The 144,179-nt window shown below is 42.9% G+C and overlaps 3 protein-coding genes, 1 non-coding gene and 2 pseudogenes across 5 annotated transcripts; 4 read left to right on the plus strand and 2 right to left on the minus strand.

Annotated features, from left to right (window-relative positions):
• The first annotated feature begins 2,270 nt into the window (after window positions 1-2,270).
• Window positions 2,271-26,745, plus strand: LOC123628236 (annotated as a pseudogene).
• A 12,840-nt stretch (window positions 26,746-39,585) lies between these two features.
• On the plus strand, window positions 39,586-42,156 carry CXCR3 (C-X-C motif chemokine receptor 3). The gene is made up of 2 exons (XM_045538632.1): window positions 39,586-39,659; window positions 40,661-42,156. Exons 1-2 carry the CDS (start codon window positions 39,648-39,650, stop codon window positions 41,753-41,755), a joined length of 1,107 nt encoding a protein of 368 aa, XP_045394588.1. The 5' UTR covers window positions 39,586-39,647; the 3' UTR covers window positions 41,756-42,156.
• A 2,471-nt stretch (window positions 42,157-44,627) lies between these two features.
• GCNA (germ cell nuclear acidic peptidase) lies at window positions 44,628-70,664 on the minus strand. The gene is made up of 10 exons (XM_045538633.1): window positions 70,557-70,664; window positions 68,738-68,791; window positions 59,835-59,896; window positions 59,419-59,455; window positions 53,747-54,112; window positions 52,673-52,748; window positions 49,370-49,514; window positions 47,526-47,664; window positions 45,353-45,516; window positions 44,628-44,711 (listed from the first exon to the last, which is right to left on the minus strand). The coding sequence occupies exons 5-9, from the start codon at window positions 54,063-54,065 to the stop codon at window positions 45,392-45,394; spliced, it is 804 nt and encodes a 267-aa protein (XP_045394589.1). The 5' UTR covers window positions 54,066-54,112; window positions 59,419-59,455; window positions 59,835-59,896; window positions 68,738-68,791; window positions 70,557-70,664; the 3' UTR covers window positions 44,628-44,711; window positions 45,353-45,391.
• An 814-nt stretch (window positions 70,665-71,478) lies between these two features.
• OGT (O-linked N-acetylglucosamine (GlcNAc) transferase) lies at window positions 71,479-108,299 on the minus strand. 2 transcript variants are annotated; one of them, XM_045538635.1, is made up of 22 exons: window positions 108,032-108,299; window positions 104,965-105,145; window positions 103,491-103,734; window positions 96,868-96,936; window positions 93,477-93,593; window positions 88,936-89,015; window positions 88,159-88,354; window positions 87,761-87,901; window positions 87,070-87,170; window positions 86,478-86,631; window positions 86,291-86,392; window positions 85,913-86,092; window positions 85,062-85,220; window positions 84,818-84,907; window positions 82,686-82,811; window positions 82,011-82,181; window positions 81,790-81,906; window positions 81,522-81,692; window positions 79,244-79,396; window positions 77,322-77,574; window positions 76,946-77,069; window positions 71,479-73,758 (listed from the first exon to the last, which is right to left on the minus strand). In XM_045538635.1, the coding sequence occupies exons 1-22, from the start codon at window positions 108,066-108,068 to the stop codon at window positions 73,584-73,586; spliced, it is 3,141 nt and encodes a 1,046-aa protein (XP_045394591.1). In that variant the 5' UTR covers window positions 108,069-108,299; the 3' UTR covers window positions 71,479-73,583. The 2 variants fall into 2 exon arrangements, with proteins under 2 accessions (XP_045394591.1, XP_045394592.1); XM_045538636.1 differs by having other exon boundaries at window positions 104,965-105,115; window positions 108,032-108,292.
• On the plus strand, window positions 92,124-92,227 carry LOC123628997. Its single transcript, XR_006731870.1, has one exon. It is a non-coding gene; the product is annotated as a small nucleolar RNA U13 (small nucleolar RNA).
• Window positions 108,300-110,907: 2,608 nt separating the features above from the next.
• Window positions 110,908-112,485, plus strand: LOC123628237 (annotated as a pseudogene).
• The last annotated feature ends 31,694 nt before the right edge of the window (window positions 112,486-144,179 follow it).

The raw sequence follows: 144,179 nt of genomic DNA on the forward strand, positions 1-144,179 counted from the left end.
GCCAGGGGTGAGCACGGATAGAAATATATCCGATGAGCTCTGTGTACACTTTGCCAAGGAATCCCACAGAGCTCCTTCTCTTAGCACATTTAGTGCTACCTCGTGTATTTCCCCCTTTCCCTGCCTGGTATGGATTTTACGGGTTTTGTTGTTGTTTTCTTGCTTCTTTGTCCTTTGAACACGTTCTGAACGGTTCTGGGGGGACCCAGTGTTGGCGAAAGAGTGGTATATTTTGTTCCCCTTTAGAAGACATTCCCAAGTGTAATTCAGGTGGTGGGTGGGTGAGTCGGTCCCAGGGCTGACTGGACAGGGGCTGCTGAGGTTTCAGGTTGCAGGGCTAGGCAGGCTCCCCCTGGGACTGGGGGTGGGTTTCTGTATCCCTATGTCTGCTGTGCCCGGTTATGCCTCTCTGTTCCAGCGGCCATGGAGAGCATCCTTGAAAAGTTCCAGGCCATCTGAAGTGAGAGAGTGAGTGTTACACATACCATACCTCTTCCTGCAAAACTGGTGGCTTCGCGGCACTGTGGCCGACCCTGACTCTGCTCTATTTGACAGGCTGAACCCAGCATCTTTCTACCAGAGAAGCAGCTGGTACCTCTGGAGCCCCGGAGCTGCGGCCAAGCTGGATCCCTCCGTTCCTTCTTCACCCGCGGCTTCCTCTTTCCCCCTGCTCTTGCCCTCACCTCACCCGAGTTTACGGCAAATTATCAAATTAAATTAGCTCTCATATTCGCATATTCTGTGGTCTGCCCTCTTTCCTGGGAGAAGGGGCGTCACTGCAGAGGGAAGGGGTGAGATTGCTCCTCGATTTTGCAGGATTTGAAGCCAGGTTACCTGACACCCTGTGCTCTGCGCTGTCCCTGTGGGGCGTCCCGACCAGGATCTGGGTGGCAGCCCTGCGCTCAGGCTCACCGTAGCGCCCTGGGTCTAGGCTCCGTAGGGTCCCTGCCCGGCCACATTAGGAGGCCCTGTTCATGGTCCCAACCAATGTCGTCTGATTCTGGGGTCTCATGGCTCCCATGCTGCACCGCTACCGGCCCCTCCCCTTTAGCAGGACCTAATCGACCTCCTCCCAGAGTTCCCAGCCCTCTTTCCCTTCCTCACTTGGTTCGCTGTCCTCGTTGGCCACTCTCGCCCTTCTTTTCGGTCAGCAGCATCCCTGGTCTCCTCCGTGGTTGATGCCCGGGGCCTTTCCCGCGGGGTTATTGCAACAGGTGTTAAAGAGCAGGACTGAGCTGAGCCTCCCCCTCCGGAGCCCCGGCCTCCTTCTGGAGTCATTCTCTCCCTCTGGAGCCGCCACTCACACACACAGCTCGCCCGGAAACTGGCGAATAATCCTCACTTCCTCTTTAGCCCTCACCTTGGAAACTCAGTTACCAAATCCTGTCAGTTCTTCCGCGTTAGTTTCAGTGGAGGGGTGGAGGCAGGAGCCACATCCTGTGGTGTGGTGGAGCGAAAGCGGGCTGCAGGGGACATGGAAGAAGAGAGCAGGTTGGTCTCTGGCTGCAGGTGGGGGAACTGAGTCCCTTCTGGTGCCTCAGGGCCAAGCCGGGGACACTTCCCACTGGCAGCTAGGACAGATGGCCTATGGATCACACGTTCCACGTCCCTCAAGTCCTAGATGGACAATCGCCCCTTCTCCAGCCCGATGGGCTCTGTGGGCTGGACTTGGGCAAGGCCAGTTAGTTTCCAGGGCACCTGTGCATGCTAGGTCTGAATGTCCTTGGACGGTCCCCGTCAGATACAGTCCGGGCACCCCCATGCCAAAGACTCTGCTGGACGTGATGTTTCCGTGTCCCAGCTCAATCTTCCAGACTGCCTCCCGAGGCCACATGAGGTCTGTCTGAGCTCCCTGTTCTGATGTCACCCTCACTGACAGCTGGGATCGCCTCCTTCCTTCAGCGAGGGTCCCGGGCTGGGCGGGCCTGACACTCAGAGGGACAGACTCCTGTGTGGGTGAGGTGAGTGCAGGTTGCGCCAGCTCCCATCGCCCAGAGACTGGGTGTTCACCAGACAAAGAGGGCACAAGTGCAGAAACCATCCGGGGTTAGCGTGTGCAGGGAGGGATGGTCTGTCTGTGTGTCTGTCTGCGTGCCTGTGGATCTAATCGGGGACGATCTCCCTGGAGGGAGAAAGAGCTGATTGAGGGAGCGGGGGCAGTGTGGTCAAGGATCCGTAAGGGATGAAAACAGCCAAAGCAAGGGTGGGATGTACCTTTCACAAGAGGTGTCCTTCAAGTCCGAAAAACACACAGGAGCGCACAGAGCGGGATGAGGTGGAAGGGGCCAAGCCCAGTGACGGGCGTCAGGGCTCTGAGAGTGCTGCAGTCCCCGCAGCAGGCTCTTGATCCTGTGTGCGATGAATATGATGTCTCGAAAGTCCTGTGCGTGTGGGTGGCATGACAACATGAAGGCTGGCTACCTGGGAGTCGGTGGGACGTGCCTCCCCTGTGAAGCAAAGGGCTCCCGTGGGAGACTGCCACGTTGTGAGCTGACGGAGACACGGGTAGCATGGGCGCGGTGAGGATGGAAACTAGGGAAGAGGGACTGCCCTGGGAAATCTACTCAGCCGTGGTACCAGCCCTCCCCCTATTCCCACTCTGCCTCCCTTCTGTGCCGGCTGGTACGAGCTCAGGGAGACGGCCCATCACACGTGTGGTGGGACCATCACAGACCTCAGAGGCCGAAAGGAACATGAGTGGGGACTTAAACCATCCGCTTCAAACCCTCACTTGAGAGGGTGGGCTTGATTCCGCAGGCTGAACCTTTGACCCTGACCCCAGTGGTTCTTTCGTAGAAGGAGAACAGAGCGGGCTGGCGTCTGGGTGCAGACGTTTCGCAGAGACTTTCCAACTTGGGCTTCTGACACCAGAGGCAGCTAGGCCAGTTCTGATGGGAACAGAATTCCAGCACCAGGCACTGTCCCAGTTGGCATGGGGCTGTCGTAGGCTGAGTGAGGAAGGGGGACAGCACGTTGAAGTAGGTGTGGAGGGCACAAAAACAACCCTTTGTAACTAGTTTTTCCAGTCCCCACTCCCTGCTCTGAACAAGGCATCTCTGTTCCACATGCAGACCACGTACTGCGTAATGATGTTGCTGTAACATGTACCCAACAGGCCATGGGTGGGGCTGAAACTTCCATCTCTAGGGGCGGGAAGTGGCAGAATGGGAGGCTCACATTAGAGCAACCCATCTGGGCCCCAGAGGACAGGAGACAGTGGAACCCCTCCCCTCATTCAGTGCCCTGCTTTTTCCCTTCCCTCAAGTGTCCTCTCTCACCAAGGGAATGTAGGGGCTGGCCTGGAGAGCCCTGGGCCCCACCCTGCCCTATCCACTCCTCAGCTCAGAGGGAGCTCTGGAGATTTGCTGAGCTGCATCCTTGCCCGAGATGCAGCTGCAGCGGCACAGCCCTGAACAAAATCCCACCTATACCAGGTGCCAGGGCTCCCAAATGCTCATTTCCAAATGTGACCTTTTACTGCACAGGCAGAAAAGATCATCGCCTCTTCCGACTCCAGCTACGGATGAAGGCGTGTGACTGAGCAAGCCAGCGAGCATGGGGCAGCAAGGGTGGCCACGCTGGGTGTGGTGGAGGCCCAGCGCACGGCAAGTGGGGATATGAGATGACAAGTGAATATGAGAGTCGTGGTGATAACAACCGTGAATTTTAGTCCTTGCTGTCACAGACTCCTGGGTGAAATTGGACAACTTCATGCGCATCTGTCCTCAGTCGCCATGCCAAGGACTCCCCCTTTCCTATATCCACATTTTCCCATTATCCGTTTCCTCCAATAATGAAGCAAACACCCGTGTTTGCCAGGTCCAGCCGTGTACACTGGAGCTGCCGGGGTGGCCATGCGAGTTACACCTGCATGATTCCAGAGTGCATTATTGGCCTGACTCCAGCTCCAACGGTGCCCCCGTGGTTTTGCGATGTTGAAGTCCCGGTCACTACCACTCAGAGCAAGAAACCGAACGTTGGCAGCGTTTGCAAGCCACCTGTGCGCCTTACCCTAATCACTTCCTTCTCCCCATGCCTCCAGAGGTAAGTGCTGTCCTGACTTCAGAGAATGACTCGCTTTCTATTAAAGGATTAACAATTGCTGTTTAACAAATAACCCTTACAAAGATACAAGAATTAAATTAGAAGAAGTTAAATATAAAATTATATTGGCCAGGCACTGTGGCTCACACCTGTAGTCCCAGCGACTTGGGAGCCTGAGGTGGGAGGATTACCCTAGGCTAGGAGTTTGAGACCAGCCTGGGCAACGTAGCGAGACTCCGTCTCTAAAAACCTTTTTAAAAGAACAAATTAGCCAGACACAGTGACGTGTACCTGTAGTTCCAGTGACTCGGGAGGCTGGGGCAGGAGGCTCGCTTGAGCCCAGGAGTTGGAGGCTGTAGTGAGCTATGATTGTGCCACTGTGTTCCAGCCTGGGCAACAGAGGGAGGCCCCATGTCTAAAAACAAACAAACAAAAATTATGTCTGTAAAACGTACTCTCTCTCTCTCTCTCTCTCTCCATATATATATATGTGTGTGTGTGTGTGTGTATATATATGTATGTATGTATATGTATTTGCAGAAAACATAAGCCTACAATTTGACAAATAATTATATTGTGATCAAGCCAGGTAACTGCTAGCCAGCTCATGAAACAGTGCATTGCACCTCCAGAGAAGTCCCATCCGAGTCCCTTTCTGTGAAGGATGCCAAATGCAAAAGTCTACCTACTGTACAATTCCATTTACAAGACATCCTGCAAAAGGCAAAACTATAGGGACAGAAAACGGATCAGTGGTTATCACCATTGAGGGTTGGGAGAAGGGGTTAACTATCAGAGGGCATGAAGGAATTCTCGGGGTGATGCCAATGCTGTATATTTGATTGTGGTGGTGATGCCACAGGAGCACGTGTTTGCAAAAACTCATAGACCTGTATGTAAGTCGTATTGCAATAATCCTGACTTTTTAGAAAGCAGTTGTAAACAGTACATCTTGAATGGGTATTGAAATTTAGTCAATACTTTTTGTGACTATGAAGATCGTGCTTTCCTCCTCTATTCTGTTAACATGGAAAATTATATTACTTTATTTTCTGAAGCTAAATTAAGTTTCTCTTCCTGGGATGAATCCAATTTAGTCATGAGATATTATGTATTTTCCTTTTGATATCCTGTAGGATTCAGTTTGCTAATATTCTGTTTCCGATCTTTGCTTCTGTATGATGAGTGTGTGATTGACCTGCAATTTCTCTCTCTCAAACTGTCCTTGTAGGATTTGGGATTGAGGTTATTCCAACCTCATAAGGTGAGTTGGGGAGTGTTCCTCCTTTTCAGCTTTCTGCAAGAGTTTGTGTCAAATTGAAGAGATTTATTCTTAGGATGTTTGTCCGAATTCGGTGGAGAATCCTGGAGGGTTTTTTTGTGAAAAGCATTTTGACTACTGATAGATCTCTGTAAGAATTACGGAACCATTAAGGTTGGCTATTCCTTCTGGCATCACTTTTGGCCAGTTTTGTTTTTCTAGAAATTGGTAACCTTTTTCTTCATTTTCAAATTGATTAGAATAAAGTAGTCCATTGTATCCCTCTTTACCCTAAATTTTATTTTTAAAAATTTCTGACCTATATAAGAGTTGCAAGGAAAGTGCAACGAGACCCATATACCCTTCAACCACATTCCCCAGTTGTTCACATTTTGTCTTATCTGCTTCATCCCTCCCTACATTCCCTCCGCTGTGTGTGTGTGTGTGTGTCTGTTTTTAATTATTTTGATAAATCATTTGAGCTACTTGAAGATGTTACAATACACCATCCCTAAATGCTTCAGCATGAGTCTCTTACAAAAAAGAATGGTCTTATCACACTCAGAAAATTTAACATGGAGACAATACCATTTTCTACTATATGGCCACATGAAATATTTTACGATTGTCCCCACCTTGTGCTTCATAGCTGCTTCCGAAAATATCCTCTTTCCAATCAAAGATAGTGCATTGCATTTAGTTGTCAAGTCTCTTTAGTGTCAAATTACTTGTGGGAAGTGCTGCTTTAGGCAAAATCCCGACCCAGAGCATAAATTTATTATTTTGGAGATTTAAAGTGGTCTTTAATGAAAGTTTTAGAATAGTTGACTCTTTCAAATTTAAGCTTTTCCCTAAGATTTTTTTAAAATTTGTTTTGTTCTTAGATGCCAAATTTTTCCTTGGGCAGCATGATTGAAGACTGTTTCTATGGGCTTAATGATTGTTGTTCTCTTGATTAAAAGTGAAATGAGGAACCTAATATCACTGTTAGGTGATCTACATTATGTAAACAGAGTTAAGATTGAAATGATCAGGCTGGGCGTGGTGGATCACACTGTAATCCTAGCATTCTGGGAGGCCGAGTCGGGTGGATTGTTTGAGCTCAGGAGTTCGAGACCAGCCTGAGCAAGAGCAAGACCCCATCTCTACTAAAAAATAGAAAGAAATTAGCTGGACAACTAAAAATATATACAAAAAATTAGCCGAGCATGGTGGTGCATGCCTGTAGTCCCAGCTACTTGGGAGGCTGAGGCAGAAGGATTGCTTGAGTCCAGGAGTTTGAAGTTGCTGTGAGCTAGGTTGATGCCACGGCACTCTAGCCCGGGCAACAGAGTGAGACTCTGTCTCAAAAAAAAAACAAAAAACAAAAAAAAAAAACTATAGAACATTGATGAAAGAAATTGAAAAGGACACAAAAAGTGGTAAGATATTCCATGCTCATGGATTGGAAGAATCATTATTGCTAAAATGTCCATACTACCCAAAGCAATCTACAGATTCAATGCAATCCCCATCAAAATACCAATGGGATTCTTCATAGAAATACAAAAAATAATCCTAAAATTTATATGAAACCACAAAAGACCCAAAATAGCCAAAGCCATCCTGAGCAAAAAGAAAAAAACTGGAGGAATAAAATTACCTGACTTCAAATTATACTACAGAGCTGTAGTAACCAAAACAGCATGGTACTGGCAAAAAAATAGACACATAGACCAATGGAACAAAATAGAGAGCCCAGAAATAAGTCCACACATCTATAGTGAACTTATCATTGACAAAGTTGCCAAGAACATACAGTGGGGAAAGGACAGTCTCTTCAATAAATGGTGCTGGGGAAACTGGATATTCATATGCAGAAGAATGAAACTAGACCCTTATCTCTCACCATATACAGAAATCAGATCAAAATAGATTAAATACTTAAATCTAAAGTCAAACTATGAAACTACTAAAAGAAAACACTGGGGAAATGATCCAGGACATTGGTCTGGGCAATGATTTCTCGAGTAATATCTCAAAAGCACAGGCAACCAAAGCAAAATTGGACAAATGGGATCACATCAAGCTAGAAAAACTTCTACACAGCAAAGGAAACCATCAACAAAGTATATGACGTTCGCCTAACACAAGAAAGGTCCCCGGTTCGAAACCGGACGGAAACAAGATTGACGTTCCACGGCCAGGCGAGGTGGCTCACGCCTGTAATCCTAGCACTCTGGGAGGCCGAGGCGGGTGTATCGCTCAAGGTCAGGAGTTCGAGACCAGCCTGAGTGAGACCCCGTCTCTACTAAAAATAGAATAAATTATCTGGACAACTAAAAGTATATATAGAAAAAATTAGCCGGGCATGGCGGTGCATGCCTGTAGTCACAGCTACTCAGGAGGCTGAGGCAGTAGGATCGCTTAAGCCCAGGAGTTTGAGGTTGCTGTGAGCTAGGCTGATGCCACGGCACTCACTCTAGCCCGGGCAACAAAGTGAGACTCTGTCTCAAAAAAAAAAAAAAAAGTGAAAAGACAACCTACAGAATGGGAGAAAATATTTGCAAACTACCCATCTGACAAGAGATTAATAACTAGAATATATAAGGAGCTCAGACAACTCAATGGGGGAAGAATCAATTCAATTAAAATGGGCAAAAGATCTGAATAAACATTTCTCAAAAGAAGACATAAAAGTGGCCAACATGTATCTGAAAAAATGCTCAGCATCATTAGTCAACAGGGAAATGCAAATCAAAACTACAATGAGATATCGTCTCATATCAGTTAAAATGGCTTTTATCAAAAAGACAGGCAATAACGAATGCTTGTGAGGATGTGGAGAAAGGGGAACCCTCATACACTGTTAGTGGAAAAGTAAATTGGTGCAACCACCATGGAGAACAGTATGTAGGTTACTCAAAAAACCGAAAATAGAACTATCATATGACCCAGCAATCTCACTACCTGCTATATATCCAAAAGAAAGGAAATCAGTTTATTGAAAAGATATCTGCACCCCCATGTTTATTGCAGCACTATGCACAATAGCCAAGATTTGGAATCAACCTAAGTGTCCATCAACAGATAAATGAATAAAGAAATTATGGTACATATACACAATGGAATATTACATAGCCATAAAAAAGAATGAAATCCTGCCATTTGCAACAACATGGATCGAAGTGGAGAACATTAAGTGAAATAAGCCAAGCACAGAAAGACAAATCTCACATGTTCTCACTCATATGTGAAAGCTAAATATTAGAACAATTGATCTCATGGAGACAGAGAGTAGAACGATGGTTACCAGAGGATGGAAGGGCAGCAGGGAGGGGGGATAAAGTGGGGACGGTTAATCGGTGCAAAATTATAGATAACTAGATGGAATGAACAATATTTGATAGCACAACAAAGTGACTATAGTCAACAATAAGTTATGATATGTTTTAAAATAACTAAAAGAGTAGAATTGGAATGTTCCTAACACAAAGAAAGGATAAATGCTTGAGGTGATGGATACCCCAATTATCCTGATTTGATTATTACACATTGTATGCGTGTATGAAAACATCACGTGTACCCTGTAAATGCATACTATAATGTATCCATAATAATTAAAAGTAAAAATAAAAATGTTTTGAAAATTTGAAAAAGAAGTGACAGGAGGAAACAGGCTGGGCATAGGTCATCTGTTTCACTGGCATGGGTGGCAGCAGAGGCAAATGTTTCTGAGGTTAAGCAGACCAATTAAGCAGTATTGTTTCTGGGAGCTTTGCCTAGACCTGCTCCTATAGCCCCTCTAACAATTCTGCCAGGAATCAATTCCTAGTTAGAGGTGCCTATGTCTGATCTTTTCTCTCCTTCTGCCTCATTAACAAAACCCTGATTTTGTGGTGGGTAGCAATTGTACCAGTAAAAAACTACATTTCCCAGACTTTCTCAAAGGGAAAGATAACCACATGACTAAATTCTGACCAGTGAGATTTAAGTAGAAGTTGGTATATGAAGCTTTGGGGAAAATTCCTCAGGAGGCAAGCTGACCTCATTGTCCTACAAGATCATATCCCTTGGCTGGGGTTGTGTGTGTTAGCACCTCAAAGCTACAGTTTCATTTTATTATTGTTGCTAACTATAATCCTAGGGCACATATTTAAGGGGAAGTATCTTCAAAAACAAAATCACACCATGAAATGCATTTAAATTATTATAAGGCAACAAAGATGTGAAATATTAGATCTCCTACTGTATATTGATAACTCCCCCAGGAGATGGAGAATGTTTTTTCAGCTCTGTACGGTTATGTACATAGCGTCATTTTACCTGAAACCCAGTCAGCATGTATAAGGAGTCGTTGGGTGTAAATTGGCCAGGTGCTTCTGTAGATAATGTTAGTGCAGGGAATTTGATAAGCCAGAACCTGAGTCTATTGCCTTGCCTTTGTTGCAGGTAAATTCTGAGTTACAGGCCGGGTGCAGTGGCTCACGCCTGTGATCCTAGCACTCTGGGAGGCCAACGTGGGAGGATCCCTTGAGGTCAGGAGTTCAAGACCAGCCTGACCAACAGCGAGACCCTGTCTCTACTAAAAATAGAAAAAATTAGCCAGGTGTCGTGGCAAGCGCCTGTAGTCCCAGCTACTCAGGAGGCTGAGGCAGAAGGACTGCTTGAGCCTAGGAGTTTGAGGTTGCTGTGAGCTATGATGATGCCATGTCACTCTACTCTGGGCAACAAGGTGAGACTCTGTCTCAAAAAAAAAATGTTGAATCTGCCAAAAGACTCAGACCAGATGTGTTCTCATCCAGTCCAACCTCTTCATAGATGCCCTCTGAAACTCTGCACCCCTAGGCATAGGCCAGGAATGCCTCCCCCACCACCACTGAGCTAAAATCCTACTCCTCTTTAAAGTTCCTATTCAGATGTCAACTACTTTCTCCAGCCAAATTGGTCACTCCCTTTACACTCTACAGATAACCTCTACTAGAGCCCTCACCACGCTGGAGGGTAATTACCTGTTTATGCATCTTACCTCCCACACTAGACTCTGAGCTTCTCACGGGTGTTGTTCTTGCCTCATTGGAATGTGTACACCACGTCCCAGCACAGTAACACATGCAAGCACTCAAAGAATATGTGTGAATAAACGCATTAATTAAAAAAATTGAGTTACAGGGACCACTGATTTGGGTTTTATTTTGTATTTTTGCAAGATTTTCCATTGAATAATAATTAATGTCTGTCTTATGGAAAATCTGTATTTATAACTCAACAAATGCTAATTTTTCTCTTGTTTGCCCCACATCTTTTTTGGTACCCTCAGAAGTTGATTTTGCTTTTCATAATGGGGCTATTTCTTAGTGTTTTAAATTAGAATAATCCTGCCTTGTGAAGCTTTAAATTATTATTATAAATTCCTTTGCAGATGAAGTGTTCCTGGTTTAACATTTGTTTCAATGTGCCACTGCCTATTCCACACCGGATATATCATATCATTCTTCAGCATTATAGTCTATTGAACCTAGTACTAAAATTTGAGTATCATTTCTCCCCCCCCAAAAGTGCCTAAATTCTTATACAAATATATTTTATAGCAAAAGAAAGATGAGAGGGAGAGCTGAATCTCCTTTTGCCCTTGCCTTTTCTTCCTCCCTGCTGCCTTAAAGGTAGATGTGAAGGCTGGAGCTCATGCAGCTATATTATGAAGGCTAAATGATGATTCTAACATGTAATTAAAAAAAGAGTATGAACCCCTGAAAATATCATGAAGACACTATTTCAGCCCTGGAGGGCCTATCTTCAGACTATTCCTTAGAGAGAAATTAGAGAGAGAGAAAAAAAAGCCCTAATTTGTTTATGCCACTGTTTTTTGAATCCCACTTACTAGGAACTGAACTTGTATCCTAATTGATTTAGAATTTGGTACCTCAAAGTGGAAGATACAAGTTACAGAATCTAAAGTTTTAGATTTGGCTAAATGTATAGAGTTGATCCTGGGGCTGTAAGGGTAAAGATACGGCAGGCTGGAAAGTTATCACTCTTAGTTATGGGGTGGTGAAACTATTGTTAAATTTGTGGCCTGAAGGTAGATTCTGTGCCACCCAAGGCTATAAGTTAGGACAGTTAGGTTATTTTTTAAATTGTGCTTTAAAATTTTTCTACATAGGAAGGTTGATCATCCAGAAGATATGGGGAAGAGAGAGAGGGGAAGATAAAAGGAAGCTACCTTCAGCCCCTCAGCTCCCCACTACTGCCCTTGGACAGCCACATCAAGTATTAGGCCCAGTTCAACAAGGCTGTACCAGCAGGCAAAACGGGAGCCCCACATTCCCAAGAGGCCAGTGTGATCTACTAGTTGGTGACCAAGAACTGGCTCCTTGGAGGTCTCAGGAAATGTGAAGATGAGCAAGCCAGTCCTAGCCCTCAAGGTGCTCCCAATCAAGTAGGAGGATAAAATGGCACTCCAGGCCAGAAGGCAGTGAGAGCCAGAAGAGAAATTTGGCCAAATGGTCATGATGCTGATGATGGCCAGTAGGATTGTCAGGGACTGTGTTCTCTGCTTTTTACATAACTGTATCTTATAAATTCTCTTTTTTAAAAAAAAAATTTAAAGTATTCTTCTAAAATTTTTAATTGACATAATAATTGTACATATTTATGGGCTACATAGTGATGTTGCAATAGTGCTCAGATTAAGGTAATCAGCATATCACTCATCTCAAACATTTATCATTTGTGTTGGGAACATTCTAGCTGTTTGAAACTATATATTATTGTTAACTATAGGCATCCTAAAGTGCTATAGAACACTAGAACACAATCCTTCTATCTAGCTGTAATTTTGTATCCTTTGGCAAATCTCTCCCTATTTCCCCCTTCCCCTTCCCCTTCCCAGCTTCTAATATCCTCTGTCCTACTTTTTACTTCTATGAGATAAATTTTATATAAATTTTCTATAATGACAACTTATTGGTAAAGAGAAAAGGTTTAAAAGTAGGGTTTTTTCAACTTTAAGTGATTTGGGGAATTCAGAGGAAACAGAGATCTCATCCAGTTTGAAGAATCATGAAAGAGGTAGCATTTGAGATCGACTTTGAAATAAGGATAGGGTTTTAAGTAGTGGAAACTGGAAGAGAGCACACCAGGAGAAAGGAGAAGCTGTAGCAAAGGCACAAAGCCAGGAAAATGCAAGGTATGTGCAGGGAACAACAAGTAAAAGACAGAGAGGGACAGGCAGTTGGTGCTTCCACTGCACAAGGACTTGAGGACTATCGGCCCAGCCTCTTTTCTCCTACCTTTATCTTTTAGACCCAGCTGCAGGCCCAGGTCCACCTCGGGGCCAAGGCCAACTCTGGCATAGGCAGGAAATGCCTCAGCAACCTCAGACCAACCATACTTAGAAAATTCAAAGTAAAATCATGCTCCTTATGAGCAGGCAGGCTGCTATGTGGCTGCAGGGATAGCCGCCAAAATCTCCTTCTACTCTTTAGGATGGCTTTATCCACAGTGGAAACCTGCTTTCCTACCCTGACTTATGCTTAGTGCCCCCGCTTCCCGCCATGAAGTGGAGCCCAACTCTGAAGCCCAGCGCGGGTCCCAGCTGCTCCACCAGAGCATCTGCCAGCCCTCCTTTTCTGATATTGGCCCCTGCTGCAGCACACTTTACATGACTATCCTTACCCTGCCAGCCACTCTGGGTAATATCTGGGCTGTGTTAATGCTACTGCTTGGAACCCTCTGCCTCCTGGTGCTTATTCATGCCTAGATTTCTTCTATTCTTTGAACCCTGTGCTATGGACCCTCAAGCTGCCCCTGCAGGGGCTAACCTCTCTATATAACCAATTTCTGTCCCCTTGCCTTGCCTAGTTCTCCGATAAACAGTCTCCTGCTGGGTGCTGGCTGTCTCCTCCTCTCCAGTGACCCCTTACGTTCAGGTCTTACATCCCTTGTTCCAGACCTTCCTGAGACCTAATCAACAATGGACTAAGAGCTCGGGCTCTTTCCTGCAGACGAAGGGAAGCCAGGCCCTAGGGGTGCTTTCAGAGAGGTATACATGAGGTGTGCTTTAAGAAAATCCCTGGCTGAATGATCATCAAGATGGCAGACTAGGAAGCTCCTTCTCCCAAAGAGACACCAAGTTAACAACAATATATGGGCCAGAATAGGCTGGGCATGGTGGCTTATACCTATAATACCAGTGCTTTGGGAGCACTTCAGCCTGGCAAAATAGTAAGACCTTGTCTCTTTTAAAAAGTATATATGTGTGTGTATATATATATGGACCAGAATAACTCTATGAGAACTCTAGAGACCAGTTTAAAAATCACAGTGCTTAGACCATTGTAAAGTCAAGAAAGGATTCCAGCAAAAGGGGTACAAAAATCTGTGGCATTTGGCACACTCATTCATGTCCCTTTCCCTATGTGGCATAGCACAGAGCAACCAGGAGGAAATCCCCCATATCCTGGCTCCTCCCTCAGGATGGAAAACTAAAGAGTGGACCATGTGTCCAACATTCCGGCTTGTCTAGGAGCTGCCTGGGAGACTGGTTTCTGTCTTGCCTGACACAGAGCACTGACAGGGCTGGTATCAGAGTCTGGAAGCCACTGAAAACAGTGGGCAGCACATTAGGGCTACAGATCTGCAGGAAGACACTAGGAGGAGCAAGAGAGCAAAGAAAGTTTGAGGGGTCCTAGAACCTCCAGCCAGGCTAATTGACAAAGGTCTTTCCCTGCACTAAGCAAGTATACAAACACTGGTAGAGGTGGTTGTTTTTTCAAATACCGAAATCCCAGAAAAAAATTACAAAGCATAAAAAAAATGGTAAAACATGGCCCAAATGAAGGAACTAAATTCCAGAAACTCACCCTAAACAAACACAAATCTATGAGCTACATGACAAAGAACTTAAAATAACTTTCATAAAGATGCTTAATTAGCTAAGGAAGAACACATACAACTAAACAAAAAATCAGGAAAACAGTACATGAACAAAATTACAATATCAACAAAGGGCTAGAAACTATTTAAAAAGATCAAACAAAAATTCTGGAGCTGAAAACAGAATAACTGAATGAAAGCCTCATTGGAGAGATTTGGCAGCAGATTTGATCAAGCAAATGAAAGAATCAGCAAGCTTGAAGATAGGTCATTTGAAATCATTAAGTCACAGAAGCAAAAAGAAAAGAGAATAAAGAAACATGAAGAGAGCCTAAGGGATATATGGGACACTATAAAGAAGACCAATATGTGTGTTATGGGAATCCAAGAAGGAGAAAAGAGAGAGAAAGGAGCAGAGAGCTTATTTGAAGAAATAATGACTGAAGTCTGGGCACGGTGGCTCACGCCTGTAATCCTAGCCCTCTGGGAGGCGGAGGCAGGAGGATCGCTTGAGGTCAGGAGTTTGAGACCAGCCTGAGCAAGAGCGAGACCCCATCTCTACTAAAAATAGAAAGAAATTAGCCAGACAACTAAAAATATATAGAAAAAAATAGCCAGGCATGGTGGCACATGCCTGTAGTCCCAGCTACTTGGGACGCTGAGGCTGGAGGATTGCTTGAGCCCAGGAGTCTGAGGTTGCTGTGAGCTAGGCTGACAGTCTAGCTCAGGCAACAGAGGGAGACTCTGTCTCAAAAAAAAAAAAAAAAGAAAGAAAGATCTCAGATAAACAATCTAACTTTACACCTCACAAAATTAGAAAAAGAAAAACAAACTAAACCTAAAGGAAAAGAAGGAAATAATAAAGATTAGAGCAGAGATAAACGAAATAGAAAAACATCAATAAAACTAATAGTTTTTTGAAAAGATCAACAAAATTGACAAATGCTTAGCTAGATTTTACAAAAAAGAGAAAAGACTCTAAAATCAGAAATGAAAGAGGAGACATTACAACCAATGCCATAGAAATAAAGAAGATTTTGTAAGAGAATATTATGAACAATTGTATATCAACAAATTGGATAACCTAGAAGAAATGGATAAATTCCTAGAAATAAACAACCTACCAAGACTGAGTCATGAAGAAATAAAAAATCTGAACAGACCAATAATGAGTAGAAGATTGAATCAGTAATCAAAAATATCCCAACAAAGAAAAGCTCAGGACCAGATGGCTTCACTGGATAATTCTACCAAACATTTAAAGAATTATCCTGAAATTCCTCCAAAAAATTGAAAAGGCCCTAAAAAAAAAATCCCTAAGTGCAGTATAGAGCCTGGATTGGATAGGGGCACAGACTGGAGACAGGGAGACCAGTGAGGGGCTGTGACAATTATTCAGGCAAGAGATACTGGGGGCTTGGACCATGACAGACTGTATGGAATGGAGAGGTTGGATTTTTAAGAGATGGTTAGGAAGTGACACTGCCAGTAGTTTAGAGAGGGAGGAAAAAGTCAATAGTGACAGATTTTGGACCTGAATGACTGGGAGAATTATGTAACCACTAGCAAAAATAGAGAATTCAAGAAAAGGAAGCAATTTGGGGAGAGATGAATTTTGCTTTGAACACACCGAATTTGAGGTACATGTGGGACAGCAAAATATAGAAGCCCTTGTAGGCAACTAAAGCACAGACCTGGAACTCTAGAGAGAAGTGGGAGCTGAAGGTACCAAGTGGGGAGTTTTCTGTTTAGAGGTGGTGGTTGAAACCAGAGATCGACGAACTACAGCCCACAGGCCAAATCAAACCCACCGCTTGTTTTTGGATGGCTTGCAAATGAAAATGTTTTTTACATTCTGAATGTTTATATAGGCACCTACGTAATTGCCCTGATTTTGCCTCTTGGCCCACAAAGCTGAACAGATTTACTTTCTGACATTTAAGAAAAGTCTGTCAAGCCCTGGTTGAAGCCATGAGCGTAGAGGTGTTCACCAAGTTAGTGGTGTCGAGAGCAGAGCATCATGCTTGAGGAAGAGAATGCACAGCAGTAAAACCACAATAAAGCAGCAACGGCAATCGATCAAGGAGGAGAGTGTTTCAGAAAAGACAGGTGGGCCCAAGCACCAAGTGCTAAACAGAGGATGAGGACTGCCATCTGGGCTTGGCAGCTGGGAGGTTGTTAGGTTAGTGGTCGTTAGGTTGGTGATCAAGCAGAGTGGCGGGAGCAGAAGTTGGATGGTAAGGGATTAACGAGTGATGAGCAGGTTGGGGAGCATGTGTAGACTATTCTTTGAAGACATTTCATAAAGGGATGGGTCAGCATAAGGTGGGATCTGGAGTGGAGAGCTGAGAAGGTGGTTTTAGAATGGAGGAGATCTGAGTGTCTTATGTGCTGAAGGGAAAGAGATGTAGAAAGAACAACTGAAGAGGTAAATGAGATGGAGGATCATTGTTGGGGCAAGGCCAGGAGGAAGCACTACAGAGTGGGAGTCAGGGCACTGGGCAGAGGAGGCGTTGGCAAGAAAGGGCACAACTGTTCCTCAGCCATGGCAAGCAGAGGTCAGGGAGAAGCAGAGAGACTTTCTGGCAGCGAGGGTGCTCCTGTAGCATAGGGCTTTTTCTCCTGCAAACTTGGACGTTCAGAAGCTAAAACAGTAAGCAGAGGGTTATCCAGGCCTGGGGATTATCCAAAGAAAGGGAGTGTGGGAATGCGAGGTAGTGGTGAGTACATGGTGAAACAGCTGGCCATGGAGTTCTGGCTTGGCGGGGAGCTGACTTGAGACAACACAAAGATGGCCTGGGAGAATGAGGACAGCTTGAGGGGCTAGAACCCAAGCTAAAGGCAGAGTGAGTTTGGTGGAAGGAAGAGAAATGAAAGAACCAGAGGTTACACTCAGAAAAGAGAATTTCCAGCTTAAAATCTTGAAAATGAAACTATGATTGAGTGAAGAAAAAGGCATCCTAGGTGTGATTAAATGTGTGGGAAGCTGAATGAGAATGGAGGTGGAGATGACTGAAATCAAAAGGAACAGTTATGGGGTGTCATTGAATCTTCATTGCATACTAGGAAATAGAAGGTGAAGGAGCTGAGACACTGAGAGATTAAGTAACCAGTCCAAAGTGACACAGCTAGGAAATGGCAGAGTTGGGCTTTGAACCCTGATCTGTGGCTCTAATATCCACTTGATCATGTCACAATGGGAAGGTGGTGCTTCGCTCTCACTGAGGATAAGAGCTGGGGATGAGGTAAAAAAAAGATGGCATGCTTGGTCACCCCGTTACTCGGCATTCTGGGAATTCTTATATTGGGACCAAATCTTATAAATTTTCTAACTAAATTTATTTCATCCCATCTAGAGGCCATCAAGCTACAAATGATCCTACATTAAAAAAAAAAAGATGGCATGAAGAGAGAAGGACAATGTCCTGCAGGTGAAGCCTGGTTGAAACAGAATTAAGCATGAAGTTAATTTAAACATCAGGAAAAGAATAAAGAGGATTTAATCTGTGTGAACCAGGTTCCTATATTAGGGACTTAATTTATTATCTCTTTCTCTGGACCACTTTTAACTAAAGTGGTTCTTTAGAGGTTATTAGTGTGAAGCACATGACAATTCGCAGAACACTTTCACTTCATCTCTTGGTATCTTCAGAACAGTCTCTGAGGGTAGCTATTATTACTTGCTCATTTTACTGATGAAAAAACAGGGCCTCAAAGACTGATTTGTCCATGATCACACAGGAAGTGATGGATACAGGCGTGCAGTCCAGATACCGTGTTCTTTTATTGACTCAACAGAGTGAAAGTAGAGCTTACTGCCCACACCACCCCTGAGTGTTGAAGTAATCTTTAGCTCTAGTACCCTCAGCCTGAGGTGACTGAAACCAGAAGGAGGTGGTCTGGGACAGTGAGGAGCCCTGGGGGCCTGCAACCACATCCTTGAAGAGAACTGGTAAGAATCTTACAAGTTGGCAGGAATATAGAGATACTAGGCGTAGTCTGTACCTTCAAGGAATTCATTAAGTGGAGGAGAAAGAATTGCTTAAAAAATTGTAATCCAATATGCTAATTTCTATTCTATCCTGATGCAAGCTATGTTGGGGGGGCCCAAAGAGAAGCAGCTAGGCCAGGTGTGGTGGCTCATGCCTGTAATCCTAGCACTCTGGGAGGCGGAGGCGGGTGGATCGCTTGAGCTCAGGAGTTCGAGACCAGCCTGAGCAAGAGTGAGACCCCATCTCTACTAAAAATAGAAAGAAAATTAGCTGGACAACTAAGAAATATATAGAAAAAATTAGTCAGGCATGGTGGCGCATGCCTGTAGTCCCAGCTACTTGGGAGGCTGAGGCAGTAGGATTGCTTGAGCCCAGGAGTTTGAGGTTGCTGTGAGCTAAGCTGACGCCACTGCATTCTAGCCCAGGCAACAGAGTGAGACTCTCTCAAAAAAAAAAAAGAGAAGCAGCTACTACTACATTGGGGGTTCGAGGCCAGCTTCTGAAAGGAAGAAACTCCTGACAGATAAGGGGGCAACTGAGTTAGGGCAGAGCAGATGGGAACGACATGCATAGAGGCAAGAAGAAGGGCTTGTTGACCCATTTGGTGAACAAACTTGGCAGTACGCTTGGAAAGTTGGGCCCTTGTTAAGGAGCCAGGCCATAGGGCTTGGGTGTCAAGCTCAGGGCATCGGCCTATATACAGAGGGCAGTGGGGGAGAGCACTGTCGAGTTTTGAAGAGGGAAGTGGTACGATTAGATTTGTAATCTGAGCAATCTTTCCATACCGAGGCAAGACTGGGCACAGGGCAATCAGGCGGAAGAGGCTGTCGCAGTGGTCCAGTTGAGAGATGCCGGCTTGAGCCCTGGGAGGAAGGCTAAAGAGGAGGGAACCTATTTAAGAATATCCTTGTTACATACATTTCTGAACACTTGTGCTGGAGAGGTTGCTGATTCACAGCAGATGCACCTGCTGCCTAGATACTGCCCAACTGCTCTCCAAAAAGGCTGTTCCAATTTATATAGATGTTCTCTAGAGCACTCCGACTAGTTTTCACTCTCTCTCAGTCTTCCGATAATGCTACTGCATATACACTGCTCTGTAAGAAGCACTGTATTCTCTGATGTGGATAAAGAAAATCAAAAGCTTCATGTTAAGCTTGTGACTTCCCGTGTACCATGCATGGCACCCCTCTGCCTTCTCTTCTACTGTGCCCAAACTCCTTGGTAGATGGAAAGGTGTGTCTTTCTTTTTTGTTATTAGTCCCAGACTATAAATCTAGTTCTAGAAGAAACACTGCCTCTCTTTATTGTTTTCTGAATCAATTTAATTTCGATTCTGCATCCCATCTCAGCAGAGTGTGGGAAATTCTACCTGAGTCATTCTTGCAGTTCCTGCCTCCCTAATGTCAAGACAAGGTCTTGGGACCTTTCACAGTGCCAGACATCCTGGGGGGTGGGAGGAGATCTTGTCTGTCATTGTCGTTTGTAAGTTTCCACTAAGCCATTCATTGTCCCCTGTTTATTGCTGCTTCTGTGGGAGCTGAGGAAATCAGTCAGGCAGCTGGCAGCCTGCTGTTTCTGGTGCATCTCCCTGCACACACCAGGGGGCCACTCCTCTTTGGGGAATTAGCACCTCTTCGGAGTGCTACTGAGAAGCAGGGCCCAGGGACCCAGTTCTCTTTCCTCCCTCTCCTCCCTCTATCCAGGCTATATACCTCCTCCAAGGCAATGAAGCACAGAGTTGGCTTTATTTGGTAGGCACAGGGAGAAAGGGGGAAATCCAAGGAGGGAAAATACAGGCTTCAGCCTATGGTACCTAAAGGGATGGGCTGATTGGCTGTGGAGTGGGATGATTAAAACTGATACATCAGAATAAAGCAATATTACTGCTTATGTTTTAAAATACTTAATTTGAAAATGCCAACATCCAATGTAACTTTAAAATACTTAAATGGGTCTATAGCCCCACATCATGTAGTCACAGGGAATTTCTCAGGTGACATTGTCACTTTTCCTCCTAGGATAGAGACCCTTTTCTTTCTAGGCCTGTGTGGCAGGCAGAATAATTCCACCACCAAAGATGTCCACCTCCTAACCCAGACCCTGTGAATATGTTATATTACATGTCAAAGGGAAATTAAGGTTGCAGATAGAATTAAGGTTGCCAATCAGCTGACTTTGCAATGGGGAGATTGTCCCAGATTACCCAGGTAGGCCTGATGTAGTCACAGCATCCTTATAAGTGGAAGAGGGAGGCAGAGTAAAAGAACCAGAGAGATGGCAGCATGAGAAGGACTTGGCCTGGCGTCACCAGGTTTGAAGATGGAGGCAGGGGCTATGGGCCAAGGAATGTGGGTGGCCTCCAGAAGTTGAAAAAGGCAAGGAGGCCGGGCGCGGTGGCTCAAGCCTGTAATCCTAGCACTTGGGAGGCCGAGGCGGGCGGATTGTGTGAGCTCAGGAGTTCGAGACCAGCCTGAGCAAGAACGAGACCCCGTCTCTACTAAAAAAAAATAGAAAGAAACTATATGGACAGCTAAAAATATATATATAGAAAAAAAAAAATTAGCCGGGCATGGTGGCACATGCCTGTAGTCCCAGCTACTCGGGAGGCTGAGGCAGTAGGATCGCTTAAGCCCAGGAGTCTGAGGTTGCTGTGAGCTAGGCTGACGCCACGGCACTCACTCTAGCCCGGGCAACAGAGTGAGACTCTGTCTCAAAAAAAAAAAAAAAAGAAAAAGGCAAGGAAACAGACCCTTCCCTAGAACGTCCAGGAGGAACACAATCCTGCCAACACCTTGATTTCAGTCCAGCGAGACTCATCTCAGACTTCTGACCTAGAAAGAACTGTAAAACAATAAATCCATATTGTTTTAAGCCACTGAATTTGTAATTTGTTACAGTAGCAGTAGGAAACAAATACAGCCTACAGAGGAAAAATAATGCTTTTTAATTTCCTGTCACTATTTCCAGTGTAACTGTTTCCATTCCAGGGCTGGAAGTAGCCCTGAGCATGCCTGGTATCATGTTTGCCCCCTTGCCTGAGGATGGCGGAGGATGGCCTGCCTCTGGTGTTGGCCACATGGGCTCTTAGAAGTCCATGTCTTCCCCTTGCCCTCCAAGCCATCTAAAAGTGAAGTCTTGACTAGAGAAAAGCATTGGCGGCAGCTAAATCTACAAAAGGTTCTCCTTCTGAGCCTGTGGCAGGACTGCACTTCCCCGGGGCCTCCTTTGCAGTTAGGTGTGGATGTATGCCTTGCTTTGGCCAATGAAGCTTTAACACGTTGACTGCCACACTAGAAAAAAATTTTTTTCCTTGGGGCCATGGTGGTTTATTATGAAAATAGAATGAAAACTTAAAAAAACAAAACAATCCTTTCTAATTTAATGAAAAATTTGTTATTTTTTTCTGTGTGTGAGTTATATGCAACTTGAAAAATAGTTCACACAGCTCCCAAGGTGAAGAAATGCATGAGTTGCATGTGCATCACAAGGCCCTGGGCTCAAAACTAGCACGAGTTAAATACAACTCACCTGGCAGTTGTGCTAAAAGACAGTATGCAACTCATTTCGTTCTCATCCCACTGCTGCAGTGTGCATGCGATTGTGTGCCGAGATGCGGCCACCATCAGCCTGGGTCCCTGGGTGGCTACAGTGAGCCAAGCCCTTGCCAGCCTGTGCTGCACATCTAACATGAGTGAGAAATAAAAGTTCTGATTGGCTAACACTTTGGAGCTCTTTTTTTTTTAAATCACAGGATAGCCTACTCCAGTCTGGACTGACAAATCTGGCTCTCTCTTTCCCAGTCAACCTCTTTACTCATGTGGCCATAAAAGGTACAGCCTGGGCCTTCCTCACTTCAGGCATGACCCTGTGCCATGCGGTCCCTGGCCCCAGCCTCATGACCTTTGCCTCACTTGACTCCAGCTGACCCCTGCTTTCCTCTGGCCTACGCTGCACGCAGGATCAGTGAGGATGCTGTGAGGGTGCCGTGGGCTACAAGTAAAAGCAGTAAGTGACAGGGATTTTTATTATCTCACTTCGTAAGTCCAGAGCGGCCCCAGGGCTTATCAGGAGCGCAAAGATTTCATCAAGGACCCCAGACTTTTTCTATCCTTCAGCTTTGCTAAGTATGTTTGTCCTCAGGTTTCTCACATCACATCATAGCTATAAGATGGCTGCTTCGTACAACCATGGCCAAAGACAAGAAGCTAGGGAGAAGAAGACTCCTCTCACCTATTTCTCTTTTGAAGACAGGAAGCCCTTCCCCTGGACCCTCCAGCTTATTTCCTCTTAGGTGTCATTGTCCAGAACTCAGTCATCATGCGTGGCTACTCCTACCTACAAGGGAGGCTGGCAAAGCGAGAATCTGGCATTTCCAACCTCTGTTGTGGGAGAAGGGTGCGTCCAGTGGGAAAGAGTGGGGAGGGGCGTGGCTGTTGCGTGGACATGCATCACAGCCTGCCAGACCCACTGCCTGCCCAAGCATCAGCTTGCCTCTCCACAGGAGCATCTTCAACTAGACATCCTGCTCTCGCCCGGCACTTGTGACATTCATTCACTCTCGGGTGCGGGTTTGCCACACTTCCGCACCTTCCCACACTCCTCAGCTTAGACTGGTGAGACACACGGCCTGGGTTACAGCACAGCTGAAACACCAAATGGAGTATGACTTGTGGCTGAAGTTCTTCTCAAAGGTTTAATGCCAGTCGTTAGGGAATTTCTATTTCTCACCCCTTTTTTTTTTTTTTTGAGACAGAGTGTCGCTCTGTCTCCTGGGCTTGAGTGTGGTGGCATCTTCGTAGCTCACAGCAACTTCAAACTCCTGGGCTCAAGCGATCCTCCTGCCTCAGCCTCCTGAGTAGCTGGGACTACAGGCACGTGCCACCATGCCCCGCTAATTTTTCTATTTTTTTGTAGAAATGGGGTCTCACTATGTTCCTCAGGCTGGTCTCAAACTCCTGGCCTCAAGCGATCCTCCTGCCTTGGCCTCCTAAAGTGCTAGGATTACAGGCGTGAGCCACCACACCCAGTCTGATTCCCTTTTATGGTTGCTGTATGGGCTGGTAGTCCTTAGAGGCAAGCAAGGAAGGTAGGATTACCCTCAGGACTTTTCTCACCCACTTAGATGCAAAGGAGTTTTCAAAACTGGCATGCAAAGCTTTGGGAGATACTTGCTTTCTACATGCTGGTAGTAGCAGGAGGGACGGAGGAAGTGAGGGCCATGCAGCTTGAAGAAAGCCCACTTCTCAGACCTAGCCTGGACAGAAAATTCCAAAAAGGAACTTGCCTGTCTCTTTCCTCCTCCCCATCCTCCTGGGGGCTGTACGGTGATGCTTGTTCAAGAATAAACATGCCCTATCAGGGGCCAGGGGATCAGGAAGCCCTAGGAGACAGGACAGACTAGGGGTAGAGATAGACCCCAACATCTTCCTTTTGGTTCTTCCTTTGGTCAGGAACTGGCACAAATGTCATTCAAGCAGAGGAGCCCCAGCCATCTGGCCCCAGGGGCTTGTGCAGGATGGAGGGGAGAATTTCTTCCTAAGGGTCTTTACTATTAATATATGGGCCTGTTGCAAGCTCCCTGGGATTGTGAACAGCCAGCTTGCAGGGTTGCAAGGGCTGTTAGAGGTAGAAGGGTGGAGAGCAGGGCAACTATTTCTGTTCTTTGGAGGCCACCTTGCCTGGTGATGGAATAGGATTTCTGTCAAGCCAGCGTTTCAATCCTAGCCCTGCTGTTTATTTGCTGTGTGACCCTTTCTGAGTCTTCCCTGTCCTGCAAAATAATAATCCCTGTTCATAGCAGCATTATTCATAATAGCCAAAAGGTGGGAACAGCCCAAATGTCAACTGATGGATGAACGGATAAACACAATGTGATATATCCATACACAGGAACATTATTCAGCCTTAAAAAGAAAGGACATTCTGCCACATGCCACAACATGGATGAACCTTGAGGACACAATGCTAAGTGAAATAAGCCAGTCACAAAAGGACAAATATAGTATGATTCCACTTTGTATGAGGTATCCAGAATAGTCAAATTCATAGAGACTGAAAGTAGAGTGGTGGTTGCCAGAGGCCAAGGGAGAGGGATGAATGGGAGTTAGCGTGTAATGTGTGCAGTGTCAGATTTGCAATATGGAAAGAGTTCTGGAGACAGATGGCCATGATGGTTGCGCAGCAGTGTGAATGTATGTAATGTCACTGAATTGTACACTTAAAAAATGATTAAGGCCGGGCAAGGTGGCTCACGCCTGTAATCCTAGCACTCTGGGAGGCCGAGGCGGGAGGATCGCTCGAGGTCAGGAGTTCGAGACCAGCCTGAGCAAGAGCGAGACCCCGTCTCTACTAAAAATAGAAATAAATTATCTGGACAACTAAAATATATATAGAAAAAATTAGCCGGGCATGGTGGCACATGCGTGTAGTCCCAGCTACTCGGGAGGCTGAGGCAGGAGGATGGCTTGAGCCCAGGAGTTTGAGGTTGCTGTGAGCTAGGCTGATGCCACGGCACTCTAGCCCACGCAACAGAGTGAGACTCTATCTCAAAAAATAAAAGAAAATAATCCACGTCAGGTAGCAAAGAGTGAAGCTGAAAAGAAATCGAAGAAAGATGACAGGAAGAAAGAATTGTAGGAACTAAATGAGCTGTTAAAACCTGTAGCTGCTGCTCAAAAAAATAAGTAAAAGTGCAGCTCCCAAATCCGTGGTATGTGCTTTCTTCAAGCAAGGACAGTGTACTAAAGGAGATAAGGTGTCAGTTTTCTCATGACTTGACTCTGGAGAGAAAATGTGAAAAGAGAACTGTTTACATGGATGCAAGAGATGAAGAACTTGAAAAAGATACTGTGGATAATTGATATGAGAAAAAGCTGGGAGAAGTAGTAACCAAGAAGCATGGTGAGGCTGGAAAAAAAAAAAACAAAAACTCAAATAGTATGCAAGCATTTCCTTGAAGCTATTGAAAACAACTACTATGGCAGGTTTGGGGTATGCCCTGGAGGGGTGATATTTGCATGTATTGTCATGTACTTCCTCCTGGATTTGTGTTGAAAAAAGATAAAAAGAAACAGGAGAAAGAAGATAACATTTAATTAGGAGATCTAATTGAAAGAGCATTCTGCCCTAGGTCCAAATGTTACCCAAATCATTCTAGAATCTTTTCTTGCATGGAAGTGTCAACGGGGAAAAAAAGCCAAACTCTGTAAAATAATTTTTTTTGAGACAGAGTCTCACTCTGTTGCCCAGGCTAGAGTCCCGTGGCGTCAGCCTAGCTCACAGCAACCTCAAACTCCTGGGCTCAAGCGATCCTTCTGCCTCAGCCTCCCTAGTAGCCGGGACTACAGGCAGGTGCCACCATGCCCAGCTAATTATTTTCCATATATTTTTAGTTGTCCAGCTAATTTCTTTCTATTTTTAGTAGAGATGGGGTCTCACTCTTGCTCAGGCTGGTCTCAAACTCCTGATCTCCTGTGATCCTCCCGCCTCAGCTTCCCAGAGTGCTAGGATTACAGGTGTGAGCCACTACACCCAGCCTGTATAATAATTTTAAAGAGATTTATTCTGAGCCAAATTTGAGGACCATGACCCGGAGCCACGCCCAAGAAGCCTTGAGCAAGTGGACTCGCTGTCGCTGGGTTACAGTTTGGTTTTATACATTTCAGGGAGACAGGCGTTACATACGTGGGATGCATACATTGGTTTGGCCCCAAAAGGTGGGCCATCTCTAAGGGGGGGCTTACAGGTTATAGGTGGGATTAAAGATTCTTTTAAAGACATGAAGTTTTGTCTAAAGGCTTGGAATGTTTTAAGATAAGGAGCTGTTAATCAGAGACAAGCTACCAGACAAATATTTGTTGTGTAAATTGGGCACCTGCAGGTTTGTCTTGCCTAGCCCTTAGGCCTGTTAATGGGTTACAAAGGATGTCTCCAAGAAGGGAGGGGGGCATGATGAGGCATGTCTGAACTCCCTCCCTGTGGCAGGCAATTTAGTTTTAGGGTATCCCCTTGGCAAAGAAGGGGTCCATTCAGTCAGCCGGTGGGGGGTGGGCCTTAAGATTTTATTTTAGTTCACAGAAGAAAAGGAAAAGACAAGAAAATATTGATAAACTTGAACAAATAGGGAAAGAAGGAAAGCCAACTTCAAAGCAGGGAAATCAGTAGTGATCAGTGGCTGAGAGGTGTTTGCATTTCATCCTGAACTGATAGATGAGGAGGAGGAGGAGGAAGCAGATGATATCCGCTACATCCAGGGAACAGGTGGTGATGAGGATGATGATCCAGTGAGCATAAGTGACATAGGCTTAAGCCCGTATATCCCAAGAGATGTAGATGAGACAGGTATTACTGTAGCCAGTCTTGAAAGATTCAGCACATATACATACTTCAGATAAAGATGAAAACAAATTAAGTGAAGCCTCTGGAAGTAGGGCTGAAAATGGTGAAAGAAGTGATTTGTGAGAGGATAACAAAGGCGAGGGACAGGAAAATGGAGCCATCAATGCTGCTCCTGGTGATGAAAATCTTTTTACTGGGGAAGATTTGGATGAACTAGAAAAAGAATTAAACAGACTTGATTTAGAAGAATGAAATCAAACAAGTCAATGTAAAAATTAAGTCAGCTCAGCATGAGTTGAAATTGACTACATTAATTTTTTTCTGCCTAGAATGAACAGGGTGTTTATTTCCCATTCTGATTCTGGAGGGCTTAGTCTCCTCCAAAAAAAAAAAAAGGAGTCTTCTCCCTATATCTTCTTTTCTGACTTTGGCTACATCTCGTAGTAAGTTCAGAGTAGTTCACGATAAATTGAAAATATAATGATTATTGCAGAAAATGATTGATTGTTGTAACTGTCCACTCAAGTAGGCAATGTAAGTGCTTTCTCAGCTTTTGATTTTCTTTGGGCATGTGTTATTACCAAGAACAACAAATTTACATTTAAAATACCCTTCATTTGACACAGTTTTTAATGAGTGATTTAATTTCTTTTTCATTTATATGTTTAAAAAACTGCCTAAAACAAGAGCGCTGTACTTTATAGAAGGAAACTGCTTATGCAGATTCAGTATTGTATATCTTTGGGTAATTAGATGGGCCTTTAAAATCAAACTACTTTTATCTGACAGAATCAGCTACAATGCCCTGTGTTCAACTGTTTAAAAGTTTTCCCTCTTCTTTTTTCCCAATAAAGTTGTAAATAAAGACCATCACACATTAAAATCCCCCCAAAATTAAAAAATAAAAATAAATAAATAAATTTAATGACTCAAAACAAAGAGTCTGATTCTTTATTGACATACAGTTCTTACCCCACACCATAATGGCAGAGGAAGAAGGCGAAGACTCAGAAATAAAATTCAATAGTGCACTTGATATAGTTTGGATGTTTTTCCCCTCCAATTCTCATGTTGAAATTTGATCCCCAATGTTGGAGGTGGGGCCTGGCGGGAGGTGTTTGGGTCATGGGGGCGGATCCCTCATGAATGGCTTGGTGCTGTGCAGCTGTAATGAGGGAATTCTGGCGCTATTAGTTCCCAGGAGAACTGACTGTTAAAAAGAGCCTGGCACCTCCCTTCTCTTTTTCTTGCTTTCTTCCTCTCACTGTAGGGTACCTTCTCCCTCTGCCTTCCACCTTGGCTTTCCACCATGAGCAAAAGCTCCCTGAGGCTCTCGCTAGAGCAGATGCTGGCACCAGGCTTCTCGTACAGCCTGCGGAGCAGTGAGCCAAATAAACCTCTTCTTTATAAATTCCCTAGCCTCAGGTATTCCTTTATGGCAACATACATGGACTAAGTATTCTTTCTGATATTTATAATTATTCAAAATAATCTAAAAACAATCTATAATTTTAAAGTTTACAAAAACAGCTTCAAAGCTATCATCCTATTTTATCCTTTCAATATATTGAAATGGTTTAAGTCGGGACTTTGAGGTTAAATGTGAAAGTCTGTATGTGAAGAATACATTGCCTATCACTAAAATGTATCTGTGATTCCCTGTCCAAAAAAAAAAAATGGTTAAAATGGTAAGTTTTTTGTCATGTATATTTTACCACAATAAAGAAAAATGAGGCCGGGCGCGGTGGCTCACGCCTGTAATCCTAGCCCTCTGGGAGGCCGAGGTGGGTGGATCACTCGAGGTCAAGAGTTCGAGACCAACCTGAGCGAGACCCCGTCTCTACTAAAAAAATAGAAATAAATTATATGGACAACTAAAAATATATAGAGAGAAAAAATTAGCCAGGCATGGTGGCACATGCCTGTAGTCCCAGCTACTTGGGAGGCTGAGGCAGTAGGATTGCTTGAGCCCAGGAGTTTGAGGTTGCTGTGAGCTAGGCTGACGCCACGGCACTCTAGCCCGGGCAACAGAGTGAGACTGTCTCAAAAAAAAAAAAAAAAGAAAAAAAAGAAAAATGAGAAAAAATAATGTCTGCTAGGCTTACCTTCCCAGGGAGCTGGGAGGCTTAGGGAGATTGTGGCTAGGAAAGCCCTGGGTAAGACTCAGTGGAGAAAGGAAGGAGTATTCCTTTCTAGAAGTGCCAACCTCAAAAAGGTGTAAGTCAATCCTTTGTGAGACCTCATATCAGTTAGCCTGAATCTCACATATGTGTTTAATACTTTGGCACTGCAGCCTCAGCAGTCCTGGCGGGGGTTGTCCTGATCCTCCGGGAAAACAGGGAATAGGGGCTGCTAACCACTTGGCCCAGGCCAAGGGCTTTCATTAAAAAAACAACAACAACAACAACAAAACCCCCATCTCTTTCTTCTTCCAGGTCACTCCTGGCAGCTTTCTGCTGGTTCCCTGTGTCCCCACCTCCCCCGCCCTGTAGTCTCCTTCTAAGGGCTGAGGCCGTGGAACCTCGGTGGCTCCAGCAACGCTTTTTCTCCTGTGCCTTTCACTGCACCTCACACTTGCTGAACACCCTCTCCCCCACAGCAGCCAGTGTTCCTGGCTCTTTCATATTCTTTATATTATCTCACTGAGAAGGTCAAGAGGGTTAATTATTGATGTCACTGTTATGAACCATGTCACTACTCTTAAAGATAATATCCATTAACAGCTGTTTTGAAATTCTCATTGCCTCAACACTATTGTCTAGTGGTTTTCCACTCTTGATGTGCGCTACAATTACCTGGAGAGCTCTTGAAAACCACCCATACCCAGACACCATCCCCGGCCTAATTACATGAGAAGTACAGCGTAGTCATTACTCTCCATTAGCCATAATTACCTCTCCATGTCTTTGTGCGCTGTCCCAGTCCTTGACACACGAAAAGAAGCAGCAGGAGCAGGAGAGCTTGGTCATAACCAGCACCATCCCTCCCAGCCTGAGGCAGGCCTGCAAGTATATTCTTTTACATTTCCAAGTTGTTTCTTCCAGCACTCTCCTTCCATCTCCACCTCATTCTTTTTAAAAGCCCATTTTCCTCAAGTCACCATTTCTCAAAATATATTGTGTCAGGATAGCAGGGGAGTTGTGAAAAATAGAGGAGTTAGTCACTGTGGTTGGCTGATAACGGCTCCCAAAGTCCAGCCCTAACCACCACCCCCCCCCGAAACTGTGAATATTATTTTATTTGAAAAAAAAGTCTTTACAGATATCATGAAGTTAACAATTTGGAGGTGAGGAGATGATCCTGAATTATCAGGGTGGGCCTTAAATGCCCTCACAACTGTCCTTATAAGAGAAAGACAGGGAGACTAGACACACAGGAGAGAGGGGGGCCATGAGAAGACGAAGGCAGAGATTGGAGTGACGCAGTCACAGCCAAGGGACGCTGGCAGGCAGCCACCAGCAGCAGGAAGAGGCAAAGAATGGATTCTTCCCTAGAGCCTCTGGAGGGAATACAGCCTTGCCGACACCTTGCTTTTGGACTTCTGGCCGCCAGAACTTTGAGAGAATAATTTTCTGTTGTTTTAAGCCACCCAGTTTGGGGTAATTTAGGAAGCTAATACAGTGACCAAATGAGTTCGGCGACTGTCTCTACAGCAGAACTTCCTGAAACCTTTCCTGTGCTTATGGGCATTGTTTTCCAAATACAGACCTTGGATGAGTGCTCCCCAGAACACATGCTGCACTAGGCCACACATTAGCCAGCAGCCATGTACCAAACTCCTGGCACTGCAGGTTACGCGGAGGCAAGACCTTTATGCATGAGAGAGTTACTTTCTTTTTTTTTTTTTTTTTTTTGAGACAGAGTCTTGCTTTGTTGCCCGGGCTAGAGTGAGTGCCGTGGCGTCAGCCTAGCTCACAGCAACCTCAGACTCCTGGGCTTAAGCGATCCTACTGCCTCAGCCTCCCGAGTAGCTGGGACTACAGGCATGTGCCACCATGCCTGGCTAATTTTTTCTATATATATTTTTAGTTGGCCAGATAATTTATTTCTATTTTTAGTAGAGACAGGGTCTCGCTCAGGCTGGTCTCGAACTCCTGACCTCGAGCGATCCACCTGCCTTGGCCTCCCAGAGGGCTAGGATTACAGGCATGAGCCACTGCGCGCGGCCTTGAGAGTTACTTTCATACCTACAGCTCCATCACTTATCTACCCTTTCAGAACCTACTAGCCATTCATTTTCAAACTCATTCAAGAAAGATTTATTTGTTGAATATTAAATAGCTGTTTAATTATTAAATAAGCACCTACTATGTGTCAGGAACTATCAAGGCCCTAGAGATATAGTGATTAAAAAACCAAGATTATATCTCTTGTGAAAACTACATTCTAGTGGAGTAATCAGTCGATAAACAAATAAGTACATAAACAGCAGGTGGTGATGAATGCTATGAAGCTATGAAGAATATAAAACAGGCTAAAGGGTAATCAGAGAGGACCAGGCATTTCACTAGGTGATTTACCTAAATTAATCTCATGTAATCCTCTCAACAACCATTTAATCCTTGTCATATAAAGCAGATATAATCTCTATTTGCAGATGAAGAAACTGAGGCTCAGAGGAGTGAGGTGATTTGCCCAGATCACATAGCTATTAACTGGCTGATATGGGATTGGGATTGAAATCCAGGCCTATCTGACACCAAACAAAGCATGTTTACTACTACCGTGCTACATGGTTTCTGTACCCAGTCGGACTCCCTTTGGAATCCTCTAGATTCCCTTTGGAATCCTTGGCCTTTCTACACTCATTCACTAATTCCCAGTGGAATCAATGATTCCGAGGGTGAAAAGGCTGGAGGCAGATCAGACGGGACACTTCAAGTCAGAAACTTGCCCTGCAGTATCGCTTCAGCCTATTTCTATATTTGGAAGGCAGGCATAGGGTACTGAAACTTCCTGCTTCCTCCACTGGGTCTCCTCACCTCTCCTTTCTGGCCTGCCCTGTCACCTGGGGCCCTCAGGCAGAGCCACGGAGTCCAGCTAAAGGGACTTTATATTCTTTCATGGCTCTGAGCTGCATCTCTGTGTCCTGGACGGTGGGTGGGACTCAGGCAGACAGACCAGCCAAGCAGTGGAAAGCTGGGGCAGGTTTTCAACAGCATGGGGCCCTGTTTGGCTAGAACACAGGATGCACAAAGCAGAGTGGAGAATCAGGCTGGGCCGGTAGCTGCGACCAGATAGAGGAAGGCCTTGGAGACCAGGCCAGGAGAACAATCTTCATTCTCTGAGCTAATGTTTGCCAAAACATGTCCTGCAGACAACTTTTGTTTGGGGATAGCAGCGATGGGAATGGGTCTTTTGTGAGAAAGTAAAGGTTCCTTGTCAAATAAGTTGGGGTTCAATGAGGTTAAACAGATTCATTTTACGCAGGGCTTCCCAGACTTGGCGTGAGGGCCAGGGGCAAGCCGATGGGCGACAGTGGGTGCCATCCTCACGGCGAAGATGGAGGCCTGCTAGAGGCAGACGAGGCGGGGGTGGCCAATCGATCCTGCGGATTCGGCTCTAAGTCGCCTTCTCTCTCCCCTCCCTGCCACCCCTGCTACCCCCGCTTCAGCTAACACCCTCCCACCCTCTAACTGGTCTCCTGGCACTCAAACCATTTCCTCCCTTCCAGGCTTGCTTTCCCTACCAGCCACCGCCATCCTCCCAACCACGCCATTACCCTGCGCCTCTCACCAGCCGGCACTTCTCTAGCTGTATTATAAGCTACAGTGATGTATAAATACCCCAAGGAGTTATGTGAAAGACCGCTATTCACTGGCAAATATGCTAAAAATTCATCTGAGTTCCATGGAGGGTTTGTCCTAAGCCATCCTTTTAAAAATCTTGACTTTTAAAAAATATCACTTGCTCTTGTGAATTGGGCTACGGGGGGGGGGGGGGCGGCGGAGAAAGAAAACAAAAGAAGAAAAAATATCATTTGCTTTTTTTGTTTGTTTTTGTGGAACCAGACAGGCTCAGCTTCGAGCTTTACCACACTGTTTGTTTCCTTGGTAACCACTTCCAGTTTCTGACTCCTAGATCTCTTGTCCTGCATCTTCTGTCCTGGCCCCCAAGTGTGCAATGCCTGAGGCACTGCCTCGGTCCAGGAAGGTGCCCTGCCTTGGATTGCACCCCAGCCCCCACACACTCTCCTCTGCATCCCCACACTGTTCCAGAGACCCGGTTGGCGATTTTGTAAAATGAGCAGTGCCCCAGACCCACAGCCCAGGCCCAGCTTCGGGTGTCCTATGCCCCTACTAAATTCACATAATGGCCTTTTCAAATCCTGTTGGGAGCAGGAATGGTATTCACAAGATGAGATGTATTCCCAGAGACAGTAGAGCGGGTGGGTTAGAAGTGTGGACTTTGTAGCCAGACAGCTTGGTGTGAAATCTAGGCTCTGTCACTTATTAGCTGTTTGACCTGGGGCAAGTTACTTAACTTCTTTGACTCTGTTTCCTCATCTTTAAAAGAGGAATAAAAATAGAACCTATCTCAAAGAGTTTTTAGGAGGATATGTGTGTGTAAACATGCTTCAAAGGGCACCTGACACATAGGAAGTGCTACAGCAGGGTTACTGAATAAGATTATTGTTGTTGGCTGGGCGTGGTGGCTCACGCCTGTAATCCCAGAACTTTGGGAGGCAGAAACAGGAGGATCGCTTGAGCCCAGGAGTTCAAGACCAGCCTGAGCAACATATTGAGACCTCATCTCTACAAAATAAATAAATAAAGTAAAAAATAAAAGATTAGCTGGGCATGGTGGTGCCCCTGTAGTCCCAGCTTCTCAGGAGGCTGAGGCAGGAGGATCGCTAGAGCGCAGGAGTTGGAGGCTGCAGTGAGCTAGGATCTCACCACTGAGCTAGCCTAGGTGACTGAGCGAGACCCTGTCTCAAAGAAAAATAAAAGATTATTATTGTCGTTGTCCATCTGTCCCCTCATCTCCAGGCACTTTGGCTGAGTCAGCAATGAATCTGGGTTTCTATGAGTGAGGAACTTCTGGGTGCCACATGGGATAGCATGTTTGCAATTTGGTGTCTCCTCAAGCTCCTTTTAAGTCTCGACTCCAGAGGCAAGGCCAAGCTTCTGGGCCTAGTCCCTACTGGGCCTGCAGCTCAGAGTTTTCAGCCCACCCGGCAGGGCACATCGTCTGGAAGGGACCTCCCACCTCATTACCCACGAAGACTTGGGCCCTGGACTCTAGCTGGCACTCAGGCCCCACAGTGTCTGAGTCAAAGGCATCAGGGCTTTGACCAATTCTGCAACTCAGGGCCAAAGCTTAGACTTTCTAGTTTGAGATGTGTGGTTCCTCAATGCAAATGAAGCTGTCCCCAAGGGTGTGTCCAGTGCTGGGGAGACCTCAGCAGCCACAGTCAGGAAAGTAGCTAACAGTGCATGTATAGCGCTGCCCTTGTGCCATGCCAGACACTGTTCTGAGCACTTTTACATACACAGCGGATTGACTCTTAATCCAGAGGCAGAAACCGAAGCATAGAGAGGTGAAATAACCTGTCCAAGGTCACACACCTAGTAAATGGCAGAGCCAGGAACCCAGTCCAGACAACCTGCTCCAGGGCCGGTGTGCTTACCCACTCTGCCCATATCGCCTCGCATGGGGCAGCTCGGCTCTGGCCGGACCAGCACTGATCCCTATGCCCGGACATGACTTGCTGCCTAGTAGGAGAAATATGGGCTCAACTCTAACAGGAGGCAAGGCCTGGGCCATGGCAGCCCTGCACAGGGCTTTTGGACAAAACCCTCAAGGCCAACACCACACCCTGTAGAAAATTAGTTTTGGCTGGTTGAAGAATTTTCCAGAAGGCCAGAGAGTCCAGCAGATAAAGTCCAGACCAGAGTCAGGCTCACCATCAAGCAGCCTTGTGCAGGTCTTGGGAGGGCAGCTTTAAGCACCACTGGGTACTTTACAAGGTAAGGACCCAGGGAGGGACATCACTCAACAGCTTTTGTTCAGTGGAGTACCTTTGGGGTGGGCACTATGTTTTCCTTTTCCTCTTCATGGGAGCCTAGCAGCGGCCAAGAAACCCAGCCCATACCCAGCCCAGACCACCTGCTCCTCAGGGAGGCCAGCCTTCCCGGCAGGGGCCTCACCCAGCTTTGCCGCCCCACTGCAGTTTAGCAAAAAGAACTTCAGGCTTTCAGCGGATGACACCCTCTGAACAACACAAGCCAAAATCCCTCTATCCAGCACGTCTGAGCCAAGGATGGGACCCCCCTGAGAGCCTCAGACACGGCCTGTATTCTTGAGGGGTCCTGAGTGGCTTGGTGAGCAGGCAGTGCTTCCCTCCCCAGTTCAAAAGGTGCAGGGGAAGTTGAGAGGAACTCGGGGCTGAGAGGTTAGAGGTAGCCAGACAGTGGGAAAAGGAAGAAGCCCAGGAAGCATGAAGTGAGGCTGCAGGTGGTGCTGCCCTGGGATGAGGTCAGAGTCCACCGCCAGGGAGTGTTTGTTCCCAGGCAGCAGTGGCCCCACCTCCTTCTCACAAGACCTCCAAACTGATGGGAATAGCACCCCACGCCAAACCCATCCTGCCTGAGATTCTTTTGGTAACTTTTATTTTGCTGTAACTTCAAACTTACAGACAAGTTGCAAGAATAGTACAAAGAACTCCCTTCTACCCCTCCTCTCCCCAGTTCTTGGCATGTTGCCCCACCTGAGTTAGCCTTTGTGAGTCCCCTCTCACTCTGCATATTTGATTTCCAAGTCCTAAGAAAATAATTTGCAGACATGATGGCCCTTTCCTCCTAAATACCTCAATGTATGTTTCCTACAAATAAGGACATTCTCTTACATTATCCCAATGAGCAAAACAGCAAGGATGCAAGCTTTTTGTCTAATTCCAAGGCCATATGCAAATTTCACCAATCATCCCAATTTTCAGCTTAATTTTGTACTTTTTTTTTTTTTTTGAGACAGGGTCTCACTCTGTCCCCTGGCTAGAGTGCATGTCATCATGCTAGCTCACTGTAGCCTTGAACTCCTGGGCTCAAGCGATCCTCCTGCCTCAGCCTCTTGAGTAGCTGGGACTATAGGTGCGCTTATGATGCCTGGATAATTTTTTCTATTTTTGGTAGAGACGGGTCTCGCTCTTGCTCAGGCTGGTGTCGAACTCCTGACCTCAAGCGATCCTCCCACCTCAGCCTCCCAGAGTGCTGGGATTACAGGCGTGAGCCACCTATCTGGCCTTATTGTCCTTTTTTTTTTTTTTTTTTTTTTTTTTGAGACAGAGTCTCGTTCTGTTGCCCAGGCTAGAGTGCCGTGGAGTCAGCCTAGCTCACAGCAACCTCAAACTCCTGGGCTCAAGCGATCCTCCTGCCTCAGCTTCCCGAGTAGCTGGGACTACAGGCATGCGCCACCATGCCCGGCTAATTTTTTTCCATATATATTTTTAGCTGTCCAGATCATTTCTTTCTATTTTGAGTAGAGACGGGGTCTCACTCTTGCTCAGGCTGGTCTCGAACTCCTGAGCTCGAACAATCCACCCGCCTCGGCCTCCCAGAGTGCTAGGATTACAGGCGTGAGCCACTGAGCCGGGCTGTTTATTGTCCTTTTTGATGACTATTTAATCACACAGCTAACACATGACTGCAGCTTCTGTGTGAAACATTACAGATAAGGCCAAAGGAGCGCTCTCTGAACATCACCAGGAGCCTTTGGCTGGGGATCCCCAGGGCGTTGTGAGGAGCTGCCAGAGAGGTTGTGAGACATCAGACTGAGGGGGAGGAGGAGGAAATGGCCCTTTTCCCTGGCTAGCCAGCCAGGCAGACAGCTGTAGGGGCCCTCCTTCCTGTGACCGACTAGGCAGCAGGGCTCAGACCTTTGAGCCTCCTGTCTCCCCAAACCACAGCCCGGAGGTGTGAAAGAAAGAAAAAAACAGGGGGAGGGGTGGTAGAGAAGAGCCAGGTGCACATTTCACACCTTGACCACAGGTGGGGCGCGGAGCAGCTTCACTCTGACTAACTTCCTCCTCAGGCTTCCCTGATGGCTGCTCTGGAGGGCACATGGGCCAGAACTCATATCGCAGTCCCTTGGCTAACTGGCTCTCCTCAGGGGCTGGGTCTGGCTCTGACCTTGTCTGGGAGCTGCTTGGGACTGGGAAGAACCAAATGAGAAAGCTGGACGAGGGCTTGGCTCAGCTCCGTGACACAGGAAACTTCCAAGGTATCTTAGCTGTGTGCAATGGCAGAAGCCCACCACAGACTTGCCATTCTGAGGCTCGGGAGGGGTTGGTTTGGAAACTTACTAGATGGGGGAGGAGGCTGCTGCTCGCCAGGCACCTACCCTGCACCAGACACTTTCTACAAGTTATCATTCGCAGTCCACAGAGCAACCCTATCAAATGTGTACTATACTTATAACCATGTTTTCATATGAGGAAACTGAGGCAGAGAGATGAAATGATTTGCCGGGATTACACAATGCTCTGGGCAGCCAGAGGATTTGGCTAGGACTGAAAAACCACCTCCCCCCACCCCCCCACCCCCTGCACACACACAAGCCCCAGCTAAGGCAAGGGATGGCCTTTCTGGAAAACGAGTCCTCAGGCCAAGTCCATGCCTGCACGCCCCACAAGCGCCACCCTCTATCGCTGGCTCCCTGACACGAAAGCCTCCCAGCGGCTCTAGGTTTTTAGCCAATATCCCTGTCCCTTCCACATTCTCAACTGCAATCCTACTAAGGCACTGGGCCCTGTGCCAGGAGCTTACAGCCTTGGTTATCTAGTTCATCTTGTAACAACCCCGCTGAGGAAACCAGCTCAACACAGTTATGTAATTTGTCCAAGATCACACAGTTCGAACAGCGTGGAGCAGGGGCTGGAGCCCAGACAGGTTCAGCGTTCTTCCCACTACATCATCTTATCTCGGGGAGCAGGGAGGGCAGCCTGTCCGCCAGCCCAGCCCAGCCCCTGGGGATCCGCCCTGATAGCAGCAAGTCAGGGCTCAGAGTTGAAAGCTCTCTGCGCCTTTCCAAAGCCCTTGCCCTGCCCTTCTCTCATTTATCCTTCCCAGGAACCTGGGGAGGAGACTGTCAGCCCTGTGTGACAAATGAGACTAGGGCATCAGGGATCCCCAGACTTTCATCTTTCACATGGACCAGAACATTTCAACATGTTTGGACAACCCACATTGGCTTGTCAGCTGCCAATATGAGACATTTCCAAAACTCCCATCTATTTCCCCCCATCATTTCACAACGAAAAGGCCCTTTTGAAACCAAAACGGGGATGAACATGATTGCCAAATACAAGACATCCTTTCAATTGAACAAATGTGGCTTTCTGCGCTCATTTTTCTTATTTGCAGAAGTCCAGGGAACTCAAATCTCTGTGCAGACTGGCACTGGGAGATCGTGGTCCCGGCTCCTGTCCCTTTTCCATCCCCACAGGTAGTCACTTGCCAAGTCTACTCATCCTAACTGGCCCGGCTTCTGGACTCCTCCCAGTCCCCTCCACTTGACTGGTCCCCACCTCCTCCAGGCCCTCAATTCCCTCTGGCCTGAACCCAGCAGGTGACGAGCTGTTCCAAGCGAGGAGAGTGACATCTGCCCACAGAAGAAAGGGAAGGGCCTGAAGCCTTGAGAGTATGTATGAGTCACATCCATAAATCTGAACTGAATTCCAGGCACGAGCCTGGAGGCTTTAGGGGTACAGTCTGGCTGAAACTGGGACAAGGCCATGGGCTAGCACGTCCCTCTGTCTCTCTCTTTCCCTGCTTTCCCACTGCAGGAGAGAGGGGAAGAGGAAACGGCTTGGGAGACGAAACTTAGGGGCCACCTTGCCGCTGAGGATGAGAACAGGGCGACAGGGAGGGGAGAAAAAGATGACAGGGAGAGCTGAGGCAGGTGGAGAGAGGGACATTTTCCACCACTGTCTGCCATAAAGTCACCAATTTGCTGTACCGAGGCTGTCTTACAGCTTTTCCTTAAAATAGGGCGGTGCCTACGGCCACTCCCAGATCCCCATCCCCCTTCTCCCCCCAGAAGCAACTGCTTTCGTGAGTTCATGGTGTCTCCAGCTCCTGTTTTAAACTTTGAGAACAGTCGTATCCAAAACAGTATAGTATTGCTTTCTGTGGTTTTTAGAATTTATGTAAGTGGTGCCAAACTATACACAATATTCTGTAACTTGCCTCTCCCACGGAGTGGTTGTTGGCTTTTCTAGTTGCATCCATGTTAAAATGCATAGCTTTAGTTCATTTGAACTACATGAATATATCATAGTTTATCCATTTAAAAGAAACTGAAGGCAGTGTGATGAGTGGGAAAAGGAGAGTCAGATGGCCGTGGGTTGTCCTTGCACCCACCCTTGCTCGCTGCCTGGCAAAGGCCTTTCCCCTTTCTGAATCATCCGTGCAGACAACCCCCGTCTCACGAGGGAGTCATGTGGTTGGAATGAGGCACATGTCAGAGAAAGCATCTAAAGCCATGTCTAGCACATAGCAAGTTCATTACTAGTAGTTCCCTTTCTTTCCCCCTGCTAATTAGTTGGGAGGGGCCATGGTAAAGAACTAGACTTAGTGTGATGGATTGGTTTTAATATTTGAATTTTTATGAAGGTGACTCTCCTTTACAGACTAACCCTTTCGGGATCCAGTCTTTAAAATCATGCAAAGATCAACTAACTCCAGGCCCTGATAGTTGGGCACGATTTCCAATCAATCCATTGAACACTGACCCTACCAGAACAGGAGAAGTAATTCTTCTTCTTCTTCTTTTTATTTTGGGGAGAAATAATTCTTGCCCCTGGCAGCAGGGCTCTCCTTCACTTCCCAGCTGCGTTGCTCCTTCTTCAGACCTTGCCCCTCAAAGGACCTGCCCCCACCCAGCCACCCCCAGACCTTCCCTAGGGCCCAGCCTTTCTGGTCTGGAGCTGTGGCCAGCTCCTCCAGAGCAGCTTCAGCCAGCCCGGGAATGGCTGGGATAAGAGCTCTGTGGCCTGGGGTCCGGGAAGGTCTCGTGTAGATAACCCCCTGGAAAAGGCTGCTGCTGAGAACCGCGTGAAACCCTCACTTCCTCTGCGCATGCAGGTTTCCAGCCACAAGCAGCCAAGCAGAGGGGCAGGCAGCACGCGGCCCGGCAGCCAGAGCACCAGCCCAGTCATGGTCTCTGAGGTAAGTGCTGCTGCTCAGCCAGGCCAGGCCACAGCTTGGAGTGGAGAACCCAGGACACTAGGGAAACACCAGGGCTGGTCCACAGCCCACGGTCACCAGAGGGTCGGGTGAGTAGGTGGCAGCTGCAGGGGTTGTGTTAGAAGGAGCACCAGACAGGGAATTGGGAACCCAGCTTGGCCACTGACCACGGTCGAGTCTCCTCCCCTCTCTGGCTTTGGTGCCCCATCTGCAAAAAGTCAGGGTGGGGGGTAGAGGCTCAACCTTGATGACCTCTGAACCTCCCTTCAGCTGGCTGGGGACTTTGACTTTCGTGTGCTGTACTTAATTGGCCCTGGGAAGGCCTGCAGGTCTGGGGTGGTTTGGGGTGTGGGTGAAGGGGTAGAGGAGATTCCTGCTAGAGCTTAGTGGGGGATCCCCCAGTGGGTGGGCGGCTACATGGGTGCACAAGCCTCAGTATAGGGGAGGGGGAGGACGGGCCGAAAGCACGCATTTAGGGGGGCTGCAGTGATTCATAGGGAGTCCCCATGGAGGTCAGGAAGTTGGGGGTCCCCGGACAACAGCTGAAGAGGGGAGAGGAGGGCCAGTGACTGCGAGAGGGGGTGGCAGGGAGGTGCCTGGGGAGGAATGTGGTTGAACTAGGTGTGGCCGGGGCGCTGAGGACGCAAGGCGAGCGGTGAAGGGAGTGGCAGGCAGAGAGCAGAACAGGCAGGGAGGGCTCTGCCTGCGACCCTGAGGGAAGCTCTTCCTCCTGCCCAGGATCCCTGGGCCAATGGGATCACCCAGAAGGGTGAGAGAAAAGCAGACTTTGAGAAGGGAAGTCAGCGTCCCAGAGCCCAGTGTGGATGGAGGGGGTTCAGGTGTGCCCCTGGAAGAAAGGTGGGGACAGTTACAGTGTCTGATCAGGGCCTGCCTTAGGAGGAGCTGCACAGAGGAACGCCCCTCAGACTGCATCTGGAAGGACTGGTTGCCAGGCCCCTCGTCACCTTCTCCTCCCTCTGCAGATGAGCGACCACCAAGTGCTGGATGTCTCTGACATTGCCTCCCTCCTGGAAAACTTCAGCTCTTCCTATGACTACGGAGAAAACGAGAGCGACTCCTGCTGTGCCTCCCCACCCTGCCCGCAGGACTTCAGCCTGAACTTCGACCGGGCCTTCCTGCCGGCCCTCTACAGCCTCCTCTTTCTCCTGGGGCTGGTGGGCAACGGCGCCGTGGCAGCCGTGCTGCTGAGCCGGCGGGCAGCCCTGAGCAGCACCGACACCTTCCTGCTGCACCTGGCCGTGGCAGATGCGCTGCTGGTGCTGACGCTCCCGCTCTGGGCGGTGGATGCTGCCGTGCAGTGGGTCTTCGGCTCCGGCCTCTGCAAGGTGGCAGGTGCTCTCTTCAATATCAACTTCTACGCAGGGGCCCTCCTGCTGGCCTGCATCAGCTTTGACCGCTACCTGAGCATAGTGCACGCCACCCAGCTCTACCGCAGGGGCCCCCGGGCCCGCGTGGCCCTCACCTGCATAGCCGTTTGGGGGCTCTGTCTGCTCTTTGCCCTCCCAGACTTCATCTTCCTGTCGGCCCGCTATGACGAGCGCCTCAACGCCACCCACTGCCAGTACAACTTCCCGCAGGTGGGCCGCACAGCTCTGCGGGTACTGCAGCTGGTGGCTGGTTTCCTGCTGCCCCTGCTGGTCATGGCCTACTGCTATGCCCGCATCTTGGCGGTGCTGCTGGTCTCCAGGGGCCAGCGGCGCCTGCGAGCCATGCGGCTGGTGGTGGTGGTGGTGGTGGCCTTTGCCCTCTGCTGGACCCCTTACCACCTGGTGGTGCTGGTGGACACCATCATGGACCTGGGGGCCCTGGCCCGCAACTGTGGCCTAGAGAGCCGTGTGGATGTGGCCAAGTCGGTCACCTCAGGCCTGGGCTACATGCACTGCTGCCTCAACCCGTTGCTCTATGCTTTTGTGGGTGTCAAGTTCCGAGAGTGGATGTGGACGCTGCTCTCGCGCCTGGGCTGCCCCGACCAGAGAGGCCTCCAGCGGCAGCCAACGTCTTCCCGCCGGGATTCATCCTGGTCCGAGACCACAGAGGCCTCCTACTCTGGCTTGTGAAGCTGGAAGGGGGGCTCCTGTTTCACCCCACAGCCTCCCTCCCTCTCAGCCTGGCCCCTGGGACTCACCGGCAGCCCCAGCACTGCCGGGTCTCCCAGGAAGCTGCCCTCCCAGCTCTGGGGGCTGCACCACTGCTGCTCCTTAGCAGCCATGCCCCACCCTGCCGCTTCAGAGGTGGCTGCCAGGAGCCCCACTGCCCTTCTCATTCGGAAACCAGAACTTGACCTTCCCCGTATGGACGGGAAAGGGGCATAGAGCACACTGCCCCTGTGGGGCTGCGGCCCAGGCCTCCAGCTTAGCAGTGACTGTAGCTGTGGTCCCCAAAATCTCTGTATTTGCTCACTTCTATTTTTATGTCTAAAATCCTGCTTAAAACTTTTCAATAAACAAGATCCTGAGGATCAGGGTGTGTTGGTGCATCATTACAGCAGCCCTCCCTGGGCTCTGGGGATGCACTTCCTGCTTCCCCTTGCCTCGGCCTGGTGCTGAGCCAACCTATCCTGCCTTTGTTAATGTCTCTCTGCAGCCTTCGCTCTGCCCTCCTGGGCACTCTCATTTGATTCACAGGCAAACACCAGGTCCATGGCTGCAGGGCAAGCAGTTAGGCTACTGGCTGGCACAATCAGGGAAAGGGGCTGTAACATGAATAAGAGCTGGACTCTGAACTCCAGCTCAGGACAGTAGGAAAGATGTGGTTAGAACTAGTGATGCCAAGCAGCCTGTGCCATGAGGCAAAGGAGTCGCACATGGACAATGAACCCAGGGCTCAGAGCATTGAAGGCCAGCACCATTGGGAAGGCTTCCTGAAGGCTTAAAGGACAAGGAGTATTTCCCAGGGGTGAGAGAGGTAAAGACAGTATTTCCAGGTAGAAGAGAGGGCAGTAGCAAAGCGGGGGGGGGGGGGGGGGGGGGGGCGAGGCTGGAAACAGCAATGCTTATCAGAGGAATTATAAGTGGTCCCAACTGGCTAGTTAAAGGTTCAGGTAGGGAAAGGGTTGAAAATAAGACTGAAAGGTAGATTGCGATCAGGTGATGGTATTAGAGACCAGCCAGAAGGCTGAATTGGTTATTCAGATGAGAGGTGACGCAGGCCATTAGTAGGGAGATGGCAGTGGGCTTGCAGAAAAGCAACAAGGCTGGGCGACTCACCAACAGTCATGAACACATAGCCACCTGGAGGTGGGCTGTGGGGAGCATTTTTCCAGGGCGAGGGTGGGGTTGAAATGAGTGGAGGAAACTCAGGCTTCCCGGAAGGGCAGGTGGCAGGGCTACTGCACTAAGGCAGAAGGGGAAGGGCTGACTGCATACACTGCACTGTTGGTTCCCCCCAACTGTTTCGCAGGCCAGCTGGGCCCTTGCGGAAACTGCAGATATGGCTAGAGGTGGGAATGGGAAGTAGGAATCCCAGGAGTTAGCTGGGGAAGCCGTCCCACCCCATAAACACACCCAAGCCCATCTAGCTTTGTGGTTTGGAGTTTGTGGCCACTAAAAGAACACTCTAAGCTTCTGCAAAATGAAGGAAGAAAGGAAGGAAAATGACAGAACAACACATCTTGCATATAAAAAGTATCAGCGATGCTAGACTAGTGAAGATGCCTATGGCAGGCTGAAAAAACAGCTCCCCAAGACGTCCATGCTCTCATCCTGAATTTGTGACTATGTTACTCAGCTGACTTTAAGAAGAGTCGCCTGGATTATCCAGGTGAGCCCAACGTAATCACAAGGGTCCTTTAAAAGTGAAAAAGGGAGGCAGAAGAGGAGGGAGTCAGGGATGGAGGTGTTGCTGGCTTTGGAGATGAAGAAACAGGCCACGAACTAAGGGATGTGGGCAGTCTCTAGAAGCTAGAAAAGACAAAGATTCTCTCCTAGAGCCTCCAGAAAGAAATAGCCCTGTTGACACACCTTGATTTTAGCTCAGCGAGACCCGTGCTGGACTTCTGACTTCCAGAACTGTAAGATAATACATCTGTGTTGTTTGTGATAACTTGCTGTGGCAGCCCTAGGGAAAGAATACAGTGTGGGTTCCAGTCCACATCCTGGGTATCTCCCAGAAGGGAAGCTGCTGAAGTACTTATGGGCAGTCCCGGAAATCAGAGAGAAACAGAGGGGAGGTGCTCCTCTAGACACGTCTCGGGGGCTTCAGACGTCTGAGTCTTGGACAAAAGAACCGAGGGTTTGTTCTTCTCTAAGCACTGGGAGTCAATGAACAGACTTTGCTAACAAGTGAGATGCAGAAAATACTTTATTTAATTTTATGACAACTACATGGCTCAGATGGCTTCATTCAATGTCATTAGCGACTAAATTCACGAAATACACTTGTCTTTTCTATCTAGGTAGGTGTAACAGGTTACATCTGACAGTAGCCCTGGTTTTGAAGTGCTGCTTTTAAAACTTGTTCTCTTTCCAGCATTATCCTCATTCCTCCAACCTGCCACTCTCATTTTTCTTTTGCATTTTGTTCTACATGTTAAACTACGGTGTCAAAATAAGACTCAAGGTAGATCCGAAGGGCTTTAGAGTATTGTCAAGGGCACAAGGTGGTTAGCAATAGAGCCCTTGGCTAAGAATAATCAGCATTAATGACATGAATCTAAAAAGGTACTTAAATTCTAATATTGCTTACTTCACAGAAACAGGTTTTTCTAAAACTTCTTATCTAAGCTAAAGGATTCCGCTCATACAAATATACCCTCTGACAACCTTAAGGAGCTTTCTTTGTTGTTTCTTGGCAACAAAATCCTTGCTGAGCTTTCTAATCACACCCCTGTGGGTAATCCCTGCAGTACTATGCAGAACTATTCTGTAATTCTGCTGCACATACTTAGCAAATGGTCACACATGCAGCATAATGGGGGTCCCATCCTTCCGAGTTAACGGCAGCATGACCAGAGACCCCTTGCATACGGCACAGATAAAGCGATTGGTGTTCAACGATCTGGTGCAGCGGCCAACCCTAGCGAGGAAAGGGACACCAAAAAACAAAGGAATCAGTCACTGTACCTCAGCATCAGCTCTGAGATGTTGGCCTTGGGCCCAAAGCCAGAATTTTCTCTGGGTTCTCAGAGAGTGGGGTACCAAGCAGCAGCAGTGGCCAGGCCAATTCAAATTAGGAAGGAGAAAGGAGAGTCAGATAGCAATCTGCTTTACTGATTAAAAATCACTGAAGAGCCACTTGGAGTACATAATAAAACATAACTAGGGCCAGGAGCGGTGGCTCACGCCTGTAATCCTAGCACTCTGGGAGGCCAAGGTGGGAGGATCATTTGAAGTCAGGAGTTCAAGACCAGCCTGAGCAAGAGCAAAGCCCCGTCTCTACTAAAAATAGAAAGAAATTATCTGGACAACTAAAAATATATATATAAAAAATTAGCCGGGCATGGTGGCGCATGCCTGTAGTCCCAGCTACTTGGGAGGCTGAGGCAAAAGGATTGCTTGAGCCCAGGAGTTTGAGGTTGCTGTGAGCTAGGCTGACGCCATGGCGCTCACTCTAGCCCGGGCAACAGAGTGAGACTCTTTCTCAAAAAAAAAAGAAAAAAATACATACATATATATATATATATAAAACTGGGAAAAGTCTGGGAAGAAAGGTCTTACCTGAATTTGCACCAAGTACATTCATACTGAATCCTGTAGTTAATTGGTATAGTTGTGGCAACAGGTGACCTTGGGCAGCTCCGGGTGTACCATGTTGGATTTCTTGGCATAATACTTCCATGCGTCACCATGAGAATCACGGGCACCATCGAGCAGCCAGGAGGCTGCATGGCATATTTCATGGATCAAAGTATCGCGGAGTCGAAAGAGGAATGAAAAGAAAGCGAGCACTAAAACTGATCCTTTTCTGGTCTGCTACCCAGCACCCTAGACTTTCAGCCCACCACACAAGCCATCTTCCAGAAGCGCACACAGGCAGGCATGAGTGTTACCTTCTCAGAATTCTGAAAGTGAAATTTCTACCTACTTCAACCCAATTTTGTTAATGGTAGAGAGCCTTTGGTGAACAGGTCTTTTGGGAACAGTTCCAATGTGCTCACCTTTTTGTGGGGCACTGCTAGAAAAACATCTAGACAAGACCTGGTTTCTGCCCTTCAGGAATGGAGATGGACAGGGTGGGGAGCAGTCACTATGGCCATGGGATTTGGTCAAGAGAAGCTCCATGGAGAAACTGTGATCTGAGCTGGGCCCTTACCAATTGACTGGATTTGCAAAGTTACAAAGGCCATTCTGGGTGTGGTGAAACACGTGAGCATGTAGTCCTTTTTTTTTTTTATTTTAGAGACCGGGTCTCACTATGTTCCCCAGGCTGGAGTGCAATGGCTATTCACAGGTGTGATCATAGTGCACTGCAGCCTCAAACCCCTGGATTCAAGCAATCCTCCCGCCTCAGCCACCCAAGTAGCTGGGATTCAGGCACATGCCACTGCACCCAGCTTGTGGTACATTTTGAAGGCCAGTGTGAAGAGAGCCTGTTGGAGCACGGACTAGTGGTGAAGTAGCGAGACTGGCCAAGTGGAGTGAGGGCAGATTACAAATGCCTCAAAAGCAGGGCTCTAGGCCTTGAAAAGCCCTAGGTTTTTGAATACAATAGAAGTTGGGGGGGGGCTTGGCTCACACCTGTAATCCTAGCACTTTAGAAGGGTGACAAGAGAGGGTTGCTTGAGGTCAGGAGTTCCAGACCAGCCTCTACTAAAAATAGAGAACAATTAGCCAGCTGTGGTGGCACACACTTGTAGTCCCAGCTACTCAGGAGGCTGAGGCAGGAGGATCCCCTGAGCCCAGGAGTTAGAAGTTGCAGTGAGCTATGATCATGCCACTGTACTCCAGTCTGGGTGACAGTGTGAGACTGTGTCTCAAACAAAAAAAAAAAGTTGGGAAGGGCTGGGCGTAGTGGCTCACGCCTGTAATCCTAGCACTCTGGGAGGCCAAGGCGGGAGGGATTGCTTGAGTTCAGGAGTTTGAGACCAGCCTGAGCAAGAGTGAGACCCCATCTCTACTAAAAATAGAAACAAATTAGCCAAACAACTAAAAATAGAAAAAATTAGCCGGGCATGGTGGCACATGCCTGTAGTCCCAGCTACTCGGGAGGCTGAGGCAGGAGGATCGCTTGAGCCCAGGAGTTTGAGGTTGCTGTGAGCTAGGCTGACACCACTGCACTCTAGCCCAGGCAAGAGAGAGACTCTGTCTCAAAAAAAAAAAAAAAAAAGTTGGGAAGAAAAACGCCCTAGATTTCTCAGCAGGAAAACAATGCAGTGTGTACAGGAAACTAACTGAGCAGGAATGAGAGCCCATTCCTGGGCAGACTTACGGATGGAGAAGGAAGATTTGGTTACTGGCTAGATATACGGGACCTTGAACCTCAGCTGCTGAGAGAATGGAGACGCTGCTGGCACAGGGGACATGGAGAGAGAAAGGCAAGTCTAGTAGAAAGACTGAGTTGGATTTACAGGGACGGTGAAACATCCAATAATGTCCTCTAAGCCAGGGGTCCCCAACTGTTTTGGTACCGGGGACTGGTTTCATGGAAGACAATTTTTTCCACAGGGGCGTGTCAAAGGGAAGGGTGCAGAGCTCAGGTGGCGATGCGCGGCCAGGTACCGAGCCGCAGCCCAGGGGTCAGGGACACAGCTCTAAGCAACGCACAGTAGGCCTGTCCACCAAGGAATGACAGTACAAGCTGTAACACAGGCTGCCAGCTAGGAGTAATTTAACAGGCACAGTGTCGGAAAGAAAGAGCACAGTGGTAGAGCTGCCATGTTCATGCCATCACCTGCAGAGTTGCAGACTTTCACAGAAATCTGGATCTTGGCGAAGCGCTCCTTCTTCGGGTGCTGTTTCTCGCCAGTGGTGCATAAGCCAGCAGTTCTCAGCATCTTTTTATTCCAGCTGATTTCTATCTTCTCTGGCAGCTGGGAATGGAAAGCAAACGTAAAAGAGTCGGAAAGCAGTTCTAAGCAGATCAGAAAATATTCACTCCAGAGTTTTCCTCCCTCTAATAAAAAGTAAAAGGAATTTTCTACCCCAAGTTCTTGGCTCAGAGCAAGTTTGAGAAGAAATTTGTCCAAAGGGCACATAAATCTAAACATTCTGGGGAGAATAAAAGCCAAGCTGAACTCCAGGTAAAGACAACTAACAGGCAATCAGGACACAAGGGAGACTGTTCAGACCACGTGAAGGCAGGATTTAGGCTCCCCTGCATGGAGACAATAGTCTGGGGCACTCAAGGAGAGAAGGACAAGGCCGGGCACAGTGGCTCACGCCTGTAATCCTAGCACTCTGGGAGGCTGAGGCGGGTGGATTGCTTGAGGTCAGGAGTTCGAGACCAGCCTGAGCAAGAGCGAGACCTTGTCTCTACTAAAAATAGAAAGAAATTATATGGCCAACTAAAAATATATATAGAAAAAATTAGCCAGGCATAGTGGTGCATGCCTGTAGTCCCAGCTACTCGGGAGGCTGAGGCAGGAGGATCGCTTAAGCCCAGGAGTTTGAGGTTGCTGTGAGCTAGGCTGACGCCACAGCACTCATTCTAGCCTGGGCAACAAAGCAAGACTCTGTCTCAAAAAAAAACAAAAAAAAAAAAAAAAGGAGAGAAGGACAAGCCTGCTGGGGTGGGCGAGATGGAAGCCTATGCATAGGAGTGGTGAGGCAGAATTGAAAATACAACTCAGATCACTTCAGGTTCTGCCCATCTGACGTGACACCACTGTCATCAGGAAGGGCACCAAAGCCTGGGGAACCTTTAGGGAAGATATGAGAATTTCCCTCCAGAAAGTCTTGTCACCAGAGACAATAATCTAAAAAACCTAGTGGCTGACAGGTCTTTCTGCCTCCAGATTCTACCTCAAACTCCTGGCCTCAAGCGATCCTCCTGCCTTGGTCTCCCAAAGTGCTAGGATTACAGGCGTGAGCTACCACACTAATCCAGTCCACATCCCCAGGCTACTGTCAGATTAATTTCCTTCAGCAGCCACTTCATGTCATGCCCCATCCCTGTGCAGTGGTACCTACCCATGTAAATCTAATCTCCTCCAACCTGATTCCCAAGGCCCTCCATTACCTGGTCCTATGCTATCAAAATATAATAAGCTTACTATGTCCTAGGCCCTGTTCTAGGCACTTTATGCATATTAACTTACATAGACTTAACAATAATTCTGTGAGGTAGTAAGGACTGTTACTGCCCCTATTTTACAGACAAGGAAACTGAGGTTAAGTAACTTGCCCAAGGTAACACAGCTCTTTCCCATTATCCTTCCACATAAATCTTCTCTTCCTGATAGTCAGGCCTCAACACGCACCTTCTCCCCCAACACTGTTTTCACCACCACTTGCCATCCTTCAAGAACCAGAAAGAGTCTCACTTCCTCCAGGCAATCTGATTTCCTGACTGTTTAGGCTCTCAGCCATTTCTCCCTCTGCTGATCTCCTGTGGTAACAACCATCTGTCTCATACATTATAACCTGTAAACATTCTTTCATGTATACATGTCTCACCTCCCCACCTAAATTGCCTCTTGGCAAAGGTGGGAAGTATACACAATTAGCACACCTCATAGCACCCAAGAGTGCTGGCGTATAGCAGGTGCTCCATCAATGCTTATTTAGCGATTCTACCTGTTTATCAAAGACGGAGCTATTAAACAGGCTGTAGATCTTCTGAACCAGCTCATCCTTATTTTGTTTGAAATTCCTTCCAGAATATTGTTTAGAGTGTTCAAGGCCAAGCAAGAAACATCCAGGTATTTGGCACGTACAATGCCTGCAAAGGTAAATTCAACTGAGTTTTGTATAGCTTAAGAAATAGGAGAAATAAATGTATAAAAGGTCATGTCAAGGGACTCTGAGAACTTGCTGCTCCCCCTTCCACATACCTCCTTAGATATGAGGGCATTTCCCAAGCCTCCATTTGTAGCCTCTTCTCTCTTTGCACATTCTCAGAGGTGTGAAGCCCATAGTTTCAACCTCAACACTACTGATCCCCACACCTGTATCTGAATTTACCTGATGCAAACTTCCAACTAACACTGTATCTCCAGCTGAACATGTTCAGTTATCAAACTTGTTATAACTGGCTGAAAACCTCAGAGGCACTTTAAAGTTCCTGTTCTCCCTTACCCCATGTTCAACTGGGCACAGAGACAGACTGCTACCTCCTGCACATGATCCTGCCCAGCCAGCCCCGCTCCTGTACAGCCTCACAGTCCCCACTCTAGTTCAAATTCCTGTCCTCCGCTTCATGCCTTGACATGACAGTATTCCTCTGTGTCCCTTTCCTACAGGATCTTTCTCTTCCATTCCAACCACACACCCCCTCCAGATTCATTTTCCTAGGCCACATTCTAATCAATGTCCCCCTCTGGCCTTTTATTGACTGCTTGGTCTGGCATTCAGGGCCCGGGTCAATCTGGTCCCAACCTCTATTTCCAGCCACCATTTCCACTCTGGCCAAAGCAGGCAACTTAAATGTTCCCTGGACACAAATTGTGATTTTCCACACTCATACCTCAGCGCAGAGAATAACCACTTGTGTAGCACTTCATCATTTGCAAAGAACTTCCTTTTGTAGTGTCATATTTAATCCTCACAACCTCCCTTCAAAGAAGCTATTACTATTTTTACAATCTCCACTTTGCTCAGAGGTTAAGTGACTTGTTCAAAAGTCACAGAGATAATGAATCTTCTGACCCAAATCTCATGGTCTTTCTGTTAAACCACAATTGCTGCCCGATCTCTCAAGGCTTAATTCAAATAGCACAAAGAATAGTGCTGATCACATAAAGGACTCAGACTGTAATTTACGTATTATTTAAACTGAAGCATTTTTATCTTAGCTGGAACAACCCACAAGTCCAGAGAGAGGAGCCCACAAAGCTGGAAAGATAAAACAGGAGCAAATACACCGAGTTTCTGACTTAACAGAACTCCAGAGACTGGGATTTTGCCAGAACATTCATTAACCCTTAAGTCACAAAATAAACCCTATGTGAGGAGGTTGGGGTGGTGAGATGGGAAAGTACCAGACAACACAAAGGAGGCTGATGTAAGGGTCTTCATCCCAAAGCCTGAAGCTACAACTCAAACATTTCTGCCTCCAATTACTTAGGTTTGAAAGCAGATTTGCATCAGCAAAGGGGGCAGATGCAAACCTGAACCATTTGCAGGCTTCAGCAGAGACCAGGACCCTTGCGTGTTTGTGCTCGTAGGAAGCTGGCCTTGTGGCTTAGCATACCTTCACTTGGAGGCCTACCCCTTTACTGCAGGCTGAGCACTTCCACATCAGAGGAACCAACAAGACCCCAAACTGGGTACATCTGACACCATGACCAGCAAGCGGCCTACACAGGAACAATGCTAAGCACAACAGGAAGCCTCCAGACTGACACAGGAAGTACCAAGGCAACAGTTACGAGTCCAAACAGGCTAGTCTCCTTTGGATGATGCAGTCTGACAATGACACCAACGGGCAACTTCTCCTGTCTTTTGTCACATTCTCTGGCAAAGCAACCTGGGAACTACCCAAGGCACACATCCCTATAGGCAAAGCAACTTAAATATGTAGCTAGGAATCCAGAGAAGAAACCTCCCTGAAAGGGGATCCATCTAAGAGCACATGATGAGCTGCTGGCAGCTGTGGCAGCGGCGAAAAGTGCGGAAACAGAGACTTTCTGCTCAGGTCCAAGTCACTGTGTTGCCCCAGTGCCTGACACATCATTCTTGTACCCCTCCCTTTAAGATGCCTTTATTGTTCAAAATACAGGTTAAAAAATAACATACAACCCTTCAAATACATTCCTTCTGTTGTAAGACAATTCTGATGTTAGTATATATTATTCCCGAATGCAAGTGAAAACAAAGAAAATAATGCTTCCTGTATCATATTTTTAAGGGAAAAAGTGAGAAGTTCCTGTAACCTAAATGAGAAAATGTGTTAATTTTTTCCTTTCTTTAAGTATGAACATGTCTTTGGTCTAAATGATCAGTTGTTTTCAGCATCAACTATACATAGCTTAAGAAAAATAAAGGAACAAGCAGTCCATTTCGCCCTAACATTTAAGCTTTAAAAATTTACATACTAGGCCGGGCACGGTGGCTCACGCCTGTAATCCTTGCACTCTGGGAGGCCAAGGCACGAGGATCGCTTGAGGTCAGGAGTTCGACACCAGCCTGAGCAAGAGCAAGACCCCGTCTGTACTAAAAAATAGACAGAAATTATATGGCCAACTAAAAATATATATAGAAAAAATTAGCCAGGCATGGTGGTGCATGCCTGTAGTCCCAGCTACTCGGGAGGCTGAGGCAGGAGGATCGCTTAAGCCCAGGAGTTTGAGGTTGCTGTGAGCTAGGCTGACGCCATGGCACTCACTCTAGCCCGGGCAACAGAGTGAGACTCTGTCTCAAAAAAAAAACCAAAAAAAAATTACATACTATACATGGTAGTAAGAGTAACTAGGTTCAGCCAGAGGACTAGAAAAGCCTAGAAGACAATCTTGACCCCTCTCCCTCCAATTCTGACCATCAGAGCAACTTGTTGCTTCTGCCTTTTCACCATTTCCACTGCCTTTGTCTTAGTTTAGTGAACACTAGTGGCCATAAGACTGTGTCCAGCCTGAAAAAAAAGTATCTTGTTTGGCTACACATTCTTTGATCTAAGGACAAAGGCATCCTCAGAGGCCAGAGATGCTGTGGGGGGCAGAAAGTGCCCCCCACCAGGCACCTGCAGCCACGCCCAGCCAGTGGCAGCCTCCTCCCCTGCTCAGGCCCTCCCATTCGGGGACAGAAACCTTGCTCCTCCGCACTCCAAACCCGGCCAGACTCCTTCATCCCCTTGCAGACTCCCCGCCACGTGCCCAGTGGACCGCTTAACATGTAACAACTGTGCAATCAATTACTGTTCAACGGAATATGAGCAGTACATACCCAGCCTCACGTTTTTCAACTTTTGCTGCTCTGGGTTTCTTCTTGGAAGGCCCACACTTTTTTCGTCCTTTAACGGCTGAAAGGATAATAGTTAATTTGTACCCTGAAAATTGGTACCATCAAGCAACTGACAGAAAGGCAAACCCAAACCCAGGAGGATCCCCCACAGCCAAGCCCAGAGCAACATCTCTGAACAAGTGTCTGAAGCCTGCATACTGCTGTGTTTGTCATGCTGAACCCTCTCACCTGTGAATCACAGAGCTGCCAGCAGCGTAAGCTGGGCAAGATTCTGTCACAGCCACCAAGGACCATGAAGGTAGAGGAGTGTGCCATTAGAGGCCAGGCAGTATGAGCAAAGGAAGCACATGCAGTTGAAGCATGGCACAGCTCACACGCTTGCTCTGAGGAGTGGCTCACAGCCGAGGCAGCACCTTCACCCTGGGTGTAAGCCAAATCTTTCTTCCTTCATCTAGGACCCATCCTGCCAGTTGCGCTAGCCAGAGATTTATGTATCAATAGTATCATTCATTTATTTAAAAAAGTTATTAAACCTCTATTACATGCCAAGCACCAGGCTAGACCCTGAAGGAGATTAAAAGATGAGGAAGAGTCCTCCCGTGAAGAGGCTCACAGTCTACGGGGGGGCGGGGGGAACGGATTCAGGAGCATATTATAACTGTGACTAGTGCTTTCGTAGAGACAGGCTCTAGAACTTAGGGAACCCAGGGAGGGAGGAGCCACTCTGACCTATGGCTTCGGCTTCATAAGGAAGTGACAATTGGACTGGGTCATAAGAAAAATGGGATATCCTCAGGACAAAATGCACAGGCAGGAAACACTCCAGGCCTGTGGAACAGAGAATACTAAGATACGGGAGCATGAGAAATACGTGGGCATTCCTCCCCCATTCTCAGAACAATCCTTTTGCTAGGACGGCTGCCTCCAGTGGCCATTAGGAAGATGCTGAAATAGCACAGGGTTGGCAGGTGGGACAGGCAGACCCAACAAGACAGACAAACTTGGCAGGCTTAGGCACATTTGGTGGGACAGGCATACTTGGCATGACTGGCTTACCAGGCGGCACACGAATATTTTTGGTTTTTTGCTTCCTTTTCTTTGGTTGTTTTGCCACAGATTTAGGCTTTTCATCAGTTGGCATCTTTCTATCTGAAATCTCTAGGTTAGCCTCAGGATCATTTGGTGGCTGGCTGAGATTTCCACCAAGATCCTGCTCACCAACATCATCAGATGCATTGCGATGGGAGACAGTAGACTCATCCAGCTCTTTCTCATCTGAGGTAGTTTGGTCCTGATCACATGAATCCCCTTCTTTTACCACAGCATCCTTCAAATCATTGCTGTCATCATCTTCCTCAAGTACTAGAGGCTCCATGATGGTCAGCTCATCGTCAGTATCAAATAACTCCTCCAGAAACTCTTCTGAAATGCAAGAGACACAGTCATATACATACTCCCTCCACCCCCACCTTATATACCAAACTTCAGCAGATTATTGAGCTCAAATTAAACAAGCTAGGAACTGTGACATTTTGAATCACAGTTAAGAATTAACTATTTTGGATTATTTTCCCTCTATTTCTTTTTTATTTTAGTGACAGATAAAATAGCCATCAAAGTCCAGTGTCAATTTCCACATCATTCTCTAAGTAACACAATGTAGTTGCTCAGGGGTTCCCAAATACGGGTCTGCAGACTTGTAGATTTTCACTGGTCCATAGCAAAATGAGAGAAATAAGAATAATAAAGTGGTGTTTTTGTCCCCATCAAGTTAAATTTCTGTAATTGGAAGAACTGTCCTGACTAAATTTTTGGTGCTCTTTACTCTATGAAATTATGGAGATAGTAGATGGTAGTTGGATTTTTTATTTCCTTCATTAGACAGATTAAAAATTGGCAACTCTATGTTGGTCAACAAAATTTCATTTTTTTTAATTGGATCATAAGTGCAAAGCTCTCAGAACCACTGACATAAGAGTGAGGAATTAGGTCCTGACACCAGCACTCTCTGAGAGGCCTTAGGAACATGCAGAACATCACTGTCTGTCTGTACTGAGCATCTTGTCACCTGGAAACAAAGGCCAGCGTGTCTGACACCACACGCTCTGTGGAGCCTATCTGGAACTCAAGGTCTAGGTTTCTATGATTTTGGATGTAAAAAAATCTAAACCGTGGCATGGGGAAGACATGAAGATATATTTATGGCACAAAACCTCTTTATCGGCCGGGCGCGGTGGCTCACGCCTGTAATCCTAGCACTCTGGGAGGCCGAGGCGGGTGGATCGTTTGAGCTCAGGAGTTTGAGACCAGCCTGAGCAAGAGTGAGACCCCATCTCTACTAAAAATAGAAAAGAAATTATACGGACAGCTAAAAAAAACATATATATATAGAAAAAATTAGCCGGGCATGGGGGCACATGCCTGTAGTCCCAGCTACCTGGGAGGCTGAGGCAGGAGGATTGCTCGAGCCCAGGAGTCTGAGGTTGCTGTGAGCTAGGCTGACGCCACGGCACTCTAGCCCAGGCAACAGAGTAAGACTCTGTCTCAAAAAAAAAAACAAAAAAAAAAACAAAAAACAACCTCTTTATCCTAAAACTGTAGCTTCTGAGTGTCTCATTTGTTTTTTAATTATGAAAGAACTTCAAATATGAAATAAGGAAAGAGAAAAGGAGTAGGTGCTCTTATGGTAAAAAGTCCTCCTTCCTAGAAAATTTAAAGATTGCCCACTTGCAGTTGAAATTTAAAATTTTTTAAAAGTAGAGACACACTGCTTACTATATATATTTAAAAAATGACTGTGACAGTGAGAAAGGTTAGAAGTGAGGTTGGAGTATGTTTTAAAGCTCATCAGATCTTTCATTCTATAGAATTTCCTAAATTCATTACAATAATGAAAAAAATGCCATGTGGAAAATAGCAAAGAAACATACAAAACCAGTCCTATGAGAGCAGCCTCCACTGCTGGGATGGATACCCACAGGTAGAGCCCAGGGGCTAGCAAGGTAAGAGCAGCCTTAGTTCAAAGTTCACCCTCAAAAGAACATCTCTTCTGATTCAAGGAGTCAGAACCTGGCGGCCTCTGGTGGTGAACTGGTTTCTGTTCCTGTCACTCCTCCCCTGCCCTCAAGCTGCCTCCTTGAGGTTCCCTTCAGTATTGGAGCAGCTTGTCATGTCAGACCCCCTGTTCAGTACCCGGACCTCTGTCCCACTCAGGCACAGCCACCCAGAGCTAGAGAGAGGGAGGGGGAAAGAAAATTGAGGGGACAGGGGGTGAAACAACAGGAGACTAGGGCTCCAAGTCACTTTTCCTTTCCCTGCTGATATCCCAGGTTAGCTAGGAAACTGGCCAACGATAGCTCTCGGGTAGTGATCTAAGAAGTACCCAGAGAAAGTACATAGTCATCTTTTATATTAAATGTAAGCACTGTGTCCCTACTTTAAAACAATTTTTAATTTCTTTAAGGACCTCCCATTTTCAGTTGAGTTCAGCTTAGCAAACATTAATTAGGTGCCCAAGTATCATGCTCTACACCTGGTACTGACTGAACAAAGATCAGTGAAATACTATCCCTAATGCTTAAGAAGCTTCTAGTCTTCCTGTGTCTCATGTCCACTGAGCAGGTAGGTTCTGAACTGTAAGTAAAGCTCTGAGCCCCACAAAAAAGCCTCTTTGAATCCAAAGAGGCAAGGATCTTCTGTGAGAAACAGGCTCTAAGAAACACAGGAATCTCTAGAAAATATAAAGGAAGTGGCCAACAGCAGACATCAATAGCTTGATGAAGAAAGCAAGGATTTCCCCTGACATTTCACTGCTAGCTGGCCCACAACCACCACCCACCCACGTATCCATCAAGCTGGAAGAACGAGTCCATGCCTCCTACTCCTTTCCTCCTCCTTGTCATTCCCACACATAGAGAAGGAGAGGAAGAGAGGAAGAGGGAGTAGCAGAGCAGCCTCCATACTTCTCAGCCTCAGTTCTCGACTTTGTCCCCTCTGTTCCCCTGGTGTAGTTCAAGGCAAGCAAGAACTCTACTGAGGGGGCCGCCTGAGGTCTAAGGCAGAAAGAACAGTGGCTTCTGTGTTAGGAAATTGACCAAAAGGTACAGGGAACCCAGCCATATCCACATCCAGCACATAGGAGGAAAGAAATGGTAGCACTTGCTACTAAGTGATTCCGAATAAAAAGTCTGCTGACTCTTATCCTCAAACTACTGTGTGTGATGAGGTTTCAGAGCTCAGCTGCTTCTCTAAGGGAGTAGTAAACTTGCCATCACTGCTTATTTCAAATAGCCTGGATTTCTTTTCCTTACAGAAGTATTCATCATCAGATTCCCAGTCAATCATCTCGAAGCTGAGTGATGAGAGGGGGAAAAACAAAAGAGAAATATGAATGCGACAGTCTCCCTGTGATGGCATTTTCAATGAACATGATCACTTGTCAATTTTTTGACTTTTCCCCACAATAATTCTGTTCCCCTTCTTTAGAGCTACTCAATCTTTCCATTATTCCTGCTTTTCCATCTTTCCCATCTTTCTACTGCATCTTTCCATCTGTCTCACTTCTAAAAGAAGGTGTCTGTCACGCATTGAGAGTGAAATGGGCTGTCAGAGTGTTCACATTCAAATAGTTTTGGTGCGGGGGAAGGGAGCTGATAGGGAAATGTCTAGTTAGAAAATGTCATCATTTTTCTTTATCGAGTTTGAGATCCAGTTGTCTGGGAAGGGCAAAGGGCCAAGATGGAGAGAGGCAGCCTGAGAGCAAGGAGGTTTCTCCTCAGCACCACTCTCTGCAACCCAAAACCAGCACCCCCTCTTGAATTGAAAGAGTGCTCTGGCAGGAGTCAAACTCAGTGGTGGCCCTGCACCACTGAGGGTGCCAGTGGTGTGCACCCCCTGGGGTCCTCATTCTCAGCTGGGGCTGGTATTTGGGTCAGAGACTCCAGCAGGATGAAATTTGCCACACTCCTGTATTTTCCAAATAGTGTAACATAGGCATGATGTACTTCTTATGATGAGAGAAAAATAATATACTGTTACAGGACTTGTATGCACCTGTTACAGATATAAATGTTAATCTATTTCCACCATGTTCACCACTTTTAAGCTGCCAAATTGATGGGCCTTTGCTATCCTGTTGACTATTCCATCCTTAAAACTCTCTCTTTTTTCTTGATTTCTGGAACACAGTTATCTTTTGGTCCTCATCTCACCTTTCCATCTCACTCCTTCTCACTCAATTGCCTCCTTCAAGTCAACCCCAGGGTTTATCCTCAGCCTCTTGATGGCAATCCAATCAATTCCTAAGGATTGGGTTACCAAGCCCAATATGTCAGCCCAATCCATTATATCCAGCCTGACTTCTAACTTCTAGCTCCACAGTAACAACTTCTTACCTGGACATCCTGTGGGCTGGGCCAGTATTTAGTCAGCATGCACAGGCACAGCCTTACCAATTGTTTATTGATAGCATCTGTTCTGAGGGGCAGGCATCCATCCTCACAAATCCCTGCCTGTGCTCCATTGGTCGTTAGATGTTTTGAGTATCACCCAGCCTACAAGCCCCTCAGTTCCAACATGCCCAAAACAACTCGTCACTGTCTTCCCAAATCCACTCTTCCTATAGTATCCCATATATAGAAGCCATTTGGGACTAGACCAAGAACTGTGGGCACTTCTTGCAGGCCCCTTAAAACAGATTTTCTTTAAATATTTGTTCAACATCTACCTAGTAGAGGCTGGAAGAAACTAATTTCTCTATTTGGCGATGGTTACGCTACCACATGCATTTGTCAAAATTCACCAAACTGCACACCTAAAAAGGGTGAATTTTATTGTATGTAAATCATACCTCACTAAAGCAATAAACCTGAATTTAAAACTATAATTAATAAAACTGATCATTTCCAATTAATGGCTTTATATTATACAATGCCTAATTTGGTTCTAGGATTTCAGCTGACTGTAACTGCCAACTTCAAATGACTTTTCAAACATTGCTATCAGGCATTTTTACATGTTGCAAAAATACTCAAAAGAGATAAATCAAAGCACTATTTGCCTTGATGCAGGGAGCAGGAATGACCAATTCACATTGCTGTAGTAATTCAAGGAGTCAATGTGCAAACCAGGGTTGCCTAGCCCCATACTTCATATATATTACAGTAATTTTTCAGCACCTCCTATAGTTTGAGACCTGGACAACACCCCTTTATCTAGCTCCGGTTAGACCAGAGGATTCATTAATAGGAATAGTAGTAGGTAAGGCTGAAAGATAGATTATGGCCAGACCACAGCGGGCTGTACATACTGGGCTAAACAGCCTGATCTTTCTATAACAAGCTATTTGAATTGGGGATCAATAAGATCAAAGCAGTGCCTTGGGAGATTCATGTGGAACTGGTATCCAGACCGGATCACAGGAGGAAAAGATCATGATCAGGAGCCCAGTTAAAAAGGAGTAAAAACCGGTAAGGGCTTGGACTAGTGGAGACTGGAAGTAAGGCATGGTTCACAGACATTTTGAAGAAGAAATTGATCAATTAGATAACGCGCCAGAGACAAGGAACCTAATATTTTGAAGCCGGTTGGAAGGTCAAACACCCATTATGATCCTGCTGAGCACCAGTGTTCACAGAGGAAATGTGATGTTTACTCTTACATCTTCTTAATCAGAGCATCAGGCTTTTTTCCTTAAAAAAATGTCAAGTTTCGATAATTCTCCTACTCACCCGATTGGTATCTCCTCTGCTTCCGTTGTGGTCACAACTAAACCAGAGAAAGAAAGAGGGCATTAGGAAGCATCTGAAGCACGATACATTTGGCTAGCCATGTGTTTAACTCCCTAAAACCAAAGTCCATAAATTAGAGCTGGTTAAAATTTACATCTCCCATGAAAGATAAAGAGGAAATAAAAGTAAGGAGACACAGACCCAAAAAAAGGTACAGGAAGTGTGTTGGAAAAGAAGCCCAGAGAAACTCCTCTGCTCCTGACAGTAGGGAAATAAACTTCCTTTCCCCAACCTAGATAGAGTCCTAGAGGAGATGAACCTAGGACCAGCTTATGCTAAACGTCCCAAATGACATTTCAGTCATCTCTACAAACACACTTCAAAATGTACATTACTGCTGAGTGGACTCTACTTACTGGGCTCCCTGCCTTCATCAGACTCATCGTCTTCATCGCTGGACTCAAGAGTGAGATGGAAACTGCAAAAATAAAAGACACTTTTTAAAAGGAAGGCTACCAGCATCATAAGCAACCAAACATCACACATCTCAAGTAAGTGAAGAGAACAACCAATGAGAGTTTCTGAAATACAAAAAGGTTGGCAGGGCTTTAAGCCTCTATCACAGTAGTGGCAGTAAAAAAAAAAAAAAAAAAAAAAAATAGAAGCAACAAGCCGCTAAGTAGTCTTTACTGCTGAATCAAAGATAGGGGAAAAATGTTAGCTGAGTAAGATTAGCTGTCAGTGAGAAGCCTGTTTTCTGCCAAGTGATTTATTTCTATTTAAAGATATGAAAGTGAGTCCTGAGAAAGGGGCCATGGGAAAAAGGGCTTGAGGATGAAGAGATTGCAGTTAAAAATCAAAAGGTTTAAAATAAAATTTTGCTGTAAGTTTGACCAGATTTTTTTAAAAAGGGAGTAAAGGAGCAACGAGGTCCCCTTTCAGGGCGTTACCGCTTGGAGAGCACCTACTGATGAGCTTCCTATCTAGGTAAATGGCCAAGGACTCAAGTCCACTTCTTGGGGAGCCAACAAAGGATGTTTTCAAAGCTGCAACTGCTCTCTGCAGTGAGCCACGATGTCGGGGCCTCTTGCTTCTCTGCCTCTTGAGACGCCTGTGGACCCAGCATGCGCTCTCCACTGCTCATGCAAGGCCACTCTGCCCATGGCTGTTGCTTACCAGACGGCTGCGCATACTACCTGAGGTGAAGCCAAGCGCATTCCTGCTCAGGACCCTTCAGCTCCCCGGACAGCAACCGACTGGATATCCCACTGTCAGCCGCTCATTACACAGGGCCAAACCCCAGCCCAGAGGAGCCACAGAGCCACGCTGCAGTAAGCACCACTTCACTGCTGGAGCTTGGCTACATCGGAGGTAATCTTGTCATTAGTTATTGTGACTCATAGCCACAGAGGATATCAAAATGCTAGAGGAGGGCCGGGCGCAGTGGCTCACGCCTGTAATCCTAGCACTCTGGGAGGCCGAGGCGGGTGGATTGCTCAAGGTCAGGAGTTCGAGACCACCCTGAGTGAGACCCCGTCTCTACTAAAAATAGAAAGAAATTATCTGGCCAACTAAAAATATATATAGCAAAAAAAATTAGCCGGGCATGGTGGCACATGCCTGTAGTCCCAGCTACTCGGGAGGCTGAGGCAGTTAGGATCGTTTAAGCCCAGGAGTTTGAGGTTGCTGTGAGCTAGGCTGACGCCACGGCACTCACTCTAGCCTGGGCAACAAAGTGAGACTCTGTCTCAAAAAAAAACAAAACAAAAAAAAAAAAAATGCTAGAGGAGGTAGACATAATAGCTCTAAGGAAGTCCAGGTTTCACATATCAAAAGTTAGACTTGGCCAGCACGGGGGCTCACGCCTATAATCCTAGCACTTCAGGAGGCCAAGGCGGGAAGGATCGCCTGAGGCCAGGAGTTCTAGACCAGCCTGAGCAAGAACGAGACCCCATCTCTAAAAAAATAGAAAAAGTAGCCGGGTGTGGTGGGACTGTGCACACCTGTAGTCCCAGCTACTCGGGAGGCTGAGGCAGGAGGATTCTTGAGCCCAGGAGTTTAAGATCGCAGTGAACTATGATGACAACACTGCACTCTAGCCCAGGTGACACAGCAAGACCCTGTCTCAAAAAAAAAAAAAGTTATTGCTTTGGGAGGTTTTCATAAAGAGGAAAAAAAAAAAGAAAAGAGAAAGTCAGACTTCACTTCTTTGGGACTTTTCATTTGGCCTAGAGGCTGTTACTGGGCTTATTGTCTACTTTTTCAGTCTTTCAAGACACATGCTGGCTCACTCCCTTGATTAGATTTCCTATTCATTTATCAGCCACTACACACTGGACTTATTCAGTAGTAAGCTTCACATTTATTTTTTTAGTAAGGAAAGAAAACTCTTGCTGGGTGTAAAGTTTCCTAGGCATGGGTCAAGACATGACCTTGGTTATCAGTAAATAGCACTACATACAAACTAAAAAGTGATTCATACTTCATCCACCCTTTTACATTTGTGTTACACACACACAAATATTTATGATACACATACAAATATTTTTTGAGAGGTCAGGCAAAAGGAACAAAGGATAGGAAACATGACACAGAAAGTTACACAACAGAGAGCCCCACCCCAAACCCTAAAGGCAAAATATCCAATTCCGGGATGGACAGTAACCAATAGAAGTGGTCCAAGGAAAGCACTAAGGAAGAAATACGTGGTCGAAGAGAAGGCAGATTTTGTTTGGTATCTTTTTCAAGTAAAATTCACCACCAGGAGTACAAGTCCGTAGATTGTGTTTCAACGCTCATGTTACTGTCATTGGAAAATACATGCAGCCTGGGCGCAGTAGCCCACACCTGTAGTCCCAGCTACTCTAGAGGCTGAGGCAGGAGGAGCGCTTGAGCCCAGGAGTTTGAGGCCTCAGTGGGCCATGTTTGTGCTGTGAATAGCCAGTGCACTCCAGCCCGGGCAACATAGACAGATCCTGTCTCAAACTCCTGGCCTCAAGCGATCCTCCTGCCTTGGCCTCCCAAAGTGTTGGGATTATAGGCATGAGCCACCACGCCTGGCCCAGATCCTGTCTTTGAAAAAAAAAAAAAAAAGGAAAAGAAAGGAAAGAAACTATATGCATCAAGGGAAGAGCCTGTGAGCTTAACCAGAACTCTAACATGAAAGGAGTAGGAAATTCACATTAGAAGTCTTTGAAGATACATCAAACAAAAACTCTCAAAAACTTTATGAAAAATCGAAAGAAGTTCACCCATTTAAAACTGGGGCCAGCGACTGGGCATGGTGGTTCATGCCTATATTCCTAGCACTTTGGGAGGCCAAAGTGGGAGGATCACTTGAGGCCAGAGGTTCAAGATCAGCCTGCGCAACATAGTGAGAACTCATCTCTAAAAAAAGTTTTTTTTGAAAATTAGCCAGGCACGTGCCTGTAGTCCTAGCTATGCGGGAGGATCGCTGGAGCCCAAAAGTTTGAGGTTGCAGTAAGCTATGATCTCCCTACTGCACTCTAGCCCAGGCGATAGAGCAAGATCCTGTCTCAAAGAAAAACATATATATATAAAACTGGAGCCATAAATCATGAAGAATGTATATGCTTTTATATGACTATAGGAAAAGATCTAAAAGAATCAACACCAATTTATTCATACCTCAGAAGAATGGGAGGACGTGTCCACGTGAAGGTGAACTTTGACTTTTTACTTTATATGCTTTTGTATTGTTTATTTTTACCACAGACCCATATTCCCTTGGCAATTTTTGCAACTCAATAAATGTTATAATTACACATGACGAGGACATCTGTGGTTCATTCATTCACTGATTCAACATTTATTGAGCATCTACTATATGTTTGGTACTGGGGCTACAAAAAGGAATAAGACTTCCAAGGCTCTAACAGTGTAGTGACAAAGACACAAAAGTAGGCCGGGCGCGGTGGCTCACGCCTGTAGTCCTAGCCCTGTGGGAGGCCGAGGCAGGTGGATCGCTCGAGGTCAGGAGTTCGAGACCACCCTGAGCGAGACCCCGTCTCTACTAAATATAGAAATAAATTATCTGGACAACTAAAAATATATATAGAAAAAAAAATTAACCGGGCATGGTGGCGCATGCCTGTAGTCCCAGCTACCCGGGAGGCTGAGGCAGGAGGATCGCTTGAGCCCAGGAATTTGAGGTTGCTGTGAGCTAGGCTGACGCCACGGCACTCACTCTAGCCTGGACAACAAAGTGAGACTCTGTCTCAAAAAAAAAAAAAAAAAGAAAAAAAGACACAAAAGTAAATAGAGGGTTTTTATGAGCCTCATTCCAGAACAACTGGAATCAGAAACTACATTTTTAACAAGCACCCCCAGGCAATTGTGACCCAGGAAGCTGGAGGACCACACTTTCAAGAACACTAGTTGAGTTTAAGAGCCTTCTTTTCCTTGAATCAGGAAATATCAACAGGATGCTAACTAAGTATAGGATGCTAACTAAGTAAACTTCGCATTGTTATGAAATTTGAAACAATAGCCAGCCTGCTAAATGACCCATTTGCTTTTCTGATCCAATTATTTAAACTCAGTATAACAGGGTAGTTTTTAAAATAAGGTATTTCTGTGTTGAGCCTAAGAAATATTGATTTATAGAAATGCCCCTCTCAAGGCTTTGCCCTAAAGGAAAATGTAAATGCGTTAGTTCGCATATCAAAAGCTACCGGGCCTCAGGAGGGCGTCTCAGTGATCAGTAGCAGCTCCAGTCCAGGCCTGTGGCTCTCACCTGCTTTGAAAGACAAAGCAGGTCTTGCCTAGAGCCATGGGATGCCGGAGCTGATGAACACAGACAGGCGCCTGAGATGAGAGCTGACCCAAGCCGGGCGCAGACAGAACCACGTGGTTAAAGTAAATAGCATAAGGCACAGCTCCTGTTTGACTTCTAACTCCCCGTATTTCTGCATATCATCAAGGCTACCTTGTGACAGTACTAACAAAACGAAGACACTTGGGCTAAAAAAGACTAGTCAGTGGGTACCAGAGAGTACTAAATAGCCTTTGAATGATGGATGAAAACCAGTAGTCCACTTCTTGAATTATATTTCAGTAGCACTTCTGCCTACAAAGTGCCAAACCATACTTCCCCAACCCCCTCACTCTGTTAATGACCTTGTCTCATAGGACACTGGGAAAATAGAAGCAATCAGCTGGGAACTCCCTCATCCTCCCACCAACAAATCTCCCAAACTATGTGCAACTATACTGGGCTCTCTGGCACTTTCTCTATCGCTAACAGCAAACAGTGCCCCTACCGCTATCAAAAGCCAATCCCTCCCTCATACTTTCGACCTCATCCCCTTCAGCCTTCTCAGGGATTTTATTCTTATAATTCCAGCACTCTGTGCTGCATCATTGAGCCGAGACTCTCTCCTGGATCATTCCTTCTACTATCCCTAGACCCCATGTCCCCAATTTTATGTTAATAGCCTTGAGCTCTCCATTGAACTCTGTCTACTTGACATCTTGGATATTCACTAATATTTAAAACATCACATGGCCACAACACAGAATTCTTGATTTCTTCCCCTCAACCCTGTTCCTCTTCCAGCCTCACCCATCTCAGTCAATGGCAGCACCATCCTCCCAGTAACGCAAGCCCATAACTGAAGAGTCATCCTGGATTCCTCTCTTTCCCTCACCTCCCACAACCAACTCATCTGCCAGACCTGTTGGCTCTACCTTTATAACATTATTTCTTCTAATCTAATACATCATTATATGTACCTCTAAGAAAGAAAAAGGCTGGGTGCAGTGCCTCTTGTCTATAATCCCAGCACTTTGGGAGGCTGAGGCAAGAGGATCACATGAGGCCAGGAATTTGAGACCAGCCTGGGCAACATAGTGAGACTCTCTAAAAACAAAAAAAAGGAACGAGAAAGAGAGAGAGAGAGAGGAGAGAAACACTACCAAACTACAACCTGCCTTCAAATGATGCATGCCAATTTCAGAAATGTGAAAATATGAAAAGTTGTCTCAGAACTGATGAAATTACAATATACTGCATATTCATCCAAATCTCTCCAATTCTATTACCACCCTACTCTAAGCCACCATCACATCTCACCTAGACTTCTATAATATCAAGTTCCTGGGCCTTGGCTGCAAAAGAAACATTTTTTCACAGGGCTATTGTGAAAAGTAAACAAGATAAGGTCTGCCCCCCTCTACTCCTATGGCATCGTGTACTTCTGCCCCATCACAGCATTTGTCACGTTTCTATCCCCCACCCCAGGCAGTAAGTTATACAAGGACCTGGAAGTGTATTTGTTTCACATTGGTCAGTACAAAGCCAGGATTCAATAAATATTTGTTGAATGAATGAATGTATGAATGACTCTCAGAGAGTGATTCCAAGGACCCCTTTTATTATTTTCCACTCCCCGATATAACTTCAAGTTGTGAAAGGATTTTGCCTACTAGATCTAAGTAATAATTTTCTCTATGTAAAACTATAATGACATATATGCTCATCTATGTGAAGGATTGAGGTACAGAGTTAGCCCAAGGTAAAACAAACAAAAAACAAAACAAAACACTAAGAATCCTATCTGCATTAATGAAAATACAGTGCCCAGATATCAGGGGAAGCAGTGGTCCCAACTTGCAGCTAGGGTGGGTGTAAAGATTGGCAGGTTGTTGTCCAGCCTCAAAGACAATCTCCAACCAGAATCCCAGGATCTGGTCTTTGCACTTATAGCTTCAGAAACTCAAGTTTATCAATTCTTCATCAAACACTAAAGGCATAACTCCTGTTAACCAAATTCACAAGGGACTGACTAATAAAAAAGAATGTCTATTTACTTCCCAGGACAACTCATGCCAACCATCTGCCCTGGGCACTCTCTCTTTGGGAGCAGGTGACTGAGGGTCATGGAGAGAGCTATGATTTGACCTTCTGCATTTTTGAACATACAAATAATATTACTTTAATTTTTAAATTAAATGCTACAAAAGCATCTTTGTGCATTTAATTACTTTCATAAACTGGATTTTCCTAGAATTGGCTTCCAAAAATTAAAGTAAACAAAAGTATGCCCAATTTTATAGCTCTTGGTACATTTGATTAATCATTTCCAAAGGGTTCTGTCAATTTATGTTAGCAGCAATACTCCAATAGGGTTAAATATTTTAAATTTGCTAATTTAATATGTAAATAATTTTTAAATTAGCACTTTTTATTGCTTAAGATGTATATTTTCCAACCTTTGCTGCATTCTTTTGCTAATCCCCCCTTTATAATGACTATCATGAAATAAGGTTTATCAGCTAGTTTTTGTGACTGATAAAAAATAATCAAAAGAGGAAGAACACTTTGTCCCTATTCCTCCAACAGTCCCACTCCCCAGAGATAAATAATGTATCTTATTTATCCTTCTAGAAAGTTCTTAAGCATAAGCACATATCAGCACAAGTACAGACACCTCTTTTTTTTTGACAAATAGCATTATGCTATATGAATTGTTCTGCAGCTTGCGTTTTTCACTTTATATACCTTAGTGGTCTTTCCATTACCAGTGCACATAGCTCTCCCCCGGAATGTCCCCGTATACTGGTCATTAAATCATACATCTTTCTTCTACAGAACTGAACACTGACCAAAACAGCCTGTATATGTCTGCATATGATTATATGAACATGAAGAAAAGCATGGTAGGATATGTAAATATTTAGTATGAGTTACAGGGAGAAGAGACAGGGGAAAAGGGGAAAAGGAGTCAACACAAAGTAAGACTGAACTACAAAAAAAGCATGTATACTATAACCATGATTATGCACTTATACATATGTGAGTATGTATAAAGACATTAAATCAAATTGTTTTAAAACAAAAAGAAAAAGTTCTAGTAGTAGAATTGCTGGTTCAAATGACATGGGCATTTAAAATTTTGATACTGCCAGAATGCCTTCCATAAAGGTTGTACCAATTTATGCTCCCACCAAGAGTGTTTAAGATTGCCTATTTTCCTATAAATTTGCCAAAACTAGATATTATCAAATTTTTTTATCTTTGCCAATCTGATTTATGAAAAATGGTATTTCATTTAAAAATTTGTATTTAGGCTGGTCTCGGTGGCTCATGCCTGTAATCCTAGCACTCTGGGAGGCCAAAGCGGGAGGATCACTCAAGGTCAGGAGTTCGAGACCAGCCTGAGCAAGAGCAAGACCCCGTCTCTACTAAAAATAGAAAGAAATGATCTGGACAGCTAAAAATATATAGAAAAAATTAGCCGGGCATGGTGGCACATGCCTGTAGTCCCAGCTACTGGGGAGGCTGAGGCAGAAGGATTGCTTGAGCCCAGCAGTTTGAGGTTGCTATGAGCTAGGCTGACGCCACGGCACTCTAGCCCGGGCAACAGAGCGAGACTCTGTCTCAAAAAAAAAAAAAAAAAATTGTACTTAATGATAAATAATTAAAAGTTGAATAAATTTTAATGTCTAGGGGCCATTTGTATTTCTTTCCCAGAGAGCTACGTTCTAATATCCTTTGCTCATTTGTGTTTGCTCACCTTTTTCTAAATTATTGATTTGTAAAAGTTCTTTGTCGATTAAGGAAAAAAGCCCTTTACATATGTAATGCAAATATTTTTCCAGTTTTTTGCCGTTTTTATGCTTTTTGTTTGATATCAAACTTAGAAAGACCTTTCCACTCCAAAATTATTGGAAACAAAATCCACCTATGCATTCCTCTAACATTTTTTATTTTAATTTTTAACTTGTTTCATCAACATAGTAAGACTAAACTAAGAAAAAATAGAACTTTTAAAATCTCACCCCTCCAAAAGCAATGACGAAACAAATTGTAAGGAAAAGATGGGAGGAAAGGAGTGGGAAGAGAATTCATAAGATTCTTTTTTTGTTTTTTTGGTTTTTTTTGAGACACAGTCTCACTCTGTTGCCCGGGCTAGAGTGAGTGTTGTGGTGTCAGCCTAGCTCACAGCAACCTCAAACTCCTGGGCTTAAGTGATCCTTCTGCCTCAGCCTCCCGAGTAGCTGGGACTACAGGCATGCGCCACCATGCCTGGCTAATTTTTTCTATATATATATTTTTTTAGTTGGCCAGATAATTTCTTTCTATTTTTAGTAGAGACGGGGTCTCACTCTTGCTCAGGCTGGTCTCAAACTACTGATCTCGAGCGATCCACCCGCCTCGGCCTCCCAGAGTACTAGGATTACAGGCATGAGCCACCGCGCCCGGCCAAGATTCTTGAGACTTAAATCAACCAACTGCAGCGTTTGGATCTCATTTGTACCTTGATTCAAATAAACTATTTTTAAAAAAAAATCTCACCCATCATATCCTCGAAGTACAATTCTCCAGGCTCTTCTTCGGACCTGTCTATGTCTGTAGTCAAGACAAAGAGATGCCTTCTTAAGAAGATCAGAACTCAGAACCAGTAAGACATTTCTACCTTCTGCATTTATCTTTCAGCATCTTTTACACCTTAATTTAAAGCTGAAACTTTGCTCTCTGATATGAAAAATATTTAAAATTTTTTGTTGCAGACTTTTCCTGGATGGAGAAAACTAGAAACATGGTGTATCACCCACCCTAGGGGTTCTTTGCAGATCAATCAGAAAGCCCAAAGCGCAGGACGGCCCCTGAGGTTAAGTCACTTCAAACACCATGTGTTAGGCACCGTGCAAGGAAGATAGTCATTCACCTATTAGCCCCCAGATAAATTTTCTCCTCGGTGTAAGGCTTTAGCATGCATAAACTCCTACTCGGTCCCCCGCCCAGTGCTCTCTCAACCCCCAGATTCCAACCTCTGCACCCCCCCTACCCCTCTGCCAGTCTTCACTGCTCAGGCCTCGTCCACCCCACACCCCCACCCCCCTCCACCCTCCCTCCACTCATCAGCCAGTCTTCTACTGATCAGGTTTCATCCACCCCCACGCCCCTCCCAGCCCTCCACCTCCCATTACGCCTCCACCCTCCCTATGCCTTCACTCCCCCTACTCCCGTCTCACACCTGAAAGAAGTCTTCCACCTATAAGGTAGACCCTTCCATCCTCCCCCCTCCTCCACCTCCTTACTCCCCACTCTCAACTGGTCTTACCCAAACTAGGCCACCACTACCTCTCCTACCTCCCCTCTTCCCAACCTCCACCCTCCCCAATCCCCTACTCCAGCTTCCCACTGGTCTTACCGGCCTCCACCATCCTACTCCAACCTCCCGCCGCCAGCCAGTCTTCCACCAAACAGGCTTCAAACCCTCCACACACTCTCCACACCTCCTGCATCACAACAGGCCTAGACTCTCTCCCCACCATTCCAACCTCAACCAGGCTTCCACCAATCAAATCTCGACCCCTCCACTATCCCCACCTCCAGCTGGTCTTCCACCAATGAGGGGTTGAGCTCTCAACCCCTCTACCCTTCCCCCCACCATTGGCACCTCCTACTGGTCTTCCACCAATCAGGCCTCGACCCCTCCATGCTCCCCCCTGCTATCCCCGCCTCCAGCTGGTCTTCCACCAATCAGACTTCCATTCCCCCCACATCTCGATCTAAACTCCTCCCCACTCCTGCCTTCCACCCCCAGTCTTCAAGCGTCTCGACCCCCCCCCACACACACACCCCACCTCTACCCCCCCTCCACTCCCACCTCATCTTGCCAGCCAATCTCCCACAGATAAGACCTCAAGCACCCCCACTGGCCTGCCACCTCCCCCCAGGCCTCCACTTCCCCTACACCCCCTCACTCCACCAGGTCTTCTACCACTCTGGCCCAGGCCCCGCAACATGTTTCCATCCCCTCTCAAGCCCCCAGCCGTTCTTCTGCCGCTTGGTCCTAGACCCCCCCAATCACCCTGCACCCCCCCACCCCCACTTCCTCCCACCCCCACGGGAATATCTGTCCTTCCCATTCCCGCCATACCAGAATATCATTAACAAAACAAAATCCCTTCTTCCAGAAGCTTTTTTTCCCCTCCCGGTGGAAACTGGCAAGATATTTTGCCCGAATCTCAGTCCCAAAATCCATGGGCAATCAGAGTCTAAGGTACACGGTAGTCCTGATTTTAATTAAATCAGCCCCATTGGGATTAGCTTCTAGATTGCTCCCGCTTCAGCTTCAGTGCCCATCTCAGTCCCACTGGCCACCTACCTGCTGCTGCAGCCTCCGGCATGGCGGATTCTAGCTCACCTCCAACTGGCTTGCAAATTAACCTCTACAAGCCTCTTCCATAATAATGAGGATTTCATAACTCTGCCTGAGAGGTCTGGGCAAAGAACCTAAATGTTAGCTATCATTAAGAGGCATGTGCTTCAAGTAAAAGAGTGGGTTAGGATTGGAGTAGAACCTTAAAACAGGCAGTTCATAAATCACACAAGTTTATTCTAGGTGTGCAAGCAACCCCCTTAGACAGAGGCAGAAGCTAAAGGAGACAAATAACTGGCACAGATTCTTACATAGAAGAGGGTAGAGGTAAAAACTTTTATGAGCAGGCTACTGGACACCTTTCTTCACACACCTTTAGTAAACAAACATTAATCCACATTAAGGCTTTGAAGGCACAACCAACAGAAGTTGGGAAATTACCTTAATTTTTATTAAAAAACATTTTCCCTCTCATTTATATCTCTGAGAAAACTGGCAGCAAAACAGCTTGTTCTGATCTCTGATGCACTGATACCCTCCCTCCTCCTCCCTCAGCCTCACGGCAGAGTTCAAACATTGTACAGAGAAGGAAGATAATTTTGCCCTCAAGAGCCAAGACAACACTAGTCCACATAAAGAACAAGACTACAAGGGTAAAATAAAGCCAGAGAGGTCATAAGCAAAAGAGGAACAAGATGAATTGGAGGGCGGAGGGTCCAAAGGTTTTGTCTTCTTAAATGGTTCCTAAATCAACCCCACCGCCCCACCAGACTTGACTAAGAAAACAATTCTTAATATCATAGCTAGAGTAGGGAAATCTGATCCTTTTAAGTTCTTTGGGGCTGTTCAAATGTAGGTTTCATCACTGGACGACACTATTATTCAGTCCAACACTCAATATAACAGGACACAAAATACATTAGCCATATTAAGGGGAAATCACTCATTTATTGTTTAAAGATCGCAAGACAATATCTGAATTTCTGTAGCACAATTAAATGTTTTACTTTTTTGATAAAGCAGGGTACAATAGAAAAAACAATTAGTTTCCAGTAATATCTATATCTCTATTCAGAATTAAGTCTTCCACAGACATGTTACCTGGAAATAAAAGCCTGTTACAATAAGCAAAGCTTCGACCAGAGCGGCTACTTTACGCGCCAGGAAAAAGTTCATCCCTATAGGAGGAATGATGTGCTATGTAAAATGGCTGTAAGGTCACAGCCTTGAGGGCATTGGAAGTATATTATCCTATTCCACATTAAGTAGTTCAGTGAACTTCAAATATTAGTTTATTTGCGACCATGCTGGCAACCTTTAACTGATATTTAAATCAGGTAAAAAATAAATTAAGAAATCCCTTAACTGATGTTTTTTGATTTACACTATTAAATGGTACACGGTTCATTAACATGTAATTCAGGTTCTGAATTACATTTGAGACTCCTTGCTCAGAATTTGGTTAGCAGTAAGAATCTTTCAGAAATTCAAGTTCTTATTAATCAATAATTTGTCAGCTAGGATACATTCAGGCATCAGCTGCAACTACACAATAGGTGCATTGCCTCAGCGCTTTGGAAAGACATTATAATCTAGAACACTACTAGCAGACAAAAAAATTATCTGCGACTGGATAGCGTAAGTGCTGTACAGCAAGACAAAACATATATTCATATGTTGGCTTAAGCCCAAGCCCTCGACCCTTTGTTGAGATTCGATCATTTTATTCCTATGATTTTTAATACCAGTAACTCAAGTTCTAATAGGACTAAAGTCTAATTTATACTCTAAGCCAAGTAGCAGTGCAGTTCACTACTATTGAGGCTGAATCTGTACAGACTTCACGACCAAGTCCAGAACACAGTTATTATAATACCCTACAAGGTCTGAAAAATAATTACTTGTATACATAAATGGTCCTTCAGAGATTTTACCTATGTTTCTCGATGAAAATTATTTAATATATTGAAGATAACTGCAACTTATTAATCAAATATTTGAATACTTATACTTACCTGGGATTTCATTTCTGCTGAAAGAAATAGGAAGAACAGGACTCACTTAAAAAAAAAACAAACTTTAGAAAGGAAGGTCAAAATCTTATCACACACTATTATCACTTTTGGAAGCAGCATAGAAGGGGCAGTCAGGGGTAAAACACTGGTAAAATAGGTCAAAATTCGGCAAAAAAAAAATCTATATTATTATCAATAACAGTACCACAACTGTGCCCTTCATAACTAATATCACTCCTAAGAATCTTCATTTGGCACCAGATGGTGTGTTTAAGAGAAACACTCTAGGATATTTTGAGAATCAGACTTGGTTTTGTTAGTTGAGTTACAGGAGAAATTTTAAGAGGGTAAGGGGGAGAGAAGGAAATGGGAAATGGACCAGAAAATTTTTTGAGTCATCATCTAAACCAACATAGCACTGATAGCTCCAAACATTAGGTCAGACACTAAAATGACTGATATAGGCTCAAGTGGTTTATAAAACCTATAAAAAGACTACACCAGCATAGTCCCCACTGATCTGTCAGAGTTCAGAAACTAAGGGAGTAACATTTTAGCTTAAAACCTTATTCTCAAGAGAATCATATACACTTCACATGAATAAAAATACCTGAAATCAAACATTTTTAAAAGCTCCGATACCCAAAATAGAAAGAAAAAAATGAACTCAGAAGACTCAATCAATCCATGGAATCACAAAACGGCTGGACAATCTGTATCTCCCCTCCACACTAACCATCCCATGGAAGACCAAGGGAGATCAGAACTTCCAGACCTATGCACCACCTGGTTGCTGCAAAATTCTATGGAGATTCCTTGTGGAACAGCAGTTTTCCATCTCTTGTGTCTCTCCCTATCATGCAGGAATAAAGTCTGGCTGTGCTATTCTATTACCATTATATGTCACCCATCTGCAACATGGTACTGTACAGATAAGTAAAGAAGTATGTTATCTAGTTCCCTTTCCCCCAGAACTTGAGGCTCGGGTGTAAGGATAATTCTTCTGTGCAGTCTTTATTTAGGTTGACTCAGTGACTTCGACAGGCTTAATCATGTGGTCAGGTTTGTTGCCAGCTGCGTAATGCTCCCACATCTGTAGATAGAGCCGCTCTAGTTCCATTGTGTATTGTTTGGTGTTGAACAGAGGGCTAGATATTCTCTGCTTCCAGACTTTGCCACGAATTTTCTTCAGACTGGGTAATAAAAAAAAGAGAACCAAGTGTATAAATCAGAGAAGAAACTCAGAACTAAACCCTATAAACTTAGTCACCTTTATGGCAAAATATATGAATAAACTTCATGTTATTTTCTTTTCTGATTGGCCCGCTGTTACCTCAATGCCAAAAAAGTAAAGGCTCACAGCTAACACAATGCTAACACTTACAAACAAGTTTACCCCCATGTCCTCTGAAAAAAGTTAGTTCTCTCCTAAACAAGTATATCCAAGGAATATCATGCTTTCTCCATTTCACCTCATCTCTAGCTTCGGAATAAAAATAAGAATTGGCAATGGCACATGACTATTCCTATGTACTATCTGTTAGAATGTAAACTGCTTACCTTTGTGGAAAGCAATTTAGCAATGTGTGTATTAAGAATTTTAAATGTTCAGAACCCTCTGACCTATCAATAGCACTTTTCAATCTATTAAAAAGAAATAATTAGATACAAAGACACACACGATCATGCAAAGAAATTCACTGAAGCATCACTTACAATAGTTAAGGCACAAACACAAGATGAAATATTCAGTTTATGAAGATTTTAACGAAACAGGAAAACACTCAAGGAGAGAAAGAAATGCATGTCTATTGTCATAATTTTCCACTTGTATCTGAACTGCGTCATTTATTTAGGAATTAAAAATATGTTCCATGCTCAGTGTTACCTGAACTGACACTAAAAGCAAAACAAAAAACAAACGTTCCTAATATCACCAAAACTATGGTTTTGTTCAGCAACATGGAAAAAGAAGCAATCAGTTCTTCTGGAAACGGGAGGGAAAGAATTCTATTCCCTTCTGAATATATTATTTCTCATGAGATTATTCTTAGACGAAGAAAGAATTATTACTGTAGAACCAGAAGCCGGAACACTTCTGTGCATTTTTAAAAGCAGTTTTAAAAAGTTGTTTTAATGTTTGTTGAGACAGAACTAGTAAAATAGCTGTGCATATATATATCTGTTGGCCTCAACTCAGCCATTTCCATTCTTAATGCTACTTTCCAAAGAAGACCTCTGCACTCTACTGTTTAAGGTTCTGTGTGTCAACAGAACAGTTAAACTGTGGTACATCCATATAATGAAATACTACTCCACAATAAAAAGGAATGAACTTGCTGAGTGAAAGAAGCCTTCAGAATGCACACCATATGGTTCTATTTGGATAACATCCTAGAAAGGCAAAACTAATTTATGGTAGGAAAAAAAAAAAATCCAGAACAGTGGTTGTCTCTGGGGGTTGGTAAGGAAAACCGGCTGAGAAAGGGGCATAAAGGAACTTTCTACGGTGATAATAATGTTCTATATCTTGAGAGGGATTTGGGTTACAAAGGTATTTCTCAAAACTCACTGAATGGTAATATCTGTATAATAATGCTTCCCTCACTATATATAAATTCAGCCTTGGCTGGGCATGGTGGCTCATGCTTGTAATCCTAGCACTTTGGGAGGCTGAGGCAGGAGGATCACTTGAGCCCAGGAGTTTGAGGTTGCTGTGAGCTATGATGATGCCACTGCACTCTAGCCCAGGCAACAGAGACTGTCTCCCAAAAAAAAAAAAATTCTGCCTCAAAAGAAAAAATAAACAGCATAGTAAAATATTAATGGTAGAATCTAAGCAATAGGTATAAAAGTATTTATAAAACAGAACATTTTCATAACAAAATGTTAGGGAACAGGATTGTATGAACAAAACTAAGTTATAAAAGTCTAATAAAAATTTAAAAATATACTACAATATTTACTGTAGTTATCTCTGGGCTGATGGACATGAATCTTAAATTTTTTTGAATGCCTGGGCTCAAAATTTTCATTTTTCTATTGAAAATCTGAGCATGTAGGATATATGATAATAAATTGTGAATTGGTCGGGGTTATATAACGTTAACCTTATCAACCTTTGAAGCTACTGGCACTTGATATGCTCTTAAGGAAAATTTGCCTCCAAATTTTAAGCTGGAAAGTCACTGCAATAACTGTTTAAAAAAGAATTGCAATACATGGTTTTTTAGATTTTCAATATGTATAAGAATTGTGTACAAATCGAAATGTTTGTATACTGATCCTCAACACAATCAATAAAATCTCAATTACAAAATATAAATAAAAAATAAAGCAAACAAAAAAATTTTTTTCATTTTTCTTGGATGTATATGTGATGTTCAATGGAGAAAATTCTGAAAATAGCTAACATCTGCTGAATGCTTACTATGCACTAAGAACTATTCTAAGTGCTTCACATGAAATATCTTTTTTAATCCTCACAAGATCTTGTTAAGCTCCATTTTGCAGATAGAAAGATCAAGGCATATAGAGACTAATTTGCCCAAAATCACAGAGCTTGGATTCACTCAGGCAGTATGACTCAAAGAGCATGCTTCTTTAACTTCTATATAATAATATGCTACTTCTCAGAAAAACATAAGGAAAAATATCACCCATAATACCCAAAGAAAAACCTCATTAAGAAATACTATTTCATTGTACGGATGAAACCTCATTTAGCTAAGCATCACCCCTCTAAATCCCACCCATTTTCAGGCATTTAAGTTATGCTTTTTATTTCTTATGCTACAGTGAAGAAGTGGCAGGATTAGGGTTAAAGATCTGACTTTTTTTTAAGGCTCTAAAAACTGTGAGGAAGACTTATACCAATTCATTCACCAATTAACGAAAAGGCCAGTGCCTCAATGCTCCCTCACTGATATCATATTAAAACTCTTTATTTTATAGAAAATAATGGATATACCTCAATATTACTTTAATTGGCATTTCTACTAGAGACTGAAACGTTTTCTTATTAACCACTTGTATTTCCACTTCAGTGAGTGTCTGGTCATTTCTTTGTTTACTTTCCTATTAGGGGATTTAAAATTTAAATGTCCTTCAGTCTTTATATAGCCAGGCTATTAATACTTTGATATATGAAAGAAAGATTTTTCTTTTCCTCATTTGCCTTTTAATTTTTTTATTCAGCCTCTTACTCTCTACATAGTAAAACTTATTGATCACTTCATTTATGAAAGTATAGAAAGTTCTTCTCCCATCCAGAGATCATACAACTGATTCACCTATATTATCCTTATTTTAGTTTCATTTTATAACAGCTATATTCTCTCTACTTTACCATATAATATGTTCATGGAAAAGTTTACTTACTATTCTAGATCAGTTCCCAGTTTCACAGCTATATCTTCATATTCTTGTCTATTTTTAGCAATAAGCTCAAGACAACCTAAGCAAGTAAGCTGGGAAGCTGCAACTCGAGAAGCAAGAGTCTCTCCTATAATACAAAAGATAACAGTTGCACACCTGAGAATGTAAATAACACAGTTATCAATGTTATTTATGGTAAGCATCCACACAATACAGATTAATAGAGTGGAACCAAGTGTTCAGACTTAAACAAGTTTCATTATCTATCATCTTTCCTTAGCTGTTGCTTCTAATACTATAATTTCACCTGTGTCTTCCCCTCAAAAGAGATTTTTAAAAGAACAAGAAGGAAGATTCCAATGACTTATCAGCAACTTACCTGGCATAGTTACCATGGGTGTCCCTGCCCAGAGGACATCCATCCCCGTGGTGTGTCCATTACAAAGTGGAGTGTCCAAGCAGACATCTGCCAGCTGGCCTCTCCTGACATGTTCCTCTTTAGGAGCAACAGGTGAAAAAATGATACGGTTCTGGGGAAGGCCCATGTTTTGGGCATACTGTTGAATATTAGGTTCTCCTACTGCTGGAAAACGCAACAGCCATAGTACACTATTGGGAACACGCTTCAGAATCTAAAATAGAGAAAATAAGAATAATTATTAATGGCAGATCTACACTTCTCAAAAAGATTCCCATAGGTCTCTAATAATCATACCACACTCTATTCTTCCCATCCAGACAGAAGCCTACTGTGAACTTAAGTCTTTTCTTCACATAGATGAATTAGATCAACTGAATTACTCTTCTTCTGCTTAGCTGTCCCCAGAGAGAGTTCAAAGAAAGAGAAGAGACTGACGTTATAAGACACAAATCAAGTTACTAATTGGCAAAATCTTAGGCAGCTACCTCCTGTGGGAACTGACACAGGCAGTGGTTTTTGTTGAAGAGATGGAAATTTTCCATTTCAAATTTTAAATCCCCCACCATGACACAACAAAGAAAGTTAACTCACACTTGCCTAACTTTATTTGCCTAATATAAATCAGAGATCAGCAAACCTTTTCTGTAAAGGGCCGGACAGCAAATATTTTTGGCTCTGTGGCCACATGGACCATCATAAATGCTCAGTTCTTCCACTACGGCTTGAAAGCAGCCATAAACAACGTGTAAACAAGTAGGTGTGACTCTGTGTCAATAAAATTTATAAAAACAGGCAGTGGGCTGGATTTGGCCCATGGGGACATAGTTTGTCAACTCCTGATTTAGAACTACTTCTACTCAATGTACCACAGTAGTTCAAAAAGAACACATGAATTTCTGAATTCAGAATATTTCCGATTTTAAAAAAGTAGTACAGTACACATGTATTACATAACCCCATCAGCGGCCAACACATTAGTACCTCTGCCTTGAGAGGCAGGAATGTTCATACTAAATGGATTAAATAAAAGATGATAAATAGCTTAATGTCAGTTCAGGTAGTTTTGCTGTCAAATTTGCCACACTTATGAAAAAGCTTTTGATTTTCAGATTTTTTTCAACATTGGAAAGTGAGGACAGTACACCTGCTGCCTCTTCGCCTCTACCCGCCCCTCTCCTCTAAAACAAAACAAAACAAAACAGATATGGGGGGGGGGAAATAACCAAGGAATTATATCCAGATTACCTGAAGGTAAAACATGCCATTTTATTTTAATTCTATGGACTAAGATCAAGTTACAGATATGCAATACCCTGCTTATGCAAACTGGTCTGATGAACTCAGAGGTAATGACATAAATCGACTCCTTCCTGGTTATAACTCTAAAATACTGCAAGAATGTTAAACATGGGTGGATATACATGACAGCTTTTGCTATCAGCTAAGACCAGGGGTTGGCAGACTACAGCCAGCCTGTAAGCCAAATCTGGCATGCTGCCAGTTTTTGTAAATAAAATTTTATTGGAACACAGCCATATTTATCATTTACGTAAAGTCAGTGGTATTTTCATGCTACAAGAGCAGAGCTGATTAAATGTGACAGAGACCATAGACCACAAAACTGAAAATATTTACCTTCTGGCCCTTTAAGAAAAATTTTACTGACCCCTGATTTAGACAGAATATATAAATTTAAAAGGTTCATAATATAATATTTAGAAATTAGGAGAAATCAAAAATGCCTTAAAAATCTATAACTCTTGAAGATTAGGAATAAATAGTTCCTGAATGGGGGTAGGAGGACCCGCCTCAGCAAGATGGTCTATGTACAGAATCTTTACTAGTCTCTAGACTGTAATAATGAATCTATGTACACTCACATTTGCCCACATCTGCAAAGTAGAAGGGTCAATTTTATACAACTGATTAAAGTTACAGTACACAATGGCATCTTCCGGTAGCCCATACTGAGAACGGGTAGTCACGATAATGGTGCGGGGAACCTCCTCTCCAGTTGCAGCCTTATTGTTGATCTAGAACAAGGAAAAGAATATGATTATATTTATTTAAAGTCAGGAAAATCCTTTTTTTTTTAAGAGACAGGTCTCACTCTGTCACCCAGGCTGAAGCGCAATGGTGCAATCATAAGCTCACTGCAGCCTTGAACTCCTACGCTCAAGAGGTGCGATCCTCCTGCCTCAGCATCCCAAATAACTAGGACTACAGGCCTACACCATCACATCTGGCTATTTTTTAAATTTTATAGAGATAGGGTCTCACTATGTTGCCCAGGCTGGCCTCGAAATCCTGGCCTCAAGCAGTCCTCCCCCCTCAGCCTCCCAAAGCTCTGGGATTACAGATGTGAGTCACCATACCAAGCTGATTTTTTTAATCAATAAAGAATCCATAAGATGCAAAATGTAAAACCATTCAAAGTCATGTCACTGAACTATGGGAAAATATACATGATAAATTAAGTTAAAAAAAAAAAAAAAAGGAAAACAGGCCTGGCGCGGTGGCTCATGCCTGTAATCCTAGTACTCTGGGAGGCCGAGGTGGGAGGATCACTCAAGGTCAGGAGTTCCAGACCAGCTTGAGCAAGAGCGAGACCCTGTCTCTACTAAAAATAGAAAGAAATGATCTGGACAGCTAAAAAAATATATATAAAAAATTAGTCGGGCATGGTGGCACACGCCTGTAGTCCCAGCTACTTGGGAGGCTGAGGCAGGGGGATTCCTTGAGCCCAGGAGTTTAAGGTTGCTGTGAGTTTGACACCACAGCACTCTAGCCCGGGCAACAGAGTGAGACTGTCTCAAAAAAATAAATTAAAAAAAAAGAAATAAAGAAAATAGTTGGCAACACTATTTTAATTTGGGGGAGATTGCACTATGAAACATCTTGTTCTAGCCTGCAAAGTTCTAAAACCCTATTAACAATCCAACAGCAAATTTTTGCTCATTCTTTTCTTTATGGATAAAATGTCCTTTTCATAATCACAGTCATACTTCAAGGATAAATTACTCTTCCAAATGGGTCTCTTCTCCCAAGACTGTCTCTCCTCACACTGATCATCACTTTTTTTTTTTTTTTTTTTTGAGACAGAGTCTCGCTCTGTTGCCTGGGCTAGAGTCAGTGCCATAGCGTCAGCCTAGCTCACAGCAACCTCAAACTCCTGGGCTTCAGTGATCTTACTGCCTCAGCCTCCCGAGTAGCTGGAACTACAGGCATGCGCCACCATGTCCGGCTAATTTTTTCTATATATATTTTAGTTGGCCAGATATTTCTTTCTATTTTTAGTAGAGACAGGGTCTCACTCTTGCTCAGGCTGGTCTCGAACTCCTGACCTCAAGCGATCCACCCACCTCGGCCTCCCAGAGTGCTAGGATTACAGGCGTGAGCCACTGCGCCCGGCCTGATCATCACCATTTTTGAGTTTCTACATTATACAATTAATCTTCCCTTGTAATTTCCACACATTTGAATACTGCCTTAGTTGTTATGTAATTATTCCAGATGTATATGGACATTTAACTGTTAACTCCTAAGAGGTCAGAGATCCTTGCCTTATACTCTTGACAGAGCTACTTATTCAAGAATGCAATATATATTTATTAAGTATATATACTACATTACTGTGGTTAACACATGGGTCCCAAAGTAATTCAACTCAGTGGCAGATACAAACACAGGGAATTATAATGTGTTACGATGAATATAATCATATATCCCAAATATTACAGAAGCACAGAAGATAGGTACCAATGGAGTAGCGATAGAGAGGTTAGCAATAAGTACAGGAACAGATTCCTGAAGGAGCTGTCTGAACTGAGACTCTGAGTAGGATTTATCCAGGGAAAGGATGCGGTTACAGAAGCAAGAAACTGTGGTGCCTACAGATAGTTGACTATATGATAAGAGAGTAAAGCCACAGTCAGGGAATAGCAAGATATTAACACAGTAGACATTCAGTAATAACCTACTGGCTAAATCTGGAAGACTAAAAATACGACAAACCTACATAAGATGCCAATTTCCACTGAACTCATTTCCTCATTTATAAAATGGGAATAATGACATTTGCTTCCTAGAGTTCTTATGAGGTATAAAGGAAATAAATGCATGCTTGGTGGGACATATTATGGTCTATTATTCTCTCACCTGGGTAGTCGCCAATCCATTGCTAATACTGAATCCATTAATTGTTATCTGAATCTGTCCTCTGTTAATCATTTCAATAACTGCTTCTGCAATGGTATTCATAGGAATGACAGGCATATTAAGAGCTGTGTTACTGGTGTCTGCATTGTCTCCTCCTTCAGGACATTTCATCTTAAAAAAAAAAAAAAAGACACAAAATGCATCATTAGGGAAAAGATCCCAAATGCAGTTAACTTTTCTTCAATGACAATATTGACTAGGTTCTGACCTTGACAATTTTCACATCTGGTAGACTATCAAGAAATGCTTTGAGGTCGATGCCATTCAGAACAATCCGATTGTCATAAATGTGCCCATTGGACTTAAAATCGATGACTGCTTTTTTCTAAATAGTTTCAAACATGTCTGTTAGGATGAGTATGGACAACAGCAAGGAAAGAAATGATTACAGTTCTTTGAAATTCCCCCATAGCACTGTTTTATACTGACCTTCAGGTGAGGGAACATATTAGCATGATCACCAATAAAGAAAGTATGGGGCATATAAGCCAGTTTCTCAGAGTACTGCTCAGCAACTTCAGCTGGTGATGTTTCCTGATCAGTGATGATGTAATCCATGAAAAGTGCACCACTAGTCCCGGGGTATCCCAGCCACATTGCCTAAAACCAAACAATCCCAGATCAAAAACTGATTAAGAACCTTCATTAATATACTCATCTTTAAATTCATCATCAAATACCTTAAACATGTACAGCTTTTCGTATGTCAATCATACCTCAATAAAGTGTTTTTTTAAAAAAAGAACTTTCATCAAAAGGTGCCAAAGTTAAATAAGTAAATAAACAAACAAGGAGGGTTGACTTCTTTAGCTAAGATCAAGTAGTATTTTAGACTAAACTTCTAAGTGCTAAAATGTTTTTCAAATCTGTAAGACAGAGCAACTATTTATACCCAACCATGAATTACATGCCTCCACATACATGTACCTACAGGCATTGTGTTCTACACTCAAATTCTTTATCCCTGTGCATTTCAAGAACTTTTAAAAAAATCAAGCACGTCTGCCTTATTGCTTCAAATGTCAGTTAACCAGAGGGGGGAAAAAGCAGCATTGTCTTTTTAGCCCAATACATGTTATAAGCGATTGCTATTAATTCCTTTACCTGTATAGGAGCTGGCCTGAGAGCAAAGAGCTCATTTCGAGCGCCCTTGGTGTAACCATTCATATTTACAAGGATGTGAATTCCATCCTGATGGATGCGATCAGCTGCTTTTCCATTGCATGGAATCTATGGAATAGAAAACAAGAACTCACTATGTATAATATCAGATTGGTTCATTTAGCTTTAATGGCATTAAAAAGAATGCAGATTCCCAGATTCAAAAGTGGTAAGAACACAAATCGACTACATTAATGCAGGACAAAAATATGATTGTCATCAAAATGGGCCCAAAGCATTACAGAAACAGAACACAGAGGAAGGAGAGTTTATTTCTGCATTGAATGTGTGAGAAACATGGTTTCATAGAGGAACTGGTATTTGAAATGGGCCTTCAAAGATGAACAGGAGTTTGAGGGAGTTTGACAGAATACAATCTCAGTAGCAAACAGTATGAATAAAGAACCAGAGTAGGCCGGGCGCGGCAGCTCACGCCTGTAATCCTAGCCCTCTGGGAGGCCGAGGCGGGTGGATCGCTCGAGGTCAGGAGTTCGAGACCAGCCTGAGCGAGACCCCGTCTCTACTAAAAATAGAAATAAAAAAAATTATCTGGACAACTAAAAATATATATAGAAAAAATTAGCCAGGCATGGTGGCGCATGCCTATAGTCCCAGCTACTCGGAAGGCTGAGGCAGTAGGATCACTTAAGCCCAGGAGTTTGAGGTTGCTGTGAGCTAGGCTGACGCCACGGCACTCACTCTAGCCCGGACAACAAAGTGAGACTCTGTCTCAAAAAAAAAAAAAAAAAGAACCAGAGTAAAGTATAAGGTAGGTTAAAAAAATGGTGAGTAACTCATTTTTATTTGGTATAGGGTATACATGAAGGTGAATGGTGGGTGAAAGTCTTTTCAAAGAAAGTTTTGGCAAACTGAGAAAGGTTGTAAAGGCTATGCTGAAGAGTTTAGATTTCAGTTAACAAGCAGCGAGGTCCCTGATGGTCTCAAAGGTATAAAGGGGTATGTTTCTTGGTCACAGAGAGTTCAACTGTACATTAAAAATGGCCAGGCATAACATACTTTTAAAACAACTATATTGCAAAAGGTGTTGATATATACTATGTATTAAATGAGAAGAGTCTTACAACCCTTCCGCTAGGACTTCAATGATTTATATATACACATACACGTGTGTATATTTATATACATATGTATACATACACGCCAAGTGTATATATATGCATACATAAACATACACACTATAAAGAGAGAATATATTGTCTCTACTGGTTACCAAAGTGGCCAATAGAGTCTGCAAAGAAAAAATTGTAGTCTACAGACTCAGCAAATTAATTCCCCCAGAGGTTTCAATCTTAATTTATTTTAAAACTTATACAACTAAAGGATATAACAACAGGACAAGTACAGAAACAAAGATAACCAAAGGCAAACGCTGCCAGGTACAGTGGCTCACACCTGTAATCCCAGCACTTTGAGAGGCCAAGGTGGGAGGACTGCTTGAGGCCAAGAGTTTGAGATCAGCCTGGGCAACATAGTGAGACCCCATCTCTATAAAAAATAAATTAGCTGGGTATGGTAGGGCACGCATGTAGTCCTAGCTACTTGGGAGACTGAGACAGTGGGATGGCTTGAGTCCAGGAGTTTGAGGTTGCAGTGAGCTATGATCACACCACTGCACTCCAGCCTGGGCAACAGAGTGAGACCCTGTTTCAGAGAGGAAAAAAAAAAAAAAAAAAAAAAAGGCAAAAGTCCACAGAAATAGATGAACCATAGTTCATCTATTTTCTTTAAATAACCTATTTATTCTTCCAAGTCTCCATTTTGTTCAATTTATTCAGTTAGTACCTATTAAGTTTCTATTGTCACAAGTGCTAGCTCAATCCCTGTAAAAATTGTATGTCCAAGCACAAATACAACACATTTCTGTTTCGTTCAAAACCTCAGCAAAAACCATGCTGATTATAAACATAAATGGCCAAGGAAGTAAGATCAAAGCAATTGCCCATATGTAGTACTATAATGTTTAACACCTATCATCAAAAATATAAACCATATGCCAATAGCTTTATTCAAATTTGCTCAAAATAAAAAGTTGGAAGTATAAGAGTTTCACCTACCTGAGAAAGATCAATGAAATGATTGGCTTCTGCCATCACCTTCACTCGGAAGTTTGTGCCATCATCTGGGCTCAGGGCATAACAGAACACCTGAAAGGTGGCACAAAGTATATTTAATAAAAACTTGCTCAAATCTTTTGAAAAGACATTGGGTTTAATATCTCGTGGTGACAATAAAGCCACCACTGTGGGTTTTGTTTTTTTTTTTTAACAAATAGTGATTCTAGAGAAACACTAGTCTTACCTCAAATTTATCAGGATTGTGCATGCCTGGAATAGACTGCATAAGGTGAGAAGTAGGATGATTCCCAAAGTCAGAACTCACATATCCTACACGAAGTCGGCCATCACTGAGTTTCAGGTCTTTTGGATGTTCATATGGTGGTTTATGAAGGACATTAATCTACCAACAGAACCCAAGGCTTGTTAATAAAATGGAGTCTATCCATAAATTTTCATCTAGGAAAACTGACTAAAAACACACCAAACCTACACATCACACCTGCTGAAGAAGGTCTGCCCAGAATACTTCATTTAATTCCTATAGCCAGTTCGATACAACCTTAGTAGTGTATGTAATATGTTTCATACTTTAACATTTTCCTGAGACCTATGAAAAAGCGTGAGCAAATTTAAAACTCATAGGAATGAAGCAGCATGGACACAGTATGATAAATCCTCCAGCATTTTAGAAAATTCTGTAGGGAAATTTTTTTTTTAATATAGGGAAACCTTTTTAAAAAACAAAACTATACCTAGCACTCTAATCTATTCTCCAACCTTTGATCAAGTAGTGCTCTAATTCTCAAAGGTGAGTACAAAATACCAAACACTTTATTAACCATTATGGCTTTCAACCTAAAGGAAAACACCACCAGTCTATTGTTAGTGTTTAAGTTAAGGATTCCACCTTATGAAGTGCAGGGGGTTACGCTCAAGACAGGACACAATGGAAGGGGGACTGACAAAAAGTTTCATTTCTCAACTTGGGCAGTGTTCACTTTATGATAACTCATTAAGCTATACATTTAATTTGCAATTTTCTGTATCTGTGTTTTAGTTTACAACAAAAAGATTAAAACAAAAGAATCATACCTTATCTAGGCAGAGGTTCCCATGCCTCTCAGCAATAGCCTTCCTGAAGCCATGAGAAAGAGGATATAGCATACTATGATGAGGATGCACAGAAGGCAACCTATTCTTCTCTAACTGGTCAGCCACAATGCTGACCAACTTCTTCATTCGCTCATCATAGTCTGTCCAATCACAGACAATCTAGAGGAAGCAAAAAAGAAGTTATTATCCCAAAAACTGTATCCCAAGATCTACTATTTTGTGTGTCTTTGGCCTAAAGTAACATCAGATAACCTATTAAAAAACACTGTCTCCAGTCAGGCTTGGATTATTATGGTATATAACAATTAAAAAGCAATTACAACACTGAAAGCCAATTACTGGCCTGTTATTCTTTACCTGCAGGCAATGAGCCAAGTTACAATAAGCATCAGGAAAATCGGGCTTAAGTTTCAGAGCTGTGCGGTAAGAAGCTATTGCTTCTGGAATATTGCCTGAATCCTGAAAATAAATAAAGTGGGATGGTGAAGTTTCCTAAAATTAAACTTTAGGTGCTAAGATGTACATTTATAATAAACAGTAGTACCTTGTGAATGGAAGCCAGATTGCTGTGGGCATCTGCAAATGCAGGGTTAATCTGGATGGCACGCGTATAACATTGCAAGGCTCCCTGAACATCCTGCATCTCCTTTAGAGTGTTTCCCATATTAGAGTAGGCATCAGCAAAGGTAGGACTGATTCTGAAAGAGAGGACAAAGGTTTTATTTATCTAGTACAAAAATCTTAACCCCCCTGTTGCTAGTAAAAGCCATTTTAGCACTTGCCCAATGTGCCAAATGCCAAACATTTAAAAATTAAAAGGTAATTTAAGAGGGCCAGGTGCGGTGGCTCACGGCTGTAATTCTAGCACTCTGGGAGGCGGGACAATTGCTTGAGGCCAGGAGTTTGATACTAGCCTGGGCAACATAACAAAAAATTTAAAAATTAGCTGGGTGTGGTAGTACATGCCTATAGTCCTAGCTACTCAGGAGGCTAAGGCGGGAGGGAGGGTCACCTGAGTCCAGAAGTTCATGTTTTAGTGGACCATGATCATGCCACTGCACTCCAACCTGGGCAACAGAGCAAGATCCTGTCTCTTTAAAAAAAAATTTTTTTAAATAAGGCTGTGAGTTTCTTACCGAATAGCCTCCTTATAATGCATCAGAGCTTCTTGTAGTTTTCCCTGCTGCTGTAGTACACTTGCTAAGTTTGAATGGGCAGCAGCAAATTCTGGGAAGACCTAGAAAGAATCAAAATCATAACTGAGATTTACAAAAAACTGTTAAACAACAGTAATAACTTACCACAACCTTAAGAACTTTGCTCAAGTACCTCTATACCCCTAAACTTCTCTCTACCTTTTCCAAGTCTACACATTCTCCAAGGCCTACTAGCTCAAATTCTACCTCTTACTCTATTTTATACTTCTCCTTGTTTCAAATATAATAAGGTAGACCTCTCCTCCTCTTCATTTACACTGACTACTCCAGCACCATTGAAATCTCTCTCTGCTACTAACCACCATACAGTCATCAGGCTCTGCAATTATATACTTATCGATAGCTCCTCTTAAACTATGGGTTAAATTTAATTTTTTGTTCAGGTCTTATCTATCCATAGAAAAATGAACTCTGAATGTAGAGATTTTCTTCAGTGTTACACAGGACCTCACATCATACTTTAGGTACTCAATTATTGGTTCAGTGAATAATCCTCTTTTAAATGATTCAACCACTATGTATTTTTACAAAAGTGGATGACATGGCAAACTTAACTGCTTTCCCTCTACTATCACACAGACTAAATACCCAGTCACAGCACCCAACATACTTCTAATGCTTTACGATACAAGCGAACTGCCTCTTCAATGTTTCCCTGTTCTCGTTTGATATTGGCTAGGTTATTCAGGGAGTCTGCATGGGTGGGACACAGACGGAGAGCAGTATTATAACAATCTTCTGCTTCAGCGACCTAAAAAACAAAACAAACCATTCAAAAACTACACAGAAGACTCACAGAGCCAACACTGACACTGTTCTAATAATTGCTCAGTTATGCCTACTGGCTGGTAATACTCCAGAAAATGGGTATTTTTTGGTATTCTTTCCCTCAACCAAAACTCCACAGTAAACCAATATACCATCTCAATACTTAATAACAATACATACAAAAAAGACTTTCTTAATCCTACCAGATAACAAAGAAATAGACTGAGTAAAAATCCTTACACTGCCCTTCTCTTTGAGAGCATTGGCTAGGTTGCAGTAAGCATCAGGGAAATGTGGTTGCAGTTCAATAGCTCGCCTGTAGGTGTCTATTGCCAGATCTATCAGGCCTTGCTCATAATACACACAAGCCAGGTTGCCGTGCACCACTGCATGATTTGGACTCAAGCTTAGGGCACGAAGGTAAGCTGCCACAGCTCTGTAAATAAAAAAAAAAAACACACACACACACACACACAAAAAAAATGCAACTAATTTTTAATGGATGCTTTGTTACAATTAATTCAAGCTGCACTATACCAAAATATATCAAAATACTACACTTTAACCTCAAACCAAAATTGCACCTTTATAAAATGTATTTTTATACTAAGAAATTTTCAGAACAATGAAGCATATTTAAAAAAAATTTTTCTACTCCCACATAATAGGCTTTCCTTTGACAACAACAAAAAAAGTTAAAAGTCGGGATTTACTTAGCTTTCTGAATCAGATCAAAGGAATAATTTAGTCTAAGAAACAACCATTTCAACAGTTCTACAATAAAGGAAATTTAAACTTTCAGTGAGAAGGATAATGGCTTTGAGGAAAGCTAACAATGAAGTCAGGCAACAATACCCACAAATAAAAGGTAACACAGCAGACATCATGGGCAGGGAAAAACAATATATTAGAAAAGGAAAATGTGTTTCAATGGACCATTGTCATAATTTCAGTCCATACTCTCAAGTATCAATACAACAGACTCAAGAAAATTTATCAAATAGAACATTCTCTCACCTGTCAAAAATGCGTGCCTCTTTCAAGACATTTCCTAAATTGATATAAGCATCCAGAAAATTTGGGTCAAGGGTGACAGCCTAAAAATTTCAAGACAGTTACTTAGAGCAAGTGAGGATTTTGCCAGATTAACTTTCCAATTACAATTTTTTTATTCTGAGGTCATTTTCAACCTCCAATTACATTCACTAGTATAATTAAATCTTATTTCATTTTTAAAACCCAATTTATTTAGTGCCTTCTTGTTATTTTTACAAGTCTCAATTTTACGAAAACAACTTCTCATGTTCTCATGAGCAAAATGAGTCCTGAAGGAAAAATTTTTAAAGTGGGTCTTCTCCAATTTTATTGAGCTGAATACTTCTAACGATTGCCCCTATTTTATTCACAATTAATTAACCAGTCTAACTCTTCTAATGGCAGAAAGAGGCAGCAAGCTCTTACTGAAAAGGAATCATATACCTCAGTTGTATACAAACAACTGTATACTCAGCAAGACCTTAGTAAGATATATAATTAGAACTATATACTCAGTAAGACACAATACTTCAAGGAGATACTAACCATTAAATGATGTCATCTGAATAACTCTGAAGTTGTCTTAAAATATGGCTGGATATATCTAGAGCAGTGATTCTCAACCTTGGCAGTTTATTAAGAATTCACCTCCTAAAAGGTGCCTGGACTCCATCACAGGCCAGTTAAATCAGACCCGCTGAAGATGAGGCCAGGATATCCATATCTTTTTACAAGCTCCTCATGTGCGACCAGCGTAGAGAACCACTGATCAAGAAAGGTACTCCTTGCTGTGCATTAAGACGTAGGGGGGAAAAAAAGAAAGGTACTCCTATAGTGTGGTAAATGTAAACTTTAATCAAAACACTGAAAAGGTAAAGAGTAATTGTAAATACATTTAAAACATTCATAAGGAACACTGCATCTTCACTTAGATGGTAACTCTGCAGTAAAGACAGCGTGCTGCATTTAACTTAGATTGTCTATAGTGATGGATGACTTCTTCAAAAATCTTTAACTTTTTATTACGGAAATTTTCAAACATACAAAAACAGAGGAACATGAACCCAACAAACCCAAGTCTCCCTTATCCATCTTCAATTCATAAATCATGTTCAATCTTATTATTATTTTTTTTTTTTTTGAGACAGAGTCTCGCTTTGTTGCCCGGGCTAGAGTGAGTGCCGTGGCATCAGCCTAGCTCACAGCAACCTCCAACTCCTGGACTCAAGCGATCCTACTGCCTCAGCCTCCCGGGTAGCTGGGATTACAGGCATGCACCACCATGCCCACCCAGCTAATTTTTTTTTCTATATATATATTTTTTAGTTGGCCAGATAATTTCTTTCTATTTTTAGTAGAGATGGGGGTCTCGCTCTTGCTCAGGCTGGTCTCGAACTCCTGACCTCGAGCGATCCACCCGCCTCGGCCTCCCAGAGTGCTAGGATTACAAGCGTGAGCCACCGCGCCCGGCTTCAATCTTATTTAATCTATATTCCAACCTACTCCTCCAGATCATTTTGAAACAAATCCCAGACATACTCCATTTGAAAATATTTCAATATGCATCTCAGAAACAAGAATGCTTTTCCCTCCCAACATAACCACAATACCATTATACCTAAAAAAAAAATGACAGCAATTCTTTAATATCAAATATCCATTCAGTGGTCCAATTTCTAATTAGCTTTACATCAGGATCCAAATAGATTCTGAGTTTCTTTTAATCCTTGAAATTAAAAGTTTAATTAAAATCTCCATTTTTATTCCTGCAATTTATTGAGGAAATCAGATCATTGTTCTGTACAGCTTCCCATAGTTTGGATTTTGCTGATTGCATCCCTATGGTGTCCTTTAACATGTTTCCCTGGCCCATGTATTCCCTGTAAATTGGTAGGTAGAACTAGAAGCTTAATCAGTTTTGGGTTTTCTCTTTTTGCAAGACTACTTCACTAGTGGAATTGTTTACTTCTACCACAAGGTACTTAGTATCTGGTTGTATTTCTTTATTTGCCATTGATAAATGCCCAAAGCTATTAATGGTGATACTCTATCATTCTTTCTTCCTTTATCAGTTGAAATACTTTTATAAGAGAAACTCCCCCATCAATTATTGGGATACTCTAAAGTCCAGTTCATACAGGAGAGGGAGGACAAATGCTTCATTCCCCCCTCCCTTTTTCTGAGACAGAGTCTTGCTCTGTTGCCCTGGCTAATGTGCAATGGCATGATCATAGCTCATTGCAACCTCAAACACCTGGGCTCAAGTAATCCTCTTGCCTTAGCCTCCTGACTAGCTGGGACTACAGACACATGCCACTGTGCCCCGCTAATTTTTCTATTTTCAGTAGAGACGGGGTCTTGCTGTTGCTCAGTCTCAAATTCCTAAGCTCAAGCAATCCTTCTGCCTCAGCCTCCCAGAGTGCTAGGATTACAGGCATGAGCCACTTTGCCTGGCCCTTTTTTTCAATCTTTAATTGACAAATAACAATTGTGCCATATATGTATGGGGTACAATGTGATGTTTTGATCTATGTATGCATTGTAGAAAGATTCAGCCAAACTACTTAACATATCCATCACCTCACCAACTCTTTTTGTGTGGTGAGAATGTTAAAAATCTATTCTTTTAGTAATTTTGAAATATATAATACATTATTATTAACTGTGGTCACCGTGCAGTACAACAGATCACTGAAACTTATTTTATTCCTCCAGTCTAACTGAAACTTTGTACCCTTGGAGCAACATCTCCTCTTTTCCCATCCCTCTCAGCCTCTGGTAACCACCTTTCCACTGTTTCTGTGACATCGACTATTTCAGATTCCACAAATAAGTGAGATCATACAGTTTATTTGTCTTGCTGTGCCTGGTTTATTTTACTTAGCATAAAGCACAGGCAACAAAAGCAAAAACAGACAAATGAGATTGCATCAAACTAAAAAGCTTCTGCACAGCAAAGGAAATAATTAACAGAGTGAAGAGACAAGCCACAGATTGGGAGAAAATATTTGCAAACCATACATCTGATAAGGGGCTAATATCTAAAATATATGAGAAATTCAACTCAATAGCAAGAAAACAAACCTGATTAAAAAATGGGCAAAGGATCTGAACAGACATTTCTCAAAAGAAGAGATACGAATGGCCAGATATATAAAAATATGTTCAAGATCCTTTTGTAGTTCATAAGCATGATGATTGGGTGTTCATGCGCATGTGTGAGATGTGCCACTCTCAAACCTTGTTACGACGTCGGCACATTACCCATCTGACATGAAAAAAGAAAGAAAGAAATATGTTCAACATCACTAATCATAAGGGAAACACAAATTAAAACCACAATGAGATATCACCTCACACCTGTCAGAATGGCTATTATCAAAAAGACAAATGATCTCAGACAAGGTAACATCAGGAATTAAAAATTGGAAATTTAAAAATTTTAAATAAAGAAGAAAATCTGATAAAAAAGAGCAAAAACAAAACAAAAAGGCAAATGTTAACAAGTGTTAGTGAAGATGTGGAGAAAAGGGAACCCTTGTACACTGATGGGGGAATATAAATTAGTACAGCCATTTTGGAAAATAGTATGGTGGTTCCTCAAAAACTGTATTCTTCTCTTTTTAACCAATTTTCAAAATGAGTTATTCCTTATCTTCCAATGGTGACCAATGAATTTTTTAGTATAATTATGAGCTCATGGATTTAAATATATTTGATAAGTTTCAGTATATTTTAGTTATTATCCCTGTTGATGCTCAAGTCCCCATCTTTAACCAGTCGGAGCCTCTTCAAGTTGCCTGAGTCCTTTTGAGACAAAGCAATATGTCAAAACTTCCTTGCTTTCTGGTATGACAAGGCATTGCAGACAAATCTTGTATATTTCCTGCCCCAGATCTGGAATCACCCTTTTCACCAAGAAGCTCTGCTTCTTTAAAGCCCATTTTAAAATGCATTTTTAATTACTAAAGTACATTCTCAATGCCAAACTGGAAGCTGCCATACCATACATCATCCAGCAAACACTGCAATACAGATGCTTCTCCACTTAGAAAAAGGTTACATCCCAATAAACCCATCCTAAGTTGATGATATCTCAAGCCAAAAATGCATTTAAATACACCTACTGAATATCGTAACTTAGCCTAGCCTACCTTAAACATTCTCAGAACACTTATATCCACCTACAGTTGGACAAAATCATCTAATACAAAGTCTATTTTATAATAAAGTGTTGATCTCATATAACTTATTGAATGCTATACTGAAAGTGAAAAACAGAACGGCCGTATGGACTCAAAGTACAGTTTCTATTAAATGCGTATGTCTTTCACACCACTGTAAACTTAGGAAATTGTTAAGTCGATTCCTAAATCAAACCATAGTAAGTCAGGGACCGTCTGTACTGTCCGAGAAACAAAGACATTATGCAACTGGTTAAGTAAAGACCTATTATTTAGTTCTGGTAAAAACACTCTGCACACATACGTACTTCATAAATACCAATTATTAATTTAACTAACCTTTTCAAAGTGATGAATTGCAAGCCAAATCTCCCCTTGTGCATTGAAAACACAGCCAAGATTACTCCATGCTACTGCAAAGTTCGGTTGCGTCTCAATTGCTTTCAAATAACATGCCTTAGGAGGGGTTAATGAAAGAAGATGGGAGGGGAAAGAGGTAAAGGGAAAAGGGAAAATTTGTAAAGGGAAAAAAAAAGATTGGGGGGAGGGGGGAAGAAGGTGATATCATTATTCCTTCTCTGACCAGCCAAAAGTGACCCTGCAGCATAGGCTCGCTTGCGCCAAAACTAATGCGCTGCCACAGCTGGCTGCTCCTGCGCCTGCGCCACCAGAACCCAAGTGCAAACCACCGTGTTCAGTTCTGCCAACCAATGACCAACCCTTACACTGGGACTAATGTGGGAAGTCAGTTGCTGTAAGACTGTATATGCTGGACTCCTCTTATCCAAACACCTAAGGACTCTTGTTACGTTTTCAAGTTGTATCTAGAGGGCACCACTGTCAAGTTTTCCTACCCCCATCATTTCCCAAAGTGTGTTCCACAAGGTGTTAAGAGGTGTCATCGGAAAAAAGGATTTCATGATCAAATAAATTAGGAAAACAGAAAACAGGTTTCTTTACTACAGGACTTCCCTAAGCCTTTAATAGCATCACAGGGATCCCTGAACTTAGCTGACCATGGAACTCTTCTTTCCTTGGGCATTTTAATAGAGTACTATGAAACACATTTTGGGAAATGCTACTCTTCAACAATAATGGTCCTCACTAGCATCAAAACTATCCTACTGAAAAGAAAAATGTTTTTCTGCCAAGTCAGAGATCATGAAGCCAGGCTTTAAGTTACATCCTCACAATGCCCTGTCTCCCAAGAAGGACTGAGGCTGAAACCTCACATGACAGGATTGCACCTAGGTTGAGGTCCCTGTAATGCGAGCGCAAACATCGCTTGCGCAACCTAACAGCATCGCACTGCGCAATCGCTGCGAACTGCTGCGCTACATAGAATACCCCTAGACGCAGCAAACGGCCAACCAGATCCATTAATCTACTAGACAGGCCCATAGAGAATATTCATTTAATGAGATTAGTTAGACTTGAGGTATGTTAAAACCCAATTTTATCCAAAAAGGCTAGAGAATAGGACTGAGGGAGCCAGTCAATCAGATTACTCATCTAGTCAACCGTTCACAGGGGCTCATTCGCACGCAATGCGCATTAACGCTGCGCAGCCTTTGCGCTACTGCAGGGTCACAGCGCATCATCAGAAGAGCAGAATGCTGCAATCCAAACAAAGAAGAAAAAAGGAAAAAAAAATGAACAACAAGAAGAGTTAGAAGCTTTTACTAAGTAAATTATCTCTAATAATTTTTAATATCTTAATTAACTTTTACTTATCTTTGACAGAATTGTGGCTATAGTATAAAACATTCTCTTATTTAACTTGTTTGTAAATAAATTATTTTAAGCTGTTTCTGAAGCCACAAGACAGAAGATTCAGGCATGGAGGCAAATTGTTTTGCTGTGGCAGTTACAAACCCGTTACCATATTTCTCATCATGTGACTTTTCGGTGCGTTCCTTGCTGGAAGAGGAGGAGGTTGTGTGTCTGCCCTAGATCCAGGCCTCGAGCTCCCTTCAGCGAGGCACCTTACGCATGGAATAGGAGGTTTCACCCACCTGAAACCTTCTAAATACAATATCAATGGTGAAAAACCAAAAACAAGAGAGAAAATAAAAACAAGATCATTAGTAAAAGTTCAACAAAGCAATTGAAATTCTTTGGATGTCTATTACATATGGGAATGAGGACAGTCTCAAGTCTGTAACATGGGAAACATGCAGAAGGGAGAGGGTTAATCAGGGCTATTGCATACAGCAGGGATTTTTGCTGGAAGAAAGGCTCTTCATTTTCTACAAAGACAACTTAATTTTACTTCCATTTACTAGGAATATGCTGGCTTGAATTTTCAAATGCACTGATTACAAAAGAAATACATTGCATTTCACTCAAGAGTATTTTCTTGTTTACTAAATTCTCACAAAAAACAGAATAACATTTTTCAAACTAGGTGTCTCCAGAGCTCTGAAATAAAGAAGTCAGCAACCTAAGGCAGGCGCAACGTCTCAGCCTAAACCGATCTCTAAAGCTGCAGTGAAGTGCAATTCATGTTAGCTGTCCGCTTGGTGGGGTGACAATTAATAGGAGCTGATCAAATATTTGTCCTATACCAATTAGATTTATCGGCTAAGATTGAAATCAATTACAATTCATTAGCTGGAAACCCACATAAGGTTAATCCAAAGTGTCAGCAGAATTTATGAGCTATGCACTCAAAACTAGTGCCTTTTTAACATTAGATGGTGCTGAAAAGCCTTCTCCCTCCCTGGCCGAAGCAGTCAAACAGACAGCTACGCTGCGCATACACTCCACGCATTAGCATGCGCGTGGGGCTCAGAGCAACAGGTGGGAGTTTCAGAAGCATTCTGGTTTCTCCCCACTCCTCACCCCTGCAGCGCGGTTGCGTAAGGTGGCTTGTAACAAGACAACTGCATTTATAAATTTAATTTTCAATTATACCAAAAGCTTTAATTAACCCAACCTGGTGTTCAAATTCATTATTTGAAAACACAGAATGCTAAAAGCCACCTTTCCACTTTGGCAAGTTTTCTTTCGATCAGTCCATTTCCCAAACAAACCAGCTTTGTCCTTCTGACTTTTTTTTTTAAGGGAATGGGGTAGGGAGGAATAAAAGAAGGAAATGAGGAAGAAAAGGAGGTAGACAACCAGGATTGGAAAAGAGGAAAAAGGAACTCGGGGAGGGAGTGAGGACAAGAAGGGGCAGGACGTTCCAATTATTAATTTGCAATCATTTTAACAGCCTTTCTTCCACTGTAAAAAGGGTGAGGAAGATGAAGGGAGGAAGGTTAAATAAGAATTTTAAATGCCAGCATTACAGGGTAACATTTGGATGAAATTCTTCTCCACTTACAAGCCACAAAGGACTTAGAAGAGCAGCATTTTCAATGGCACCTGCATCATATAGGAGTCTTGAGCCAAATCACAGGCGCTCTGCTTGTCACCAGCAGGCAAGCCTCAGATTTGAAGGAATGTTATTTATTCCCACATAAGATCATGACGGAGCCCACTGTTATAAAGATGATCTAGCTCAGCAGAAAGGCTCCAAAATGTTCAGGTTCTTGCTTTACCCCCAGATTTAGAACAGATATGCCAAAGCCTGGCCCTGCTCTAGTCTGAGGCGATTCATGCCATCAGTTTTCCTCAGTTTCATAGGACTGTTTTGTGAAGATAGCTCAATGAAGAGTTGAAGACTTGGCAAAAAGTACAAGTTTTCATAAGACTGATGTTTAAATGTGTTCTATCAAACACCTACCTTGGCTTCTTCCAAGCGACCCAGGGCTTTGAGCAGGTTCCCCAGGTCACTGCGAACACAGTACAAATCCTAGAAACCCAGAGATACTCTGTCATTAATTATACTCTGCTCTGTCGATCACAAATATCTTGAAATCATTTTTATGCATCTAGCTCCCTGCCATTTTATTCTATAAACCAAAGATACTGCCTTGACCAACTTAAGTGCAGGATGCAATCCCTCATCCTCAATTCCAAATTCCAAAGAAGTTCCAAAAACTCATTTGATGGTTAAATCTAACCCGAACTGACATGAAGCTATTTATAGAATTTATTTATCTCACTTAGTATAAATACTCATGTATTTTGTTGCAGAAATATGTTTTACTATAAGGTGCTGCTTCAGACCTGGCTGAGAGTTTTATATATGGTATTATCTTCCTAAAATCCTAAAAATTCTCTATTTTGAAATGCATCTGGCCTTACCAGTTTCAGATAAAAGACCCCAGGACGTTACTAGAGCTTCTCCCCTCCCCAAACTCAGTCATGTTAAAAAAATTATCAAATATTTGTTCAACTATTTTATTCAAGGCTATGATGAATCACTCCTATATCAAGGACCAAAAATTTTCCACAGTGAGCAAAGAAGTATTAGCAAGTGATTACCTATCAGCAAATCTACCCTTAGGCTGTCAGACATATTTAGAAACCTTAACTTCATTTCACTATCAGGCAGGATTACCGTCCAACCAAAGCCTCAATCCTGGCACCTGCCACTAGATTACTCATTAGTATTAAGTGCCATTAGAGTTGAGTGGATGAATAATGAAAAGCAGTTGACTCTGCTTTTTATTAGCAGCTCAATTGTGTTGCTAGTCATCTGACTCACCAGTCCATTCATCAGTATGAGACACTCATCAGAACAGTGAGCTTAAATTTTTATTTGCCCTATTTTTCCTTTGTTAGTCAAATCTATCAGTCCACAAGCAGAGACAACGGCAATACGAAGTATATTTATCATTCCAAATGCCCCATGGGTAAAAGAGCCTTAAATTAAGTCCCAGCAAGTGAAATTGTGTCAACTATGCCAAATCATCATATATATTTTTCTCTCTGCAACTGTATTATGGTTTCCAGAATCAGTTAATTTTACTGATAAACAGCTTTTTTTTTTTTTGAGACAGAGTCTCACTGTGTTGCCCGGGCTAGAGTGAGTGCCGTGGCATCAGCCTAGCTCACAGCAACCTCAAACTCCTGGGCTTAAGTGATCCTACTGCCTCAGCCTCCCGAGTAGCTGGGACTACAGGCATGCACCACCATGCCCGGCTAATTTTTTCTATATATATTTTAGTTGGCCAGCTAATTTCTTTCTATTTCTTAGTAGAGACGGGGTCTCACTCTTGCTCAGGCTGGTCTCGAACTCCTGACCTCTAGCGATCCACCCGCCTCGGCCTCCCAGAGTGCTAGGATTACAGGCGTGAGCCACCGCGCCCGGCCTGATAAACAGCTTTTGTGATTGTATTATCCTCATCCATCAAGTGAACGAAAAAGTGTGCTAAAAGTACACTGCCACAGAACAATCTTATGGTCAGCCATACTGGGTCAGCTCTATGATCTACCTTACTCAGTATCGTCCCTCAAGCAATGGCTGATGTTTTGGGAGAATATGGTTGTCTCCCATGACCTCAGGCACAAAAGGGTAATACTAATCCTCAAAACATCATAGGTACCATTAATCTTATTATAGACTTATCCTCCTCTAATTAGTCTAAGCACTTTTTAACCCTATTTATACTCTCTCTCAGAAGTAATGAATTCTATAATCTTGCTATCTACTTTGTATGGTTTTTCTTTTCTAAATGTAAAGGGTTAGGATCTATATTCTAGGACAAAAATAAATAAAAGGGTTACCCCTCTGTTTTGGCAGACTATGACTGAATAATTCAATCTGTTCATAAATTCTTCTACTACTTAATAATTGTGGTTATACATCTTTGGACTTTTACCAACTCTTATGCCTTTTCTAAGCCATTATAATAATAAGTCTTGCAATAATTCACCAACAATGACTATAATGACAATACATTTTAACCAACTGTTGCATAATTTTATCCTGTATTTTAACACAGTGCTCATAGTTTTAATAATCTTGGCCCTCTTGTTATGACAGGAGGTCCTACGGGGTCCATCATCGTCTGTGGCAAATGTATCTTGCTCTGTAAATCTATCTTGCCCTTCCTCAATAAACTTTAAGTTTCACACTTAAAAAAAATCTTCAAAATTACTATAAAATAAAGATTACTATAAGTAGTAAGGCAGTTTTAGAAAAAGGTAAAACATATCATATTAAATGTAACAGTGAAATCCAATTCTCCTGTTTGGGAATCCAAACCTATATGCACAAACAGCTGATTTCTAGAAAATGCAAGGATATCATCATTCTCCCCAAAAGTTCAAAACCTAAGACCATCAAATTCTGCGTCATTTATCAAATCAAAACATTGTTAAGAATCAAATTTCCCAAATATGGCCCATTCTATCCATCCCAGGTTAATACCTTTCGTGCAAACCTTTGTTCAATTCAAAAATATGCCTGGAACTGTAGGGAAAAGAAATTAATAGAATCTTTATCAGCAAGGAGCTTACAATCTATGTGGAAAGACAAGGCACACACTAAATGCCCAAATAGTAATAAAGAATTTTCAGAGAAGTAGATGAGCTCAAAGGAGAAGTTTAAGCTAGACAGTGAAGGATGAGTAGGGTTTTAATAGACAAGGGAGGAGGGCATTGTAAACATGGGAAAATAGTATGAATAAAGGTAAGGAGATAAAAATGAGTAAGATTTTCCTATAAAACTATTCCTCCTAAGATGGCATCTGTTTCCTGCCATTCCTCCTAGAGCCCCCCACCCAAAACATCTATACACATACATACACATGAAGTAAAATCAGGTCGATAAAAACCTACAGTTCTCAATTGCCTCTCAAATTAAATTCAAACTCCTCAGCCTCTCTATTCTTTCCAAATCTTCCAATTGACTCTCCTCTACTACATTCACTTCTTGTTACTACTTGACTCACCACTTCAGCCAAGGAAGTCTACTTGCTATTTACCTTCCTACAGAATGCTTAGGTTATAAGCACCCACTCAAGGAAATCTTCTGATTAATACTCTCCAACAATAATCATCCGAGGAGCTTACACCTTTTTTTTCTTTATGGGCTGGGTCCTATCTCTTATTATAACATTATAACGCACAAATTTTCCCCCAGGCCCTATCTGTTATTATAACCCACAAATTTTCCCCCAATTCCTAACAAAGCATTGTACACACAATAAGTACTCAAATATTTAAATATGACATCTGCACAGCAAACTTTAACAAAAAGCAGAACAGACAATAGAAATATACGGTTTTCTACAGTTCAGCTATATAAGTGAGGCTCACAATAATAATAAATAACATGACAGCAACACACGATGGTCAGGATGCCAGTAGCTCTCAATTCTGTGGGTCCACAATCAAAGCAAAAGCAACGATTCAACAACTTATAGATTCAAAAACAGAGCTACTTAGAGCAACTCAGGGTTTATAGCCATTATACAAAGGACAATTTTATACACAATTCATAAGACAGATTGCTGGGTATGGGCAACTCTAGGGAGCCATCATGTGGAAGAACACTATCTGCAACAGCACCTTCAAATACGATGGACTAAAATTTTCATGAAATTATTAAGCCATCCAACAGTATGGAAGACAATTCAGAGTGTAAAAATATGAATAGCAATGTCTTAAAAGTAATTTCTATAATCAAGTCACAGAGAATAACTCCCAAACTGACATACTAACTTAAAAAGATAAACACAGCTGAAAACAGGTTACCAAGAATACTACCTTAACATTTTACTCTTTCACTGCTGCAAAACCAAAATAACTTCTGAGTTTCCTTAACCATTTTTCATAGAATGCCAACTACATCTATGATCCAGGCCCACAATGCACTAAAGATGCATTTAAGCACCGTCAACAAGAACACAACATAAGGAACAGACTCAAAGAGTGTCAGTACCAAACTGACAACAGGCATTTGACACAAAGTTTAAATGTAGTTAACACTAAATATCCTGAAATAAATTAAAGCATGATCACTATGGTGTATTTAGGTGAAATCAAGGGAATTTGCACAATCTGATTTTCATTCTTACTAGTAAGAACAGAGAAATAAAGTAGCACCTTCCACCGTAAGAAACATAGAACCAGATAGGAACACATGGGCCATTCAATGCCTTCAAGAGGTAATCCCATGATTTATTTTAGTACTGTCTCACTTCTTTGGTAGAGCACGAAGATGAGCTTCCTGTTAACGGGTTAGATAGTGGAAACAACCCAAGTGCCCATCAATACATGAGTGGATTAATAAAATGTGGTATATGTATACCATGGAGTACTACTCAGCTATAAGAAACAATGGTGATATAGCACCTCTTGTATTTTCCTGGATAGAGTTGGAACCCATTCTACTAAATGAAGTATCCCAAGAATAGAAAAATAAGCACCACATGTACTCACCATCAAATTGGTTTCACTGATCATCACCTAAGAGCACATTCAGGAATAACATTGATCGGGTGCCGAGCAGATGTGGGTGGGCGAGGGGATGGGTGTATACATACATAATGAGTGCGATGCACACTGTCTAGGGGATGGACACATTTGAAGCTCTGACTGGGGGGGGGGCAAGGGGAATATACATAACCTAAACTTTTGTACCCCCACAATATGCTGAAATAATAAAAAAAGGTAAAAGCAAAAAATAAAAATAAAAATAAAAAAACAGGTTAGATACTAAATAGCATGGTTCCATCTCCCACTTTAGCTTTCCCTTCTCAACATACTCCTACAATTTGGCATACTGTCAGTAGCAATGACTGCTCCGTAAAACTTGAGCCAAGGGGATCAGAGTTAAAGTTGGTAGGGACCACAGCTGTGTAAGAGGGCACAAATGAGTTTACACTCAATCAACAAATGAAGAGTGGAAATGACCCTTATTAATAAAGGAAAGAACTTACTGTGACAACCGGGTACACAGGTGAGCCCTGAGCCTTGGGAAGAATGAAGTCCAAGCCCCAGTGGCAGCACATACGGGGTTTCCCTAAAACTTTCTGTGGGTAACTAGCTAGATAGTACTGCAATAAAAATTATAAAAAGTCACACAAATTTAGATTTATATGCATTAAAAACCATTCAAAAACAAATGAATTTTTTTTAAAAATTTTTTACCCTCAAAATTAACTGAAAAAATCGTTAACAGACATCATGATGAAAAGTGATTTCAGATCTTTAAGCAAACTAGTAAATTAAACTTCAATTTCCTCTCCACTCCCACTGCTTCACTTGACCAGCCTTAAAAAAAAATACAATAAAAAATTAAAAAAAAAAAAACAATTTCCTAACCTATAAAATGGACATTAAGGGACAGCAGGATATGATCAATGGTTTTCAAACTGTGCTCAAGGGCTGCCTGGAGGGGTGGGTACCCTTTGGGTACATCATTCCATTTTTATCTTTTATTTCTTTTCACTTCAACATTTGTGTTTAAGATATGCAGGCTCAGGTTTTAACATCCACTTCACCATTACTAGCTATGTGATCCCAAGAAAGTTACATAACCCCCAAGTCCTTGGTTTTTTAAATGGGTAAAACTGTAAATACCATCTACTTTGAAGGATCATTATGAACATTAACTAAGACCAATCATCTGAAGCCATTAGCACAGTGTCTGAGCACATAGTAGACATTCAATAAATGGCAGCTATAATAGTTAATTATTAACCACTTCCTTCCAGGTTGGTTGCAAAACTGAATGTTACCAACATGGCTTGGGAATATATTCTTAAACTTTTTCTGGATTCCTATAACCCCTCACTTTATCACTTACCTCTTAAGTTTACATTTACTTTCCCTAACTTAAGTTTTGAGGGCAAGCCTTATGTTTTTGTATCTTTCAGAGACCCTAATCACGGTATGAACTTAACGTCTGTCAACTGGGCCTCACTTGTTCCCCAGAACACATCTGCAACTTAGACAAAAAAAAAAAAAAAAAAATTAAAGAACCAATCAAAAGCCTGGTGGAGATAGTATCACCTCAATTCTACCACTTCTAATTATGTTGAAAGAAAAGAGAACAGGATATTGAGGAACAAATTTTGTAGCCTAGCTTTAATGTCACTAATCCATATATTGGCATCTTGTTTTAACTATATTACAGGTTAAGATCCTGTATCCACCATTCTTTGAAAATCAATTAACTGTTGCAAACACCTATCAGAATTTATCCAAAATTAATCACAACAGGGCAAAGAAACAATGTCATGTGTCTTATACTTTATTGGCATTATAAAAAATTGATGAGTTTCTTGCAGTAAGAATAATTTTTTATGCTTTTTAATGTAACTTGCTAGATAAAATGAACTTAACATAATGCAGACCAGGTCAGAGCAATTTCATCATTTTAAGTACATGAACATTTCTAAACTCTTGACTTTATTCCACACAAAAACCTATTTCAGTGTCTGAAGTATCATACTATGTTTCTTTCTGGGTTTCTGTGAGGGGAAAAGAACCATTAAAAATTTTACTCACAGGATTGTACTGAAGAGCAGAGACATAAGCTTGTACTGCCCCTTCCATGTCACCTGCTGCTACCAAGGCGGCTGCCAGGTTAATATAACCATCGATGAAATCAGGTTTGAGACGCAACGCGTGTCGATAATGTTCAATTGCTTCCTGCAACTGCCCTCTTTCCTTGTATACGTTTCCCAAGTTCGAATAGGCTTCTGCCAGAAGGGGATTCTGCTTAATTGCCAGAGTGCTAAAGTGAGCAGATCTGGAAAAGGTGAAAAGTGTTGATGCATGGGTATGTATGTTACAGAAAAGAAGGTTTGGCCCATATGCAACTCAGTCTCTGAAGATCCTATGCTATTGCTAATTACATAACAATACACTATCTTTTAACTAGCACATAAAAGGGAACATTTTGGAAATCAAAGTTTTTCAAAAGTGGAAGTATTCCCGATTTCAAATTGAACAGCGTTTTCTTATGAGATAAAGTTTCTCCTAGGCCGGGCGTGGTGGCTCACGCCTATAATCCTAGCACTCTGGGAGGCCGAGGTGGGTGGATCACTCGAGGTCAGGAGTTTGAGACCAGCCTGAGCAAGAGCGAGACCCCATCTCTACTAAAAAAATAGAAAGAAATTATCTGGCCAACTAAAATATATATAGAAAAAATTAGCCGGGCATAGTGGCGCATGCCTGTAGTCCCAGCTACTCGGGAGGCTGAGGCAGTAGGATCGCTTAAGCCCAGGAGTTTGAGGTTGCTGTGAGCTAGGCTGACGCCATGGCACTCACTCTAGCCTGGGCAACAGAGTGAGACTCTGTCTCCAAAAAAAAAAAAAAAAAAGTTTCTCCTAGAGTTAATATTACAAAACTGCCACACTGGAAATCATGATCATTAAGATGAAGAATGAAAATACTATGTGCATGAGTCTCATTTTCTATTTGTTGTTAAGATTTAATGACACACATTTTTAAATGTCTAAATATGCCCGAATAACAATTTATTAAAAAGAAAGAACACAAATTCTTCCCTTTTGAATGATTCAACTGATTAGCTAAAAGCAACACGCTGCAACAATGACTGCATTTGGAATTTGAACCACATATGCATCTCCTACCATAGTATATACAACCATCATTTCTGAGCATTTCAGTCCCTCAAGCTTGACATGTCTTAAAAGGTGAGACTGGATGCTCAGATGTACACCAATAATAATTTATTACCTGAACAGAGTTTAAAAAGTAGCAGACCCAGGTGGAAAAAAAATCTAGCAAAGGTCTCTAGTCATACTGATAATATAACCACCACCACAAAAGGAGGGGCAAAAACTGGCAGCTGGGCATGTCACAAGTGGGCAAGAGAGCAGATGTGCTTTGGTTGTTGAGTTGAAACCCATACTGGAAAAATTTCAAGTTCAAATATTTAAGTATCATTTTTCAAAGCTCAGCACCCAGAGGTAGCAATCACCAGCAGGTACCCCCCCACACACACATCTCCTACCTGTCCAGCCTTCGACACTGGAAGTGTATAGATGAAAGTAATAAAAGTACACCAGTATTGTCTGGCTCTTGTCTCCAGAGCTGCATGCAGTGTCTCTCAGCTGCCTCAAAATCTCCTGCCTGATATTCTCGATGTGCCAACTCAGCTAACCCTTGGAAGGAAAGCATACGTTTCGTTGGTTCTGGAGAATCATCAAAACATTTGAGGGAAGGAGGGGGGAAAACAAAAAGTTAGAAATGCAAACCAAAAAATGTAAAAATATGGTATATTAAACTTAAAGATGAAAATGCTTGAAATTATGTAAAGCACTAGAGTGTTCTGCACATTATTTATATCTCCAAATTAATATCAGGTGCAGAATTGGCATTTTTAGAATTCACCCATTAATACTTCTCCTCAAACTAGAAAGGAATATTAACTTCCAAATGAGATTACATTTAATGAGCAAAAATACTTTGTACTTTTAAATTATAAATTATAGATAGCACCTAAAGATTCACTGAACATTATTCCTTATACTTTAGTTAACATATAGAAATAAAATATTAAACGTGTGATTTGCAAGGTCACAAAGATTTAATGTCAGAATAGCCTACTGAGAAACTTAATATCCTGTACCTTGTTTTAGGTTAGATTTGTGGTAACAATCTATCCCTTAAGCTCAGTGGGGGCACCAGATATGTTTTTAACTCTTGAAATGATACTGTGTTTGTATATTTCACAAATTTTTATTTTTCAAAAGGGCAACACTAGTAACAAGCCTAAGGGAAAAAACCTAAAAGTCAAGGTGCTATTTTTAAAACAGCTGATAAACAAGATGAATTCATTCCTCCAGAGCCAAGATATTTAAAGGCGTCATCAAACATCTCAAATAATGACCCAAGATTATATTGCTCCTCTACCATCCCAAATTCACAGAGACCAAATTAGCTAAATCCCACCCATGCTGGTTTAGCACTAACATTTTCCAAAGAGCTCTGGCATTGACTAAAGGATAAAGACCATGGCAACCAATTCTACATAAACCAAGCAGTTAACCTACAACTGCAACGGTTAAAAAAGTAAAAAGAACAGGAAAATGCTGAAGTATAAAATATTCGATAAAGCGCAACAGAACAGGTGTAGTAGGTGACTTAATTCAGATACATAGAGATACAGGGTATGAATCCTAGAGAAGAAAAAAAACTGCCTGAGTTTCAACTGTAAATACTTAAAACATTGATACATTACTGGGAATTCGACCACAGCACTTGCACTAAATGGTTGGAATGGGAAACCATGGACAAATTTGAGCCTAGCTCCCCAATCATTAGGGCTGATGCGTGTTCTAGATACTCAGGAAAGCAAAGTAAATTTCCTGACAGAATGCACAGCTGACCACGAACACAAAGAGCAGAGAGACTTGCATCCAAATCTGGGGGAAGTTATAGCTCTAATAGAAACTAGAAAATTACATTTTAAACAAGTCTCTAAAATTTCCTAGCTCCTTATTTTAACACAGTACTTTGTCGCTTTTCAAAGCAGTTTATCTGTTATTTTAACACTTGAAACGACAACTTCCTCAAATAAAATATCACATAAAAAAAAGTGCAAGCTATGAGCCCAGGAGATCGAGGCTGCAGTGAGCTATGATCGCGCCACAGCACTCCAGCCTGGGCGACAGAGCGAGACCCTGTCTCTAAATAATAAAGAAAAGAAAAGGGCAACCTGATACAGAATCTAGTACAGAATCTTAAATCTTTGAAAAATCACGGGGTCTGGGGTCCGGAGGGCGGGGAGAAGAGCACGTACTAATTATTAATCCCACTCTCTACAATTGTGAATAAGATACTACTGACGATTCACCTATTACTGCACAATGTCCAGAACAGTAACTAAAACCCCTGACATATCTCAACTGAAAAACAACCAAAAAATAACCTCGTGGGAAACCTTAGAACCGCAGCTTAATTCCCCACCCCCACCCGCCCCAAATAGCCTCAATATGGAAAGGCAGCTGAAGGACACTCCTATAATTTGGTTGTTTTCTAATTCTTAGTGCCAAATGCTCGCGACTGAATTGTCTAAAAGGGCAACCGCCTTGGACTTGTACAGCTACACTCCAGTTGCTTTACAAACTCTTCAAGCAGGGATGGAAACTTAAAAAAAAATATACACCCTATGAATAAAGAGATACCGGGCTAAAGAATGGGGATGGAAGACCCAGAGGCGGCGGCGGAGGAATACATCGAGAAAAGTAACACAAAGCGAGAACTGGGCGGGCAGGGTGGTCAACGCCAAAGCAACAGCACCAGGGTGGTTTCTCCCCCAAGGATAGGAAGTGGAGCGTAGAGCTGGCAACCTCGCAAAGGAAAGGGTGTGGTTCCCCCAGGACAGGGAGGGAAGGGTGGGAAATCCAGGCTGGAGGCAGCGGGTGGAATTGGGCGATGGCAGAGGGAACCCCTGGAAATTTCCAATCTAAACCGGGACCGCTCAACCGAAAAAACACCAGAAAGGCGCTGCCCAGCGGGGTACTGCTTAATGTCCCCGCTTCCCGAGGTTACTTGTAGCACATCGACGAGCTTTTGCTAGTCCTTGGGTGATGCAAAGTGAGGATATGATTACATCGGAATGGCAACTCCCGCCCTAAAATAGCAGAGAAGGACTAAATCTGGCTAAGGGAAAGGGATGGAGGAGGTGTAGGGAAAAAAGAAGAGGCGATGAGCTAGAATTAGGGGAGAAAACGGTTACGAAGGAGAGTGAAAGGGCAGGGATTCCAGTGCAGTCCATTCCGAGACATTCTAAGCGCGCACGTGTGGTAGAAGCGTCCCCGAAAGAGTAGAAGGCTAGAATATTTATGGAATAAAAAAAAAAGGCAAGAAAAGAAGCAAAAAGCAAGCAAAGAGGAAATGTTCGATGAACAGACGACAGCAGAAAACCCGACCAGATGGCAGTAGACCACGAAAAGCTCAGCAATGCCACTGATGTAAGGGGGATGGTTAGAGGGAAGGGAGGGAGTGATGAGAAGTAGAGGACGGCGCGAGACCCCCAAAGGGGCGTCTGCCAAGGTAGAACGGGACACCAGTACCTGTGCTGTCGGCCACGTTGCCCACGGAAGACGCCATCTGGAGCTTCTTGAGAGAGCGAGAAAGAGGTGATTGACAGGCGCTGCCGCCACTACTGGCAAGAATGTTTTTGGAGGTAGTAGTACAAGGGCAGCAGTCGTAACAGTGCTTTGGAAGGCTTAGGCGGCAGCAACAGTTACAGGTTTCGAACCTTATGAACTCTGGTTGGCCATCTACCTCTCACGGTCTTGAAATGGCGGCGACGGCTCCTCGGCCGAACAACACGAGCCGGAACTACTTTCTGTTACAATCAAGTACCCGCGCGGAGGTATCCCGATAACCAAAGCTACCAACAAAATGACTACAGTATAATCAAAGTCTCAGGTCTTACGTAACCTTCCGCGCAGGGCTCGTTGCGACAAACACGATGTTGTCGAGAGCGCATGCGAGTAACCCTGTCAACCCGACTCCCGCTTAGGGCACTCTCTGGGGCTGGAGTGTCCAAGTTTCTTAAAAGTCTAGCCGAAGAGTAAAAAGAAACTTGTACACAGGACGGATACATTTTTGCCAAAGTGGTAAAGTATAGTCTGTTTGTTACCTAGCCAATAACGTAGATCTTAACGTAAATGCCAAAGGTGTCTAAAAAAGTTTAATGAACTTTATTTGTACAAAAATGGATAGTTACAAGGCTGATGGATCAATTCTGAGCGAGTAAATTCGAATGATTGTATGTCAAAGACAGAACTGTTATGCAAAACGATGAGGGAGAGGATTCCGATTTGAACACGTGTTAATTCTGACTCAGGCAAATTTGATAAAAAAGACTGATAGTTTCACAGGGCCAGATGAATCCAAACATCTCCGATTTGGTACGTATGGCTCAAAATTTCTAAATCGTTTTGGTATTCAGTAGAGTTCTGCGCATAGTAACAGAGCAAATGCCCAGAGTTTGCATTTCAAAGGCAGCCATAAAAATGATTAACGTTCGTCAAAATCCATGACTCTCCTCTGAGTTGTGACTTCATTTGCACCAAATAGCTCTGCAAATTGTGACAATCGGTGATTCCATTGAGCTCAAGGCAGTTCAACAATGATAAATGAATTCACTTGCCATCTGCCTAAACCACATATCTATCTTGAGTCATGAATTTCCTCCACTTCCTTGAACAAATCAGTTATGATCCTCCTGCAGTTTAAAGTCCACTGTTCAGACATCTTGTCACATTGGTATTAATTTACACCTCATCTCTTGTTGCAGAAAGGATTTAAGGTAGCTTGCCACATCAGCAAGAAATTATTACAAGCCACTGGAAGCTACAATTTGGATCTCTCAGAGCCTTTTATTTCAAAAAGTCCTTGATCTGCTTGAGGCTGAGAGTTCGAGACCCCCTCTCTACAAACAAAAACAAAAACAAAAGATTAGCCGGGCATGGTGGCAGCGCATATAGCCCCAGCTACTCAGGAGGCTGAGGCAGAAGGATCGCTTGAGCCCAGGAGTTTGAGGTTGCAATGAGCTGTGATGACGCCACTGCACTCTAACCCGAACATCAGAGCAAGAACTTTTCTTTAAAAAATTAAAAACAAAAAAGTCTTTGACCTAAGAAAGCATGTCAGTCAATTTCTTCAAAAAGTTTCTACTACCTAGCCCTTTGACTATATTTAAAAAAAAAAAGTTCTTAACTTCTGCTTCAATTTCTTTGAAACAGTGAACAAACTGTTAATTGTGGATATGAGCACAGAGAAGATTCATAATCCTATCCTATAATCAAGAGTCATACAGTGAAAAAGACAAAGTTTACTACACCACAGACTCTCCTGGAAATTGGGCAGCAACTTCTTCCTGTAATTTGATTTAACTAGTAAAACCTTACCCCCGCCGCCCTCCCCCACAAGTACCCACCTGTGGTGAATAAACTCAGCTTTTCAACTTTTAAACCAGATTGCTCAGATGCCACTGGCAGATCTTTAGGCCTTACTGATTAGTGGGCGCTAGCTAATTAAGTAAAACTCTTCTTATTGTTAAATACCAGGTCATGCTCCCAGTCAGACAAGTTTCCCTATCTTGGGAGAAGAGTCATAGGATATTGATATTATGATATATTGTGCTGCTATGGAAAGCTGGAAGGTGGGGCTCACAGTGGCTGGATAAGAAAAAAATCCTGCTGGAGCCTCAAGAACCCAGTCCAGGGACCCTCCAGAAATAGCACCTGGAGGGTTTAGTTTGAAGGACTTATTCATCAAACATACCTTCTTCAGCCAATCAAGTAACATTTACTAGCATTTCTATGTGCAAGGCACTGTCAGAGGACACAAAAATGAACAAGACAAATCCTTGCCCTCAAGGAACTTGAAGCCTAGTTAAGTAGACACAAAAAGCCACTAGAGAACAATACAGAAAAGTATTATTTAGGTGATAATATACATTACTACCTATGAATATCTAGGGAAAAAACAATCACGTCAACCTGGAGCGGGGGTGACGAAGAAGCCTTGATCTGGGCATTGAAGAAGGTGCTTTTATGTGTTTTTTCTCTTTCACACTGATTTCTGGTTATTTTTTCTTTCATGTGCAACAATTCTAAATTTAGAATCATCTATAAATAAATCAGCTGCTTCTTCAACCCCAAACTTTGCCACCCTAATAACACTACTAATGGTGTATTAGTTTTCTGCTGCTGTTTAACAAATCACCAAAAATTTAGCGGCTTGAAACACATATTTTGCAGCGATAGTGCCAGCGCTGGAGGAGGGAGGGAGCGGAGAGCCGCGCTGACGGCCGCTGCCGCGCCGCTGCCGCTGGAAAATGGCTCCAAAGGTTAAATGAAGCTGAAAAAAATACATAGATGCAGCGTCGCGGGCTCTCCAGATGTGTGGGCTCAATATCCCAGAGAGAAATTGATCTCCCTGGATTAAGTAACCAATCACAATGAAGGAAATTAGTCTTAAAACCTTCCAGAATTTTTTTAACCTGAATAAAAGTAAACAAAAAACTGATTTCTTGGTAATACAACAATTTAGAAAAGATGAGTCCTTATTTGGTAGCTGCTCTGGTAAAGAAATGGCCAGCTGTGATATCAACAGTGAAGATGAATAAGGTGGAAAAATAGATCAAACAGTGAAAGCCTAATGAGTACATTGAAAGGCAGCTTTCTGCAAAACAAAAGCAGAAAGGCAAACTAAGCACACCCTCTGTGAGGTCTGCCAGATGAGGAGAACTTTTCCTTTGCTCAGCACCAACAGTCTTTAAAGCTGTGAGAGCTCAAAGACCATAAGAGCTATTCTCTCTGTAATCACTATTGTCCTCCCTTTGGCTTATTGACCTAAAAACTCTGAGGAGACGCCGCGCACAATGGAGGTGAGAGTCAAAGCTTTGGTTAATTCCTACACTACAACCAAGTCCAGCACGGAATGATGTTTGAAAAGATTTTCACAATCTTCAGCCTGAAACTGTGGGCAAAGAACAAAGTAGTTCATTAAAAAGTTCAGAATTTCAGAATGGAGACTTGCATCTTCACCTTGATGAACATGTGCCTGTAGTTATTGGACTTAAGCCTCAAGATTATGTTTGGTATTCTGTGCCTTTGGATGAGCAGCCATATCCTGTGCAAGGATCTCGTGGCTATTGTCCAGACAGTTCTCTGCAGTCCCTTCTCAAGTGGGAAGGATCTTGTTCCCCAAAAACAAGAATCAGGTAGACCAGGACCTGGTCCTTGCCCCGGAGGACCCCTCTGTGAATGGCTTGTTCATTGGCACCATAGGAGTCACATTACAGAGCATGTAAAGGGCGAGGCATGATGATGTCCCTCCACTCTCACCATTTCTGCCTCCAATACAGAATGATCAAATCCAAAGGAACTTCAGTGGATTCATGGGCACAGATGTCCATGTGTCTGAAAGTATGTGCTATCATTTGAATTTTGATCCTGACTCTGCTCCTGGGGTTGCAGGAGTTTATGATTCTGTGCAAAGTAGTGGTCCTATGGCTGTGACAAGCCTTACAGAGGAGCTGAAAAAAGTTGCAAAATAAGGATGGTACTTGGGAGGCAATCACGTGCTGAGAGGCAGAAGCTAGCAAATGTGCTAGATGGTTTTTTTCTTGTTCAGGATAGCACTGATGACCATTATCTTTTAAGCTGGAGCTTTTGCTCCCATGGTAAAACACTTCACTCTAGAATTGAACACTCAAATTGTAGGTTTTGCTTTTATGAACAACCAGATGTAGAAGGGCAATTAGTTGATCTAATTGAACATTCAACCAGAGACTGGAAAATGAAGCTTTTTGTTATTCAAGGTCTCGGTTGCCTGGATCTGCAATTTACCCTGTCAGACTGACCAATCCAATATCACAATCCATGCAGGTTTGTTCTTTGCAGTCCCTGTGTCATTTGCTTTATGTCAGCATTTCAGAATAGACTTATTTCTAAAACTGCCTTTGCCAAACAAAATGAAGGATTATTTATAGGAGAAGCACTGCTAAAAGATTATGAAACCCCTGCATCTTGTACTTGGGGATCAAGAAAAAGAGATTGATATTTGCAATTTGCAAACTTTCATTGTTAACAATTTTGTTGCCATAACCAATTCAGTTTTATGTGTAAAAGAATAATCAATTTGTTGAGGGGTGGGGAAGTGTTGGCAAGGTGTCTTGAGTCTATGTTGGTTCTTTAAAAAGGAAAATCTTGAGTTTTTAAAAGTGTGAATTATCTGTCATCAATTTGCAAAATAATCACAATGTGAATTATCAGATTTTCCTTAATCTGCTCCACAAGTCCTTTGCTGCTGTCCACCATGATTTTATGATTGAAAGCATATTGCATGTGTATTCAAGCTAAAGTAGAGTTTAAGGAAACTTTGAGAATAAAAATTATTATCTCTTTCAGTGGTCCATTTTCAAAAGATAGTGTTGGAGAAACATACCTGTGTTATAAAACACAGAATTTACATATACATTGAAAACGATTTTATTAAGAGGTTCTTACTCTGCAAAAAAAAAAAGAAAATGATTTTAATCTTATATTTTAGAAAGATTTAGAATTATGAATTGATATAATCTTGGGTAATAGAACACAGATCTGCAATATATCTCTTAGAACATCCTTTTCTAAATTATTTTCAGGTTGTGCTAATTTTTGGTTGTGAAAAGTTGAATTTCTTTGTTGCCTTCATTTTCATCTGTGGTTTGTCTATATTTTAAAGTGGGCTTACATTTAAAAATCTTAAAGCAATGTATGCCACCACTTTAGAAATTGTCTTATCTGTCATTAAACTCTGGTATCAATTGGCATAACATATAAAGACAACTAGAACTATTTTTTAAAAACTAGATGATCTTAGAGTCATTGCAATTTTTGTGCTATCTATACTTACCTTTGGGGTTTTTTTGTTTGTTTTGTTTTTTTAGAGACGGGTCTCACTCTGTCTCCCAGGCTGGAGTGCAGTGGCACAATCACAGCTCACCTTAACCTGGAACTCCTGATCCTCCTGCCTTGGCCTCCCAAAGTGCTGGAATTACAGTCATGAGGCAACCATGCCAGCTCAGTAAATGAGCTCTCATTAGCTTAGTCAACATTATCTTGACTTGATTGTACAACTACTGATTTTCATAAATGGGTTAGATTCTCTTGCAACATTAAAGTTTATGTAAAGTTTGAGTTGATCTGGATAAAAAGAAAATATTGTTTATAAAGAAAAAAAGAAAACATTGTTTTGAAGTTGGATTTATATTTTTCTTTAATGTAGCCACTATTAAATATGCTAGATTTGACCCATGCCCCACCCCTCAAAAAAAGACTTTATCAGATATGTAGGAGTCTTATAGCTAAATCTCAAGTAATTTGGAACCATTACTTAATCATTTTTTTCTTTGAATCAATAGTCATGGAAGGGTGGTTATCCCCAATATTTTTTAGTTATTTTGAAATGCAGAGTGTGTATTCTTTTTTTTTTTTAACAGAACCATAGCTTACAAGTAGAGTATGTATTCATGGAACAATGCTGTAATGTAGTGCTTTGGAATTGCCTCTCCAGAAAATGTTTCCAGTCACACAACTTTAAATCAAAGTGTTTCCATCTCAGATAAAACATGTACTTAGAGATGTTTCTTCCTTTATCAGTTTTCCTATCTTTATCCTCATTGAAACACAGGGGTAAAGGTCTTAAGTCAAATTTAACAGCTTTGTCATTCAAACATATCTGTATCCTCACTTTTTTCTCTATTTGTTTTGAGATCAGAAGTGAAATACTACCAAGAAAAGGCACAAAGCCATAATATCATGGTATTATGGTATTTGGACTTAAAGAGGTTAAAAACTATTGTAGAGTTGTGAACTTGTTATGAAATTAATGCAAGACATTTAAATTACTTTTTTTGGCAAAATTATTTATCTGTAAACAATGTAAAATATATCTACGGTGAGTCAGAATTCCTTGTCAGGTATTGTCAGAGAGCCACTGTATGTTAATAATAAATGTTGAAATAGCTTGTCTCTGTTTCTAGAAACACTTACATGTACTGCTTGTGAAATCATGGTGCACATATGTCTTTGAACTGTCCTGAACCTTGTTGTATCATGTGGATACAAGTTGTTCCCTGAGTTTTCCCCATGATACTATGTGTTTAAGATCTAGATTTTTAGTGTCAAGATTATTCTGATTTTCATCTAGTTTTTTTAATTGTATTTTGTGTTGTTTTGGAGGGCAAGTGTTAATACGATTCTATTTCAGAAAGCCAGGGTTTTTTTTTTGTTTTTTGTTTTTGTTTTTTTAGAGAAGAGATCTCAATCTGTTGCCCAGGCTGAAGTGTAATGGCCCTATCATAGTTCACTGCAGCCATGAACTCCTGGGCTCCAGTGATCCTCCTGCCTCAGCCTCCCAAGTATCTGGGATTATAGGTACCCACCACCATCCCCAGCTAATATTTTTCATTTTAGAGACTGGGTCTTGCTGTGTCACCCAGGCTGATCTTGAACTCTTGGCCTGAAGTGATTACAGGATTACAGGAGTGAGCCACCTCACTTGGCCAGAAAGCCAATTTTTTAATGTGCTTTTGTATATTCATAATATAAAATACTTTAAAGAAATATGCCCTACTATAATATATTCTGAAATTTTTAGGTTCTGATAGAATATTGATAAAAATAAAATTATTTGCCAAGAATTAATTTGCAAACAGAAAAAAAGGATATTGCGATATTTTCTGCTTTTGTATGGAGAGATAGCCATTGGTGTAGGTAGCATGACATTATGTGAAAAATTTGCTTTATATAATACTAAAATAGTCTGGTTAAAAATAGAAGGGAATAAGATAAAACTTCATCCTGTAGTTTGGTCTAAATACATTTTGATCATATTTTTGGATTCTATTGAATGATAACTTAGATGACATATGGGCACAACCTGTATCTGATTTTTTAAATATGTGCATCATGTAAGCTCAAGGCAAAAACAAAAAACAAAAAAATGGAAAAGCTGTGTCCATTTGCCATAATAAATCTATCAGAGTTGTCTTTTTAATCAAATGTTTCATTACAAAATATGATGGAGGCCAGAGCTATTGTCAGATTGTCAGTCTTACTAGGACACTACTATGCATTTTTACAAATGCATAATGAGAAAACTATTGAAAGTATGTTAAAATTCCCTCTCTCTTTCTCTCAGAAAAACTGTTCTTTTTCTACTTGAGGCAACAAACTGAAATTTTAGAAGGTCAAAATATTTATCAAAGGAAATGATCATAGAACTAAAAATAGATTTTTAAGGACACCAGCTACACAGTACAACCATCTTGCTCTTAAAGAAAATCATATGCCAATAGGAAATAAATTATAAAGTATACATTTATAATTTCTGACCCAGTATAGTTAAAACAGGATAGAAGTTACTAAAATCTTAAAGAGGTTATGGGCAATACCTCTGTTAATGGTACAACCCTAAATATTTTCTTTAAAATGCTTTCAGAAATGCCAATTTTAATTATTATATATTTCACACTGTATATGATATTATTTTATGAATAATTCAAAATATATTTTGTTATTTAAATCTTAGTGGCATTTCATCAAATGCAAATTCTTAATTTCAAAATGAAATCATACTACCAGCAATTCAGGAAAGTTGTTTTTGTTTTTTTTTGTTTTTTTTTTTTTTTGAGACAGAGTCTCGCTCTGTTGCCCAGGCTAGAGTGCCGTGGCATCAGACTAGCTCACAGCAACCTCAAACTCCTGGGCTCAAGTGATCCTTCTGCCTCAGCCTCCCAAGTAGCTGGGACTACAGGCATGAGCAACCATGCCCGGCTAATTTTTTCTATATATATTTTTAGTTGTCCTGCTAATTTCTTTCTATTTTTTCAGTAGAGACAGGGTCTCGCTCTTGCTCAGGCTGGTCTCAAACTCCTGACCTCGAGCGATCCTCCCACCTCGGCCTCCCAGAATGCTAGGATTACAGGCGTGAGCTACCTCGCCCAGCCAGTTTTAGTAGACATCTGCTGTGATCGATTGACCAGGTTTCATGAAGCTGTAGTGGATAATACCAGCGCTGGACCACCAAACACACACCATTAGCTTTTTTTGATGAATATTCGATTTTGGACTGTGTTTCACACTTCATCTTTATCCAACCGTTGTTCTGAACACTTGGGATTGTCAAAAATAATCCATTTTCATCACACGTAACAATAGTGTAGAAATGTTTCCCCTTTATGTCATGACAGCAAAGAAAGGCAAGCTTTGAGATGATTTCTCTCTGATGCTCGTTTAATTCATGTGGAACCCATCTATCCAGCTTCTTTACTTTCAAAATGGTCCAATATTGTTGGAATAGTAACGTCAAACCTTGCTGCTAATTCACCATGTAGGTTGAGATGGATTCATTTCCACTACAGCTTTCAGCTCATCATTATCCACCTTGGTGTCAGGTCGCCCACATGGCTCATTTTCAAGATTAAAATCACCAGAACAGAACTTCTCAAACCATGGACATACTGTGCATTCATTAGCCACATCCTTCCTAAACACTTCGTTGATATTTCGAGCTGTCTGCACTGCATTGATTCCACGATGGAACTCATATTTGAAAATAACACAAATTTTTGATTTATCCATGGTTTCACAAAAATTGCTCTTAAAAATGTGAAAGATGATCACAAGCGAAAACTTGTATTTGAAAGACTGAGGATGTACTTTCACAATAAACATAAAACAAGAAGTGTCAAAGTGAAATGTCAGAGATATCAACCGTCAAACTTAGCACTTAAGGAAATTGGACATTTCATATGTAGTAATCTAACATGAATTTGACTACTTTAGGTACCTTCTATAAGTGGAATCATATATTTGTCTTTTTTGTGACTGAACAGCCCAGTCCCTTTTAAGAGCTCAGCTGATTAGGTCAGGCTCACTCAGGATAATCTCTATTTCTTAATTACATCTGCACAATCCCTTCACAGCAGCACCTAGATTAGTGTTTGACTGAATAACTGGGAGAAGGTGTGTGTACTTGGGCAGGGGCAGAACATTAGGGGCCATCTTAGAATTCTGCCTACCACAAATGGCAATGAGTAACCCTGAAAAGGGAGGGAGAGTGCTACCGGGGTAGGGGGAGCTGTCAGACAGTTTCACATACTGAGTTCAACTTTCATATACAGTATTAGCCCTTTCAATTTGCCACATATGGAGACCTCTAGGCAACAGAGCACTGAAAAAGAGTGAAACAGCCTGATTCCATAATGTTCAAGGTATCAAATTCTTGCCTCAGATTAACTGAAGGATTCTACCAAGAGGGAAACAAAAGCAAGTAAAGAAAAATATATTAGCTGAGGCCCAAAAGCCTTTGATAGGCCGGGCGCGGTGGCTCACGCCTGTAATCCTAGCACTCTGGGAGGCCGAGGCGGGAGGATTGCTCGAGGTCAGGAGTTCGAGACCAGCCTCAGCAAGAGCGAGACCCCGTCTCTACTAAAAATAGAAAAGAAATTATACGGACAGCTAAAAAAAACATATATATATAGAAAAAATTAGCCGGGCATGGTGGCACATGCCTGTAGTCCCAGCTACTCAGGAGGCTGAGGCAGGAGGATCTCTTAAGCCCAGGAGTTTGAGGTTGCTGTGAGCTAGGCTGATGCCACGGCACTCACTCTAGCCCGGGCAACACAGCGAGACTCTGTCTCAAAAAAAAAAAAAAAAAAAAAGCCTCCTTTGATAATTTCATCCCCTGCCTATAGAGTGAACAGAGTGGAGGTATTAGTGATAAGGACCCCATTCTCAAAAGTCCTGACAGCTGCTTCTGGGAAGAAAAGCTGGGCCATTAAAGAGCATAAACGGAAAGGAAAAACCAGGCCTCATATTGCATGCTGAAAATAGGTGAAAGGCTGTAGAGCTGCAGGAACACATGTGGGATATCAGAATAGCTCTGGAATTCATCCTCCACCTCCATTGCCAGTGCCACTCCCCTCATACCGGCTTGGGAAATTGCAATAGCCCTCTAACTGGTCTCTGGGGCTCTAGGCCTACCTGACTCCAATTTTCCACTTGACCTTAAAAAATCTAAAATACAAACCAGAATTAAGTCAATATTCTGCTTAAAAACCCTCAGTGGTTCTGCATCATTTGGTTTAGTGCACAAGGACCTCCATATGTCAGTTCTGCCTAGTAATCCAGCCTCATCTGCTGCCATGTCCCTGTGCTCACACTTGGCGTCATTCACACCGGTTTTAGTTCCCTAAAAAAGATCAGGCTGTTTCACACTTCCAGCCGTGCCTTTTCCCAATCTTCTCATTATAGTTAGAATGGCCATCCCCTCCATCCCAGTTTGCCTAGGAAATTCTTAATGTATCCTTCACTCTCCTTAAGTAAAGATACTGGCCCATCACCCACCCCCCTCCACTCTAATTCCTGGCCCTCATACTAGGGGATCTGATTGTCCATGGAGATGACACAACAAAGAGCCAGTCCTTTGACTCTCTCAATTACCTTCTCCATTCCACTTCAGTCACACCCACCAAAGCACCACATCTCAAACTTTGTGGTCCAGAACTGCTCGCCTCTAACATCCATAACTCCAGTATTCCTTTCTGACCACAATCTTCTCTCCTCTTGCTCCCTCAGGCCCTCACCCACATGTGAGTTCTTTGACTGCATATGGACCCCTCTAGTCCTTTGAGCCCTCCATTTTCTGCCAGTCTGCCAGCCCCTCCTGGCCTCTTTTCCTTCCCTTCCCAACCTTTCTTAACCCCACGTTTGACCACCCAAACTAGTCCCTCATCAGCACCCTCAATTCCCTTGGCATCCCTGTCTACCACACTGGCCCCACAAACCTCTTACCTTGGCTCAGTACAACAAACCACCCTTCTCACCTCCTTATGCATGTTTGTACCCTGCTAGAGAAAACTCAACAAATCCATACAAATCAGTGCCACTAGAAATACATGGTCTTCTTCAGCCTCAGCTGAACTTCTAAAAACAATTCTACATTCACATCCATCCTTATCTTCCTGTTCAAAGTCCACCCATTCACCTGTGCCCCAAATGCCATCTTTTACTTTTCTTTCTTTCTTTTTTTTTTTGAGACAGAGTCTCTCTCTGTTGTCCTGGCTAGAGTGCACTAGAGTGCAGTAGCATCATCATAGCTCACTGCCACCTCAAACTCCTGGGCTCAAGCGATCCTCCTGCTTCAGCCTCCCAAGTAGCTGGGACTACAGGCACCTGCCACCATGCCCAGCTAATTTTTTCTATTAGGTTTTTAGTAGAGATGGGGGGGCTCTTACTTTTGCTCATATTGGTCTCGAACTCCTGGCCTCAAGTGATCCTCCTGCCTTGGCCTCCCAGGGTGCTAGGATTACAGGCATGAGCCACCACTCCTGGCCTAAAATGCCATCTTTTTCAATGTCTTTCAGAACCTGGCCTAAAATGCCATCTTTTTCAATCTCTTTCAGAACCTGGCCTAAAATGCCATCTTTTTCAATCTCTTTCAGAACCCTGCTTCATTATCTTTTCTCTCTCTGATTTCAACCTGTGGTGTTTTATCCTCAGCCTTAAACATGTTTGGGCCTCACCCATTAAAAAACAATAGTCTGGGTGCCATAGCTCACACCTGTAATCCCAGCACTTTGGGGGGCTGAGGCAGGAAGATCACTTGAGGCCAGGAGTTGGAGACCAGCCTGGGCAACATAGTGAGAACCCATCTCTAAAATGAGAGGCGTGGTGATGTGCGCCTGTAGTCCCAGCTACTGTGGAGGCTGAGGCAGGAGGGTCGCTTGAGCCAAGAGTTGGGAGTTCTGCAGTGAGCTACAATAGGGCCACTGCACTCCAGCCTGGGCGACAGATGGAGACCTGTCTCTAAAAAAAATAAAAATAAAAATGGTACCTGGGCTGGCAGAAGATATTTGCAATGCATATAACTGATAAAGGATAACTATCCTGAATATACATATTTATATTTAAAATGACTATATAGCAATAACAAAAAGACAAGCCACCCAATGAAAACTGACTAAAAGTTACCCCACTGGCACATGAAGTACTTTATATGTACAAATACTAAAGAAACATGAGGCATCTGGATCAGGGAAAAGAGTTCTTTATTAATACAACCAGATCAATAGCCAGAGTAACATTGCCACATTGATCCCCTACACCACAGGTGACATGATGAGAACTGATGGAAACTTTCTGTGTGTGACAAGTTTCACCCCATAGATGAGGGGTGGAGAACAATGGATTTTCTCCATTGATATACAAGAGAGCCATCCTGCTCCCTTCCAAAAGGAGAGAGAAAACCTTTTGCTCCTTGGAAACAGATTGAAAGGATGGGATGCTAGTTCATACCTTAACCTTTTATAATGTAAACATGTCTTTCCAAGGGCCAAATAATCCCTTGTGTCTCCAGTTTTTTACAGCTTAGAGATGTCTCCAAGGTCTGGGCTTCAACCCTTTTGAAGTATAAACACCTAGGAAAATAGTGCTCCAGTCTTCCTGACACCTGGGAACCTAGTCCTGGCTGTAATCATTTGTACCTCTTGGGGAGAGAAGTTTTACCTTTTTAGATCAGAGCAATTAGCTAGACAAATGGCTACAGATATCATCCTCGTGATATATGAAAAGTGAACTATGTCTAGGGAAAGTGAAAGCAAACATTCTCTATGTTGTTATATATTCCTGTGTCTCAGGTGGCTAGGGCTCTTTACAGGGGCATGGAGAATCCAGGCAATCTTTTTTTCCCACACCCAGGATTTTTGTCCTTTTCTCATTTCAGCCAAATGCTCTCCCTAGACCATCCCACACACTCTTGTTTTAACTGCTACCTGGATGCTAAGGACTTCAAATATCCCACCATCTGCTAGTCGTCTACATCTGAATGTTCTACAGACACTTGAAATGCCACATGTTCTAAATGGAATTCCTCACCCCTGCCCCCAAACTCTCGTATTCTCTACATTAGCTGATAGCAGCACCATCTGTGTTGCAATTGTGGCTGCCCTCATAATTTGAATAGCCTTCCTATATATGGAAGAATTTCCATGTTATGAGCCCCGCCTGCCCAGTATGAGTCAGCGCTATATGCCAGTTTCCCCTGTAGTTATGACACAGTCATGTGACATAGGCTTCTCCAATCAGAAACACCTGCACCAGATTGATTCGGAACTGAGCATCAAGAGGAGGAAACCTGTTCTCTGTGACACTCCTGTTTTTTTGTTTGCTATCAGGGAATTTCCAGTGTTTTCAAGGTTAGCTTCTTGCAGTAGCAGTTTCTTCTTGTAGTCTGGGGTGTGTGGGGGGGGCACCTGTATCATCCAGCTACTTCTGCAAAGGTTCGGGGCATTGTTCCTGGAAACTTAGCCTCTAACCTGGTTCTCCAGCTCTCTCAATAATTAGAGGAACTCCCCAATGTCTTTTTTTAAATGCCTTTTCTGCTTAGTCAGCATTTGTTGCTATTAACTAATACCTCTGACAAATACACAAAATAGGAACCTGGAGTCATCCTTGACTCTCCCTCACCACCAATAGCCAATCAATCCTTAAGTGCTGTTAATCTTATCTTCTAAGCATTTATTGATTCGGACCCTTCCTTTTTATCCCAATTACCACTTCCCTGCCTGGCACAGACCCTGATAATTGTTCATCTGGACTACTGCAACAGCCTTTCAATCAGTCTCCCTGCCTCCACTCTTGTTCCTCTTCCAATGTTAGACTTCACACTGTTAATGGAAGGATTTATCTAAAACACAAACCTGACTGCCATTTACTTGTTTGAACCTTCACTTTACTTGCTACTTCCTATTTTGAAATTTTTCTTTTACAAGATGAAACCACCTGTAATTACTCCCTATGCATGCACGCACATGTGCACACACACACACCCCTTCTATCTCTTGGCTCTATGCCTTTACTTGTGCTTATTTCTGCTTCCCTCTGCCTCAAATGATCTTCCTTCCCTCTTCACTTGGCCACTTCCTACTCATTCTTTCATACATGCCTAGGCTGTGATGGGTGATGCTCTTTCTTACTTCCATAATACCTTGTACATACATCTCTCACTGCACTTACCACAAGGCACTGGAATTGCCGATTTATGTGTCTGTCTCTCCCAACTATTAATAGATTGTCAGCTCTCTGAGGGGGCAGAAAATTTAGCCGGGCATAGTGGCATGCGTCTGTAGTCCCAGCTACTCAGGAGGCTGAGGCAGGAAGATCCCTTGAGCCCAGGAGATGGAGGTTGCAGTGAGTTATGATGACGTCACTGCACTGTAGCCAGGGCAACAGAGTGAGACTCTGTCTCAAAAACAAAAAAAGGTTTGTTAATTGATCGATTTAGTTCAAACATCACTTCTGTGAAAATTTCTTTAAACTTTCCCACCCTCCCATCTTCTAGACCCCTTTTGAAGCAGCTAGTGTTTCCTTCCCTTATGCACTCGGTACATTTCTCTTTTTAAAAAATTGATGTAAAATTCACATAACAAAATTAAACATTTTAAAGTGTACAATTCAGTGGCATTTAGTATATTCAGTGTTGTGTAACCATTCCCTCTATCTAGTTCCACAATATTTTTATCACCCCGAACAAATCTTGTACCCCTTAAGCAGTCATTCTCCATTTCTCCCTCCCCCAAGCCTCTGGCAACCACTAACCTGCTGTCTATGGATTTAGCTATTCTGAACACTTAACACAAATGGAATCATACAATATGTGACCTTTGTGTCCATCTTTTTCACATAGCTTGGTTTTCAAGTTTATCCATGTTGTAACGTGTATCGGTATTTCATACCTTTTTATGGCTGAATAACATTCAATTGTATGATATATCACATTTTAAAAATCCATTCATCCATCGATGGACATTTCGGCTGTTGTCACCTTTTGGCTATTGTGAATAGTGCCGTTGAACGTCTGTGTACAGGTTTTGGTTTGAATACTTGTTTTCAATTGTTTTGGGTAGAATTGCTGGATCAATTCTTTTTTCTTACCCCCTGTGAACTAAAATAAAATGTTAAGGCTCCCCCACCCCACCCCACCCCCGCACACCGGCTGACTGAATGGACCCCCTGTTGGCCAAGGGGATATGCTAAAACTAAATTGTCTGCCACTGGGAGAGAGGTCAGACCTGCCTCATCCTGCCCCCCTCCGTGCTTGGAGACATCCTTTGTAACCCATTACCAGGCCTAAGGGTATGCAAGACACACCTGCAGGTCCTCAATTTACACAACAAATGCGTGTCCTGCGGCTTGTCTCGGATTAATGGCGCCTTATTTTAAAACATTCCAAGCCTTTAGACAAAGCTTCACGTATTTAACAAATTACAATTCAAAGAATCTTTAAATCTACCTGTAACCTGCAAGCCCCCGCTTCCAGAAGGCCCACCTTTTTGGGCCAAACCAATGTATGCCTCCCACGTATTGATTTATGACTTTGCCTGTAACCCCTGTCTCCCTGAAATGTATAAAACCAAACTGTAACCCAACCACAGAGAGTCCGCTTGCTCAAGGCCTCTTGGGCGTGGCTCCGGGCCATGAGCCTCAAATTTAGCTCAGAATAAATCTCTTTAAAATTATTTTACAGAGTTTGGCTTTTTTCTGTTAACACCCCCCTTTCCCAACCAGTAATTGTATTTTTAAAAAACTTTGAGGAACTGCCAAACTGTTTTCTACAGTTACTGCATCTTTTTACATTCCCACCAGCAATGCACAAGGGTTCCAATTTCCCCACATCCTTACCAACACTTGTTATTTTCCTTTTTTAAAAAAATCATAGCCAGTCTAGTGGATGTGAAGTTGTATCTCATTATGAGTTTCATTTGCATTTCCCTAATGACTAGCGATGTTGATCATCTATCCCCTTTGGCGGAATGTCTAAGTCCTTTGTCCATTTATTTTAGTAGACTTAATTTTCTTAGTAGAGTTTCAGACATACAGAATTAAGCAGATATTACATAAAGTTCTATTTATACCCAACCTACCCTCTCCATCCCCATGCAGTTTCCCCCATTGTTAACATCTTGCAATAGTGTAATATACTTGTTACAATTCATGAACCAATATTGATACATTGTTATTAGTATATAGTTCACATCTGGGTTCACTCTTTGTATTCCACATTCTTTGGGCTTTGACAAATGTTTAATGACACATCCACCATTACAGTATCATACAGAATAGTATGACTCCTCTAAAAATCCCCTGTGCTCCATCTATTCAACCTTCCCCCCAAACCTCTGGCAATCACTAATGTTTTTGCTGTCTCCATAAAGTTTTTTTTAGAACAGTTTTATATTTACAGAAAAATCGAGAGGATAGTACACAGCATTCCCATATATTCCACATCCCATTTCCCCTATTATAAAAATCTTTAATTTTTTAATTTCAGCATATTATGGGCATACAAATGTTTAGGTTACATATATTGCCCTTGCCCCCACCCAAGTCAGAGCTTCAAGCACGTCCATCCCCCAGACAGTACCCACTGCACCCATTAGGTGTGTATACACCCATCCCCTCCTCCCTCCTCCCACCTGCCCGACACCCGATAGATGTTACTACTATATAGGCACATAAGTGTCGATCTATTAATACCAATTTGATGGTGAGTACATGTGGTGCTTGTTTTTCCATTCTTGTGATACTTCACTTAGTAGAATGGGTTCCAGCTCTAGCCAGGATAATACAAGAGGTGCTAGATCACCACTGTTTTTTGTGGCTGAGTAGAACTCCATGGTATACATATACATTTTATTAATCCACTCATGTATTGATGGGCACTTGGGTTGTTTCCACATCTTTGCAATTGTGAATTGTGCTGCTATAAACATTCGAGTGAAGATATCTTTTTTTATAGAATGTCTTTTGTTCCTTTGGGTAGATGCCCAGTAATGGGATTGCTGGATCAAATGGTAGTTCTATTTGTAGCTCTTTCAGGTATCTCCACATTATTTTCCACAGAGGTTGTACTAGTTTCCAGCCCCAAAATCTTATATTAGTATGGTACATTTGTTATAATAATCAACCAATATTGATATATCATTATTAACCAAACCCCATACTTTATTCAGATATGCTTAGCTTTTACCTACCGTCCTTTTTCTGTTCCAGGACTCCATCCAGGACACCACATTACCTTTAGTTGTCATTTCTCCTTTGTCTCTTCTTGGCTGTGACAGTTTCCCAGACTTTCTTTTTTGCTGATGATCTTAACAGTTCTATGGCGTGCTGGTCAGGTATTTTGTAGAATATTCATCAGTTGGTATAGTTGATGTTTTTCCCATGATTAGACTGGGGTTATGGGTTTGGGGGAGGAAGACCACAGAGGTAAAGTGCCATTTTCATCACATCATACCTAGGATACAGCCTATCCACATGACTTTTCACTATTAACATTAATCTTTTTTTTTATTTCAGCATATTATGGGGGTGCAAATGTTTAGATTATGTATATTGCCCTTGCCCCCCACCCCTGTCAAAAAAGTCCCAAAACATTGATCTTGATCACCTGGCTGAGATAGTGTTTGTCAGGTTTCTCCATTGTAAAGTTATTCTTTTCTCCCCCTTTATTTACTCTTTGAAAGGAAGTCACTGTGCTCTGCCTATGCTTAAGGAATAGAGTAATTTTCCACCTCCTTGAGAGCAGAGTATCTACAAAAATTATTTGGAGTTTTGTTTGTTTGTTTTTGAAACAGAGTCTCCCAGGCTAGAATGAAGTGGCATCATCAAAGCCCACAGCAACCTCAAATTCCTGACCTTGAGTGATCCTCCTGCCTCAGTCTCCCGAGTAGCTGGGACTATAGGCATGTGCCACCACACCTGGCTAATTTTTTTCTATTTTTGGTAGAGACAGGGTCTCGCTGTTGCTCAGGCTGGTCTCAAACTCCTGAGCTCAAGCGATCCTCTGGCCTTGGCCTCCCAGAGTGCTAGGATTACAGGTGTGAGACACTGTGCCTGGCCTATTTGGAGTTCTTCTGCACTGGAGATTTGTCTCTTCTCCCCCCATTTATTTGTCTATCTATTCGATCACTTATTTATATCAGTATGGACTAAGATATTTTCTACTTTGCCCACCCTCATTTTTAAGCTCAGTTATTTTTACATTTTTTTAAATCTATCTACTTATTTATTTATTTAGAGACAGAGTCTCACTCTGTTGCTCAGGCTCAAGTGCTGTGGCATTAGCCTAACTCAGCAACCTCAAACTCATGGGCTCAAGTGATGCTCCTGCCTCAGCCTCCCAAGTAGCTGGGACTACGGGCACACACGTGCCACCATACCTGGCTAATTTATTCTATTTTTAGTGGAGATGGGGTCTCGCTCTTGCTCAGGCTGGTCTCAAACTCCTGAGCTCAAGCAATCCTCCTGCCTTGCCTCCCAGAGTGCTAGGATTACAGGCGTGAGCCACCTTGCCGCAGCCTATTTTTACTTTTTTTTTTAATGCAATTAACAGTAGTCTGGCAACAACCAACTAACCAATAACAGGGTGGTTCCATTTGACAACACTAGCACATTGCTCCTGACACTAAGGTAACCCTTCCTGGGGACCTGAGGAATGTTCTTTCCTGTCAGAGGCAATGACAGCTCTCTCTAAGTATTCTCTGAAATTGGTCTCCCCCTTGAGGGGCAGGTAAAAGGGTTTGAGGAGCGCCTGCCTATGCTTGTCTTATCAACGAGATGCGTTCCCGGACTGGATGGAGAAAATACTTTGAAGGATATGTCAGTCAGGGTTCAATCAGAGAAACAGAACCGGTAGATGATATACATTAAGAGAGTCATTGCAAGAAATAGGCTTACACAGTTGTGGGGGGTTGCCAGGCAAGGCCAAAATCGATAGTGCAGGCCGTGTGATATGAGTAAAGCCCATAACCAGTAGACTTTAAGTAAGGGAGGTTATCCTTGACAATCTGAGTGGGTCTGATTCAGTGTGTTGAAAGGCCTTAAAAGCAGAGCAGAGGCCGGGTGCAGTGGCTCACGCCTGTAATCCTAGCACTCTGGGAGGCCGAGGCAGGAGGATCACTCGAGGTCAGGAGTTCGAGACCAGCCTCAGCAAGAGCGAGACCCCGTCTCTACTAAAAAATAGAAAGAAATTATCTGGCCAATTAAAAAATATATATAGAAAAAAATTAGCCAGGCATGGTGGCGCATGCCTGTAGTCCCAGCTACTCGGGAGGCTGAGGCAGTAGGATCGCTTAAGTCCAGGAGTTTGAGGTTGCTGTGAGCTAGGCTGACGCCACGGCACTCACTCTAGCCCGGGCAACACAGCGAGACTCTGTCTCAAAAAAAAAAAAAAAAAAGCAGAGCAGAAGTTTCCCTGATGAAGAAGACATTCTCTCTGTGAACAGCAGCCTTAGCCTGTGCCTGAGTTCCAGCCTGCCCTTCTTGATGGCCTGCCTTGTGGATTTTGGCCTTGCCTAACAACCCCCCACAACTGTGTAAGCCTATTTCTTGCAATGACTCTGTTAATGTATATCATCTACCGGTTCTGTTTCTCTGATTGAACCCTGACTGACATATCCTTCAAAGTATTTTCTCCATCCAGTCCGGGAACGCATCTCGTTGAGAAGACAAGCATAGGCAGGCGCTCCTCAAACCCTTTTACCTGCCCCTCAAGGGGGAGACCAATTTCAGAGAATACTTAGAGAGAGCTGTCATTGCCTCTGACAGGAAAGATGTGATTAAAGTAGATGTAGCCTAGGCTACAGTCCCCAGTTATTATTTTAGTTATTTTGAGACATCAAAGTACTACCATGAATGAGGAGGAGGAGAAAAGAGGGGGAGAAAAAGAAGTGCAGGAAGAATAAGGAGGACGGTGAGGAAGGGGAGGAAGCCAGGAAATTAGCAGAGGGATTCCATAACCATGGTCACGATGACAAGTACAAGATTGTGAAAAGAAAAAAAAAGCATTAAACCAGCCACGTTACACCACAGACACAAAGCATTCTCCCTAAAGGATTTATACAGATCCACTAGACATGATGTTTTATCACATACTCCAGAGAAGAGGAGGGAGGATTCTGCAAGTGGAAACAGAAAGAAGTAGAAACAGTTGCCCTTGGCAGCAGTAGCAGAGACTGTGAAGTAGATGGCTTGCTGCCACACAGTGTTTAAGAGATTGCTGGGGGGAGGGGGAGGGGCCTTAAAAATTTTTTTAAAAAGAGGTCAGTGGATAGAACCTCCTCGTGGCCAATCAAAAGGGATAGTGCCATATTCATTGATCTAGAAATTCTACTTTGAGGAATGTATCCTATATTTTATTCTAGATATTCTATAAATTTATTCTATATATTCTATAAATACATGTTTGAAATACACATGTACAAAAATATTCACTGAAATAGTTTGCAAGAGCAAAAAAACTGGAAGTAACCTGAAAGTCCACCAGTAAGAAATTGGTTAAATAAACTATGGCACAGCTAGCAGTATAATACTGTGCAGTCACAAAAAACAGAGAGCAGCTCTATGTAGACTGACTTGGAAAGGTCTCCAGGATATATGAGGGCTGTCCAGGAAATATCCAGCCATTGTTAATATATTTTTCATATTAAATGGCTGGATACTTTTTGGACAGCCCTCGTACACTTAAGTGGAAAAAGCAAGGTGCAGAGCAGTGGGCATACAATGCTACAGTTTATGGGGTTTTTAAAAAAAATTTTTTTTTCTTTTTTATTGGAGACAGGGTCTCACTATATTGCCCAGGCTGGTCTCAAACTCCTGGCCGCAAGCAATCCTCCCCCCTTCAGCCTGTCAAAGTGATAGGATTATAGGCATTGCCACTGCACCTGGCGTTATTAATGTTTTCTTAAAAAAGGAATATACAGAGATATTGATAAATGTATAGAATATCTCTGGAGGGATATAAAGAAACTGATAACTGTTGTTGCCTCAGGGAGTGGAAGTGAATTGGGGGACAGGGAAGGAAGAGAAACTTACTCTTTATCACATACCTTTTTGAAGACTTTACTTTTTATGCCATGCATCATGTACATAAAAATTAAATACCATATGTATAGTAATACTGAAAGGAGATGAGGTGCTGTTTTCTCTCAAACCATGAATCTGGAATATATCACAGACTCTGTCAAACTTTCTGATGTCTGTCTGCTCCTAGTGCCTGACACAGGGTTGAATAGCACTTCCACAAGTAACTTGCAAAGCACTTTTACAGAAGGACACCTGGGCAAAAGCTAAAACCCTTGGGAGCATAAGGGGGCATTTCCACTTTTTCCAACTGAAATCAGGGATTTTATTTTTTATTTTTTTGAGACAGAGTCTCACTCTGTCACCCAGGGCTAGAGTGCCATGGCGTCAGCCTAGCTTACAGCAACCTCAAACTCCTGGGCTCAAGCAATTCCTCTGCCTCAGCCTCTAGAGTAGCTGAGACTACAGGCATGCGCCACCATGCCCGGCTAATTTCTTTCTATTTTTTCAGTAGAGATGGAGTCTCGCTCTTGCTCAGGCTGGTCTCGAACTCCTGAGTTCAAGCGATCCTCCTGCCTCGGCCTCCCAGAGTGCTAGGATTACAGGCGTGAGACAGCACCTGGCCTGAAAGCAGGGATTTTAGAAGAGCAGGGAAGATATAGCAGTGGCAAATGCATAGCTATTTAATAATGTCAGAGAACATAAAATTTGGCTTTTTGGACTATGACTTAACACATTGGAATGACAAGGTTTTAGCTACAGAGAGAGCATGTTTCATAAGGGCTAGAGTGAGTGTTTACTTGGAGATATGCCAATCTGATCATGCGGGCTTTAAACAGAAAACAAAGGAAAAGTTAGAAACATGGTCAAGTGAAACTAAAAATGGTTACAATGGAGCACATTAAGAATGGCATTAAAGAAAGAATGGGGGAGTTCTACTCAGCCACAAAAAAACAATGGTGATCTAGCATCTCTTCTATTATCCTGGATAGAGCTGGAACCCATTCTACTAAGTGAATTACCACAAGAATGGAAAAATAAGCACCACATGTACTCACCATCAAATTGGTATTAACTGATCCACACTTAAGTGCACATATAGGAATAACATTCATTGGGTGGGAGGAAAGAGGAGGGATGGGTATATACACACCTAATGGGTGCAGTGCTCACCGTCTGGGGGATGGACATGCTTGAAGCTCTGACTCGGGTGGGGCAAAAGCAATATATGTAACCTAAACATTTGTACCCCTGTAAGATGCTGAAAAAAAAAAGGGCAACCACTTAAAAAAAGAGAGCGAGAGAAAGAATGGGGCAGGGCGGGGTGGCTCATGCCTGTAATCCTAGCACTCTGGGAGGCCGAGGGGGGAGGATCACTTGAGCCCAGGAGTTTGAGGTTGCAGTGAACTACAATGACTATGATGCCACTGCATTCTAGCACAGGAGACAGAGCAAGACTCTGTCTCAAAAGAAAAGAAAAAAAAAAAAGAATGACAATAGAGGTGTGCCACCTTCGCAAGATTGGAAAAAAGGTCAGAACTTATATAAACACCCCTGATGCTTTGTTTCCTCTACACACACCTGAACCTGTTTTTCCCATTGTTCGATTTTCTCAGAGCCATTTCCACTATGCCCTCTGGAATCCTGCTCCATGAGAAACAAAGTCCCCTATAGCTGGCTTTCTTCACTTAACTTTCTCTTCCTGTCTTAACTGAACTGGGCTCTCTCCTGAGGCTCCTGCTTCCCTGTAGACCTCTCCAGGAGAATGCTGCTTTTCTCACTACCCCCGCAAAGACAGGGAGTTGGGAGGGGATGAGAGAAGCTTTCTCCTGACTCCCCATTGCCAAATCCACCACTCCTGGGTAAAAAATTCTACTACCTTGAGGCTCATGACGTCAGGCTTTACAACCTTCTACATGACCTCAAAACTAGCATCCCAGTCTCTTTATTCAGTAAGAATTTTTCAAATCTAGCTTTCAGTTTTCATCTCTACCCCATGTCCTGTCATCAGCTGGAAAACTCCAGAATGAATCTGGATGACTGTCTGACCCCCTGGCTTCCCAATTTCTTGACTTTCTCAATTGCCTTTAAGAAAATATCCAAATTCTTTAGTATAACAGAATCGTTCAAATATAGTCACCTGTCCATTTCATTTCCTGACATGATTTCTGCCTTTTGGTCTGTCTTGTGCTGCTATAACAGAACACTTGAAAGTGGGTAATTTACAAAGAACAGAAATTTATTTTCTCACAGTTCTGGAGGCTGGGAAGTCCAAGATCAAGGAGCCAGCAGGTTCAGGTAAGGGCTGCATCCTCTAGAGAGGAGGAGGGGAGTAACACTGTGTCCTCACATGGCAGAAGGAGGGAGGGCAAAAAAGCTGAAGGCTGTGTGAAGCCTCTTTTCAAAGGGCCTTAATCTCATTCAGGAGGGAGAAGCCCTCCTGGGCTAATCACCTCTTAAAGGACTTACCTCTTAATACTATCACATTGGCAACACCTGAATTTTGGAAAAGGGACCCATTCAAACCATAGAAGCTTCTTATGTACTTTATATTCCAGCTATAAGAAATACTTTATAATTCTCTGAAGCCACTGCTAATTTATTCCTCCAGGCCCTTTGCCCATCCTCATCCCTCTGTCTGCAATGCCAGTTCTATTCCCAGTTACTTAGCCTGTTAAGCATCTGTATAAATGACTCATTTAACAATTTAACCTTACATCTCTTATTAAGCCTTTGCCCCAGGAACTCTGTTTTCCATTCCATTTCAGCCCCCACTCCCAGAGCCACACCCTGAGCTGATCTTCACTGCCCAGAAGAACCCAACCTCTGAAATCTTAAACTCCAGTCTCACAAAAGGGCACAAGGACTTTGACTTTTGGCCAACATTAAGTAATTTACCCCACTGCTTAAAAAGATAGCAACATAAAAGGACAAACTATATAAAACTATGGTTTCCAGACATTGGACATCAGGTAGCATATGATAGTAATCACAGAAAGAGGAAAAACAAATAAGATGAGTCTTGTGATTGCCCTAGCATACTGCCTGGAAAGTGTTTCTAGGCCACAGTGCAGGGAGGAGGAACACAGGCAGAGCCTAGCAGTCTCTAAGTTGAGAAGACAGAGTCGGGAGACTAGGGAAGCCAAGGCAGCTAAAGTTCACAGAACAGAGTACTAGAAAAAAGATAGAGAGCTTCACAGAGAGAAAACTCTGGTGATCTGGATCTGCAAAGGATGCATCTCAAATCTTCAGCTGAGGCCGGGCGTGGTGGCTCACGCCTGTAATCCTAGCACTCTGGAAGGCTGAGGCGGGTGGATCGTTTGAGCTCAGGAGTTCGAGACCAGCCTGAGCAAGAGCGAGACCCTGTCTCTACTAAAAAATAGAAACAAATTAGCTGGACAACTAAAAATATATAGAAAAAATTAGCCGGGCATGGTGGCGCATGCCTGTAGTCCCAGCTACTTGGGAGGCTGAGGCAGGAGGATTGCTTGAGCCCAGGATATTGAGGTTGCTGTGGGCTAGGCTGATGCCACAGCACTCTAGCCAGGGCAACAGAGTGAGACTCTGTCTCAAAAAACAAAAAAAAATCTTCAGCTGAGGACTAGACAGTGTATGACCATAAAGAAACTACCTAAAACTAGGAGAACCACCAGAAAGGATTAGAGGGGAAAAATGCTCAAAGCTCACACAGGGACCAGAATAGTTTGTGTGCACACCAGCCTGATTGTGGGTGGGAAAACTTCATAATTTATAAGACACGGGGTAGAACACTAGGTGGAATACTCCTTCAGTAGTGGAGCAAAACTAGCCCTAGACTAAAAGGCTGCTTTGATCCTGTCTTAAAACCAATCAAGTAAACAAAAGCTTAAAAGTAAGCTTCAAAAAAGATCAAACTGGTTCCAAGTAACTTAACTTCCCAGAATAAAGCTTAAGAATATTTACAGTGGCACAAAAATATCCAGTACCCAACAAAATAAAATTCACAATGTCTGGCATCCAATAAAAAATTAACAGGCAAGCAAAGAAGCAGGAAAATATGATTCACAGTGAGGAGAAAAATAAATCAGTAGAAACTGACCCAAAAATGACACAGGTGATAAAGTTAATAGACAAGGACAATAAAACAGTTATTATAACTACATTCCGTATGTTCAAGATGGTGGAGGAAAAAGTGAGCATGTTAAGTAGAGATACAGAAGATATAAAAAAAGACAAATCAAACTTTTAGAGATGAAAAAGGCAATGCCTAAATAAAAAAAATACACTAGATGGGATTAACCGCAAAATAGAAACTACAGAAAAAAAGATTAATGAATTGATGACATACCAATAGAAATTATCTGAGTGAAACAAAGAGAAAAAAGACTGGAAACAAAAAAAGAACAGGCGTGGCTGGCAGGGCCTGTAGTCCCAGCTCCTCGGGAGGCTGAGGCAGGAGGGTGGCTTGAGCCCAGGAGTTGGAGGTTACAGTGAGCTCTGGTAACGTCACTGCACTGCAGCCTGGGTGACAGAGCCAGATCCATCTTTTTAATTTAATTTTATTTTATTTTCGAGACAGAGTCTTGCTTTGTCAGCCCAGCTAGAGTGCAGCGGCATCATCATAGCTCATTGCAACCTCCAACTCCTGGGCTCAAGTGATCCTTCCACCTCAGCCTGTAATACCCAGAGTACTAGGATTACAGGCATGAGCTACCGCATCGGACTCAGAAAAAAAAATGTTGCAACTCTCTCCCCTCAACACACATACACTCTCTCTATAACCTTACTTTACTTTAGTTTTCTTCCTATGTCTTACCATCCATCACCTTACATATATTTATTCATTATCTCCCTCCACCCATGAAAAGAAGGACTTAATTTTGTTTAATGCTTTATTCTCAGCACGTAGATCAATGCCTGGCATATAGTATTCATTCAATTAGTTTTTTTTTTTTTTTAATTTTGAGACAGGGTCTCGCTCTGTCACCTGGGCTAGAGTGCAGTGGTGTCATCATAGCTCACTGCCAGCTCATAATCATGGGCTCAAGGGATCCTCTTGCTTCAGCCTCCCAAGCAGCTGGGACTACAGGTGTGCACGCAGGCTAATTTTTCTATTTTTTTTTTTTTTTGGAGAGCCGGGTCTTGCTTGTGCTCAGGCTGGTCTCAAACTCCTGGCCTCAAGTGATCCTCTTACCTCGGCCTCTCAAATTAAGAGGATTACAGGCGTGAGCCACCATGCCCAGCCAATAAATATTTCTTGAATGAATAAATGAATTAATGATTTCCAACTCTTAGAACAGTGGGTAACTACATAATTGAATAAATATATCTCTGTGTCCCAGAGCCCAGCATAGTACCATGTACACAGTGGGTAGTCAATAAATGTGTGTTAGGGTGGGTGTGGTGACTCTCACTGCCTGTAATCCCAGTACTTTGGGAGGCCAACGCTGGGGGATTGTTTAAGGCCAGGAGTTTGAGACCGGCCTGGGCAACATAGAAAGACCCCCTCTCTACAAAAAATGTAAAAAAATTAGTCAGGTGTGGTGGCATGTGCCTGCAGTCCCAGCTACTCGGGAGGCTGAGGAAGGAGGATCGCTTGAGCCCAGGTGTTGGAGGCTGCAGTGAGCTATGATCGGGCGACTGCACTCCAGCCTGGGCAACAGAGCGAGACCCTGAGACCTCATCTATAAAATAAATAAATAATTAAAATAAAATAAGTGTTTGTTGAATGATGCCTATAAACATGCACATATCTTACAAGTCTTTTAAAAACCTTCTGGTGTCATCTATAAAGCGGAAATTAAAAACAAAGAAAAAAATCCTTCTGGTGATGCCATTTCTCCCTCTAGCTGTTACTATCATTCTGCTTCCTTTGATGGCCTAGCTTCGTTCTTACCTTCCAATCACTGTTTTTTCAGCTTAAAAACTTTTATGAAATGTATCATAAATAAAAAAGAATATATATATTACATTTATAATATATGGCATGTATGTATAATTTAAAGAATAATAAAAAGAATGCGCATGTACCCACCAACTAGCTTCTGAAGCAGAACATTACCAGCACCTTGGAAGCTCTCTGCGGGCCTTTCTGGACTCTGTCATTTCCTTCCCCTCCCTGCAAGATATAACTGCTATGGGAATTATGCTTTTCTTTATGACTTTCTCATCTATGGTTTTGAATTTTATAGACATAGAATGATATTGTATGAATTTTTCTGAACTTTCTTTCCCTCTACTTTATGTTTGTGGGATTCATCATGTTGATATTTCTAGCCGTTGGTATTCATTTTCACCAATGTATAGTTTTCCATTTTATGATTACACCACAATTTATTAAACCATTTTCCTGCTGAAGGACATTTGAGCTGTTTCCAACTTTTTGCTATTGAGATCAGTGCTGGTATTAACACTCTTGAATTCTTTATTTTTAATTTTTTTATTTTTTTTGAGACAGAGTCTCACTCTGTTGCCCGGGCTAGAGTGCCGTGGCGTCAGCCTAGCTCACAGCAACCTCAAACTCCTGGCCTCAAATGATCCTCCTGCCTCAGCCTGCCAAGGAGCTGGGACTACAGGTGCATGCCACCACACCCAGCTAATTTTTTTGTATTTTTAGTAGAGACGGGGGTCTCCCTTTTGTTCAGACTGGTTTTGAACTCCTGACCTCATGTGATCCTCCTACCTCAGCCTCCCAGAATGCTAGGATGACAGGCATGAGCCATATTGCCCAGCCTGTTCTGAGTTTTTTAAACTGCGTATTAATGTTACATAGATAACAATTTACAGAATTGTTTTTCACCTTTGGCCTAATAATTATACACTCAAGAACTGATGTTAGACAAGCAATTTGACAGAAGTAAAAGCTATATGCACGAATTGTTCATTATGGTATTATCTAAAATTGAGGAGCCAGCCACAGTGGCTCACACATGTAATTCGAGCACTTTGGGAGGCCAAGGCAGGAGGATCCCTTGAGCCCAGTAGTTTGAGGTTGCAGCAGTGAGCTCTGGTGATGCCACTGCACTCTAGCCAGGGCGACAGAGCCAGACTCTGTCTTAAAAAAAAAAAAAAAAAAAGCTGTATTGTGTTTAAAAACATGGGTTTCAGAAACAGCCCTGTATTCAAATCCTGGCTCTACCAACTTACAAATATGTGACCTTAGAATATCAAAATCTTTCTGATCTTCAGTTTTCACATCTGTAAAAATGGGCATAGTACCACCCACCCTCACGGTTATTGTGAGGATTAAAGGAGATAAGTAGGCCAGATATGGTGGCTCATTCCTGTAATCCTAGCACTCTGGGAGGCCAAGGCAGGAGTATTGCTTGAGGCCAGGAGTTCGAGACCAGCCTAAGCAAGAGTGAGATCCCCGTCTTCACAAAAAACTGAAAAATTAGTCAGGTGTGGTGGGGCATGCCTGTAGTCCTAGCTACTGCAGAGGCTGAGGCAAGAGAATCGCTTAAGCCCAGGAGTTTATGGTTGCAGTGGGCTATGATGAAGCCTTGGCTACAGAGCGAGACTCTATCTCAGAACAAAAAAAAAAAAAAAAAAGGAGACAACTTAGATTAAACCATATGAAATTGCCAAAATTCAATTGTTTTGACCTACAAAAATGTTTTTCATTTGTTTCAGCCTAATACATAAAACATGATATCTGGCATATTAGGTGATCAATAAATGGTAGCTGTTGAAATTATTATTATGGAAATGGGATAATAGAAGTTAATGGCATCCTTACTGAAACCCCCAAAACCTAGAAGAAATAAGCACAAACTCCTAAAGAAAAACTTTTTAGAAAAGCAGTGGAGGCCTGAAGAATAAAAAGGAAGCTGGGCATGGTGGCTCACACCTGTAATCCCAGCACTTTGGGAGGCCAAGGTGGGAGGATCATTTGGGGCCAAGAGATCAGCCTGGGTACCATAGTGAGACCTTGTTCTCTACAAAAAATTAAAAAAATACCCAGGTGGGTAGCACATGTCTGTAGTCTCAGCTACCAGGGAAGCTGAGGCAGCCCGGGTGATAGAGTGAGACCCTGTCTCTAAAAAACAAAAAAAAGAATAAAATGGAAAATGGAAAGTAGCGATCAAACAACTATGGGGAAAGAATCGGAGACCACCTGCCTTTTCACATCTGGAAATCTCTCTTGTAGTTTACATTCAAATATTACTTTGTGGAAGATAGGAAAATGCAAATTTCCTAAATTTCAAAAGGAAAATAAGGAAACTATAAACTATATAAATAAGGAAACTATAGAATAGTAGGTTTTGTATCCACGTTTAGCTATTGCAAAATAGGGAGAAAAGAGAAATGCCATAAACCAGTGTTTCTCAAATTTGATCTAGCCAGGCACAGTGGCTCATGCCTGTAATCTTGGCTACTCAGGAGGTTGAGGCTGGAGGATCCTGTGAGACCAGGAGTTTGAGACCAGTCAGGGCAACGTAGGGAGAACCCCATCTCAAAAAAATTTTTTTCTGGTCTAACAATAAGAATTAACTGGGAAGCTTTTAAAACTAGTTTCCAAGCTCACGCCCCAGACATAGTGAATCCAACTCTAGAGGCAGGGCCTGTAAACAAGTCCCCAGGTGCTTATGATAACAGACAAGTCTGGGAAACTGATATACCTTATGGCTTTTAACAAAGCAAAGGCAAACACATAACCTCCTGGATGAAGAAATACGAGGTGATGATAGTACAGGCAATATTGGTAATGATAAAATTAGGAAGAGTCAAAATGTAAGGGGTCTATCAAAAACTTATTAATTATTGTGGTGGTTTTAATATATGTCCACAACTTCTTGGGTATGTCTCCCTCTAGGAGGTGGAACTTAATTTCTGCTCCCCTTGAGTATGAGCTGGACTTAGTGACTTGCTTCTAAGGAACAGAGTATGGAAAAGGAAAAATAGTAATTTTTTTTTTTTTTTTTTGAGACAGAGTCTCACTCTGTTGCCCGGGCTAGAGTGCCGTGGCATCAGCCTAGCTCACAGCAACCTCAGACTCCTGGGCTCAGGCAATCCTCCTGCCTCAGCCTCCCGAGTAGCTGGGACTACAGGCATGCGCCACCATGCCTGGCTAATTTTTTCTATATGTATTTTTAGCTGTCCATATAACTTCTTTCTATGTTTAGTAGAGACAGGTCTCGCTCTTGCTCAGGCTGGTCTCGAACTCCTGAGCTCAAACGATCCGCCCGCCTCGGCCTCCCAGAGTGCTAGGATTACAGGCGTGAGCCACAGCACCTGGCCGAAAAATAGTAATTTTATAGCGGAGAAACCTGGCAGACAGCTGCTTAACCTAAGTGATCAATGTTGATGTCACCAGTAATAAGTTATGTTGATGTTATGTGTACCACCTGATATGATGCGATGAGAAAGGCACTTTACCTCTGTAGTGTTTTTCCCAAAAATGCATTACCCTAGTGTAATAACGAGAAAAATACCAGACAAACCCAAATAAAGAGACATTCTACAAAATATCTGGCCAGTACTCTTCCAAAACATCAAGGTCATGAAAGACAAGGAAAGACCAAGAATCTTTCACAGATTAGAGGAGACTAAAGAGACATGATGACTAAATGCAACATGGATCCTGGAACTAAACTGGATCTTGGAACAGAAAAAGGACATTAGTGAAAAAACTAATAAAATTTGAATAAAGTCTATAGTTTAAAGAACTGTACCAATACTAAGTTTTCAGGTTTTTTGTTTTTTTTTTTAAGATACAGAATCTCATTCTGTCACCCAAGCTAGAATGCATTGGCATGGTCACAACTCACTGCAACCTCAAACTCCTGGGCACAAATGATGCTCCTGGCTCAGCCTCTCAAAGTGTTGGGATCACAGGTGTGAGCCACCAAACCTGGCCTAATTTTTTAGTTTTAATAAATGTACCATAATAAGGTGTTAATGTTAGAAGAGTATATGAGAACTCTCTATAGTCTTTGAAACTCTTTTGTAAATCTAAAATTATTTCAAAATAAAACCATTGAAGGAAAAAATGTAACTTCTTTTTTCTTTTTTTGAGACAGAGTCTCATTCTTTTGCCCAGGCTAGAGTGCCATGGCATCAGCCTAGCTTACAGCAACCTCAAACTCCTGGGCTCAAGCAATCCTTCTGCCTCAGCCTCCAGAGTAGCTGGGACTACAGGCATGCGCCACCATGCCCAGCTATAATTTTTTCTATATGTTTTTAGTTGTCCAGCTAATTTATCTCTATTTTTAGTAGAGACGGGGCGGTGGCGGGCGGGTCTCACTCTTCCTCAAGCTGGTCTCGAACTCCTGACCTGGAGCAATCCTCCCGCCTCGGCCTCCCAGAGTGCTAAGATTACAGGCGTGAGCCACCACGCCCAGCAAAATGTAACTGCTTAAGCTAGGTAATAGGTTCACATTTAATGGTTTTATTATTCTCTATATCTAACATATTCTTTATATTCTTTTATACACATGAACTATTTCATAATTTAAAAAACAATAAAGGGGAAAATGTAAGGGATCTAAAATAAGCCATGTGTGGAAGGGATTCAAATTCAATGAAGTTGATTTGGGATAAGCAGAGGATTGGTTGTGTCAGTAGGTAAGAAGCTTTTATTTTAGCAACTATAGTGAGCTCTATGTGATGCAATCATGAACAAGTCATCAGGATAGGAGTCCAAAGTAGAGGCCAAATTCATTAATATTCACCAGCACTGTCTAGTGGGAGATGTTCTAGTATTGAAATCCATCCCTATAGAGAAGGTGGGTACATGAGGTTATCACAGCTTGATGATACCAGGCATTAAAATCGGCCAGTGCAACAACCAGACATCATGTGCCTCCTGATACGCTGCAATAGGAAGCATACACCATCACTTATGAAGCACCTTGCTCCTCTCCACCCCAACCCCCAAATAAAAACATTTTTAACACGTTGACAGCCAGGTGAGTTGTATTTAACTCAAGCTAGTTTTGACCCTGGAGCCTAGTGAAGCAAAACCCTGCAGTTGGTTTGTAAAAATCTTACTTGTTGATGTTCTTATTGTTACAATTAATATTGACAATTTAATTCTAAAAATGTGGATTGTGTTGCATATAACTCATGCACAGAAAACAATAAAAAATAACAAATTATAGCACCTCTTGTATTATCCTGGATAGAGCTGGAACCCATTCTACTAAGTGAAGTATCCCAAGAATGGAAAAATAAGCACCACGTGTACTCACCATCAAATTGGTTTTAACTGATCAACATCTAAGTGCACATACAGTAATAACATTCATCGGGTGTCGGGCAGATGGGAGGGGAGGGGATGGGTGTATACACACATAATGGGTGCGATGCGCACTGTCTGGGGGATGGACAGGCTTGAAGCTCTGACTCGAGGGGGGGGCAGGGGCAATATATGTAACCTAAACATTTGTACCCCCATAATATACTGAAATAAAAAAATAACAAATTAGAAAGGATTGTTTTGTTTTAATAAAACACCGTGGCCCCAGGGAAACATTTTTTTTTCTAGTGTGGCAATCACTGTGTTAACCTGAATTTAATCCAACTTCCTGATATAACTGCCTATTAATAGGACATACAGGGGATAGAAAAATATTGGGGATGCAGTCAGTCATACTGTGAGAAATTCAGTGACCTGGTTTCCTCAAGAAATAAATGCCATTAAAAAGAAGAAAAGAAAGAAAAACAAGGGTGGAACTGTTAAAGGTTAGAAGTGACCTAAAAGGCATATGAACCAAAAACAATGTTGGGGCAGGGGCGTGGTGGCTCAGGCCTGTAATTCTAGTGCTCTGGGAAGTGGAGGTGGGAGGTATCACTTGAGGTCAGGAGTTTGAGACCAGCCTGAGCTAGAGCAAGACCCCAGAGCTGGAGTGAGACCCCATCTTTACCAAAAATAGAAAAAATTAGCCAGGCATCGTGGTGCGCACCTGTAGTTCCAGTTATTCGGAAGGCTGAGGCAGGAAGATCCCTTGAGCCCAGGAGTTTCAGGTTGCGGTGAGCTATGATGATGCTACTGCACTCTACCAGGGGCAACAGAGTGAGACTCTGTCTCAAAACAAACAAACAAACAAACAAACAAAACAATGTTGGGATCCTGATTTGAACAAGTCCAAATGCATAATGACATTTTTTTGAGACAATGGGGAAATTTGAACACAGATTGGGTATTAGATAGTATTGGGGGATTATTGTTACTTTTGATAAGTGTCATAATGATAGAAGAATTATTTATTTTTGAAGTTGTTTTTTTTTCTGTAAGAGATACATACTGAAGAATTTACTGGTAAGATATGATGTCTGGGATTTGCTTTAAAATACCACCGCATCTCTTCAAAGAGTGGGGGTTGGGGGAGAGGTAGATGAAAGAAGACTGGCAAAATGTTGGTAATTGTTAAAGCTAGATGAGGGGTTCTTAAAGGTTCATTATACTCTTCTTTCTACTTTTAAGTATGTTTGAAGTTTTCCATAGTAAAAAGTTAAAAATGAAATCCAGCTTACTGCCCTGGTTCTGATTATCGCACCAAGCAACATTTTGATTACAATGTCTTTTCACATGTAATTTGTCAACTAGGAGAGAATGTGCTGATGAACAAATGTGAGTACTTGTCTATTTGTTAAATTTCTTGTTCCAGATTTTTTTTTTTTTTTGAGACAGAGTCTTGCTCTATTGCCCGGGCTAGTGCCGTGGCGTCAGCCTAGCTCACAGCAACCTCAAACTCCTGGGGTCAAGCAATCCTTCTGCCTCAGCCTCCCGAGTAGCTGGGACTACAGGCATGTGCCACCATGCCCAGCTAATTTTTTTCCATATATATTTTTAGCTGTCCAGATAATTTCTTTCTATTTTTTTTAGTAGAGACAGGGGGTCTCACTCTTGCTCAGGCTGGTCTCGAACTCCTGAGCTCGAGCGATCCTACCGCCTCGGCCTCCCAGAGTGCTAGGATTACAGGAGTGAGCCACGGCGCCCGGCCAAGATTCTTAATAACTTAGTAAATGTTTAGATGTCAGTGTGATTTCTGGTTTGGACACAGCTTCTGATTGGTGAGAATTGACACCATGGGCTAGGTTGAACGCTATCAGTGGTCAACTAACTGGGTCTTCTCTGTGTGGAGATACTACTCTCAACAGTTTTGCATTCACTATTTTACCAGCAGGCCCTGTTTTTCTACTTGAACTGCAACACTAGTAGCTTGTGACTGAGGAATTGATGAGCAGTGGAATTAGAACAAAGGAAGGTCCACTTCCCTTCTCCTGAACTCATTATTATTTATTATATGTAATGAAATATAACTATGTTGTTAACACTGAGTGCTTACCATGTGCCAGACATTATTCTAAGCACTTCACAATATATTATTTCATTTAATCTTTACAACGATCCTATTATCCCGCATTTACAGATGAGGAAACTAAGGCCCAGGAGACTTGCCTAAAGAATCAGAGTTTAGCACAGGAGTTTGACTTCAAAGACATGTTCTTAGGCACTAATACTATCTTAATTTGAGAACAATGTCAGATGTCATCTAGTTTAATTATTTTGTAAATCATGCACATGAAAGTCTCTGAACTATCTCTAGGCTCTAAAGCAGCATATTACAAACTAGGCAAGCACATATGTCCCTGGCAAAATGTTCAAGGATACTGTGCAGGATAAAAGCAACTTCATCTTGGATGCTAATCTGCCATGTTGACTTCTGGTTAACTTCTGTCCCGGAATGCCTCTGAGAGTTCTACTTTATCTACCATTACCCTAAATCCTGCCCTTAGGTCAAGACAACCTTGACCATAAATCCTGCCCTTAGGCAGATTCACCTAGCATTTTTGCTTTTCTTTCTTTCTTTTATTTTTTACATGCTACAGCAGAAGTATTTTTGCTTTTCCCTGAGAGGTCAACTTTAATTGTCCTATATATTCCTTACCTAAGGTATATAACCCTGGGTCTGTGGGGGGGGGGCCGTGGCGGTAATGGGGTGGGGATCCACCATTTTGTGTCTCCTTGCCCCTGCCCAAGACATAGCTTCTGTTCATAAATCCCTATTAAATTTTTCTTTCTACGAACTGGATATCTCAGCTTCTTTCTTCGGCTTTTCAGCTTCCTCGGACTTTGGGGGTAGGTTGCATAGACCTGTTCACTATGAAATAGCTTATGTTGGAGAAAAGAAGAGTTAATGGAAATTCACAGTTACTATTTTGTAATGAATATTGGGGGCAAGGGAATAGGGCAGCATAGCCTCTTTTACCTTCATATTGAGAGACTATGTTCTAAGTTTAGTGGCACTATCTATGGTTAAGACTTGACACCTAGGGAAAGCTCCAGGCAGTCTTTTTTATACAGTTCCAACTGACATCAAAAGCAATTTGTTTATTTATTTATTTTTTGTTGAGACAAAGTCTTGCTCTGTTACCCGGGCTAGAGTGCCATGGCGTCAGCCTAGCTCACAGTAACCTCAAACTCCTAGGCTCAAGCGATCCTCCTGCCTCCACCTCCCAGAGTGCTAGGATTACAGGCATGAGCTACTGTGCCCAGCCCAAAAGCAGTTTAATTGCTTGGAATTTTTTATTTCTTGAGACAAGGTCTTGCTCTCAGGCTGGAGTGCCGTGGCATGATCATAGCTCACTTGCAGCCTCGAACTCCTGGGCTCAAGTGATCCTGTTGCCTCAGCTTCCCGAGCAGCTGGGACTACAGGTAAGCACCATCACACCTGGCTAATTTTTTAAATTTTTTGTAAGGACGAGGTCTCACTATGTTGCCCAGGCTGGTTTCCAACTCCTGGCCTCAAGTGATCCTCCTGCTTTGGCCTCCCAGAGTGCTGGGATTATAGGCATGGGCCACCAT

This window comes from Lemur catta, chromosome X (assembly GCF_020740605.2).
Source record: "Lemur catta isolate mLemCat1 chromosome X, mLemCat1.pri, whole genome shotgun sequence".
Lineage (NCBI taxonomy): Eukaryota > Metazoa > Chordata > Mammalia > Primates > Lemuridae > Lemur > Lemur catta.

Coding starts and splice junctions, on each gene's coding strand:
- GCNA (XM_045538633.1), bottom strand. CDS start 54,065: ATGGAGCCTCTAGTACTTGAGGAAGATGATGACAGCAATGATTTGAAG. Junction 49,515..52,672: donor GTTGAAAAACGTGAGGCTGG/GTATGTACTGCT, acceptor TTACCTTTGCAG/GCATTGTACGTGCCAAATAC. Junction 47,665..49,369: donor GCTCCGTCTTTGATAAACAG/GTAGAATCGCTA, acceptor TTCCATTCCCAG/CTGCCAGAGAAGATAGAAAT.
- OGT (XM_045538635.1), bottom strand. CDS start 108,068: ATGGCGTCTTCCGTGGGCAACGTGGCCGACAGCACAG. Junction 82,182..82,685: donor TCAGGCCAGCTCCTATACAG/GTAAAGGAATTA, acceptor GTTTGGTTTTAG/GCAATGTGGCTGGGATACCC. Junction 81,693..81,789: donor CAGATGTGAAAATTGTCAAG/GTCAGAACCTAG, acceptor TTTTTTTTTAAG/ATGAAATGTCCTGAAGGAGG.